General features: G+C 39.2%; 1 protein-coding gene and 1 non-coding gene across 11 annotated transcripts; both read left to right on the forward strand.

The window, feature by feature from the left end:
• Window positions 1–40,309: 40,309 nt before the first annotated feature.
• On the forward strand, window positions 40,310–114,252 carry MBD2 (methyl-CpG binding domain protein 2). 10 transcript variants are annotated; one of them, XR_012427224.1, is made up of 8 exons: window positions 40,310–40,959; window positions 60,113–60,272; window positions 76,038–76,175; window positions 77,214–77,337; window positions 99,555–99,645; window positions 101,019–101,196; window positions 105,824–105,962; window positions 110,433–114,252. XR_012427224.1 is itself a non-coding variant. In XM_045378136.2 (7 exons), exons 1-6 carry the CDS (start codon window positions 40,415–40,417, stop codon window positions 105,948–105,950), a joined length of 1,239 nt encoding a protein of 412 aa, XP_045234071.1. In that variant the 5' UTR covers window positions 40,310–40,414; the 3' UTR covers window positions 105,951–105,962; window positions 110,433–114,252. The 10 variants fall into 10 exon arrangements, 5 of the variants coding, with proteins under 5 accessions (XP_045234071.1, XP_005586721.2, XP_073878789.1 ...); XR_012427225.1 differs by having other exon boundaries at window positions 111,002–114,252; XM_045378136.2 differs by lacking the exon at window positions 77,214–77,337.
• Window positions 42,575–42,703, forward strand: LOC123570112 (small nucleolar RNA SNORA30/SNORA37 family). Its single transcript, XR_006694119.1, has one exon. It is a non-coding gene; the product is annotated as a small nucleolar RNA SNORA30/SNORA37 family (small nucleolar RNA).
• Window positions 114,253–125,018: the final 10,766 nt, after the last annotated feature.

Below are 125,018 nucleotides of genomic sequence, written 5' to 3' on the forward strand. Positions count from 1 at the left end.
TGGAGTCAAAGGAGCAATTTGAATTGGCAAAGGCACAAAGGACTTGATTTTGTGAGGTCTTTGGCCTAATGCAGTCATTCTCAAGCAAGATGATTTTGTTCTCTAGTGGATATTTGGCAGTGTCTGGAGATATTTTTGGTGGTCACATCTCTGGTGTTGGAGCTCTGTGCTACCGGCATCTAATGGGTAGAGGACAGGGATATTGCTGAACATCCTACAGTGCAAAGACAACCCTTTATGACAAAGAATTATTCATCCCAAAGTGTCAGTTCGTCCGTGGTTGGGATACCAGTAGTGTCTACCCCATCTTGCTCCCAACTAGCCTCTTCAGATTAGGGTCTCCAGTTGTAATGAAGAACTGGTCTTCAGTTATGTGCTTTTAATTATAAATAGGACCAGGTTTGGCGACTCATGCCTGTAATCCCAACACTTTGTGAGGCCAAGGCAGGAGGATGGCTTGAGCCCAGGAGTTTGAGATGAGCATAGTGAAACTTCGTCTCTAAAAAAAAGTAATAAAAAAAAAAGTAACCAGGCCTGGTGGGACATGGCTGTAATCCCAGCTACTAGGGAGGCTGAGGTGGGAGGAATGCTTGACCCTGGGAGGTTGAGGCTTCAATGAGCTGTGATTGTACCACTGCACTCAAGCCTGGGCAATAGAGTGAGACTCTGTCTCAAAAAAAAAAAAAAAAGAAAAGAAAAAAACACACACACACACACACACACACACACACACAAAAGAAAAGGAAAGAAAAGAGTGTATAAAAGAAGAAAATAAGTATTATTTAGTTGCTTTTCACTGTGGGAATTTACATTCTGATACTAAAAAACAAATGGAACGCATTTGCTAGAAAAGAAATTTAAGAAAAATATCCACGGCTTGGCGTGGTGGCTCACACTTATAATCCCAGCACTTTGGGAGGCCAACGTGGTATGATGAGGAGTTCAAGACCAACCTGGCCAACACAATGAAACCCTGTCTCTACTACAAATCCAAAAATTAGCTGAGCATGGCCCTTAATCCCAGCTACTCAGGAGGCTGAGGCAGGAGAATCACTTGAACCTGGGAGATGGAAGTTGGCAATGAGCAGAGATCCTGCCACTATACTCCAGCCTGAGTGACAGAGGCTCTGTCTAAAAAAAAAAAGAAAAGAAAGAGAAAAAACTATCCACACTTTTATGGAGCTTATGAATTGCCCTTAGGGTAAAAGGCTAATGAGTCAGAAATAATTTGAAAGGTGAAGAGACTGAAACCAGAAAACACAGGCTTCAAAAGGTTAAAAGCAAAGTATAATTATGCTATGCTGGCTGTAGTACAATGTACATGTCCTGCGGTATTTACTTACCTTTCATCTACGGGTCTCAAACCTTTAGCATAAACATTTCAATTGTCATAAAGAAACCTTTTTTTTTTTTCCACCATCACATTGCACACCATAACTGCAGTTTGCAGTTTCAGGTTTACTCTGTGTGACCTAAGAGTATCTGCTGCACACCATGTGATTGGGGCTAAAAGAAGGTTTAAGATGCTGGTTTTTCTAACAGTCAGCTTCTTGCTCTGACTTTTCTTTGTGGTGCTATAGAAGTCTGGTGAAAAGCCTGCATAGTCATTTCAGTAATGATATTTTAAATGTTGTTTGCCAGGGTGTGCTCAATGGACCTAGCCTTGTCATTTTGGATGGAGAGAGGTGCAGACCAATGTGATCACAATACAAGTCATTTGGTCCTAGTTTGTAAATAAAGTCTGCAAGGTTCAGCCATTGAAAGAAAGAAACTACGTGGTGTCATGTAGAAAGTGCAAGCAGATCAGTAGAGATCAGGTATACTGTTTTAAATTTATAGATATTTAACTTTATTTTGTAAAGTACCTCTTTATCTGATTGCAAAAGTAATTCATTATTATTATATAGAATTTGCAAAACATAGGCCTTAAGAAAACAATGGAAATAGTCTGTAATAATCCATAATCTTGATGCTCAGAAAACCATGCTTTAATCATTTTTTCACAAAGCATGACAAAAAGAAAGTTGCGGGTTTTTTTATTCTTTTTTTCCGAGACAGAGTCTCACTCTGTCGCCCAGGCTGGAGTGCAGTGGCACGATCTCGGCTCACTGCAACCTTCACCTCTTGGGTTCAAGCAATTCTCCTGCCTCAGCCTCCCAAGTAGCTGGGATTACAGGTGTGCACCACCATGCCCCACTAATTTTTTGTATTTTCCACAAATAAATTTGTGTATTTATTTACCAAACCACAAAAACCACTATAAGAGGCATTGCCTAAATAAATGACACAGAAAACCTTCAATCCATTTATTTATTTTTAATGTTAATTTGAAGAACATGAATAAAGACAGTCTCAACTTCATCTTGGAAATGCTAATAAATTCAACCTAATAATCTCCATTTTTCTGGTTTGAGATTAATATAAACTATAAAGAAAAGTAGTGCTTTTATTTATAGGATTTTTTCTTACTGTTGCTTCAAATACTTTATTGAAGTACTTATTAATCCTAAAATTACTGCTTCTGTGTCTACTTAAATTTTTTTTTTCTTTTTATCCATTGTTTAAGAAATCCTACTAAAACAAAAAGGTATAAGGCATAAAGTTAAAATCCTTCCTAATCCCTACTCCACCTTGAGGTGACCATTGCTAACAAAATTTGATGCATTTCATACTTTTATTTACAATATACTTAATATAGGGAAGATACAATGAAAAATATTCTAATTCACATGAGTGTGATCACACTATATATACTATTTGCATTAGACTTTTTTGCCTAGTATACCTTGAACATCATTTCCTTTCAGTGCATAAAAGTTTACTGCATTCTTTTTAATGGCTACATTGTTTTACCAATTCCATAATCATGGACACTTATTTGTGATTTTTTGCTGTTACTGGTAATGCTGCAGTGAACATTCTTGTTCATGTATCTTTGTGTCCTTCTTTATGAGTTTGATCCCACCCTTCCCTAAGACAGATGGAATCTCCTAAAATTCTATAATGTTATATTTTCTAAATTCTCCATCATAATCATATATTAGTTTTTCAATAAAAAAAAAAAAAAAAAAGAGGTACTGGCTGGATGCAGTGGCTCACACCTGTAATCCCAGCATTTTGGGAGGGCAAGAAAGGAGGATTGCTTGAGTGCGGGAGTTCAAGGCCAGCCTAGGCAACATAGCAAGATCCCATCTCTACAAAACTTTAAAAATTAGCCAAGCATGATGGTGTGTGCCTGTAGTCCCAGCTCCTCAGAGTCTGAGGTGGGAGGATTGCTTGAGCCTAGGAGGTCCAGACTACAGTGAGCTATGATCATGCCACTGCACTCCAAACTAGGCAACAGAGGGAGATTCTGTTTTTCAAAAACAAACAAAAAATGGGGTACTTAAAAAATTACATTAAAGTTAGATGTCTATAAATTAAACACAGTGTGCCTGATCTATGTTAATCTGCTTGCACTTTCTATATGACATCAAGTAGTTCCCTTTCTCTCAATGACTGAAACTTGCAGACTTTATTTATAAGCGCATTATGACACATGAGGCCTGTCGGGTCTACCTCCAAATGTTCTCTCAAATCCCTCTACTTCTCTTTGTCTGTACTGACACTACCCCCACACCTGCCCCCAATCTATATACATACAGTTATCTCTGGCTTGGCCTACTGTGCTGGGCTCCTAATATCTGCTTCTTACAATCTGTGAGCCTTAGGACAGCCAGAATAATCTTTTAAAAATGTAATATCTAATTGCCTTTTCCTGCAAAAGAATCCTTCAAAGGCTTCCTACAATACCTAGGGTAAAAATCAAACCCTTTGCTCGCCATGGTCCTCAGGCTCCATCTCTTCTCTACTTCTCATAGCAAGTGACCATCTTTTCCCACACTTGGGCTGCTCTAGCCCCTTTTCTTTCTTTCTTTCTTTCTTTCTTTCTTTCTTTCTTTCTTTCTTTCTTTCTTTCTTTCTTTCTTTCTTTCTTTCTTTCTTTCTTTTTTTTTAGACGGAGTCTTGCTCTGTAGCCTAGCTAGAGTGCAGTGGCACCATCTCGGTTCACTGCAACCTCTGCCACCTGAGTTCATGTGATTCTCCTACCTCAGCCTCCCGAGTAGCTGGAATTACAGGCATGCACCACTATGCTTGGCTAATTTTTGTATTTTTAGTACAGACAGGGTTTTGCCATGTTGGCCAGGCTGGTCTCGAACTCCTGACCTCGGGTGATCCGCCTGCCTCAGCCTCCCAAAGTGCTAGGATTGCAGGCATGAGTCACCACGCCCGGCCTCTAGACCGTTTTCTATTCTGGGTGCATATATTAGTTATGGGTTGGATACCCAGAGGCCAGGAGAGCCAGTGGTATAGTTTTAGTCTGAACCAGAAGGCCTGAGAACCAGGAAAGCCGATGATGTAAGTTCCAGCCCAAGCCTAAAACGTCAGGCGAAGACTGATGTCCCAGCTCAGACAGTCAGATACAAGGTGCAAACTCTCCCTTACTCAACCTTTTTGTTCTGTTCAGGTTTTCAGTGGATTGGATGACGCCCACCCACAGTGGGGAGGGAAAACTGTTTTACTCCGTCTGCTGATTCAAATATTAATCTCATCTACAAACACCTCGAAGATACTCCCAGAATAATGTTTAACCAAATATCTGGGTCCACCATGACCCAGTCAAGTTGACACATGAATTAACCATCACAGGACAATTTTCTGCCTCCAAATCATCCTGAAGTTTGGAACGTTTTTCACAGAACTGGTTTGTTCTCTTTTTTGAGTTCTCTGTTCAAATGTCAACACCTCATACTGACCTTTCCAAACTGCACTGACTCAGAAGGCCTCCCCCAGAGTTACCACATTCTCTCATATCTTGCTGAGTTTCATTTATAACAGTTATCCCAATATGTAATTATCTTGTTTATTTACAGCTTACTTGTTTTTAATGCCTCTCTCTTCTATTACAACATATTAGGGTGGAAAATTTGTATGCCTTGTACTTTATTAGAATCCACCAAAAATATACTTGCAGTAAATAAATATTATTTCTTTCTTGTTTTTTTTTTTTTTTTTTTTTTTTTTTGAGATGGAGTCTCGCTCTGTCGCCCAGGCCAGAGTGCAGTGGCACGATCTCTGCTCACTGCAACCTCCGCCTCCTGGGTACAAGCAATTCTCCCACCTCAGCCTCCCGAGTAGCTCGGATTACAGGCACATACTACCATGCCCAGCTAATTTTTTGTATTTTTTTAGTAGAGACCCAGTTTCACCACGCTGGCCTGGCTGGTCTCGAACTCCTGACCTTGTGATCTGCCCACCTCGGCATCCCAAAGTGCTGGGATTGCAGGTGTGAGCCATCCCACCTGGCCAACAAATATTATTTCAACGTTGGTGGAAAAATTGGACACCTGGAAGATGTCAGATTTTAAAGTCTGTTATAAACAAATTTTCCTTACCAAAAAATTCCAAACACCGTATGTAGATAAGCCCTCCTGTGGGAAGGCTAATCTCCCCCTTTCCTAATCTCCCCTTTTTTGCTGGTGGGCTAGACATAGTGACTGGCTGCTGAAGAATAGAGTATAGAAGGAGAAGAATATGCCGGGTGCAGTGGCTCACGCCTGTAATCCCAACACTTTGGGAGGCCAAGGTGGGTGGATCACCTGAGGTCAGGAGTTCAAGACCAGCCTGACCAACATGGAGAAACCCCGTCTGTACTAAAAATACAAAATTAGCCAGGGTAGTGGTACACGCCTGTAATCCCAGCTACTCGGGAGGCTGAGGCAGGAGAATCGCTTGAACTCAGGAGGCGGAGGTTGCAGTGAGCCAAGATTGCGCCATTGCACTCCAGCCTGGGCAACAAGGGCAAAACTCCATCTCAAAACAAAAAAATAAAAAGGAGAGGAATAGGACCAGCCGCAGTGGCTCACGCCTGTGATCCCACCACTTTGGGAGGCCAAGGCAGGTAGATCACTTGAGGCCAGGGGTTTGAAACCTGCCTGGTCAACATGGCAAAAACCCATCTGTACTAAAAACACAATAAATTAGCTGGGCACAGTGGTGCGCACGTGTAGTCCCAACTGCTTGGGAGGCTGAGGCAGAAGAATTACTTGAACCCGGGAGGTGGAGGTTGCAGGGAGCAGAGATTATACCACTGTACTCCAACCTGAGTGACAGAGCAAGACTCTGTCTCAAAAAAAAAAAAAAAAAAAAAAAGGAGAGGAATAGTAAATTTATAGTGGAGAAATCTGCAGTCACTAACTTAACAAAATAACCACATGGATGTATCCCTTATAAAAGGTAATCAGAAGGGCACAGTGTTGCTTCTGTGGAATTCTCGCCCAAAATGCATAACCTCAATCAAATCATAAGAAAACATCCAAATTGAGAGGTGTTCTACAAAACCAATGTTCATCAAAAGTGTCAAAGTCGTGAAAGACAAGATGTGGCTGAGGAACTGTCCCATATTGAAAGACATTAGGGAAACATGACAACTAAAAGCAATGTGACATTTGGATTAAATTCTGAAACAGGAAGAGGACATTAATGGAAAAAACTGATGAAAATACAAATAAAATCTGATGTTTATAGAAATACATTAATTTTGGTTTCTACTTAAATTTTGTTTTTTAAAATAATTTTTGTAAAGATGTGGCCTTGTTAGTTGGCCAGGCTGATCTCAAACTCCTGACCTCAAGTCCTGGAATTATAGGCATGAACCACTGCATCCAGCAATGTTAGTTTCTTAGTTTTGACCAAAGCGACAGCATGGTGATGTAAAATGTTAACAACAGGTGAAACTGGTGAGGGGTTTATGAAAACTCACTTTATTATATTTGCAACTATTCTCTAAACATAAATTTATTCCAAAATAAAAAGTTTATTTAAAAAAATCACAAACCAGAATCTAAATAAACCACAATAGTTTTTTCAAGTCTTCACAAATAAGAGAAGAAAAAACTAAAATAGGAAGTCCCTCTAGAGGCCAGATGCTGTGGCCCTGGCTCATGCTTGTATTCTCAAGCATGAGCAAGTAGGCAGGTAGGATGGGGAGTGGGCAGTCGAGGCGATGGTGTCCTGAGGTGGGAGGTTCAGCTGAGCTAGGGAAGGTCAAGACTACAGTGAGCCAAGATTGCACCATTACACTCCAGCCTCGGCAATAGAGTGAGACCTTGTCAAAAAAAAAAAAAAAAAAAAAAAAAAAATTTATCTAGAGAAATACTTATATGTTGCTACGGGTACTCAAAAGTGTAATATAAACCCTGCCTTTTAATGTTACTAATATAGACATATTTGATAACTACTATCCTTTGAATTACTTAAAACTTTTTTAAATCTCTTAGGTCTCAGTTATTCTTTTTCATTTCTGTCACCATGCTGTAAAATCTTTAAACAATGCTATCATTAGAGTTGATGTCTATGTAGTGTTTATAATTGAAGAATATTTTTGAACAGATTGGTAGCAAACAGACAATTACTGCTGTTGAAATAATCACTTCTTTAAAAACTTTCTACATAAGATGATTGTTACTTGTCTATAAGCTTTGGCTTTTTTTTTTTTAATAAATGCCAGAAAAATTATTAAGAAATCAATGGTAGGCCGGGCACGGTGGCTCACATCTGTAATCCTAGCACTATGGGAGACCAAGGTGGGCAGATCACTTGAGGCTAGGAGTACGAGACTAGCCTGGCCAACATGGTGAAACCCCATCTCTACTAAAAACACAAAAATTAGCCGGGCATGGTGGCACACACTTATAATCCTAGCTACTCAGGAGGCTGAGGCATGAGAATCGCTTGAACCCAGGAGACGGAGTTGCAGTGAGTCAAACTTGCGCCACTGCATTCCAGCCTGGGTGACAGAGTGAGACTCTGTGTCAAAAAAAAAGAAAGAAAGAAATGGTAATGAGTACCTGATGTCAGAATTCACAAATTATGTGAAGGCCAAGGAATCTCCTATCCATCTGAGGATAAGACAAATGGAATGTTAGCCATGGAGTCTTCTGCCAGTGTCTGAAATGGTTCCTATTATAAGGTAGCAACTATGCAAGAATAGGAGAAGTTTGTTCTTTTTGGTCACTTGGGCAGTTAAATTCAATTCGGTAATGCCATTTGCTACATTCACTTGTGTAATGACAAATTAATTAATAATCTACCATAGAAAATATCCTGGTTTTGGATTTATAAAGAATTGCCTGAAAAATTGATACTTAAGACACTAAAGAAAAAACTATTGACTTGATTTACATTTCTTTACCTTCATGGAACCACAGATCAAAGTCATGAAAGACAAAGAGTAAGAAATTGTCCCAGTTTGGAGGAGACTAAGTAAATATAATAAATAAATCAAAAGTGAGATCCTGGATCAGATTCCAGGACAGAAAAAGGACATTAGGGGAAAAACTGGCAAAATGTTAATAAGGTCCATTATTTAGGTTAATAGTTTTGTTCCAATGTTTATCTCCTAGTTTTGATAATTATACTATGGTTATATAAGTTGTTAGCCTTAGGGGAAACTGGGTAGAGAGTAGATAACAACTTTCTGAACTATTTGGACAACTATTTTGCAACTTCTGTAGTCTAAAATTATTTCAAAATAAAAATGTTTTTAAATTACATTGGAAAATTCCTCAGGAAGTTGTTACTTCAGAGAGAGGCATAGTATTTCTCAATGTTCTAATTGAGTTTTTCTTCCAACTTTGAGGCAGAACGTTGTTTCTTCACTTGAGCAGCAGATAAAGTGCAGTTGGCTTGTGCTTTAGTAGTATGTTGCACGGAAGTGTCTATTTTTAAATACTAGAATTATGCTCTGTACACTGAGATGTTGATACTTTGAGAGGCCATTGAAAAAAAGGTTCACGTTTCTCATATTTATGTCAGAGTATTTGCTCATTGAGAGGAATATTAGGCTGATTTTCCCAGATAAATTAAAACTGAGGGATTTTTTTCCTTCTATTTTTTTTCTAATCAAATGCATATAGTTGAATTTAAATATGTTAAACGTAGGTATCATGTGACTTTACTGTGATCCAATGGGGGAAGTAAATATTTAGGAATTTTGCTAAACTGATTATGGGAGATTCATTCTTTGAGATTACCCTGTAAATTACAATCATTAAAAGTAGGCCCTTTTGGCAGCTCAGCAATTATACACTATTTTATAATAATGACCATTTATTAATCATCTACCACATGCCATTAAACTGTCTCTAGTCTAATACAGAATCCAGCAATGAAATGTCCCATTTCCTTAGAGATGAGGAAATGGAGGCTCAAAGAAGTTAAATAACTGGCCTGATCTAGGCTTCAAACTCAGACTGGACTGTCTCTATATGTCTATTTACTGGTTGACCTACACTGCAACAAATTCTACCCTTAGTGAATTGTGGCATAATAAGATTCCAATATAGAAGTCTTCTGACTTACTTGAAATACCTTGTTAATTTTAAGAAAAAATATGATATTTCATTTGAACATAGTCATAGGTAATTATATTTTCTTCAAAATATAGAAGGTCAAGAAAACTCAAAGTCTTCTAGTAATTAATTGAATTATTAGGTTCTGTTAACAACAGAATATATTAAGCTAAAAATTATATATTTTGTAAGTACACTGACTTAATTGTATCAAGATCCTAGAACGCATTTGAAAAATGTATAACTGTAGTACTCTAAATGTATTTTGTTTAAGCAAGAAAAAATATCAATGATCTGAAAGAAGTAACCTTAATGTTTACTTTCAAAAGTCTACTTTGGCCTGGGCGGTAGCTCACGCCTGTAATCCCAGCACTTTAGGAGGCCAAGGCTGGTGGATCATGAGATCAGGAGTTCGAGACCAGCCTGACCAACTTAGTGAAACCCCATCTCTACTAAAAATACAAAAATTAGCCAGGTGTGGTGGTGCGCACCTGTAGTCCCAGCTACTCAGGAGGCTGAGGCAGGAGAATTGCTTTAACCCGGGAGGCGGAGGTTGCAGTGAGCCGAGATCACACCACTGCACTCCAGCCTGGGTGACAAAACAAGACTCCATTTCAAAAAAAAAGAAAAGAAAAAAAAAGTCTACTTCCCTTGGCCCTATATTTACCAATCAGAGCTGTAGTGAAAAATTTATGGGTAATCTCCTTGGCTGAAAAGTATCCTTTCAAAGCAGAAATAAATAATTACCCTCACTCTGATCTCATTGAAAGTTTCTAATGAAATATTTAATTATGGACTTCAGATATGGGAAATATTTTCTAGTTGATCTTTTATTCTAATACGTATGCTCTGTAATTGGATTGAGTGACAAAGATCATTTACCTGATAAAGAGGGCAATTAAACTTTGTGGCTATTGTTGCTTTCACCTTACAATTAAAAGTGACATAATTAGATCCTATACTTTAGCACCCTGTTATAAGATACAGGTTTAAACCTATCCCTTACATCAGAAGTTTCACACCATCTGACCCTGCAGCCCTTCTCAGTGGAGCTGATGTGCATTAAAGTGGTTCTGATATCCTCTTTGCCTGAGCAGACAATGTTCCTTCAAAGCTCTCTGATAAACACAGAACACCAATGTTCCCTACTGGAGTTTTCAAAACTAAAGTGTGACCTAGGTGATCAGTTTCCCAAACATTCCTGGTCCCAAGAATCACCAGTTATCATTAAAAGTAAGTTATCTTAGGGACCTCATTGAGAAATTATGATGAAATAGATTGTGCAGGGCCTTGAAGATCTGAATTTTAGACAAATGTCACTGGTGATCAGACATATTTGAGGCATTGGTCTCAAATTTCAAAACAGTAACATACAATAAAGCATCAGTCACTCCTGTGAGGTGTTATTAGGGTACTGGAAAGAATATGAACTTTGTTATTAGATAACCCTCATGTGTCCCCATTATGAATCCTTTAACCTCTCTTTTAATGTCTGTTTTAAAAGATGATAATATCTATCTCTCAAATTTATTGTTAAGTATTAAATATAAAGGATCTGGATTTGTGATAAAGTGTGGCCTGGGAACCAGCAGGTAGCAGTTGCTAAAACCTTGTAAAAAAAAAAAAAAAAATCTGCAGAATCTCAGGTCTTTTCCCAGACCTGCTGGATCAGAATATGCTTGTTAAAACAATCCCCAGATGATTGACGTGCACATCAAAGTCGGAGGGAGGCACTGACCTAGTCACTAAGTGTTCAGAAAATGCTAGATTATTTCCTTCTCATTATGTTTCTTGTACCAAAATTTCAATTCAGCTGGGGCTCAGTGTCTGTCATCGCCGCTACTTACTGTTGACTTAAGTCCATCGGGTACACTTTGAGCTCTTGCATGAGGGAAAGGCATTCATAAATAAACAAATGCATGGACTGGAAATCAGGCTACTGCAAAAGGTAACTGAAGATTTCTCTCTCAGACCTTTGCCCTCACACGCTGCTGCAGGCGTGAAGCTGACAACACTCATTTTTCAGTCTTTTCTAAGCCTGGTTTCACAGCTTCTTATATGGGCTTCACTGATAGTTTCCTACACAGTAACCATAGAATTGTTGGTAGCAGGGGAGACCTACGGCTAATAACTAAACCTGTTACTGCTTGAATACAAATTGGGGGAAGGCTTCATGAAAAGATTTTGAGTTTTTTTCATTTTCAGAGTTTATCATTGAACCCTGTGGAGTCAGAGAATTAGGCAGAACCTGTCTTACTGCATCAAAGACATATTCAGTAATTGCCTATAAGATGTATGGCACATGTTAGTGTATGACAAATGAAAATGAAGATTATATTTTGAATTTTGGGGGTTCACTGAGGGAACAATGGGAAAGGCTTGCTGTTGCAATTAATGTTTTTGCTGGAATTATTTTATGAAAATGGCACATGAATTTAATATTGCTTTTAAAATAAATAGACTCACTCTCAGATTTACAAATATTTTAGCCATAGAAAGTCTTCTCCAATGCCTTGAGCTTCTTTTTCTTTTTCTTTTTCTTTTTGTTTTGTTTTGTTTTTTGTTTTTTGTTTTGAGACAGGATCTTGCTGTGTCACATAGGCTGGAATGCAGTGGTGTGATTTTGGCTTACTGCAACCTCCGCCTCCCAGGCTCAAATGATTCTCCTGCCCTGCCTCAGCCTCCTGAGCAGCTGGAATTACAGGTGTATGCCACCAAGCCTGGCTAATTTTTGTATTTTTAGTAGAGACAGGGGTTTCACCGTGTTGGCCAGGCTGGTCTCAAACCCCTGGCCTCAGTGATCTGCCTGCCTCAGCCTTCCAAAGTGTTGGGATTACAGGTGTGAGCCATTGCACCCAGCCCTTGTGTTTCTTAAAGAATTTGTTGTCCAACAGAATTTATTGAGATCTGGTATTTGTAAGTGTTCTATCACTGATATATTCTTTATAAGAATATTCTTCACCTGAGGTCAGGAGTTCGAGACCAGCCTGACCAACATAGAGAAACCCTGTTTCCACTAAAAATACAAAATTAGCCGGGTCTGGTGGTGCATGCCTATAATCCCAGCTACTCAGGAGGTGGAGGCAGGAGAGTCACTTGAAACTGGGAGGCAGAGGTTGCTATGAGCAGAGATCACGCCATTGCACTCCAGCCTGGGCAACAAGAGTGAAACTCCAACTCAGAAAGAAAAAAAAAAAAGAATATTATTTTTTATTTTCCCTTTAACACCAGTGAACACCTATCCTCAGAGGCTTCTGGTTACACTATAGTCTGCAGCTAAGCCCACAGCTTGACTTCAACCATAACACACCTCTCGCATTTTCCACAGGTCTTATAAAGTTTTAAGGTGTATTTTCACTTACGATTCGTTAGTTCTTGGAGAAAAGATCTGTATATTGAAAAACTGACACACCAAGCTGGGTATGTTAGAATTCCACGTGGTAGGTCTTTGAATTCACTGTCACCGTAGTATTGCAAATGGTGAGGTAAGCATATATACTCCTCTTTCAATAACATAGATTCAGCAGGATTAATGAGGCATGCCTTGAAATTGAAGAAATAAAGAAGTTTCTTTTGCTAAAATCAATGGATTATCATGGCCAAGTGTGGTGGCTCACACCTGTAATTCCAGCACTTTGGGAGGCCGAGGCGGGAGGATCCCTTAAGCCCAGGAGTTCAAGACCAGCCTGGGCAACATGGCAAAAATCTGTCTCTACAAAAGAATACAAAAATTAGCTGAGTGTGATGGCACACGCAAGTGGTCCCAGCTACTGGAGAAGCTGAGATGGGAGGATCACTTGGGCCTAGGGGTCAAGCCATGATCATGCCACTGCACACCAGCCTGGGAGACAGAGTGAGACATTGTCTCAAAAAGAAAAAAGGACAATTTTCTTTTTGGTCTAAATATTTGGCACAGAAATCACTGAGTGTCCTAAAATTGATAATTTATAATGGTTATTGGTTTTAATGGCTATTACTTCTACAAAAGAGATTGGCAACCATTTTCTATAAGGGCCAGATAATAAATATCTACGCCTTTTGGGCATAAGGTCTCTGATGTTTATCACAACTATTCTACTCTTCTGTAGTAAGTGAAAGCAGCCATAGAGACAAAACGTAAACAAATGGGTGTGTTTCAATCAAACATATGGACACTAAAATTTGAATTTCATAGAATTTTCACAAATCACGAGGTATTCTTTTCTTTCTCACCATTTAAACAATTTAAAAACCACTATTAGCTCAGAGTTTCTACAGGAGACAATGGCTAGGGGATTTGGCCCTTGGGTCTAATATACCACAGTTCCCCCCCCAGACAACTGAAGCCTGTGAATTCATGCTTGAAATCAGCCTTAAAGGTCATCTAGTTCACTGGCTTTGGGATTAAAAAAAAAAAAAAAAAAAAGTTTTGAACCAATGAGAGCGTCAAAAAAAAAAATAATAATTTAAAAAAAAAAAAAGGAATGCTTCTCTGGTTAAACGGGGACAGGGATAGAAGGCACGCCTGGCATACTTCCTGCTTTGCTGTTTTGGGCCCAAAATACTTTTCCAGAATCCACAGAAGAGTTTTTAAATCACTGATCTAGTCCAAAACCAATTTTTCCAAGAATAGTCAAAGACTGCATAGCTACTTAGAGGACAAATGTGAACCAGAATTCAAGTCCACTGATCTGTGTATGAAATACTACATGAAATTCTTCTCAACTCTATTAAAAGTCTTGTGACATTGCTGAATGGCTTAATGGCTGTGCTCCTATCACTGCTTTTATCTTTTACATTTGATTTTGAAATGATTCAGACCTACAGAAAAATGTTAAGAATAATGGGAAGAACTATCATGTATCCTTTACCCAGATTTATCACTCTTTAACATTTTGAGACACACACACAGAAGCACACACAAACACAATTACTTATTTTTTCTTAACTATTTCATTTTGCACATCATGTCCTTTATTCCTTAGTATTTCAGTGTGTGCTTCTTGTGTCCTATCACTTTTTAAAGCTGTAAATCTGTCGGCACAAACTTTGTTTTTACTGCAATCTAACTATCAAGTTTATAACCTTTCCTAGTCTTACTTTTATCCAACATGGTATATGATATGTTTCTCATATACTATTGCTTTTCAAGTGTTTTTATGCCATTAGTTTTCTCATTAACTTTCACCTAGCTATGTAATAAGGGTTTCCCAATTTTTCCTCTTTCCTCATAGCTTTGCTTCTCCAAACACATCTGTACATTTTCTGTACATTTCTGGTAAGAGGGGAGCCATAACTGAATCATAACTGTGCTCCACACTGTAGCCTCAAACCTACCCCTCAGAGCTCAGCTGTTATTTTCCAAACCATTGTAATTACCCTCCCATTCATATTACAATAAAGCACTGGTTATTTTATTACTTTTATTTCTATTATTAGCTTTGAGTTTAAGTGTAGTGTAGTTTCAGTAGTTAAAGGAAGTATCACTTCCTTTAGAAGTAATTCATGCATATAACTAATGATTCCAAGCAGTTATACTTCCTGTTGTGTGTGTTTTTGTGGCCTATATAGAAATTTGCTGGAATGAGAGGATCTGAGTTTATGTTCCAGTTCTGCTCTTTACCAGATAGGTAATTTTGTTTTTGTTGGTTTTTTGTTGTTTTGTTTTTTGTGTTTTTTTTGCTTTTTTTTTTTTTTTGAGGTGGAGTCTTGCTCTATCACCCAGGATGGAGCGCAGTGGTGCGATCTCTGCTCACTGCAACCTCCGGCTCCCGGGTTCAAGCGATTGTCCTGCCTCAGCCTCCCCAGTAGCTAGGACTACAGGCAACCGCCCCCATACCCGGCTAATTTTGTATTTTTAGTAGAGATGGGGTTTCACCATGTTAGCCACGATGGTCTCAATCTCCTGACCTCGTGATCTGCCCATCTCGGCCTCCCAAAGTGCTGGGATTACAGGCGTGAGCCACCGAACTTGGCCCCAGATAGGTAATTTTTACCAATCACCTTGTATTAGTCCATTTTCACACTGCTGATAAAGACATACCCAAGACCCGTCAATTTACAAAAGAAAGGGAGATTTAAGGGACTTATAGTTCCATGTGGCGGGGGGGCCTCACAATCATGGCAGAAGGTGAAAAGTATGTCTCACACTGCGGCAGACAAGAGAAGAGAGCTAGTGCAGGGAAACTCCCCATTTTAAAACCATCAGATCTCACGAGACTTATTCACTATCACAAGAACAGCACGTGAAAGACCTGCCCCATGATTCAATTACTTCCCCCCAGGTCCCTCCTGCAACACCCGGGAATTCAAGATGAGATTTGGGTGGGGACACAACCAAACCATATCACACCTAATCTCTCATAACCTTAGTTACCACATCTAAAATGATACCCGACCCATCTGTTCTCTAAACTTCTGCCTTGTCTATTTCAGGAATTCTTGTGAGGAAAAAATAATAAAGTAAACATGAAAGAGCTTTATAAGAAATACCAAAATATTTAGAAACAGTAGATATCCAAGTATTCAGAATGTGGAAGGAATCATAGAGATTATCCAATCCAATTGGGTTATTACGTTACAGATGGAAACTAAAAACCAGAAAGAATTTGCTCACAATTCTAACTCTTGGGCAAAAATCAGGTTTTCTAGTTCCTAGACCAGTACCTCTGACTTCAGCAAACTGTCTTCCTAGGCAGAGTCCACTTCTTGGTGGCTCAAGTTTATCCTCTCTGTATCATGGTTTGATGTTGTAAAGAACACAAACAGAAGAGCCAAGTATTTTTTTAAGCACCCACTGTAGAGAGTTCAAATTAATATAAAATTTAGAAAAAGCTAGATTATTTAAAGAAAATACACAAGAATTGTAGGTGGCTTAGAATTATATTTAACATTATTTGAAATATGCCAGGATATTATTCTTGTCCACTGAAGTGCAGGTTTTGTAAAAGTGTCAACAACCAGGATCTATATTGAGCTTGTATAGATTAGCCTTTAGTTCAAGCTCGATAAATGACCAATAAAAGCTGCCAATAATATTATCTTTTTTCAGTTAACTTCATTATAAGGTATTAAAATAGTATAACAGGTTAATTGCAGATTAGTCATGCCTGAAACCCAGCTGAGTATTGATCTGAAAATTTAGATTTGCAATTATTGAAGAGGATGCTGTCATAAGTTGTAGATGAAATAGGCAACAAATTAATTTGTCTATAGCGTTAGGTGTTGGAAGAATACTCACTTTGACGTTGGGTTGAATCTACTCTTTAGTCCATTCAAACAGATCTCACTGGTTGAATATAAGTAGGTTAAAAGATTGGCAAGGCTTGAAGTCCACAAATCTGAGGTTTTTGAACTGTTCTGATAGCAAAAGTCTTTACTGTATGCCCTATTTAATTCAAACCTTTTATTCATGTGAATTATATGAGGAGATATTAGTAGATTTGAATAAGAGAAAAGACTGCAGTTTACAAAGTTCAGGGCATTTGTCTTAAGATGATAGAATTGAAGAGGCCTCCAAAATGTCTGTCAGATATAGAACCTTCATAATCTGATATACCAGAGTAACCCTACTGTCAGTGAAGGTTTGAATGGCCAGATCCAGGATTTTATAGATATTTTTATAGGTAATAAATTTAGGATAGCACTAAAAATTATTGAATTCTCAGAGGCCTCATGTGAGTTTGTACCTCTAGCTGGCTAACTAATCATGGAAGTTTTTTTCCCAAGATGGAATCTAACTCTGCCACCCAGGCTAGAGTGCAGTGATGTGATTTCAGCTCACTGCAATCTCCACCTCCTGGATTCAAGCCATTATCCTGCCTCAGCCTCCAAGTAACTGTGACTACAGGGGGATGCCACCATGCCTGGCAAATGTATGTTTTAGTAGAGACGGGGTTTTGCCGTGTTGGCCAGGCTAGGCCCCAACTCCTGACCTCAGGTGATGCACCCACCTCGACCTCCCAAAGTGCTGGGATTACAGCTGTGAGCCACTGCACCCAGCCGGTTATGAAATTTTAAACTTTAGAAGGATAAAGTCAGTTTTGAGGTTTTTACTGATCTGTTTTTAAATATCTGGAGAAAATTTCAGAAATGAATCAATATAATTTATAATGTTGATATAATTTATAATTTTATGTCAAAGAGGGTATTCTTCCAACATCCATGGGCATTTTGGCTGTGCCTCCAGCTTATGATTTTCAATCAGAACATTTAAATTATTTTATTTTTACATTTAATGATTCCCTGACCTCCCCACATCTAAAAGCAACATGGTAATCCTTCATCAATTATAGAGGTTATGTTCCTGAATGGGACTGTGGTTGGCAAAACTATTATTGCTAAGATCATGATCACAAAGAATATACAGTTTTAGGGGGAAAATGTATGCCATAAAAATATTATATGCGTTTTTAACTCAGTAAATAAAAGTAGAAGTCATCTGCTTTTGAAACAAACCATATTTGTTGGCATTCGTACCCGCTCTGGTATTTTCCCTGAGTCACCTTTCAATTCTTCAGGGAAAAATTCCTGAGCTTCTCAGGTTATCATCACATTATCAGGCTATAGCTCTATTTCATGCTTTTGAATCAACCCTTTCTGCCTTGAAATTTACTGTATCTTTGACTTATGCTTTCCTCCATTTCTTATAAGTTTCAGCAAATGCCTGTGTAACACCCAGCCTTTTTACAAGGTATCTAAATACTTAAGTATTGGAGGAGACAGGAGGGAGTCTGATCTTGAAAGCGTCTGCAAAGAAGGTGGGACAACAACCAGAGTTCTCCATGAACTGCGTTTCCGCTGAGCTGAGCAAGTCGGCCTCAAAGGGAACAGAACAGCCACGTGTTTACATAAGTCAATCACAGAGTTTTATTTATTTATTTTTTTTTAAATCTCAAAGCCCATAGTTAAAATCCCCTCCAGATTCTACTAACTCAGAAATAGATCCAAGAAGGTAGAAAATGTTTTGATTCTCAACTTTATTAGCAGTAAAAGTAGTTATGGAGGGAAAAAAGAAGTGTTCTCCTGAAGTCTCCTTCCTACACCTCTCACGGCTCTACCCACGGTGAATTGGAAATGAAGAGCCCCATGTGAACAGCAAACCTGATTCTTCCACTTAGTGGCAGGGTAAGAAGCCGGTTCTGAGAGAACAAAGGCCTGTCAGAGCCTGCAGGAGGCCGAACACACCTGCCAGCTTACTGGTGAGAACTTGAAGCATAGTGAGCCCACAATGCCTTGGGGGGAGGAAACCCAGAAAGGATTCTAAAGGCTGGGCCACAGCACCATTAACCCCACATATAGCCTTATGATTGTCAGACTCTTCTCCTCTCACTAATTAAAGAAACATCTGTTCTTGCCTTGGGGAAGAACAAAGATCGGGGGTGGTGCTGTGGAGAGACAGAGAGAGAGAGAGAGAGAGAGAGAGAAAGAGAGAGAGAGAGTGTGTGTGTGTGTGTGTGTGTGTGTGTAAATACAGCATCTCTGAAAGAGGAGAGCAGAACTCTTCGTTATTCAAATGGCAAAGAGAAAAAGGGTTTAAAAACTCTCCCCTCTCTAGGTTGATTTTTTGTAGTGACAGGGTTTTGCCCTGTGGGCCAGGCTGGTCTCGAACTCCTGGGCTCAAGTGATCTGCCCTCCTTGGGGCCTCCCAAGGTGCTGGAATTCTACACCTGGCCCTGAAAAGACGCTTAACATTACTAGTCATCAGGGAAATGTAACTTAAAATCATAATGAGATGCCAATACACGCCCATTGAAAGGCTCACCGGTTTTTTTTTTTTTTTTTTTTTTTTTTGAGACAGAGTTTCCCTCTGTCACCCAGGCTGGAGTGCAGTGGTGTGATCTCAGCTCACTGCAACCTCTGCCTCCTGGGTTCAAGTGATTTTCCTGCCTCAGGAAAGTCTCAACTTAAAAAAAAAAAAAAAAAAGCTGACTCTACCACATGAAGATGAGGATATGGAACAACCAGAACACTTAGACACTCTTGGTAGGAATGCAAAATGGTGCAATGACTGTGGAAAGAATGTGCAATGACTGTGGAAAGTGGTTGGTAGTTTCTTAAAAAGTTCAATACACATCTATTATGTGTCATTCCTCTTCTAGGTATTTACCCAAAAGAAATGAAATCATATGCTTGTGTAAAGACTGCAAATATTCATTGCAGGCTTCTTACCAATAGTCATAAACAATCCAAATGTCCATCAATATGTGAATAGATATATTGTAGTACAACCATGTAGTGGAATACTACTCAACAATAAAAAGGAACAGAGTATTGATGTTCGCTATTTACCACAACATAGATAAATCTTAAAATAAATTGCTGAATGAAGGCTGGCATTGTGGTTTATGCCTGTAATCCCAGCACTCTGGGAGGCTGAAGTGAGAGGACTGCTTGAGTCCAGGATTTAGACTTGGAGACCAGCCTTGGCAACATAGTGAGACCCTATCTATACAAAAAAAAATAGCCAGGCATGGTGGTACTGATCTGTAGTCCCAGCTACTCAGGCAGCTGAGGTGGGAGGATCGCTTGATCCTGGGAGGTCAAGGCTCCAGTGAGTTGTGATCATACCACTGCACTCCAGCCTGGGTGAAAGAGCAAGACCCTATCTCAAAGAAAAAAAAAAAGGAAGAAAGAAAAAGAAAAAAAGTAGCTGAATGAAAAAAGTCAGGCCAAAAAAAAAAAAAAAAAGTACATACTATATAATGCCATTTATGTAGAAGTCTGGAACATGCTAATTAATTGATGGTTACAGAAGGCTCAGTGGCTCTCTGGAGAAGGGGTTGGAGGCAGGGAAGGTTTGCCAAGGGGTAAAGTAAACTTGAGGCTGGTGAAAACGTTTGTTACCGTGTCTATGGTATGTATATATGTTAAGACTGATAAAATTGTACTCTTTAAATGTGTGTGGTTTGGTGTACTTCAATTATACCTCGATAAAATTGAAAACAACAATAACAAAATACATTGAAAAAGCTAGCACTTCAGAATCTTTCAATTTAGGTCCTTTCCTGGCCCCATTACAGAGGAGGAACCTTTGTCACTTAGAAGGCATATACCAAGGAATCTACTCTGGAAAATTTTATCATGAACCTCTTGCAGCCTACAGTTGACTAAAACTAAAACTATAGCTGACAGTCAAGACTAGACCTTGTCTGATAAAATGCATATAGTCAGCTCTTGGTGGTAGGAGAGTTATTATTCAGATGTATGGCTTAATCAGCCACCCAAGATGGGTTATCATGTGTCACTGTAGGAGAACATGAATGTGATCCTAAGTGGGTTCAATAAACCCGTAGGTTAAAGAGGTGACATCAGTAGTCCTATTATCAGACTATGTGGATATGGTCAAATTATAAAATAGTGCTGTAAGTTCCATCAAAGGAGGAATTGAATGTAATTATTACTTGATGAGGCTCCTGAATTTCTTAGATTCATTTACCAGCTGCAGGTCCAGGCATCCCAATACACTACTATCATTGCTCAAATTGTTTTGTGGCTTTCAAATGTGTTTCAAGCAACAGACCTTTTAGTCAAGAAAATCTCCAAAATCTCATTCAATACACCCACCTCAATCACCACCCCTGCTGTGCATAACAGAAGAATTTTATGACTATGTATTTATTTTGTTTACTTTTTAATCCTCATATAATCAATAAAAGTAATATAACTAGAGAATAATGGCCACACCATTTCCCAAAGAGAATTTGTGGATGATGGTTGACGATGTATCGACATCAGCATTCATTTCTATATCTTGTCTGTGTGAAATTCCAGATTCACACAGACAAGAAGTTCCAAATGGTGGTGGGTTTTTTTGTTGTTGTTTTTGTGTGTGTGTGTGTGTGTGTGTGTTTTTTAACCAGTGCCAGTTGAAAACTGAGTATACTCTCCTCTTAAACTGATTCAGAAGCTTCAGAGGATGACAACAAATATTTGCCTCTAAATTGAATCACTAAGGATATCTAACAATTGATTTCATTCCTTGTAAAAACAAAACAAAATAAAATTCAGGGCCAGGCGCGGTGGCTCACGCCTGTAATACCAGCACTTTGGAAGGCTGAGGCGGTCGGATCACCTGAGGTCGGGAGTTCGAGACCAGCCTGACCAACATGGAGAAATCCCCTCTCTACTAAAAATACAAATAAAATTTGCCGAGCATGCTGGCACATACTTGTGATCCCAGCTACGCGGGAGGCTGAGGCAGGAGAAACACTTGAATCTGGGAGGCAGAGGTTGCAGTGAACCAAGATCGTGCCATCGCACTCCAGCCTGGATGACAGCGAGACTCTGTCACAGAAAAAAAAAAAAAAAAAAATTCAGGCAAGAAATACAAAAATTTAAAATAAATATCTGAATGATCTAATGTGAAAACATCACAATTCAATATACTGTACATTTACTTGTTACTGATAATTCACGATGGTACCCACATGTTCTAAGAGTGTTTTTAGTTGTACAATTTTATGTGTTCAGACTTGCAAAAACCTAAATTAAAATTGAGGAGAAAAAAACAAAAAGCTAAGTCAGAACAATCAATAAACATTAAAGCAATACAAAAACTTTAAATATACTAATCCAGATGGCAGAAAAGTTGTGGTGGTCAGAATCTTAGGTGCGACCCTGAAGAGCTATAGATTTTGTATACTCCCCTGCCCTTTGAGTGTGAGCAGAACCTTTCAATAAATTTCCACCAATGCAATATGGCAAAAGTGATGGGTTGTCACTCCTGTGATTACGTTATGTCAGCCGGCAAAGGTAAAGAAATTTTGCAGATGAAATTAAGGACCCCAGTTAGTTGGCTTTATGTTAATCAAAGGGAAATTATCCTTAGTGGGCCTGATTTAACCAGATGACCCCTTTCCACAAAGGATATCGAGATGGAAGTCAGAGGCTCTCCTGCTGGTCTTGAAGAAACAAACCATCAAGAATTCTACAGCTAGCTGGCCAGATGCAGTGGTTCACATCTGTAATCCCAGAACATTTGGAGGCTGAGGCAGGAGGAACACTTTAGTGCAGGAATTTGAGACCAGCCTGGGCAACATAGTAAGACTCTAAGACTCTGTCTCTACAAAAAATACAGAAATTAGCCAGATGTGGTGGCTATGCCTGTAGTCCCAGCTCCTCGGGAGGCTGAGGCGAAAGGATCTCCCGTGCCGGGGAGGTTGTGGCTGTACTACCCTGTGATCATGCTACTGTACTCCAGCCCCAGTAATAGAGTGAGATCCTGGCTCGAAAAAGGGGGTTCAGTAGCTGCAAGGAATGAACTGTGCTAAGCACCACATGTCCTTGGAAGAGGGGTCTGAGCCTCAGATGAGAATGTAGCCCTTGTCAACACCTTCAACACACCACACCCAAGAGCATAATATTCAGAGATGAGACTGATGGCAATGGCAGGCCGTCCGGAGCGGCTGCTACCGTCATGCTGGCTGCAGCAGGGAGGCACGAGCAGTGGCAGCAGGGGTGGCTGTGGGAGCAGCAGTGGTGGCCGTGGGTGCTCTGTGCCCTGCATTTCCGATGGAGCCAAATGTGCCACCCCTACCTCGCACAGCTAAGCAGGACCTGCTGCCAGGTCTGGAGCCTCCACCGTGGCCTCAACCTCACTGCCCGCTGCATCCCAGGAGCCCACGAGCACCCAGCTGAGGGCGCAGCCGGGCTCACAGGCCCGGCCCTGGAAGCACTGGGTTCATTTGTGTGGGGATGGCCAGGGCCAACGCACTGTGGGCAAAACGTGGAAAGGAGGCGCCCCCAGGGCTGCGCGGGGTTCCACTGAGCCTGCTGGAGCCAGGGACAAGTGGAAGCCCCGCCCCTTCTGAGTTGGTGGGGCAGGAGCTCCTCAGGTGCAACTGCAGCCGCTCAAGCCTTCTGTGACCTGAGCGCCCCTGTTCTGTTGGAGCCAAGAGTTCCTCAGGCCCAAATGCAGCTACCCAAGCCATGGTTGCCACCCAGGTACCCCTGTGCTCTTAGGAACCAGGAGCAGGCAGGAGCTCTACCCTCCCAGGCACAGCTGCAGCCACCCAAACTGTGACTGCGGACCCAGAGATCTCTGCACTCTTGGGGACCGCTTCCCCTGCAGGCTTGGAAGTGCCTGCTCCCACTGTCTGGTTTCTCCCCACTGTTGGCTCCTACTCCGATTGCCCAATCCAATCTTAAAGCAAAGTTGGGGCCGAACACGAGTGCTGTTGCAGCCCGGTAGAGTGTGCACAGGCTTGCGGCAGTGCTGACACACCAGCCCCCTGCCCTCTCAGACCCCTCTCCAGACTTTAGGTGTGGACAAAGAGGAGAGAGAGGCCAGGAGGGTGTTGAGGGCACCCCAGCACTGGCCTGCAGGTGGCCCTTGGCATGAACAGCCTGGGCATCATGAACAATGGCAGGAGGCATTGGGCCCATTGGGCCTGAAGCCTGGGGGCCAGTCTGCCCATCCCAGGGGCCAGAGTGGGAATTTGTGGTGCATTCCCCTGGGCCCGCCCATGGCCACCCATAGACCAAATCAGCACACACTTCCTCCCCTCTGAGGCCCATACTCCCACCTCACTCAGCCAGACTTGAGGTGAGGATGGAGAGACAGGACAACCAGCTTCTGAGAGGGGCTACCCTCTCTGCTGAGAGCTGAGCACTCACAGGGAAGATCTGCCTAGCAGAGAGGAGCTACTCTGTCTGCTGAAAGCTGAACACTCATCAGGACACCCTGGCTGTGGAGAGGAGCTACTCACTGTGGGTCTCCTCTGAGCTGTTCCATTACTCAATAAAGCTCCTCTATGTCTTGCTCATCCTCCACTTGTCTTCTTACCTCATTCTTCCTGGATGCAAGACAAGAACTCAGGACCTGCTGAATGGCAGGGCTAAAAGAGCTGTAACACAAACAGGGCTGAAACATGCCCCTTGTTCGCCACATTGAGGGTGACTAGAAGAGAGAAGCAGAGAAGAGCTGCAACCCTTCAGGGAACCCAGACCTAGAAGCTCCCCAAGCCAGGGCTGTGACACCCTCTTTAGGGATCTACGGTTCCTGGTGTCTCCAAGCTTTTGGGCACCACTGCATTCCCCGGTGTCAGCTGTGGAAGCTGCTTATGGTACACCTGGTCTAGCTGCAGCATCGCAGGGAGCCAGTGCCTGTGCTGGGCCTGGAGCTGTGTGCCCCACTGCAGCCAGCATGCTTGGCTATACACAGTAGCCAGACCCCACGCTTGCTCACAAACCCCTCACTGCTCCGTGCCTGGCTCACCCTTGGCAGACATGGGATCCAGGCGGGTAGTGGAAGCTTAGTGCAGCCTGCCAGGCGAGTGGGCGGAACAAGCCCAGCAGGCCAGAGCAAAACTCAGGCAAAGGCACCACTGACCACAGAGGTTTCCAGCTGGCAAAGCAACGCCCCAAGGATCCCATGACAAGACCATTAGAGGACCCAGTTAAGCCATTTCCACACTCCTGACCCATGTAAATTGTGTAATAACAAATGTGTATTGCTTTAAGCGACTAAATTTGTGGTAATTTGTTATCTAGCAAAAGAAAACTAACACAGATGCTTTATTCCCAGGCAAATAAATACTGAGAACAGCTCAGGGCTGTCATTCAGTATTAACATTTCTTTAAGCTCAGAATTATAGCTGAGCATGATCTCTAAAATGCAGCTCAGTTAGAGAAAAATACAATATGAAGAGTCCTTCAATATTACACTAAGAACCTGAGGAAAACAAAAAACTGCTTGCTAAGCTCTATGCAAAAATGAGTTAAGCCAGCAGCATAAAATGACCTCCAATAAATTAAAAGTTGATGTATGGCTGGACGTAGTGGTTCACGCCTATAATCCCAGCACTTTGGGAGGCAGAGGCAGGTGGATCACGAGGTCAGAAGATTTAGACCATCCTGGCTAACACAGTGAAACCCCGTCTCCACTAAAAATACAAAAACATTAGCGAGGCGTAGTGACACTTCACTGTAGTCCCAGCTACTCAGAAGGCTGAAGCAGGAGAATCGCTTGAACCTGGGAGGCGGAGATTGCAGTGAGCCAAGATCATGCCACTGCACTTCAGCCTGGGTGACAGAGCAAGACTCCGTCTCAAAAGAACAAAAACAAAAACAAAAAATATCATTGAGACAATTGTCAGAACTTGAATGTCATCTGAGGATCATAGTAATATATCAATTTTAATTTCTTTATTTTGATGGTTACATTGGCATTATTAAGGAAAAGAATGCCTTTATTTGTAAGAATTACAAATTAAAATATTTGGGGTTATAGAAGGTCATGTTAACAATTTTATTTTAAAATAGTGAGGAAACAGATGTTCTTGCAACCTTTCCGGAAGTTTGAGATTGCTTTAAAATGGAAAGTATACAAAAAGCTAAAACTTGGACTTTAAAAAAATTATGCATTTGGGAAACCCCTCAAGTAATTCCCATGAAGCACTGTTTTAAAAGTCTCTGTTTTGCTCTTTCTCCAGAAAAATAACACAATGTTTAATGAAACTATTTCTTATCTATATGGCAACCATATACTTTTTTATTCATTTTTAAAACTGTAAAATTTATCATTTTTTAATGTGTGGTTTCACTAATTACTTGTTTCCTTTGTGATAGATCATGATTTGGTTTTGAAAAGTTTGCAGAAGATATATGCTAAAATAAGAACAGATTTCTCTTTTTATATTTTCATGCATCTATTAATTCTCCATTTCTCTCTAAAATTAGTTTGATGCCAGGCGTAGTGGATCATGTCTGTAATCCCAGTACTTTGGGAGTCTGGGGCAACAGGATCACTTAAGCCAGAAGTTTGCTATGGCAACACAGCAAAACTCCTGTCTCTACAAAAAATTTAAAATATAGAAATTAGCTGGGCATGGTGGTACATGCCTCTGGTCCCAGCTACTCAGGAGGCTGAGGCTGGGGGATTGCTTGAGCTCAAGAGTTTGAGGTTATAATGAGCTGTGATTGTGCCACTGCACAATCACAAGCCTGGGCAAGAAAGGGAGACCCTATCTCAAAAATAAATAAACAAAATAAAAAATAAAATTAGTTTGGAAGTTTTTCCTTATGCATCCTCATGTGCTATTTATTATCGAGGGCCAGTTAATTACAGTATTCTACAAATTGCGGTGGCTAACAATAAATCTAGTATAGATGTTAAAATGTTATTTTAGTGTACACTGCAAAGCAAGATACAATTGGAAAACCATTTCTTTCTGATCCTAAGTTTAGATGCTAAAAAAAATCAATTTCTAATCCTAACTTTTAAAAAATTGCTACTAGATTCCAAGAAGTATCATCTTCCTATGTATTTACTCCAGACAAATGGCATGTTTAGAAACATTTGTAAACATTTCTGTTTATATGTCTTTTAAAGAAAAAATATTTCTCATTAAATGTTTTGATATTGCTTTAATCTTTTTATTTACTTTTATCTTCACGAAACTCCTATATTAGAATTCCCTGATTAATAGATGAAGGAGATGAGTAAGGGGAAGGAATGAGGGCATAATTCTCACTCAAAGAGCAAGCTTTCCTCTCTGTCTCTCCTAAGACTGCTGCTCTAACATTCAGCTCTGTAGTCATTGAGCCTACAGGGACTCTGATTTTCTAGACACAACTCTCCTTCTTTAACAGGTATTTTTTTCTCCCTTCACCAAGCCATCAGACTTGCCAGTGAACACCAGGAACAGTTCAGAGCTATCATTCAGTGCTAAAAATGTATTTTAGCTCAGAATTACAGCCGAGAACAATCTCTGAACCTCAGGTGACCTAAAGGAAAAACAGGAAGAGTCCTCCAATACTATATACTAGGAGCCTGAAGAAGATAGTAAGCTACATGCTGAAAATGTCGACTTAAGGAATAACGCCATCACAAACAACAGTGACTCAAATGTACATTAAGTGCACACAGGGAATAATTAGTTAACATACAAAAATTAAAATTGCATATAAACAAAGGTATAGTTGTACTTACCCACAATGTGTAATTGAAAGAGCCTAGGTTTTAAAGCCAGATGGACTTAGGTTCAACTTCAAATTTATTATTTGTCATTTGGGTAAACAGCGATGGGTAATTTAATCTCTCAATGCCTTAGTTTTTTCATCTGTACACTGAAGATAATAATATCTACTTTGCATGATGTTGTGATGATTAAACATAATGCATGCATAGTGTCTAACACAGGGGCTGGCTACTCAGGAAAAAGAGATAATTAACCTTATTATCATGAGGTTGTAAGTAAAGGTACTAAAAGAAAATCACATTACAATTTTTAAAAATGGTCAAATTGTATTCAAAATAATACAAGCACATGGTTCAAAAAGTTAAAGAACAGACGTATATAAAGGAAATATCCAGTATCTTGTTCCATCTGTTTATTTCTCAGTCCCACTCCCCAGAGGCAACACATCTCTGCACTTTTAGCCGCTTCCTTAGTGTAGGTTCACCTTTCTAATTTCTGATTCAATCACTTAACCACTATTACATACTACAAAATATCACAATATTATGACCATGATTATATTTCTTTTCTTTTTTCCCTTCACCAAGGAAGTTCGTCAAAGAATTTCATCAAAGTTCAATGATAACCTCTTTTTAAAATTTTCTTAGTATCCTATGTAACGATCACTGATTCTTTTTCCCCACACACTCCAAGAGCTTTTTAATATAATTTTCTACATAGCCATCAGCACAGATAACCAATCCTCTTTTTTTCCCCACTAGAGATGTGCCTTCTATAACCTCTTCCCTCTTCCTTTAAACTGGAATATTGCTCTCCAGGCCTGTTGTGCAGCTAAGAGCTTCATTCCTCATCATCCTGGGGTTCTTTTCCCACTCTCTTGTACTGGAATTTCTCTTGCCTGGATCTCCCATCTTCATAAATCTAGTTTACTCCTTTGTTTTGGTAGAACACATCCTCCAGCAGCTTTCTAGGAAGGGTGCTTAAGAAACTTATTTTCTGAGACCTACCTTGTAGTTCTGGGGATGATTGTTGACTAGGTATAGAATCCTAGTTTGAAAATAATTTAAAAGCAAATTTTTAAATGCATTGTTTCTTTGCCTTGCAGCTTTCAGTATTGTTGAGAAATTCAACAATATTCTTACTGTCAATCCTTTACATGTGAATTTTCTTATCCCTGAAGCTCTTATGGCCTTTATTTGTGGTGTTCTGAAGTCTCATGATACTGTATGCAGGTGTGGGATTGCATTTTCTTCATTATGCTGGGTTCTCAGTGGGCCTTTCAATCTGGACGACTCATGTCATGAAAAATTCCTTAATTAGAAAAAAAATCATTTCTCTATGTTAAGTCTGTTATTTGTTTCTGAAATTTGTTTCTGGAATGTCTGTTATTTGTTTCTGGACCTCCTAATTTGATTTCTCTGTGTTTTTTTTTTTTTTTTTTAACATCCTTTTCTGGGAGATTTTCCTAACAATTTTCTAATATTTCTATTGATTTTTTAAAAAATTATGCTACTATAGTTACATTTCTAAGAGGTTTTCCTTATCCTCTGATTCTTCTTTTTTAATATTGTCTGGTTCATCCTAAGGGATCTTCCGAGTATGTTAATCTCTGAGTAATATTATATTCCTAGATTTTTTAAAAGTTTCTTCAATTCCCTTTGTTGCCTCTGTTTCTTCCAAAGTTATTTTTTCCGTTGTTTTTTTTGTTTGTTTGTTGTTGTTGTTATTTTCTTGCTCTGGTTTTCCATGTTAAAGGCTTTCTTCAAATGCCTGGAGATCCTGGCTGCCCATATTAATGAGTAAAACACAGGAAAGCTGTTTGGAAGCTCTGTGTATACAGGCAGGAAAGACCTTTAAAATGTCTTGAAGGAATAAGGAAATGGTACAATATACAGAAAGCAGGGCTTCTATGTACCTAGGAAAAAACATGGGGATATGTGCTGAAAAGTTAAATAGTGTCCTCCTAGAAAAATCTATCTGATATAAAAAAGTGGAAGAAACAAGATAGGAAGAAACCAATGCGTTCAGGTCAACCTGGTGACGCGTTTGAAATGTGATCAGCTGAAGGACTTGTCTGTTTAAGACAGAGTGAGAAGGCACTGTAAGAACCTAAGAATGGGATGGTCTGATCAAGATGATAGTGAGAGAAAACATTTGGAAATGAGTTAAGAACAGGCTGTTGTGCTGAGGAATCCGGTGATGATATCATAATGTTAGTTCAAGGAAGTGAAGTTAGTAGCCTGCACGTTCTGCTATTTCTACGGGGCTAAAAATCATCTGCCCTCTGCTTATGGAAATAAGAGCAACACCAAAGTATTTATGAGTAAAAGGAATGTTCAAGTTTGACATCTTGACTATTTCTTTTGTTTCTACAATCCAATTATCTGAGTGAGGGACATACAAAATGTGCCATCTGCACAACCCAATTCCCCACCAGTTCAGCTGTATCTTGGAAGAGTAAATAACATATACTGTAAAGTCATATTTCTTTGGCAAATAAAAAATATATTCTCACAATGGTCACAAAAGACTCATTTAAAATCAGTATGTTCAGAGATTATCTCCTTATCTTAATTGTTTCATGATAAAACAAGTTTAGGCAAAAACTAGACCTGAATCAAATTATATTTCTTTTAAATCACATTACTGACTTTCTTTGTGCTACCTCTACCTTTACAATATATATCCCAGTGAAATCTGTAAACTTGCTTCACTTTACTGAAATACTATAGCAATATCTTGTCCTTCTATCTTTTCGGACCACTTAGATTTTATAATCTGGTATTCTAAATTTAGTATTAATTCATCTGAATATTTTCCAAACTTCTCAGAAAAATACCAACCCTTTAACATATGTATTTTTAAATTTTCTTTTAAAACTGTTGTGGGTATGTAGTAGATATATATTTATGGGGTAACATGATTTTGAAACAATACTTAAGGAAACAGTTTTTAGCACTCACAAATGATATTACTATTAAAGGGGAATGTCACCTTTCTACTCTTGTTTTTAAACAGTGTTTGTTTGCTTGTTTGTTTGTTTTCCTTATTCTTCTCTTCACACTCCTGGTCTCTTTTCCCAATGCCCTGAAGAGGTAGAGTGAATGGTGAATTTGGAAAGAACAGGATCTTTGTAGCTCAGCTCCTTCCTCTCTTTTCTTCCTTTTTTTTGGCGTTTTCCTGCCTGCTTAGCACATTTGTTCTTGGTTATTCTTGGTCATGTTACAAAATGTAAGAGTAAAGGCCAGACCTCAAGAGGTGGATGGAGACACTGCCGACAGTCCAGTTATAGCAAGGTAGGTTAGGCCATTAAATTTTGGAATTCAGTGACAAGCCCATTCAGCTTTCACACATCCTCTAAGCGATACTTTCTCATGATGGAGTTATTCTGGATGTCATTTTTCTCATTCCTTTTCTTGTTTCTTTCTTTCTTTCTTTTTTTTTTTTTTTTTTTTTTTTTTTTGAGACGGAGTCTCGCTCTGTCGCCCAGGCTGGAGTGCAGTGGCGTGATCTCGGCTCACTGCAAGCTCCGCCTCCCGGGTTCACGCCATTCTCCTGCCTCAGCCTCCCGAGTAGCTGGGACTACAGGCGCCCGCCACTACACCCTGCTAAATTTTTTGTATTTTTAGTAGAGACGGGGTTTCACCGTGTTAGCCAGGATGGTCTCGATCTCCTGACCTCGTGATCTGCCCGTCTGGGCCTCCCAAAGTACTGGGATTACAGGCGTGAGCCATTGCGCCCGGCCTTCTTGTTTCTTAATTAGTTTCACTACTCAGGAGGGACAGAGGGGTACCAGTTTTGGGGCCTCCTCAAGACTTCAAAAGTAGCCAATAGTGTGATCTGTCATCTGGAAAACTGCTATAGGGTTATCTATAGTATATATAGGATGATCTCGCCGATGCCGCATTGGCCATGTTGTCACTGGAAGGCAAGGGTGAGTTCCTGTAGCTAAAGCTGGTGAGTAGGCGACATTGACAAGGCAGAGCAGGTAGAACGAGCAGACAAGGCACCTAAAGATGGAACCTGGGAAAACAGATCATTTGAGGAACTATCCAAGAAAAAAGGTACACCAAAGAGAACTTGAAAGTCATAGAAGGAGAATCAGAAGGGTATATCTCATAAGCCAAGGAGAGAAAGAATTTCAAGATGGGTCACGAGAGACACTTATACTTATTAATTTCTCAGAAATCTTATCGCATAGGAAGAAAGAATTTGATGGTGAGACTGAAAATTAGAGAACTGTTTCTCAAAATTGAAAAAAGGATATATATTTCTTTTTCAAGGAAAAAATTACTGAGGACTCTATTCCACAGTGTTGAGTTAAATAATAATAAGAATTATTATTATTTTGAGCCAGGGTCTCACTCTGTTGCCCAGGTTGGAGTTCAGTGGCACCATCTTAGGTCACTGCAGCCTCGACCTCCTGGGCTCAAGCAAGTCTCCTGCCTCAGCCTCCTGAGTAGCTGGGACAACAGGCAGGCACCACCATGCCTAGCTAATTTTTTTGTTTTGTTTATAGTAGTGACTAGGTCGCACTATGTTGCCCATGCTGGTCTTGAGTCTTGAATTCCCGAACTGAAGCAATCTTCCTGCCTCGGCCTACCAAAGTGCTGTAATTACAGGCATGAACCACCACACCCAACCTGTATTGTATTATTGTTCTGATGTCACATAAATATGTGAAAGCATAAAACTCACTTTAGCCTCATTTAACTCATTTTAACCATGTGGCTCTTCCATAATTATAAAAATTGAATAAATTTATAAGTTAAATACAAGTAAAATTATTAAACAGTAGTCAAGTCAAATCGCTATTATAGATTATTATTTTCCCAGAAACCAAATTATTGATCCCAAAGTGATGACACAGATTGAAACTAGTCAGATAGTTTGGGTTTTGGCCTACAGGTGCCACTTTGCTCTTCAGGTGACTAAGTTTTCCCACCACTTTTCTCTGATGGAATGATTACGAAACTTTCATTCAATGTGCCCTGAAGTTACTTGGTCTTCATACGCACAGACTCATTATTTGCATATTATGTTGGCGTCTGTTCCTTTATCATTAGTTAATGTCATTCAAAGTAGCACTGCTTATTACCAACTAGATCAAGCTGGGGCAGTGAAATAAGGAAACATGACTCAGATACCAGATGGTTATGCAGACAGTCCGTTGTATGCTTATGTTGGGGCTTAAAAGAAAATAAAAATGTTATTATTGAAATGAAAATTTTATGCTAAAATTTTGTGGTAGGGAATTGGCAAACTGAGTCCATTTGTGGATGTCAGTTGGAGAAATGCTGATCAAGGTTCTCCTTCCCCATACCTGTTACTGTATTCAGAAAAGAGGACAGTTGCTATGAAATGATCAAGTTCAAAGATAATTTACTGGGCCATACTTTCTGGAGCTGGAGCTTGCATTGTGCCTAGCAAGGGAATTAGAGCCCAAGCAGAGGTGGCCCTTTGGAATACCTTTCTTTCCACCGGGGTGTGAACGGGAGACCTCTCCTGGACTGCTGCTACTAGGGGAAAGCCTACTAACAACTTTCCCCTGCTCTCTCTCTTTATATTTCTCTCTGACTTCTTCCTTTACTCTTCGCAATCTGTTACACCGAGGTCTCAAGCTTAGGAGCTGCCTGAATTTTAGCAAGATTTAAACAATCCATTAAAAGAATAAATTTTATTTCAGCAAAAAATGCTTTCTGCTGCAGGTATCCAAAAACTAAACAGTGGTTTAATCAAACATGGTCTTACTCATATAACAGAAAGTCTGGAGATAAACAGTTGCAAGACAGTTCAGCTGCTCAATAATGTCATTCAGCTCTCCATTTTCTGGCTCTGCTATTCTTAGGATGCTGGCCTTTTATCTTAACGTTCTTTGCTTCATAGTTGCAAGACAGCTGTCAGAGTTTCAAAAATCATGCCCATGTTCCAGCAGGAACAAAGGCAAAAGGCGAGTGCCGATCATATCTTTTTTATCTCATTTATTTATTTATTTATTTATTTACTTATTTATTTATTTTTGCAATGGACTTTCACTCCTGTTGCCTAGGCTGGAGTACAATGGCACAATCTCAGCTCACTACAACCTCCACCTCCCGAGTTCAAGCAATTCTCCTGCCTCAGCCTGTTGAGCTGCTGGGACTACAGGCGCCCATCATCGTGCTTGGCTAATTTTTTGTATTTTTAGTAGATATGGGGTTTCACCATGTGGGCCAGGCTGGTCTTGAACTCCTGATCTCAGGTGATCCACCCACTTCGGCCTCCCAAAGTGCTGAGATTACAGGCCTGAGCCAGTGTGCCCAGTGTCTCTCTTTTTTTTTTTTAAGATAAAGAAGTAAACAGTTTCCCACAGTCACTCTTGCTTCTCTCCTATTCTTGCCTAAGCGAGATTGGGAGAGTATTTATACTTTCTAGTTTCTATAGTGAAGGTGGGCAAGGGAAACTCAAATCGCTAATGGGTGTTTGATTTTGCCAACCAGTGTGTCTGCCACAGATGGTGACAGAGAAAGTTGCTGGGTCACTGTTGTTCCAATCCCCCACCCCACAGGACAGACTTCCAAGCTATGTAAAAGGATATGTGGCAATAATAACAGCTGCCTGGAGAGAAGCAATTGTGTACAATGGCGTATAATTGTGATTAACTTGTTGGGGAGTCTTGAGGTATGCAACGACTTGGAATACAAAGTCTGAAAGTGTTTCAGAACAAGATCACTGGGTCAAATCACGAGCCCTCTATTAGGTTTTTAAACTATTCTCAAAAGTACTACAGATTAGGGGCCCATTAGAAATGAGCAAAGCCATAAAGATAATACCCTGACAACTTTGTAGATGGTTCCAAAATAAAAAGACATGAGGCACATGTGAGTACATATAACTTAGACTATTAGGAGGAGTCAAATTATTTGAAGTCAAATGAGCAGAAACATGAATGCAGATAAATATTTCAATTCAGAAATAGGTTTTTAGAAGTAGTCATTTTGTGATTATCTTTTATGATATATATTCTCCAATATTTTTGAGGAACTAATAAACAGTTCAAGTTAAAGTTGATGTAGAAGAGACTAAAGAAAACATTATAACTTTTATAATCAAACATATTTGTAAAATGAATTTAAGCCTCATTTTTAATTACGATAAAGTTAAATTCTGGTTATCTACCCAAAGTTAAAGAAACTATTAGAAATCATTATATCCAAAATATATCCATACTCATATGTTTATTGCATCACTATTCACAATAGCAAAGATATGGAATCAACGTAAGTGTCCATCAACAGATGTTTGGATGAAGAAAATGTGGCATATATACACAATGGAATACTATTCAGCCACAAATAAGAATGAAATCATGTCTTTTGCAGCAGCATGGATGGAACTGGATGTCATTATCTTAAGCAAAACAAGCCAGACACAGAAAGTCAAATATCACTGTTCTCACTTATAAGTGGGAGCTAACTATTGCATACATATGGACATAGAGTGTGAAATAATAAACAATGGGGATTTGGAAGAGTGATGGGTGGGAGAGGGTGGTTGCTGACAAATTACTTAATGGGTACAATGTGTATCATATGGTTGATGGATACCTTAAAGGCCCTGACTATCACTACACAATCAATGCATGTAACAAAATTGCACGTGTACCCCACATTTATACAAAAAAGGTCAAATTTATTGTTAAATATCTCTTAGGCATGGAAACCTTTTCAAATTTTCAAAGATTGGAGGAGCTGTGAATTTCTTTTTTATATAATCCATGTGATTATACTTTCATTGAGAAGTAAATATGCTGCTCATTATTTTAAGACTATACAATTTTTACAAAAGGGTAACCTGAGGTCAGGAGTTTGAGACCAGTCTGGACAACATAGTGAATCCCTGTCTCTACTAAAAATACAAAAATTAGCCAAGCATAATGGCAGGTGCCTGTAATCCCAGCTCCTCAGGAGCCTGAGGCGGGAAAATCTCTTGAACCCAGGAGGTGGAGGTTGCTGTGAGTTGAGATTGTACCACTGCACTCCAGCCTGGGTGACAAGAGCGAAACTCCGTCTCAAAAAAAAAAAAGTATTAATTCAACGTATTCATCAGCTATCTAATGAACCCTTCCCATGTGCCCGGCAAGTCCACTAATAGGCATGGAGAATGCAATGGTGAATATGAAAAGTGCCTTGTGGGCTGGTGGGGGACAAAAGACAATTAAAAAACTAATTCAATAAAGTACAATAAATGGATGAGGATACTAGTATGGCGCAGAGTATACAACCTGGGGGGCACCAAATCAGCAGTGGAATTTCTGGGGAGGTTAGAAAAGGCAACTTGGATGAAGTAATGTCTAAGGTGAAACCTAAGAGATAAGTAGAAATTAGCCAAATGGAAGGTTGGGGTGAGAGTGTGGGTGGAAACAGACAATCTCTTTCCAATTTGAAGTAGCAGCAAGCATGAGAGTGAAGAGGCCATTGAAGGTGGGACAGGCAGTGAAAGCAGACAAAGCTCTAAACTTGGAGTCAGGAGACTGGAGTTCTAGTCTTTGCCTTGCCTCTTGTGAGGTATGCATGAGGACTTGGGAAAGCCATTTTAGGTACAAAGTCTCTTTTGGTGAGATGTATTTTCTGATTTACTCAGTGACTACTCCTTCCTCACTTGTAAACTGCATAGTCAGCCCTCATTTCTGATGTATCATATGTCCTAGCATTCTGGTGTTTTGCAGCCAGAATTAAAGTTAAAAACCACTGTTCAGCATATTAAGTGGTATCTGAGGGCTCTAAAACCTAAAGATCATTTTCTTTCTACTGGTTGCACTGTTTTGTTTTCCTTTTTTTTTTTTTTTTAATTTTGGGAGAGTTAAATAAAATAAGCATGTCTCCATCCTTTATTCCTAAACATTTACTTATGACAAATGTAATAACTGACAGCAATTTAAAAAATATCAGACACTTCTTAAATGTTTTCCCTTGGTTCAAAATTTACCCCTTCTTGTTTTCTCTTTCTTTTCAGATAATTAACTCTTCTCGTTTTAGTTTGAACTATGCAGTGCAAGATTCCTCTGTAGTCTTTCCAAGTGGAAGGTTATAAAACACAAACAAACAAACAAACAAAAACTTTATTTATACTATGCCAGGTGCGGTGTCAGAGCCCTGGCATTGGAAAGTGGTTGGCTCACAAGTCATAGGGTTGTGAGAAGAATTTACAGAAGACAGCACAGGTTCGAAAAAGCAAGTTTTATTAGAAAGAAAGAACAGTGCAGAAGAGTACAGCAGGGCGCCTCAGCAAAAGAGGAATGAGTGGATTTTCCTTAGGGATATTTATGGACCTTAAAGCAGGAGCTTAAAGGGAATTTGGGCCATATTAACCACGTAGGTCATGATAAATGATTACATTTTTAGACATTTTGGTGTCTTAATGTCAGCAAGGGTTGCATAATAAGTTTTGACATGCATGCATGGGAGACGTGTAGAAATTTTAGTTACTTACAAGTTTTTGGGAAAGAAGCCTGGACACAGACGCCAGCTTTAGATAATAGGGGAGCCTAATTACTTCTAAATTCCTCACATAAGGAGTTTTGCCTCTGGACGGCCAGCTTGATGGCTACTAGATGATCTTTGCCCTCTTCATACTACAAGCTCTTGCACTTGAAAGTGTCATTTGGCCTCGTGACATGCTGTGCCTGGGAATTAGGTGAGAACAGTAGTTGGGCCAACCTAGTGAATCATAAAACCTGTTAATTAGTGCTGGAAAATGTTTTATCCCCCCCACTGTGCCCTTACTCCTATGTAATGTCTTGATAAATTCTGACCTGTTTGGAGTCTAAGAGAAAAAAACCCTAAAGTCCCTGTTACTCCTCATGCAAAAATGTTCATTGAAAAAAGTAAGGTTTTCCAGTATTTGAAACGTTTTTCTAGCTGGGTGCGGTGGCCCACTCCCATAATCCTAGGGCTTTGGGAAGTGGGGCGGGAGGATTGCTTGAGCCCAGGAGTTTGAGATCGGCCTGGGCAATAGGGGGAGACTCCCATCTCTACCAAAAAAAAAAAAAAAAAGTCTTAATTAGCTGGGTGTGGTGGCATGTACCTGTGGTACCAGTTATACACAGGAGGCCAAAACAACAACAACAACAACAACAACAACAACAAAACCCAATAAACCAATCAACCAACCAAACAAAAACCCAAAAAACAAAGACCAAACAAAACAAAACAAAAAAAAACCAAAAAAACCCTGCTTTTATTGGGTATTTTATCACACTCAAAGGTTTAAATGCAGGTTATATATTTGACAGAATATATAGTTCTCAAAATCAGTCTCACCTCCTAATATTCTTCGAAGTTTCATTACCTGAATGTGTTCTAATTTCCAAAATAAAAATCCAGATTAACACCTTTCTTTAAAACAACTTTTTCTTTAATGGCTTAACTTTACTCAGTTTTACCTGCTAAACAATAAAGGGAAAAATCAAAGAATGAATAGTCTTCTAGGGGTGACAGTTGGTGTTTTAGCACCTGCCTCTATACCTGGGAGGCAGAGATCACAGGTGGTTACATCTCTGTTTGTTCATTTAGTGGACCAGATCCTGTCTTGCTTTTGTCTTTCACTTTTTCCAAGAGGTAAGTGAGCAAGCCTTCTCCATTGTAAGAGAGACCAAATTGAAAATTTGGTCATAACTTTACTACCTGAGAAAAACAACGTTGTTATGCTTCCTGGAGGAGTGATAGAAAATGCATTTTCCTAGAATTATAAAAGGTTTATTATTTGTCCAGTATTTTAAGAGAAACAAAGGGGTCTCTCTCTCAGGTATTTAGCGTCTATTCTTAACAGTTTTCGATCTCAATCTAGTCCCCTTTGGAATTTATTGTTGCCCTAATTGGAGTATTTTTTTTTCTTTTAGTGGGAGAATAAATAAGAGCATTTATTTTTATCTGTTTTTTTGTTTTTGTTTTTTACTTTGCTCTATGGTATCACAGTAGAAAAGTTCAGGTGTAACCAAAAAGCTTTTGATATGTCTAAATGAGATTTTTCTTAACAGAGGAAACATTAGGCTACATCTTCTGGGATTTAGCAAATGGAATCTGGTAGTAGAAGTCAAAATAATGACCCGAAAATCCTGTGATTTATTTCTTTAAGAATGCTTTTGTATCCAATATATCATTTGATCTACAGCCTTATTAGCACAGCATGAAAAGGTAGAATTTTCCAAAAGTATACCTGTTTCCATCTGTTGTCTCAACCACCTGTCTCAATTACCGTTTCTACTGAGATTTTTTGTTCATGTTTACCCTTTATTTTCAATTATGTGTGAAAATCAGAGTACTCTCTTACGTCATACAAACTTTAATATCTTTTTTTTCCTTTATTCCTTCAGTGGAACCTTAAGTATTGGCATTCTTCAAGATTCAGTTATTGATCCTCTTTCCTTTTATTATTAACCATGCAAGCCCTTCCTTGGAGATCTTACTTACTTGCAGGGTCTCCTTCAATTGACATTTTCACAAATGACTTTTTTTTCTTGAGACGCAGTCTTGCTCGGTTGCCAGGCTGGAGTGCAGTGGTGCGATCTCGGCTCACTGCAACCTCTGCCTCCCGTGTTCAAGCGATTCTCTTGCCTCAGCCTCCCAAGTAGCCGGGATTACAGGCGCACGCCACCACGCCCAACTAATTTTTGTATTTTAATAAAGACGGGGTTTCACCATGTTGGCCAAGATGGTCTCTATCTCCAGACCTCGCGATCCGCCGGCCTCGGCCTCCCAAAGTGCTGGGATTACAGAAGTAAGCTACCGCGCCTGGCCACAAACGACTTCTATGTGAATGTCTCCAGTACTGATCTCTCTCCTCAGAACTTACTTGATGAATTTTTAGATTCACATTTCTAAATTTTTTGTAGGAAGCCATAAATTAGTGTCTTTCAACTAAAGGACATTAAAAGAAGACTAGGGTCAGGTTTAGAGACAGACAAGTTCGTGTGTATGAGTTAATGTTTGCATATACTGCAAAGATAAACCAAATTAATTTTAGATTTTCGTTACTTTATATTAATCAACTTTTTCTATACGTTAAACTTGGTCCTCGTTTTTAGGTCATATGAGTACGGAAACCCAAGATAGCTTATCATCAGGCTGATAACATGTGCTTTACATTTTTCAATCTTCCAAACATTTCATAATACATTGTCTTGAATTTCAATAGCACACTTGTATAAATGTTCAACAACTTATAGAAAATATGCATTTCTAAAATTCAAATCAGTTTCCTTAATCGATTTGTCATTATGCTTTAAAATCATTCTTGGATGATGAGTTGGCTGACCGAAAAGAATCCCACACAGTTTCCTAAAGGCTTGTGACAGTAGGTTAGGCTGGACATTCAACATAAGGGAATATTTACCAAATAAAAGGCCATTGATTTTTGTATTAGACAAAGACATCTGGAAATTTCTAGATGGATTTAGGGATTCTGGTCACTCTAAGAAGAATATAGAGGTAAGCCACATCTGACTCATGGGCATATTCCAAGTTATCATTTCCCTTCCTACATCCTTACAAGGTTCCAGGAGAATCTGTCAATGGCTCTGAAGCCAGGCTCAGGAGGTGCATTGGTATTCCGCAAATGGGACACTTTGCTTCATTCCTTCAGTATAAGCTCCCCTGCAAGCTTTGTGCAGAGAGGCGGGAAAAGGGGCTATGATCCCCTTAAATGAATAGCCGAGTTAGTGAGTATATAAGATCTATTTTGCTTGTTATTCATTAATTGGGAAGCAAACATAGGTAAAATCACATAATGGTGGAGATTACCCCGTATGAAACAAACTGACCACAGTCACTATGACACCTCCAGCTGGTGACTAGCCTGACCAACCTTCCCGGCTCCGCGCGCCCAGTGGGGGCACGGGCCGGAAAAGCGCGGCAGAGGGCGTGGCCCCGAGGAGGCGGAGACAAGATGGCCGCCCAGAGCGCTTGGAGGACCTAAGAGGCGGTGGCCGGGGCCACGCCCCGGGCAGGAGGGCCGCTCTGTGCGCGCCCGCTCTATGATGCTTGCGCGCGTCCCCCGCGCGCCGCGCTGCGGGCGGGGCGGGTCTCCGGGATTCCAAGGGCTCGGTTACGGAAGAAGCGCAGCGCCGGCTGGGGAGGGGGCTGGATGCGCGCGCACCCGGGGGGAGGCCGCTGCTGCCCGGAGCAGGAGGAGGGGGAGAGCGCGGCGGGCGGCAGCGGCGCTGGCGGCGACTCCGCCATAGAGCAGGGGGGCCAGGGCAGCGCGCTCGCCCCGTCCCCGGTGAGCGGCGTGCGCAGGGAAGGCGCTCGGGGCGGCGGCCGTGGCCGGGGGCGGTGGAAGCAGGCGGGCCGGGGCGGCGGCGTCTGTGGCCGTGGCCGGGGCCGGGGCCGTGGCCGGGGACGGGGACGGGGCCGGGGCCGGGGCCGCGGCCGTCCCCCGAGTGGCGGCAGCGGCCTTGGCGGCGACGGCGGCGGCTGCGGCGGCGGCGGCGGCAGCGGTGGCGGCGGCGCCCCCCGGCGGGAGCCGGTCCCTTTCCCGTCGGGGAGCGCGGGGCCGGGGCCCAGGGGATCCCGGGCCACGGAGAGCGGGAAGAGGATGGACTGCCCTGCCCTCCCCCCCGGATGGAAGAAGGAGGAAGTGATCCGAAAATCTGGGCTAAGTGCTGGCAAGAGCGATGTCTACTACTTCAGGTACCTCCCTGGGGGGGAGGGGGTGGCGGGGTCAGGGGTCAAGAGCGGGCCTGGACAGGGTATGCCAGGATGAGAGCTGGGGCCCTGGGGGCATGTGGCAAGGACAAGCTGGTTTGGTGGCGGAACTCTTGGGTGAGAGTTGACCCCAGTGCAGTGGGAGGCATTGTCAAAAGGTGAGGGCCCGCAGGAGTGAATCTTACGTGGAAGACGTCAGGAAATATGGTTGGCGAATAAAGGGTTACCCTGGCAGGATGGTTAGTCCACTGAAGGGTTAAAAGGAGGTGTAATTCATCGAAACTATAAAACCCAGTCACTGTTGGCTCCTGTCCCAGCCTGTCCCAGATTCATCATCACAAGTGTTTAATCATGCACATGTGGAAGAATTAGCTATCTCCAGTAACACGGTTTCATTTACTTCATCCAAGAAAGTTTTGTATAAAGCAGCTATTTGGAATGCCTGAAGTTGTTTTGGAACTTCCTTGGTTTTGCAGAATATACTCTTTTGAAACTGACACACTGTACTAAGTTTTTAGATTCCTAGACCAAAATTTCCTCCCCAGGGAACATTTGTCACTATCTGGAGACATTTTCGGTTCTCACACCTGGGGAGGGTGTGATACTGGCATCTAGTGGGTAGAGGCCAGAGATGCTGCTACATATTCGATAATACGAAGAAGCTCCCACAACAAAAAATGATCTGGCCCAAAATGTCACCTGTACTGAGGTTGAGACATCCTGTTTTAAATGATTCAAGGTTTTTCACCTTAATGTGATCTTGCACTGCCGTGGTCATGCCACTCATGTCTTTAGTTCGTGTGACCCAGTAAGCTCAAGAAAGTGCCTATGGCAGTTGACATCCGTGGACTTAATACACATTTACTAAATTTTTTAATAAGCCATCCTATTGATAGAAGATAATATAAAACTTGTTTTCAGTAGTTTGGAGATTCGTGTTTGTGGAGTGATTGAAGCATTTTTCAGGGTATGTATATGTATATGGCTATTGGAGACAATTGTCATTTAGCTATTGTAATAATGTTGTGAAGGATTTCCTGTCCTCTACAAGAAGTTCTGGGAAAATGTGTCTGTACACATACCATGCTTATGAACTGAAAATACTTTTAACTAGATTGAAAAGGTTAAAGAAATGTACATACACATGTATACACACATATGCACACACAAGAATGTGATCACTGCTTGTGCAGCATGTAAATACGAACACATTCCTGATGGTTGCTATATATGGATGAGTAGTTGTAGTGAGTTCACTTCACCTCAACTAAAAAACAAAATAAGAGTGATGTTTCATTACTTGATCTGGTTTTCCACTTGATCTGGACCCTCATCTTGAAACCTCATATGATAAAATGGAGGACTTATTTTAAATATATGAAGGTGATATTCGCCTGTGGTCCCAGTTACTCACTGGACTGGGGCTAGAGAATCTCTTGAGTCCCCGAGTTCGAGGCTGCAGTAACCTATGATTGTGCCTGGGCGATAGAGTGAAACCCCATCTCTTTAAAGAAAAAAAAAGAAAAAAGAAAAAGTGTGATAGTCTTGGTTTGTATTTCCTCGTCATTAAATATTTGATTTAATGGTAAGAAAGTTATTGTGAGCACTTTCACAGGTCCTCCCTCAGGGTGTGGGGCCAGGATTTGGTAGCTGGTGCTAAGAGAAAACCTTTGATGGCATCCTTGCCCTGGGACTGTGCCAGTGGCAGCTGTCATTCAATGGGACAATTTCTTCTGATTAAAAAAAAAGTTACTGTGGTTAAAAAAAGATTAGTCCTCTCAAGTTCATTAGTTTCATTTAGTGCTGTTCATAATTGTCCATTTTCTAGTATTCTTTCATTAACAGAGCATTCTGTTTTCTTTGTAAGCAGGCAGTCTTCATAACCTTCTGTGAACTATGTGCTGATGTCTTGTAGGCAATTATATTTGACAAAATTATTCTGTGTCTGTGATTGAACTCCTTGAGGAATAGATGACTAGTTTGTTCGCAGTAGAACATCTTAAACTTTGAATTTTACTCTTTATGGTAGTTCTCCTGGGATATGGTTTGTTTGGTTTTGGGATGATGTATTTGTTCAGACTAACTTTGGGTATTGCAAAGCTTTTTGTTTGTTGGTTTTTCTTGTAGTTGGAAAAGTTATTTCAAGAAGTCAAGATTGTTGTAGTACTCATTTGGATTTGTGGCCACTTAACATTTTCTTGAATGTGTTGTAAATTTTCTGATGTTAAATTTATTTTATTTTTTTTGAGATGGAGTCTCGCTCTATCGCCCAGGCTGGAGTGCAGTGGCGCGATCTTGGTTCATTGCAACCTGCACCTCTCAGGTTCAAGTGATTCTTCTGTGTCAGCCTCCCAAGTAGCTGGAACTACAGGTGCCTGCCACCATGCCCGGCTAATTTTTGTATTTTTAGTAGAGACGGGGTTTCTCAGTATTGGTCAGGCTGGTGTTGAACTCCTGACTTTGTGATCCACCCACCTCAGCCTCCCAAAGTGCTGGGATTACAGGCGTGAGCCACCAGGCCTGGCCATTAAATTTTTAAATACAAACTTAATAAGTTTTTTTTTTTATTATTTGAGACGTAGTCTTGCTCTGTCATCCAGGCTGGAGTGCAGTAGTGTGATCTCAGCTCACTACAAGCTCTGCTTCCCAGGTTTGCCATTCTCCTGCCTCAGCCTTCTGAGTAGGTGGGCGCCCGCCACCACACCCGGCTAATTTTTTGTATTTTTTAGTAGAAACGGGGTTTCACCGTGTTAGCCAGGATGGTCTCGATCTCCTGACCTCGTGATCTGCCCACCCGGGCCTCCCAAAGTGCTGGGATTACAGGCATGAGCCATCGAGCCCCCCCTCCCCCGATATGATCAATTTAAAACAAACTTTCTAAACAAATTCATCTTAAGGCAAGTCGCAAGCCAGTGTAGTGGTAGTTACTCTCTATGATTTGCCTTTTACTTGTTTATGTAAAATGGAAAGGACACATTGAACAGATTTATGCCAAACCTGTTTCGTTCAGGGCCTAAAGGAGCATTGTCTGCTGTTTATTTACTGTCTACAGAGGTTCAGTTACTTTGCAGGATTGTTAACAACCAGTCTTGTTTTTCTTCTGAAAGGTTACATTCTGAACCAGTAAGGTATATGTATGTAGCATAATATGATGATTGTGATACAGTAGTTAATTTGACTTGTGACTGTAGCTTTCTGTGATGAATGATGGCGGTCACTTATTGTAAAGAAAGACAAATTATTTTTCAGCTTACAGTGTCACTGCTTTACATATTAGTGTCCCCATGTATACTCCACCCTTTAGAAATTCCATTAGTTCACCGAACACCCACTATCTGCTAAAAGTGGTTTAAGAGTTTAATTCTCCTGTTGGTAATGTGAACACCTGCACCCAGTTGTTCACACAGATTCTAATAATACTAACCCCTGAATTAGCCTGCCCCTGGGGAGATTAATTTAAACAAATCTGTGCCTGTTAATGTAGGGTGTGGCAGGCACTTATTAATTGGACTGAAATTAAGCTCATCGAGAAAGCCTCAAATTTTGGTAGTATGTTTTTTGGCTGCTTTTTTGAAACTGCCAAGTTCTAATAGGAAGGAGTGCCCCTAGTTGCCAGTTAAGCAATGTAATTATACCTTCTGTCAGGATTACTGATAGTGTTGTGGCGGTTCATATATTATCATACAGTGTGTTTGTTTAAAAGAATGTCGTTTGACTGGATCCATTGGTGTATTTTCTGAAAAAGTTTGTTGCCATCATTTGAAACCATTATTTGAACAGTAATTTTCTAACTTGTCTTCTTGACTCCTGTCATTTCTAGTTACTTGCATAACACTTGCTAATTGATATTTTTGAAATATTTTCTTCCTCACATAGTCTTTGTTTAGTAGCCCTCTCCTGCCCTTTTTAAAAAATCAAGTCTAGGCTGGGCGCCGTGGCTCATGCCTGTAATCCCAGCACTTTGGGAGGCTGAGGCGGGTGGATCACGAGGTCAGGAGATCGAGACCATTCTGGCTAACACGGTGAAACCCTGTCTCTACTAAAAATACAAAAAAAAAAATAGCCAGGCGTGGTGGTGGACGCCTGTAGTCTCAGCTGCTTGGGAGGCTGAGGCAGGAGATAGGCGTGTTGTCCCAGCTACCTGGGAGGTGGAGCTTGCAGGGAGCCCAGATCACGCCACTGCATTGCAGCTTGGGCAACAGAGCGAAACACAGTCTCAGAAATGTGTGTGTGTGTGTGTGTATGTGTGTGTGTGTGTGTGTGCGCGTGCACCATTTGTTGCTAAAGACTAGTATGATGCTTCAAGAGCATGAATTCTCAATCACTGAGGTTCAACCATGGTCCTCCCCTCATCTTGGTTTGCCTTTAAAAACAAACAAACAAAAAACAAATGGACCCTCCATGTAGGCTCTGTAGAAAACTGACTGAGTGGACCCAGGTAAGGAATATGACCATTGTCACAGTTCTTACATATTTGAATTAGTCTTCTTGGCTTTCAATAAAAAGCCTTTTCTGATATTGTCCTCTTTCTCATTATTCCTATGTAGTTAAACTTGGTGTCCCTTGTATAACTTTCATATTCATTTACTTAGAACTTGTGGCTTTCTCACATAGCTGTTTTTCCCCTCGACACAATGCTGAACACACAGGTGCTAAATAAGGATTTATCAGTTGATATTCCACCTAGCATTTTGTAAAACAAGCCTTAAAATGACTTCGTAGTTTTTGCTTTATTTCTGTTCCTGTGGTGGTGTGTTGGGATAAAATTGGTTGAGATATTTTATTAATAAGGCTACATATTTTGTAGTTTCTGGTTTTCATCATCAATGTGAGGGTACTGCAGAAAGCCTTTCTCTGGGATTTTGAATATTAGAGATACAGTGAAAATGGAAAATAGGATGCTCATAGTGCACAGACACAAGTGAGAAATTGGCATTTGAATTTCATTGACTGTGTAACATAGGGTAAAGTAGTGTAGGGTCTTCTGTGCCTTAATTCTATGTGTATTTGTGTTACAGCTCTCAGAATTTTGGCAGCTGTTATTATTTTGCTAAATGCTTTACATGAATTGTCATATTGGTTTTTTTTTTTTTTTTTTTTTTTTTGAGACGAAGTCTCACTTTGTTGCCTAGGCTGGAGTGCAATGGCTCAATGTCAGCTCACTGCAACCTCTGCCTCCTGGGTTCAAGGGATTCTCCTACCTCAGCCTCCTGAGTAGCTGGGATTACAGGTGCACACCACCACGCCCGGCTGATTTTGGTATTTTTAGTAGAGACGAGGTTTCACCATGTTGGTCAGGCTGGTCTTGAACCCCTGACCTTGTGATCCGCCCGCCTCGGCCTCCCAAAGTGCTAGGATTACAGGCGTGAGCCACCGCGCCCGGCCTATCATATTGGATTCTTATAACCCTATGAAACATAGGTACAATTATCTCCATTTTACAGATGGGGAGTTAGCAAAGGGAAGTAGCATGCTTGGGGTTGTATAGCTGGTAAGTTCAAAGTTACAATCCTGAAGCGGGTGGTTTAACCTCAGAACTCCTAACCACCATGCTCTGTTGCACGGCATAGAGATCCCTATTTGTATTCTCAAATATTAGAACACCCCATGTCTAATCTACTTTATTGGGCTTAGTGTGCCATTAAAATAATGTGATTATTTACTATTATGCTTGTATCCTGAAGATGTCAAAGGGTAAATTTTAAATCCTATTTGATAGTGAAGCTATTGTACCAAAGGATAACCCTCCAGCTTTATATAATCCTGGAGGGGAAAAAAAAGTAATAAATCCGCATAATTAAAGCAGTATTGTTCTGGGTAATAAAAGTGATCAATTTGTTCAAAAATATTCTCTCTTTGATAAATGTTCAACCTAGGATTACCCTGTTATTTCTCAGATATTGAGGTTTGAGATACAGTTGAAATACACCCTACAGATCAATTTTTAAAAAATCTCTAGTTGGAGGAAGGAAAGAAATGCATTATTTATTAAGAGCTTAATTGCATAATAGAAAGTTTGTCTTGCTTTTAGTCTTTTCTCTTGATGTTGTGTGATTGAAGCCTGCATCCAGACATGAAAGACATAGGTGTGGTGGAGATTATGCTCTGATACATTTTCCTTAGCTGTACTATCACATCTTTTTGTGAGATGCCAAAGGAATTTTTGTTAGGGTGCAGCGTTGCTGTCTGTCCTGCATCTGATTTTTAGAATCTGGCATGCAAAGTCTCACCTGCCCCAACACCCACAATACCTGTATTAGAGGAAATACATAGCTCAAAGGAACTGATGCATATACATTCTAAAAATACTGTCCAACAGAAATTGGTAGATTTTTTTTCACATTGCTTTTAAAAATGTTATTAATGAGATACACAGTCATTTTTTCATAATTTAGTTTTAATGGAATTTTAAAGGAAGTGATGCTTTTTTTGATTTTGTTTTTTAGATTCTATAGTGGGGCTCATAGACGTTCATAACTCTTTCACTCATGTTTAAAATCTTCTCAAGACTTGCATGATGAATTAGAAATAAACGATAAACTCTTCCTGGATTTAGTGTTTGGCTGGGAATCTTAATGCCTCTTACAGCTTTTGCGTATTGATCTTTCATTGTTCTTTGCCATTTCCAGTGAGAAATGATGGGGAAAATTTTGTAATATGATGTTTTACTTAATTTTATCAGAACTTCTAAAAACTAAAACTTCCCAAGGAAGGAGAATAAAATTATGGAATAGAATGAAGTTTGAATAATATCTGCAGATTTCATGGTTTTGTCCTGTCTTTTTTCTCAGTATAATACAAATTCAAACTCATTTTGAGAACTTGGTGTACATAAACTCTATGTGAATATAAATACTAAAACTTAAAATTAGATTTTAAAATTGAACACTTAGGACTTCTAGGAATAATTGAGTGTTTTACAGATGTGAGGAAGAACATCATCCCCCTATTTTATTTTATTTTATTTTATTTTGAGATGGAGTTTTGCTCTTGTTGCCCAGACTGGAGTGCAGTGGTATGATCTCCACTCATTGCACCCTCTGCCTCCTGGATTCAAGTGATTCTTCTGCCTCAGCCTCCCAAATAGCTGGGGTTACAGGCACATGCCATCATGCCTGGCTAATTTTATATTTTTTAGTAGATGGGATTTCACCATGTTGGCCAGGCTGGTCTTGAAGTCCTGAACTCAGGTGATCCGCCTGCCTTGGCCTCCCAAAATGCTAAGATTACAGGCGTGTGAATGCTGAGATTACAGGCATGAGACACCGTGCCTGGCCCATCATCCCCTTTTGAAGATTTTTTGTTAAATGCTGTATCTTGGTATTCTTTTCTTTGTGATTTTTACAGTGGAAGAATGCATAGATAAGCAAGGATGAATGTCACTAAAATTCTTTTTAATAGGCATTCATCTCTTTTAAAAAGCCTTTCCTAGAGTCCCCTAGCAGAAATGGGAAGCTCCTATGGCATTTGAGTATAATTCTGTTAACTCTTACCACATTTGCTTTAAGAAATAGCTGGCAAGTCTTTGTTGCCCATGAGATTCTGAACCTCCTCAAGGTCAGGAGCTGCGTCTGATTCATTTTTGAATCTTCAGTATCCAGCACAGTCCCAGGTATAATATGGAACATTTTTGATAAATCCTTGTTAAATGAAGCAAATAGTAAATACATTTCTCTATTAATCAAAAAACTTACGGTTAATCTGGCTGTGTACATAGGCCTGCCTACCCTTATAGGGGCTGTTTTATGTCCCCTGCAATTACCAGCATCCTGCCTTGCACTAAGTCAGATATGCAAATATTGAGTAGCTGAAGTAAATGTAATTTTTTTCCTCAAACTTGTATATGTGTAGTGTTGATGTATATATATTACCTATAGGCTTTTAGATCTAAAATGATTTATAGGATTTTTGATTTCATTTTTAATATTAAAATTCTTTTATATTTTGCTTGAAAAAAATCTACAAGGGCTGGGCATGGTGGCTCATGCCTGTAATTCCAGCACTTTGGGAGGCTGAGGTGGGTGGATCACCTGAGGTCAGGAGTTCGAGACCAGCCTGACCAACATGGTGAAACTCCATCTCTACTAAGAAATACAAGAAAAATTAGCCGGGCGTGGTAGCTGGTGTCTGTAATCCCAGCTATTCAGGAGGCTGAGGCAGGAGAGTCGCTTGAACCTGGGAGGTGGAGTTTGCAGTGAGCTGGGATCTCGCCATTGCACTCCAAACTGGGCAACAAGAGCAAAACTCCGTCTCAAGAAAATAAAAAATAAAAATAAATAAAAAAGAAAAGTAAATTAAAAAAAAGAAAAAGGCGGGGCGCGGTGGCTCACGCCTGTAATCCCAGCACTTTGGGAGGCCGAGGCAGGCAGATCACACGAGGTCAGGAGATCGAGACCAGCCTGACCAACATGGTGAAACCGCTTCTCTACTAAAAATACAAAAATTAGCTGGGCGTGATGGCATGCACGTGTAATCCCAGCTGCTTGGGAGGCTGAGGCAGGAGAATCGCTTGAACCAGGGAGTTGGAGATGGCAGCTAGCTGAGATCGTGCCACTGTACTCCAGCCTGGCAGCAGAGGGAGACTCCATCTCAAAAAAAAAAAAGAAAAAAACATATCTTCAGAAATTGCTTTTGTATCATCTTGGAAGGCTATGTTTCTATCTAATTTTAACTAATTTATTTTTTCTTTTGCTATAAACTTGAAGCATTTGTTACAGTATCTTGAAAGTAGAGTGGTCTGTATTAAAAAAGAAGAGAAAAATGAAGTAAAAGTGGATATACAAAAAACATGTTGCAACTTTTTAGTACCAGATTCCTGAGTCACATAAACTTACCCTGTCAAGTTACCATAACATTTTCCAAATGCTTTCCTTACACTTGCGGACTTAAGTATTCGAGGACCAGTATGTGTGCGCACAGACCACACTTCGGTTGTCCTGGTTTAGAATAAACAATGGGAACTTTTGAGTCAAAAGATTTGGGCTTGTATCTTGCTTTACTGTGTTAATCTTGGATGGATAAGTTTTTGTAAGCCTTTGTTTCCTCAACTATAAATCTAGTGTAAGAATTCTACCTCGTGGAGGCCAGGCACGGTGGCTCATGCCTGTAATCTCAGCACTTTGGGAGGCCAAGGCGGGCGGATCACGAGGTCAGGAGATCGAGACCATCCTGGCTAACACAGTGAAACCCCATCTCTACTAAAAATTACAAAAAATTAGCTGGGCATGGTGGCGGGCGCCTGTAGTCCCAGCTACTCGGGAGGCTGAGGCAGGAGAATGGTGTGAACCTGGGAGGAGGAGCTTGCAGTGAGCCGAGATTGTGCCACTGCACTCCAGCCTGGGTGACAGAGCTAGACTCTGTCTCAAAAAAAAATAAAATAAAATAAAATAAATGAATAAAAGAATTCTACCTCGTGGAATTTTTTTGTGATTAAATGTGCTTGCCATGTATAGGTGGTTAGTGCATCAGTAAAGTGTTAGCTCCTTTCTCTTCTTTTAATTAGCCAACAGAAATAGAAGCGCATGCTTTGTATTTATGTGAAGGTTTACTGTCTTTTGTTGTATTTTGAATGTGATTAGGGCAGACCTTAGGTTATAAAGGTTCCCCAAAGTTTAAAAAAAATATTATCTATGGGTCAGGTATGGTGGCACATACCTGTAATCCCAGCAGGAGGATCGCTTGAGGACAGGAGTTTCAGACCAGCCTGGCTAACATAGTGAGACTCTTGTCCCTACAAATTTTTTTTTAAAATTAGCTGGGCATGTTGGCCTGAGCCTATACTCCCAGCTACTCTGGAGACTGAGGTGGGAGGATTCCTTCAGTGGAAGAGTTCAAGGCTGTAGTGAACCACAGTTGCTCTACTGCACTCCAGCCTGGGCGACAGAATGAGACCCTGTCTCAAAAAAAAAAAAAGATATATATATATACACGCACACACACACACACACACACACACACACACATACACATATATATATTATGTATGGGTTATAAAAGTAACCCATGCTCAGTGGGAAGGTTGGGAAATATAGAAAAGGATAGCGAAGTAATGACAGTCATTATTATAGTCCCAAAGAGAACTACTGTTTTATCAGGCAATGTTTGTTGTTGAAAGAAAGAAAGAGAGAAAGAGAGAGAAGAAGAGAAGAGAAAAGAGAACCACTGTTAATTTTGACATAGTAGCTTCCAATCTGGTTTTTGGGCATATTTGTTTAAGTAAATACTAATATGTGTGTGTATGTATATATGTAAGATATATGTATAAGGGTATATATGTGTATACACACACACACATATACCTACATACACACACTTTTAATTATGGAAAAGTTCAGACATAGGCAAAAATAGATGGAAAAGTATAATGAATCCCTATATAGTCATCCAGTTTTAACAGTTACCAACTCCTGGCCAGTCTTGTTTTATCTGTATTCACCCCATTCTCCCCAGTTATATTTTGAAATAATTCCCAAACATACTTAATTTCTGAAAGTGTTGTAGCAGTGTCCAGTCCCCAATTCAACCAAAATAACCAGTGTTTTTCTTTTTTTCCTTTCTCAGAAAGCAAATGCCTTAAGGATGAGACTAGGTAGAATTCTACATATGGTTCATTTTTCACATTTTAGTGGCACACCCTGGTTTTTAATTTTTTAACAAACTGATACCAAACAGTGGTCCCCACCTTTTTTGGCACCAGGGACCAGTTTTATGGAAGATGGTTTTTCCATGGATCCCGAATGGTTTTGGGATGAAACTGATCCACCTCAGATAATCAGGCATTAGTTAGATTCTCATAAGGAGCATGCAACCTAGATCCCTCACATGCACAGTTCACCATAGGTTCATGCTCCTATGAGAATCTAAAGCTGCCACTGATCTGACAGGAGGCAGAGCTCACGCTATAATGCTCGTCTCCTGCTGTGCCTCCTGGTTCTTAACGGACCGTGGTCAGTGTCCAGGGCTAGGGCTTAGGGATCCCTGAAATAGAGATAATACTATTAGCTATAGTAATTTACTGTAGTAAATTTTTTCCTTATTCATACTTTAAAAATAATTCTCCCCACCCCCACCCCCTGCCGCCGCCCCCCGTAATCCTTCCCACTCAACCCCACTGCCAAGGAATTTTTTTAAATTTTTGTTTTGAGACAGGGTCTTGCTCTGTTGCCCAGGCTGGAGTGCAGTGTTGTGATCATTGCTCACTGCAGTGTCGACCTCCCAGGGTCAAGCAATCCTTTCACCTTAGCCTCCTGAGTAGCTGGGACTACAGGCACGTGCCACCATGCTCGGCTAATTTTAGTGTTTTTTGTAGAGGCTGAGTTTCGCCTTTTTTGCCCAGGCTTGTCTTGAACTCCTGGCTTAAGTGATCTGCCCACCTCGGCCTCCCAAAGTACTGGGATTATAGGTGTGAGCCACTTTGCCTGACCAGCAAATTCTTTAATGCTCAAATTTACTTGCCCAGAGTCTTGATTTTTTAAAAGCTTTCCTATTTTGGGGGCAAATCTTCAGCTAGCATACTTAATGTTTAAACAAAATAGAGAAATTTTCTTACATACATACAAAAGTAGTGGGAACTACCCAGCTTAAACAGTTTGTCAACACATGGTCAATCTTATTTCATCCCTATCCCAATTTACTACTCCTGACCCAACCTTCATTATTTGAAGCAAATCAGACATCGAATAAGTTCATTCATAAGTAAGTATTCAATATGCTATTTGAGAAGATTTAACTTGTGAAAATTTTCTAGCAATGCAGAACTCTGTGTTTCAAAGCTAGAATGAGGCCAACAGGCAGTTCATGACTATTTGCCTAACGTAGGCAATAATTACTATATGGGTTCGGAGGAAAGAAAATTCCTATTACTGGGTTCTATGAAGGCTTTATGGAAGAGGTAGTATATAAAGTGGATTGGTATTTCTGGGCTCTTGGAGACTGGGCATAGCATCATGCATTATGGACCAAGTAAAAGACATGGTTCTTGCAAAAAAACTGTGGAAGCCATTTAGACTATTCAGAATAGAGTGATTAAACCAATATGGCTAGAGCAAAGGTCACTAGGTAAGAGTGGAAAGTAGGGTTGAAAGGTTACGAGGAGGCCATAGGACCAACATAGAGAAATCCCGTCTCTACTAAAAATACAAAAAATTAGCTGGGCTTGGTGGCGGGCTCCTGTAATCCCAGCTACTTGGGAGGCTGAGGCAGGAGAATCGCTTGAAGCCAGGAGGCGGAGGTTGCAGTGAGCTGAGATCCCACCTCTGCACTCCAGCTTGGGCGACAGTGCGAGACTCCATCTCAAAAAAAAATTTAAAAAAAAGCGATGAGGCCATAGGAAAAAGGATCTAAAACGCAGGCCTAAGATGTTTGGCTCTCTTTTTTGCTAATGGGGTAAAAGTCCACTGAAAGCTGTTAAGCCAGAGCTGTGTCAAAGTGGTGTAAATTTTAGGAAGGGCCATGTGGATAGTGTAGAATGCAAAGAGACTAGCAAAATTAGCTTATCATGGTGATTTAGACCTGAGGTGATGCAGACGATTTGGGCAGTGGCAATGGAAAGGAAGGCTGGGTTTAAAGGTGATCACTTAGAAAGTGATCAGACATGGGAGATATGAATAAAATAAGAGTAGATAAAATCTATCAGGGACAAGCTGTAGAAGAGTGCTGAGGATGGTGCATTGTAGGAAAGCCCTACATTTAAAGATTAAGGGGAAAGGAGTTAAGGAGGTTTGGGGAGCTGACTTAGGTAGGCTTTTCTCTTGGCGGGGTGGCGGGGTGTGTGTGTGTGTGTAGCAGTGGACATTCTTTCACTTTAGCGAGTTTCTGATTGTTTTGTATCTAAGTACAAAACACTAACTCTAATTTCATGTTTTTAGTCTCAGATGAAATTTGATTTCTGAAGAAAATTGTTATTTAAAGTTAGGGAAATGTTTCTTTGAATACTTACTCTTGTAAGTAAGAAGTAAGCGTTAACATTTAAAGAGATTTAAAAAAAAAAGAAAGTTGATGTTTCTTTTAGTCTCAACATTTCCAGTGCTGTAGCTTATAGAATTTTTAGTATGGAGATTTTTTTTATTCCCCATAAAGTATTTTCTGATACTGATGGGAAGTGATGTGCCTCTGAACATGCTGTTTAGCTGTCTAGCTAGCCATCTGCCATCTGTGACACCCCTTGTCACTCACAGTCCATTTCATCTTATTCCAATCTGGTGGCTGCTACCCCCATCATGTTAGAAATTGATTTGAAAATAGACTTGTGTTTATTTAAACCTCTGGTCTCCTCATAATGGTTTGACTGAACATTATGATTATCCATGTTATCAAAGAAACAAGAAAAAGTATCTTCTATATTAGAGTAGTAGTTTCAGAGTAGAGTTTCACATGCAAGCAGCAGGTCTTCTGGAGATACAATTTTATGTCATAGACTGAGAGGGCATATTATAGTTGTCTAACTCAGGTAATGGTAATTACAAGTAAGTTCATAGTGCAACAAATTGTGAATAGCACTAAATTAAAGTGAGCGTAATCGGAGTATTTCTGGTTTCAATTACTTTTTTTTTTTTTTTTTTTTTTAAGATTTGAAAATCAGTTGCCACATAAAATTCCTTTCTTCTTGATAATAGAAACATTAAAACTGCTAAGATGGAGTTAGGCTTAAAAATTGCTTTAAACAGTTTAATTGAAATGAAAAGAGGTCAAGACATAGTTTAAGTGATGACGTTTATTTTTGTTATTTTTATTTTTAAGTGATGAAATGTTCTTATGTGAACGGGAAAGATACAATTCATGTTTTGATTTTCAATTAGTATGTTTCTTCAGGGCTTTTTTCAGAGTTTATTTAAATAGTAGGTAGAAGAAGTTAAAGGTGTGATCACAGTTGGTTCAGGAATGGTATATCTAGGGGGCAGTTGATAGGGAATTTTTTTTTGTGGTTGAAAGTGAAATAGTATTTCATTACTGGGATTAGAAGTAATCATAATGGGCAGAGAAAACTGAAAATGACTAATATCCTTTACTCAGTCTTCTAGAGTTAAACAGGTTTTGAACTTCCCTAAGTTACGAATTGATGCTTTTAAAATAAAAGCTTAGTCACTTTCAGTCTTGGTGTTTCTGAGATCAGGACCTACAGCAGCCATTATTGAAGGTAGATAGGTGATTAAATTTAATCACTTTGGGTAAGAGTAGAACTTAGGTGACAGTCTTTTTGTTCATCTAGCATTTATTTCCTTAGTTTGCCTCTCCCAAGGTCAGTTTGCCCCTGTATAGATGGTGTGTATCTCATCTCATGGGCAGAATTCCTACTTAACCATTCCCTTGGACCTTGCCATCCTCCATGTTTGCTTTCAACTCCTGAAGAGTAAGGTCTCTGGCCTAAAATCCCCTGGGGCAGCCAGGTTGACTTCCCTTAAAGCACCACACACAGACTGTAGCAGTTACGGAGAAGAAAATGGCTTGTAGTACTGTTTTCTGAAGGCAGCAGTATGTATGACAGATACTTGTAGCTATCCAATACAGATGTTTCATAGAATTCCATCTGTAGGCCGGGCGCGGTGGCTCAAGCCTGTAGTCCCAGCACTTTGGGAGGCCGAGACGGGCGGATCACGAGGTCAGGAGATCGAGACCATCCTGGCTAACACGGTGAAACCCCATCTCTACTAAAAAATACAAAAAACTAGCCGGGCGAAGTGGCGGGTGCCTGTACTCCCAGCTACTCGGGAGGCTGAGGCAGGAGAATGGCGTGAACCCGAGAGGAGGAGCTTGCAGTGAGCTGAGATCCGGCCACTGCACTCCAGCCTGGGTGACAGAGCAAGACTCCGTCTCAAAAAAAAAAAAAAAAAAAAAAAAAAAAAGAATTCCATCTGTAAGACAGGAAATGGTGATTCATTATGAATAAGAATTTGTTGGTTACTGGCGAATATTCCAGCTTTCTTTTGAATATGCTAATAGTTAAAACTTCTACCTTTTTTCCTTCATTGCTAATTTAGTTTATTAGTAGAGGATGTCTAGCCTTTTTGTTTATAATAAATACCTTCCATTTCTTTTTTTTTTTTTGAGATGGAGTCTCACTCTGTTGCCCAGGCTGGAGTGCAGTGGCACAGTCTCAGCTCACTGCAACCTCCGCCTCCCAGGTTCAAGCGATTCTACTGCCTCAGCCTCCCAAGTAGCTGGGATTACAGGTGCACGCTGCCACACTGGGCTAATTTTTTGTATTTTAGTAGAGACGGAGTTTCACCGTGTTGGCCCAGGCTGGTATCAAACTCCTGAGCTCAGGCAGTCTGCCCTCCTTAGCCTCCCAAAGTGCTGGGATTATAGGTGTGAGCCACTGTGCCTGGCCCCCCATTTCATTTTTAAAATCAATAAACATAGAAATAATATGAAGCCGTGTTAAACTGCTAATAAACTGCTAATCTAGATGATAAACATAAGCGATCACATTTCATGAGTATAGCCTTTTAATTGAGTTCAAATTATCTTGATTTGGGAGAAAGGTATCTAAAATGAACTGATCGCTAATGAGTTTTGTTCTGTAGAGGAACATTGTACTGAGGCTCTATTATGTTTTCAGCTGCAGTGGATAACTGACATTTCAACTGTTAAATGAGGAACTACTTATTGCAGGTTTAATTTGTGAAGGTTGTTAATTGATTCCCTCATAAGTAGCTTGCTATTTGTTCGCTAAGCCATATGCTAAGAGCAGTGTGCTTATCTTTTTGGTAAGAGTTACTGCCTGAACATTTCATCTTGTGGAAAATGAATCTGTTGAAATATGGGGTCTACTCTTGAACTGTTTTTTATTGCACTATCTGAGGGATAACTGAGAATTGTCATTTTATTTTATTTTATTGAGACAGAGTTTTGCTCGTTGCCTAGGCTGGAGTGCAGTGGCACGATCTCGGCTCACCGCAACCTCTGCCTCCTGGGTTCAAGCGATTCTCCTGCCTCAGCCTCCTGAGTAGCTGGGGTTACAGGCATGCGCCACCACACCTAGCTAATTTTGTATTTTTAGTAGAGATGGGTTTTCTCCATGTTGATCAGGCTGGTCTCAAACTCCCGAACTCAGGTGATCCGCCCACCTCGGCCTCCCAAAGTGCTGGGATTACAAGCATGAGCCACCGTGCCTGGCCACGGAATTGTCATTTTATTTTGTGGAGAGATTTTGTTTATTCATTTTTTGTGGTATGTTAACTAGTTTATCAGAATCTTGTTTACCAATAACTTGAGTATCTGATAATAAGGACCATATGGCTATTGCAGCTTTTTTTTTTTTTTTGAGATGGAGTCTCGCTCTGTTGCCCAGGCTGGAGTGCAGTGGCGCGATCTTGGCTCACTACAAGCCCTGCCTTGCGGGTTTACGCTATTTTCCTGCTTCAGCCTCCTGAGTAGCTGGGACCACAGGCGCCCGCCACCACGCCCTGCTAATTTTTTTGTATTTTTAGTAGAGACAGGGTTTCACCGTGTTAGCCAGGATGATCTTGATCTCCTGACCTCGTGATCCGCCTGCCTTGGCCTCCCAGAGTGCTGGGATTACAGGCGTGAGCCACCATGCCCGGCTATTGCAGCTTTTTATAAGTGACATAATAGCAGAGTAATCTTTACTAGTTTTTCATATTAATTTAGGTCATTAGTATAATGACAAAGTATAATACTTTATTTCTTATGTGGTAAAACACATTAATGAAAATGTTTTCTAGCTTAGTTTTAAAAATTGTATGCCATATAACTTAAATAAGCGATAGTATTTATCTCATTGTGTCTGCAAAAACCACATCATTTAGTATTGAACTGATAAGGTTTTTTGCTCTCAGAAAGTTACCTTGTTCAGTGCTAGCCTTTAATGGTGTTTGAAGTTTAAAAGTGGCATTGTTGTTTGACTCAGCAAGGAAATATATAGGAATTATTGTAATGAAAATAGAATTTCGGGTGGTAGTAGATTATTTCTGACTTGAATTGGAGAATCTCAGAAGACTTCCTAGTGGAAGTGGAGCACATTTTAGCCGGACTTGGAGGATTTAATAGCCTTTTGATAGGCAGGAGGTTTCTGTGCTCATCCTTCCATCTGCAAAGACATGACTGGAAGATTCAAAGGTATATGGCATATTTTGGTGATTTAGAGTTTGGAATGTAGGCCACCAAGGCTGGTGGGAAAAGAGTCTGGAAAGAAAATATAACAGACGTAAAGCTTTTGATGGCTTATTAAGGAGGTAAAGCTTTTTTTGTCAACATTGAGGAACCTGAACGTTTAGAACTTGGTACTGGATGTGTGACTGAGACATGGGGGTGCTGAAGGATTGTAATGTGGCCTTCTAGCTTGGAGAATGAAGTGCTAAGTGGACAGCAGTGCTGCTGACACAGGTGTGGAGTATAGAAGATCAGGTTTTGGGGGTGGAACTGTGTTGTGTGGTGGGCAGAGATGATTCAAGTTTTGGACAATATTGCGAGTGACTTGCTGTTTTATTTTGTGATACTGAGTATTCTGGAAATCCAGGTTAGAGTTGGAGTTGAGCTTTGCTTGTGTGGGATCCCGTACTCTCTCCTCTGGTGCTTTCTTGTATTGTTCTTGTTGTTACTGGTTGTTATCTTCATCTGCCTGCTGAACTCTATACCTTGAATTGTGTTTCAGGAGTACCTAAGTCATGTGGTTGTGGAAAAAGAATGTCGATAGGATCTTCAGTTGTCTTGAAGTGTGTTGGGACAGACTATCAAAGAGTTTGTGACAAGTCAGGGGTGTATTGCTGTGGATTTGACCCAGAGAGAAGTTTTCTTGTTCCAAGAGAATATTTATTGCTTGATCTCTCAGCCTTTTTCCTTTTATCTTCTTATGAGTTATTTTTCTTTTATTGTGGTCACTTGGTGCAAGGTTAAGTTCTAAATGTGACACATTGACTTCTTTGAGAAGTATTCTAGAATTCTCACAATTTTCTTGTGACATACCACACTGACTTTGTTCTAGCACATTTATTTCGTTCAGAAAATTTATTAGGTGAGACTTTGGGTCATTATTCCTATAAAAAAATTTCTTACAGATTAATGCCACACAGGAAAAAATGTTTTTGGGAAAGACTAGTCCTCCATATAATTCTGGCATTTTTGTAACTTTCCAGCTTTGGCGGTATTACTTACCAGAAGTAAATTATTCTTCATGTGCTTCCCTAAGGGAGGAGTTTGGCTAACAAAACTCATGTCAGCATGGTACAAGCACGTTCACAAATATTTGCTCTAGTTTTCTCATTTCAGTAGTATTAGCATTTAAATATTGTCAAGATTTAAGAATTTTTTTATTGTGAGTGTTATGAGCCCAAATATGATATAGATTCCACATATTTGTGTGTGTGTGTGTTTGTGTGTGTGTGTTTTAAACAAGGGTTGCTGACTTCAGATTAATTTGTTATCAAGTTTTTTTCTGATTATTGCTGGCATAGTTGTATATGTAATACTTGCAGGGAAAAAAAGCATTTCAAAATCAATTTGGAAAGGAAGTTTGTGAGATTGAAGACATTTTTAGTATGCCTGTTATGCTGTGCATGAAGTTTGGATTTAGGTTCTCGCAGTAGTTGCTGAGTGACCTGTGGGATAGGCTGTGGCAACATGTTATGTGTTCTAGTGGACTACCTAGGGGAGCGTTATATTAGGTGACACGTGATCTCTTCTTACAGGGAAGTTACGGAGTTCCCTGTAAAACTTTAACTTTTTTTTTTTTTTTTTTTTTTTTGAGACAGAGTTTTGCTCTGGTTGTCCAGGCTAGAGTACAGTGGCACGATCTTGGCTCACTGCAACCTCTGCCTCCTGGGTTCAAACGATTCTCCTGCATCAGCTTCCCGAATAGCTGGGATTACAGGCGCCCACCACCACGCCCGGCTAATTTTTTGTATTTTTTTTTTTTTTTTTAGCAGAGACGGCGTTTCACCATGTTGGCCAGACTGGTCTTGAACTCCTGACCTCAGGTGATCCACCCGCCTCTGCCTCCCAAAGTGCTGGGATTACAGGCATGAACCACCATGCCTAGCAGAACTTTAACATTTCTTTAAAAATATGTACAATAGAATGGGGTATCAATTGAGGGTAGAGGAAGACATGAAGAAAAGGCTTATGTAGAGACCTAGAGTAAATATTGTTGCCTTTTATTCAATTAACCTTATCTTTCTTTTAGTCCAAGTGGTAAGAAGTTCAGAAGCAAGCCTCAGTTGGCAAGGTACCTGGGAAATACTGTTGATCTCAGCAGTTTTGACTTCAGAACTGGAAAGATGATGCCTAGTAAATTACAGAAGAACAAACAGAGACTGCGAAACGATCCTCTCAATCAAAATAAGGTTGGTTAATTTACTTATCGCATGTATATGCTACTTCGAAAGCTGTCCAAAAAGTATCTCACATCATAGTCACTGGAATTTTGGTTGTCCAAATGTCCCATGCATGTCCCTGTACCCTGCCCACCCTGTCCCAGCAAGAGAGAGCATAAGTAAATTGTGCACAGTAGAAAATAGCATTTCAGTATCTCTCTAGGTCAGTGAACGTCACACTTTCTGACCCACTGGGGCTGTTTACAAAAGGTTTCTTTAGTGTTAATTGTCTGCTTTTTTTCCTTTTTCCCTCAAAATCGTTCCTGTTGTCCAAAAAGTGGCAACATTTTAATGTGGCAGGTATCTTTATCTCATAGTTTATAATTACGTATTGATTTTCAGGTTCAGGTTTTGAGAAAGGGCAGTGTTTTGTTTTTGGTTTTTTTTTGACCTTTGATGATGTTGAAGATAATGAGTTTTTGGAATAATATTCTAATACTATGTTTGGATATTTTTCCGTTAGCTCTTAGCTTTATCGAGCTGTTTGGTTGATAGTTTATTGTATAGCAATTGAAGCAAATCTCATTTGAATTACGATACAGTTTGAACATTCCAAATCTGAAAATATCTGAAATCTGAAACTCTTCTGGTCACAGGCATTTCAGATGAGGTATACTTAAGCCTGTACTAATTTAATTGTGTTAAAGAATCCAATATCTTTACAAAGAAAGCTGCTTTTTCCCTGAGGACAACTAAACCTATGTGACTATTTTTTCTTAGTTTTTCTTCCTCTAAACTTCAGGGATCTGTGTGTATGTGTATTGCTACCACCATTGTCTTCACAGTGACAGTGAAAATAGTGGAGGGAGAAGCAGGGGCTCTCTTTCTTAAGATGTGACTGATGTGTGGGACTAATGGGACTCATGTAATCCCGCAAGTCCCAGTGGGCTCATTTTAGGAACCGTAGGCATTTTAGGCAGCGTAGTGGAGTAAGAAGGGCTTTGGACCCAGGAAGGCATGACTTGGTGAACTGGCTCTGCTACTTACTAGCTGATGCAGTCATGAGAAACTTTCTTAGACTCCAAGGGCCTTCAGTTTCTCATTTGTAAAATTAAAGAAAGAAAATTTTCCCTTCACATTGTTGTGAGGAGTAAATGGGAATTTTTTAGAACATCTAGCAAAGTAAATTTGACCCACATTAATTCCTTTGCTTTCCACACTGCTCTTTCCGTAAGCCACCCCCTTTCCTGAGCACCAAGCCACCTCAGTGAACAGTGTTGCCTCGTGGCCAGCGTTGGAAACTTTCTGACCCAAGCTCTCTTCCCTCTTGTCATTTTACATTTTCTGAGGGGCATGGGGTCTCTGCTTCATACCTGTCTTCATTCGAAATTCAGCTTAAATTTGTGCAGTTTACAGTAATATAATTTCTAATAATTGATACAGAGGTCAAAATGCATTGTTTCTTCATAGCATAATACCTTGCATTGGTTTTCATAGGGACATTGGCAGGTCCTTTGTTTAGAGAGGCAGAGTGGAAGAGAAGGCTAAATTGCCTCTATATTCCTTAACTATGGGGTGGATTTGAGTTGGTCATTATGAAGATGTTAAGAAAGGTAAGAATAGCAGTAGACGGGGAGCCCAAGTTAGCAAAAGTTAGGATCTTGTGTGTGTATAAATCACTGTGATTTCAGCTTCAGGAAACCTTTATTCTGGGGTTACTTTGCTTCTTAAATGTACAGAGGAAAATTCAGGTTTATGTTTCTAAAATTGCCATCTTAAAACACAGTGCTGGGTACCTATGAAAGGGGCTTCAATATTTATGAAATGAAGAGTACTTTCAGATTACTGTTCTGTACCAGAACCACAGTTTAGTTACGTTAAGTGTAATGTGCAGATTTATTTTTCTGACACTTAACGTTTCATCAAAAACCAAACACTAATTCATCTCTTCAGTTTGTGTGCACCTTTCTGCTCTAGCTGCGCTGGAACGCTCATCGTCCTGCACCATGGCATGTGCTTTCAAGACTCTGCTTGCTCATGCGCTGTTTGCTCTGCTTGGAATGTGCTTACCCCTTTCCCCTTCATCTGGTGAACTCCTACTCGTCCAAGACCCAGCTCCGTTGTCTCCATCTCTGGGAAGCCTTCCCTGCATACTCCAGGCAGAACCAATCCTTTCCTCCATAATGCTTCCCTGGTGCTTTGCCATTGTGTTTGTGACTTGTTTGTCTGCTTTAGCTAGACTGTGAGCTCCATGAGGGCAAGGACCATGCCTGTTTTTGTTTTTGTCTTATGTAGCCAAAGCCTAGCACACTGTAGGTACTTAATAAATATTGCTTTATGTTTATTTGATTTACCATCCACCTCATTTCAGAAGTGTATAGTGGTAATTAATGTTTATTAAATAAATAAATATACTATACATTATTTTGGAAATGCCTTTCATTTTCATTGTTTTCTGAAGCTTTCTGCATGAATTTTTGGAGGCATGGTCTTTTTGCATGTGATTTTATTTAGATGGTCAGAAAGTGGAGCTTTGCATTTTAAAAAATAAGTTCTCTTTGAAAGTAACACCAACAACATATTAGGTAGCTCTATAAAGCAGAAAATGTATTTGTGGCTAGTTAAGTAATAACTGTATTATATCTTTTTTATGATAGTACAGTGTAAAGAAAGCTAAGAGCTTTAAAGTAATTAATAGAAATCTGAGGTAAGAGTGGTTGTAAATCTGGCTTCAGTACATTGTTGTGTTTGTTTTGTTTTGTTTTGAGACAGAGTCTCGCTCTGTTGCCCAGGCTGGAGTGCAATGGGATGATTTTGGCTCACTGCAACCTCTGCCTCCCAAGTTCAAGCGATTCTCTCTTCCTCAGCCTCCCGAGTAGCCGGGATTACAGGCACCAACCACCACGCCCGGCTAATTTTTGTATTTTTAGTAGAGATGGGGTTTTGTAATGTTGGCCAGGCTGGTCTCGAACTCCTGACCTCAGGTGATCTACCCATCTCGGCCTCCCAAAGTGCTGGGATTACAGGCGTGAGACACCATGCCCAGCACGTTCTGTTTTTTAAACTCTTATCTTGAAAGAATTAGAGCTTTAATTGACAAAATAAACTTTGAAACAGGCTAAATTATAATTTAAGTAATTATAAGCTATGATTTTAACATATTTTCCACATCAGAGGTGAATTACTGGTGATGAATAATATCTTTAGGTATGATTGGAAAGATGTCTTTTTTTTTTTTTTTTTTTTGAGACGGAGTCTCGCTCTGTCGCCCAGGCTGGAGTGCAGTGGCACCCTCTCGTTCACTGCAAGCTCTGCCTCCCACGTTCATGCCATTCTCCTGCCTCAGCCTTCTGAGTAGCTGGGAATACAGGTGCCCGCCACCACGCCTGGCTAATTTTTTGTATTTTTAGTAGAGACAGGGTTTCACCGTGTTAGCCAGGATGGTCTCCATTCCTGACCTCGTGATCTGCCTGCCTTGACCTGCCAAAGTGCTGGGATTACAGGTGTGAGCCACTGCGCCCGGCCAGAAAGATATCTTTTTAAGAACTCTGCAGAGTGGTTTTAAATTCTTTTAGGATGGGAGAGTAGGGTGAAGGGGGCATTGTTTTTAGTCTCTACTACAATTTTTGCAGTACCTATTTCAGATATCTCAAACTCAATCTTAACCTTACCCTGAAAATCGATTCCATTCTTGATTACATTATATCTTATTGATTTTCTTGACTGCCATAATTATTTCCAACCACCACCTCCATCTCTTCAACTGACATTGTTGAAATATCAAGAAGGTTACTGAAGATACTCCATTAGGTTAATGGAAAAAGACTAGAGAAAGATTTGGAAGTCATCGGCACAGTTTGTATTTGAAGTCATGAGCAGGTTTCTCAGACCTTAAAGGGAAAAGTTACAGAGCAGCATATCCAGGGGAACATTCTGTGATGACGGGACTCTTTTCAGCCACAGGTGACTGTTGAGTGCTTGACATGTGGCTAGTCTGACTGAATAACTCAATTTTTAGTTTTACTTTAAAATTAAATAGCCAGATGTACCTAGTCAGTGTCAAACAGCACGGCTCCAGAGCTTTGCCTCTCAATATGCAAACAAAAACCAAACCTTTGCTTCAAAAGCTAAATATTGTTTAGGCATTTATGTTTGGTTTTTCAAAGAGGAGATGTTGCGGGGTTTCATAGATGTGACTGTTAACATTTTTAGCAGGGAACTGGGAGGAGAGGCGAGATGATATTAAAATTTAATTGGAGACACTCTAGGATAAAGAAGAATACAGTGATTCTAAGTGCAAGAATACAGTGATTCTAAGTGCAAGATATGTTTAGAGAACTTCAAGTAGCTTGGTTTGTCACTGGAAGTTTATTTTAGTGTTTTAGATGTATAAACATACTGAATTTGTGTTTCTAGGTCTTAACATCAAATGTTTTATAAATTAAATCTACAAAACTAATAAAATTCAATTCCCTAACATTAATTTAATGTGACATATGACATATTTTATAAATTGCTTACAATATGAATATGGTATGGAACAAATTATTTTTTAGTTTTGCTTGACAATACTACAGGTATCTTGGAAAGGCTCAGTTCTTTCATCACATTTCTCTATTCACCCAAATTGGATACATTTGAAAATAAAGAACATCATATTCTCTTGAGTGGAATCAGTTGTGTGTTAAGTCTGCCATTATTTATTTCTCATGAATGATCTTGGTTTAAGGTGGTAGTATGTTATTGTGAGTATAAACACATATTTGGATAGGTATATGGCTGTATGCTAGGTTTTCAGTCACATGATCTAGAAAGTACTTGTTTTAATTATCCTCAACAATAATAAAACATTTTGTGGAGAGCTCATCTATCTTGGTGGCAATTTCTGTGTAGTTTGAGAAACTTAGTGGTGATGATAAGAATCAGATTTGGGTATATAGAATGGGGCACAGTATGGAGACTGGATTTGGGAAGGGATGAAACTAGAAGTAGGGAGAATAGTTGGGCTGTTGAAGTCTAGAAAAATAAAGATGGCCTGAATTAATCCTGTGGCAGAAAGTATGGAAAGGTGAGACTTGAGAAATTAGATAGAAGTACCTGATGGTTACAGAAAGAATTGATGCATGCAACAATTCTGGCTTTGGTCACTTGGGGCAGGGAGTCAGGGGATAGGGGAATAAGGGCAAGTTTTGGGGGTGGAGTGGGGAAGATCGAGTTAAAATAGTTTTGTTTCTTGGACTTCCAAAATGATCTTGGAGACCCCCAGGAATTCTCAGATCACACTTTGAAAACTCCTTTGACAGTGTTTTTGTCATTGATAATGCCCAAAATAAGGACAAACGAAGTGTATCTTGTCACTCTGTAGGCCCATGGATTAAATGAATAAATGAATTTTGTAGAGAGTAAGAGGACCTTCCAGAAAAGAAATAGGAGAATCAAGAGAATGTAGTGTTACAACAGCCTGGAAAACAAGACTTTTGTTAGAGATCAGGGAGGATAAAGACTTGTCTAGCCATTGGATTTCTAAATTATGAAGCAACTGGTGACTTTACATTACCAGTTTCAATGGATAGAAAGAATAAGTCCTATTTAGAATTCCAGAAAGTTTCTGGGAAATGGGAGACTAGAAAAACAATGTGCCTGTTCTTTCAGATGTTTTAAAATTTTATTATTTGGTTAAGTGATTTGGGCACATAGTGAAAAGGATACTCAGTGAAAAATGTCTCTCTCTCTCCTGTCTTTCAGTCCCAGTCCTCTTCTTTAGAGGAAACTTGTTAATGAGGCTTTTTGTATGTCTGGCTAGAGCTTATATGCATTTATGAACATGTACACATACATGCATTTTTACCCCTTTCCACAAAAATGGTTGGACTACTGTCAAACTTGAATGAGAAGTGGAAGAGAGAAGACAATATTCAGAAGAGAATGCATGATCAGAGAATGTTATGGTTATTTTTCCTTTAAAGGTTTAAAGAGGTCAGCTTGGAAGGAACCAGTAGGCAGAGAGGTTGCTAATCTGGGTGACCATGCCTCAGAAAGACCTCCAGGAACCTTTGAATCGTGTGCAATTTTTGTGTGTGTACATTTTATTGTTGAGACAGGGTCTCACTTTCTTGCCCAGGGGGAAGTGCAGTGGTGCGATCACAGCTCACTCAGCGTTGACCTCCTGGGCTCAGATGATCCTCCTATCTCAGCCTCCTGAGTAGCTGGGACTACAGGCGCAGGCCACCACTCCTGGCTAACGTTTTGTGTTTTTTGTGGTGACAGGATTTCACCATGTTGCATAGGCTGGTCTCAAACTCCTGAGCTCAAGTGATCCACCTGCCTTGGCTTCCAAAGTGCTGGGATTACAGGCGTGAGCCACAGCATCCAGCCTTGTGTACATTTCTCCAAGAGAGAGCTTATTTTCCTCAAATTCTCAATGGAATCTGTAACTGAAAACCACTTTTTTAAAAGCAGGAGAAGGAGCTCGGCAGAAGATGTGAGGGAGTAGGTGAAGAGCCAGGTCACTTGCTGCAGCTCAGAATAGGCATTTGTTTGACTATGGATTTTGCAGTTATTGAAGTAATGCCGTACTGGACTGACTTATTTCTGCCTGAGGTACTTCATGGCCAGTTAATTACAATCAGAGCCCTGTGATAGGACCCTTCTGATGACCAGCTCCTGGTAGGGCCTATAGTGTGGTAAGAACTGCCTCTTGGCTTCTACCTTCCTAGGATTCCTCCATCCTAACCGAAAACAAAGACTTCATTTATTCCACCAACATTCCTGACCTATGGAGAAAGTAAAATTGTTGCCAAAGATACTGATATCCTGTTTGTCAGTTATTAAAGTCTTGCTCAACGGAGTGTTTTCTGGTCTCTGCAGATAAAGTTGGGGACAGGGAAGGGGAATGAATAGGTCGTAGGTGATAAGTCTAGCATTTCTAGGCCCTAAAGTCCCTCCAAGGGATAAGTGCGGGCCACTGTTGAATACAGGTTTCTACTAATTGGATGCTGAAATCAAAAGTGGAATTGAGGAGCAAGTAGCTGTTGTAGGATGATGCTGCTGCTGATGATGATGATAATGATGATGCTCTAGACACGTGCCCGTGGAGATAGAAGTGGACAGATTCTAAATCTCTTTTGAAAATAGAATTGACTGGTTTTGCTGATGAATTGTGTATAGAGCATAACAGAAAAAGAGTACTTAAGGGTGAGTTCTTGGTTTTTAGATTAAGTGAGTAGACAGAGGTGCCATTTACTGAGGTCACTTTAGGGAAATAATTTATGTGAGTAAATAAAATCAATTTTAAATATTCAACATTTGAGGTGCTATACAAAAACCAGAAGGAGAAGCTTTCCCCGTGGAGGGAGTAGCCAGTATAAATTCTCTAAGGAAGGATGCACTCATCATGTGAAGACAAAAAGGCCAGGTTTGCTGGAGCTTAGTGAGTGGAGGAGTATTACTAGGTGAGGTTAAAGTAGGCAAGCCTGGTAATAGGGCTGTGCCAGCCAGCATAAGGAATAGTATAGAATGCTGTCTGAGGGTTTTATGTAGGGAGAAGTATGACTGCTTTGACTGTGTATGGAAAACAGAGTTACAGAAGTGAAAGTCGGAGACCGGTTAGGAAGCTGTTGTATTTGTCCAGGTGGGGATGATGGTGACTTGGACAGTACTGGTTTAATGAATGAATAAAGGAAGAAAGGGTAAGATGTAGCAAAAGACCGTAGAACTAATTCATGTTCTCTTGTTCAAAGAGCTAATTTTTCTCAAATACAGAAATATTTTTAGTAAGTGAATACATAAAGGATATTTAGCTGATATTCTTTACCTAATGAAGATAATCAGGTTATTAGCTATTAATAATAGTACTGTTCCATCCTTTTGGCTAATTTGAGTCATGTAGATATTGATTGGATAGAGATTGCTAGGAAGCAAAGAGTGAACAAAAGAATGTTATTAGCCATGTTAGCAAATGGGCTTGCTGATGAGAATGATTTTTTCAGTATGATACCAGCTTTATTATATTATAAACTAGTGCTTCAAATGTGTCTGAGTGTGATAGAACTTTTTGAGAGGGCCTGGACTTGGCTATAGTGATAATCATGAAGGTAGATTCGGAAACAGAGTTGTCCATGATATGGCTTTAACAAGCTTTGTTTAGTATGCCCAGGTGTTAACAAAACTTTTGTAGGTCCTGAAGAGTTAAGCTAACTTGTAGGCTCCAGGTTGGCAATAGAATTAAGCCCTACAGAAAACCATTTGTGTCACTATTTCCATAGTTCTCCCAGTATGTGTACATAGCTAATGCCAACTGAGAAGTAAAGGAGATGATTAATTCCATATAATAACTGTCTGAGTTTGAGTAGGACTGTTCTAGGATATCTGGTTGAAACTCTCTGGCATTTTTGGTGATGTCTGTTAATGATCTTACATTAACTAAAGCTCCAGTAAGTTATTTTTCAAGCAGAACTCTTCAAAACTTGTTTCCTTGATGAATTGTAATCATCCTTCTGTGAACAGGTGTAGTCCTTTTTAATGAGCTCAAAGTATACTCCATCCATCCTATTAATATTTTAATATGCCATTGATCTCCTTTAAAAAAATCTTGTTCCCCACATAGGATATTAGACTAAGTAGATTTTCTGCATAAACATCATGGGTACCAGATAATTTTTTCTTTACTTTTTGTAAAAACCTATGAAATTGCATAAATTAGTGAATATACTAGAAACCACTAAATTGTACATTTTAAAATGATGAGTTTTATGGTATGTGAATTATATTAAAAACTTATGAAGAATTGTAAGGCACTTTCCATTGTTGGCATTTGATTTTGTGGAAAGACATTCACTATGGACTACTGTATATATTCTCGAGCAAATCTCCAATTACTTTTTGAGAATAGCCTTGATTTGACCTAAAGGTATCACTCAGGCACACCTTTGTTTGAACCAGGGGATACCTTTATTTCTGGGAAAACTTTAACAGGTTAAATTTCTAAATTTTAATAGCATGTTCAATAACCTGTTTAGGTTAAAGAAATAACTGCTATTTATTTAGAATTTGTACCAACATGACTATATTATAAACTATAAACTTGTTTTATTAAAGGCTGAATTTTTTTCTTTTTTTAAATGACTATATATAGATGGTCCAGTCAGTGCCTGGCACATAGTAGGCACTCAATATTTGTTCAATGATCAACTGAATGAAAGCTGCATTTGTAGCAGCAGCAGCATAACATGCATTATCTCGTTTGATTTTTATAAGAATCTTATGCAGTAGCTATTATTACTCTCATTTACAGATGAGGAAACCGACCTTAGAGATACAGTCTTTGCTTCTCAAATTGGAGTATCTTTTGGGGGAGTGTGTGCGTGTATGCAAAAACCACAGAATTAAAATGACACTTGAATAATACTTGGAAGTGTCAGTTTTATTTGAACATTTTGGGTAGGTAGAGCAACATTTTTACCTTAAACATGGCTAATGTTTAAGGTAAAGTGCAAAATTTGTGTGAATTTTAAAGATAAAATGAGCTAGACTTGGACCCTAGAATATGTACAATTTGAACTGTCATAAAGCTTTATTTCAAAGTCATACTGAAAAAAAGTGGTATTTACAATATTGTATAGTATAAGTCCCTGGTGTTCAAACTATGCTGTGTGGAGGCTTTACATGATATTCATAGACGTCGATGGCTTTAAAGGAATCCATTTTGATATCTTTAAATTCCATGTACACTGTTTCCTTCAATTGATCTGAGAATGTAACCTGTGATAGAAGTACACATTATTTTTTCTGTAATTCTCCTTTATAGTCAACCTCCCATTTTACAGAACAGCATACTTCTCACTTGTATGCAATATTACCATGGTACAAAATGTTTGATATCATAAAGGGACAGTATGAGATACTGGATTGAGAACACGAATGACTCAGGAACAGTCAGTTCTTTCCACAAGTACAATTATTTGCTTTTAACAAAATTTAGAGGACTTTATGTAGATGTTGACTGATTTTTTAATTTTTTGATGGTTCACTGTTACATTCTATCATGTAACTCAAAAGGAGTTCAGAGAATTTGAATGACTTGGAATAAAATTCATTCTGTCTACTCATTTATGTGAACAACATTTCTCAGTGCTACATTTATGAAAAAGGGACACTAGGAATAGAATTGATGCTATAGCTTGTCCCATTCTAGCAATTAGTAATACACACTTGAGAATATAAAATTGTTTAAAAAATTATTTTCATTAAGCTACATATATATATATATACACACACAATAAATTTCTATATATATAATTATGTACTAAAAATTGTAATACTTTATTTTGGTCACATATATACTAATAATTGTAATAAACCAAAAGAAATTTGTTGTTTTATCACTAAGAGCTTTATGGTCACAGAAAGTGAAATAATTTCATGATATATAAATGATCAGTGAAAGATTATCAAGTTTAAAATAGGAAATAACTTTGGAAATGGAATTATTCAAAGAGCAAAGGGAATGAAAATTTATAACCATTGAAGAGTTTGTTCATATATCAATAGGTAATGGTGGGTACATTTAGATTCTGTTAGATGTAACAGTGCATTATTAAAGTATTAGCATTTAAATTACTTCTGGTAAGTGCATCCTTTGCAACTGATTACATTAAAATACGAAATATTCTTGCTGACTTTAAAATGCAGGTGGAGTATATATATTTTCAAATTTCTCATAAGGGGCAGAAATACAAAATTTTTTGACAACCACTGGCTTATGATACATGTTCTTCATATGCCTCTTTATTCTCTTGTATCCTTAATCACGTGAGATCACTGGAAGATTATACAATAATTAGGCCCTAGGTGCCAATAATTAGGCACCTTTACTGAGTTGTCCTTTAAGTCTTATGTTCTTGGTTTTTATGGAAAGTCACTAAAAAAGAAAAAAACATTTGAAATCTGCTTAATATTTGTTGTGAAGTTTAGTACCTTTATCCATTTTCTTCTAGAGTTAATACCTGGACATTTTTTGTTTTCCTCATTACTTGGTATGCGTCCTCCTTTCTGACCATGATATCTGTGTAATTGAATGTTTCTCTCTCTGCCCAGGCCCCTTGAAAATTCAGATCCACATTTGATGCTCAGCTCTAGTATCACTACTGATCTTTTCAAACAGATACCTGTTTTTTCCTTGTCCTTGATTTTCTGTTTTTAAAAATTAATTTTTGTGTATTTTGTCCTTTGGGAATGTACAAATGATATATCTCAGATACTTACTGGAAAGAGGAAGTAAAATTTTTAAAAATAAAGATTTATTTTATGTTCCTCCCTGCAACTAGGGGGATAAAATAGATCCTCAAGAACAATACTTTCAGCCTAATATACACATTATAAAATTTATTACATTTTGATTTGAGGACTAGTCTGTACATAGATTTTTCAAAAGTTGGAAACTTAGTTCTGATATTAGAATGTGTTTGCCAGTTTAATTTTGTAACAAAGAATTTCCGCTTCACTTTTTCTTATATTGAAGTTATAAGAAGATTGCGTATACATAAAAGCTTTAATCTTGTCCCATAAAAAAGTGTCTGGCTTTTAACTCCAAAGTTGATGGTAGATTGGTCCTTTAGATTCTAAACTAAACTGTAGAAAAAGACACACAACTGGGCATAAATTAATAGTGACTCAGGGCAGTCCTCAGGATAGAGGTAATAGAATTGACGGTTTCTGGGAAAACTAGTTAGTCCAGCTTTACAGATTACTCAGCTTCATGTGATACTGTTTTAGAAAACCAAATTAAAGACATTCTTTCTGTTGTCAGAGCTTCTAGGCCAGTTAAAAGGAGAAAAAATCCTAAAAACCAAAATAAGATTGAGTGAAGAATAATGCAGCATATTTTGAATAATGTCTCATTCTGTACCAGTGGGGAATGAACTGTCTCATTAGACAATGGAAGTTAGTTGTATATCTTAAGTATTTTAGCCAGGCTTTTCTTTTAATTTTTTTTATTGCACAGAAACATAAGTGAATGGAAAAACGCCCATCTTACCAGTGTAGCATCAATAGCATCAATAGTTTGACATATTCCATGCTTCCTTCCAGTCTTCATGGATTCAGGATTCATAGTTTAAAACAGTTTAGAGTAGTTCCTGCTGCCTCCAGTCATCCTTGGTAACAATGAGAATCTCACAGGTTTGAATATGTTTACTCATGCAGACAGTTGCAAATACTTCTGTGTGTCTACTGAGTAGACACGTGATGCCACCTTTGTTCTAATACCAGCAGAGTATATCATTCTTTATTAAGAACAAAGTCCAGGCACAGTGGCTCACATCTGTAATCCCAGCACTTTGGGAGGCTCAGGCAAGCAGATCACGAGGTCAAGAGATCAAGACCATGCTGGCCAACATGGTGAAACCCTGTCTCTACTAAAAATACAAAAATTAGCTGGGTGTGGTGGTGCATACCTGTAGTCCCAGCTACTCAGGAGGCTGAGGCAGGAGAATCGCTTGAACCCAGGAGGTGGAGGTTGCAGTGAGCCAAGATCGCGCCACCGCACTCCAGCCTGGTGACAGAGCGAGACTCCATCTCAAAAACAAAAACATTAAAAGCCAAACAAGGTATCATTTAGTGATACATATTGATTATACCTAATTAGTGACAAGAAGCTCCCTCTAAACATTTATGTGTGAAGCTGCTTAAGGACTGAATATTGCCTGTTGTCATTAATAGGTTGGATGACTTCATTTAGGGCCTCCAAATGGTCTAGATGTCATATATCAGAGGTGTTCAAACTTTCTTTGCATCACAGAATGACCAGGAGAGTATTTAAAATGCATACTCCTGAGCCTCACACTTTGTAGAGTTGGCAACCTAAGTGGTTACTTTGCAGCTTGTCAGCCAAATTTGCACATTTTATATATTTTTTGACAATCCATAAAGATAAAGCTAAATACCTTAGAAATAATACTGTTAGAGTCATGTAAGATGAGTATATCTTTTAAAGGTAAGCAGAGACACTGGGGGAAAAATGAGATAAAGGAATGACAGGATTGCCCAATATAAACAGAGAGGAGGGCTGTGTTGTGTGGGGAGGTGTAGAGGTGAGGACACATTTAATAGTGGATCTAAAGAATACTGTAATTGTAATAGTTGTCAGATTATTGTGAGGCTTATCTTTCTAGGCATGCTGATGTTCTTCAAGTAGAGGTCACAAACTCAGTGCCTATAGGGCCCAGACAGGTAATGCAAATATGAGTTGTTGAGGAATGTTGCAACAGGAGACCCCGAGGCCACTACTGGAGAGCCATTTCTAACCAGTCACAGCCTATTGTTGCCAAACCAAGTCCAGTATTTCTAGATCTTTCAGTTTTTAAGAGAAGCTAGAATTCTGGATTTTATATGAAAACTCTAGATTTTTAGGTGCTGACTTAATTTATTAAAGGCACTAAAAAATGAACACTCATCTCTGGGTTGGACTTGATCCACCTGTGATCAAGTTGCAATCTTTGTTGTAGAGCTGTGCTTCTCCAGGTGTGGTCCCGCGCATAGCAGCATCAATAACACCTGAGACCTTAATAGAAATGCAAAGTCCTAGGCCTTATCTCGGACCTGCCGAAAGCCCAGTGCCAGGGGTGAGACTCAGTCATCTGTGTTTTAACAAGCCCTCTGGGTGATTCTGATGCATGCTCAGGTTTGAGAACCCCTGTTTTGGAGCATGGAAGTTGACACTACAGTTTCTATGTGGGGTAGTAGTAAAGTTCATCAAATATCCTGTAACTATCAAAAATATATCAGCTGTATTTTGTTTTCGGTATATGTAACTTCATCTTTTTTCCCAGAATCTCAGAAAACACAATAATTGTGTTTTCTCCCTTTTCTTTCTTGTTAAGAATATTGCAAATTAACTTAATAGCAATTCTGGTCACATTTTGACCTCATTGGAACACATCTTAGATTTTATTGATTGATTGATTAAAACTAGGTAAATAAGTTATGTGGCTTTATGAAGCTTCAGTGTTAAGTCTCCTTTAAAAGTATTAAATATAATATTCAGTAAGTCCTCACTTAATGTTGTTGATAGGTTCTCGGAAACTGATTTTTAGCCATATGATTTGTAATGAAACATATTTACTCTAGGCTAATTGATATAAACAAAAATTAAGTTCCTGTGGCATATTTCTGGTCACAAAACATCCCAAACTTCTAAATAAAGACCAAAACACTTCTAATGATAAACACTGAAATTAATGTGAGCTCTCCACACATTTAAGAAAGATTAATATAAACAAGATTATTATTCACCCACTGATTCCAGTTCAGGGTCGTGGGTGGCCAGAGCCTCTCCCAGCAACTCAGGGTACCAGGCGGGGACCCCACCCTGGACAGGACCCCTTCCCATCACAGGTTGCACTTACGCTTGCTCAGGCTGGGACCATATGGATGCACCACTGAACCTAAAGTGCACTCATCTTTGGGATGTGGGAGGAAACAGGAGTACACAGAGAAAACCCAAACAGACCTGGGGAGAACATGCCAACGTCACACAGATGGGCTTAGGCTGGGAAAGGATTATTTTTTTCTCATCATTGTTATAACAAAATGACATTGAACAAAACGACGTTATTCAAAGACCTACTGTATATTAAAAATAAGGAACACATCACATTTTTCTAAATTGAGTTCTGTTTGCTGGAATTAGAACTACCATTTCTACTTACCTATTTTTATATAAAAGAGGTTAATTTATGTGGTTTTATGTAAGTCTGGCCTCCTAATTGCTGATCAGGTTGTTTATATTTTAATGCCCAAGTATGCCAATATTTCCCTCCATTCTCAGAATGTAGAAATGGTTGCTATCCTGATTGTTATCCTTAAAGTTCTTGGCCAGGTGTGGTGGCTCACACCTGTAATCCCAGCACTTTGGGAGTCTGAGGACTGCAGATTGTTTGAGTCCAGGAGTTTGAGATCAGCCTGGCAATGTAGGGAGACCCCATCTCTACAAAAAAAAATACAAAAACAGCCTGGTGTGCGGTGGCACGTGCCTATAGTCCCATCTACTCGGGAGGCTGAGGTGGGAGGATTGCTTGAGCCCAAGAAGTCGAGGCTGCCGTGAGCCATGATCATGCCACTGGGCGCCAGTCTGGGCAACAGAGTGAGACGCTGTCCCTAAACAAACAAACAAAACCCCAAGTTCTTTTTTTTTGTATAAACCAACCTTAAACATATTTGTTCATTTAAAGTCACTAGTACCTTGCTAATCAGATACGAAATTTATGGAGAGAATTTTCTTACACTTAAAAGTATACAAAAAGCTATCCAGGCGCGGTGGCTCATGCCTGTAATCCCAGTGCTTTGGGAGGCCGAGGCGGGCAGATCACGAGGTCAGGAGATCAAGACCATCTGGCTGACACGGTGAAACCCCGTCTCTACTAAAAATACAAAAAATTAGCTGGGCGTGGTGGCGGGCGCCTGTACTTCCAACTACTCGGGAGGCTGAGGCAGGAGAATGGTGTAAGTAAACCCGGGAGGTGGAGCTTGCAGTGAGCCGCACTCCAGCATGAGCGACAGAGCGAGATTCCGTCTCAAAAGAAAAAAAAAAAGTATACAAAAAGTTTTTCATTTATTTTGAGGAAACTTTGTGCATGTGTGACGTATTAGGTGCTTCAAATGTACTTTAGAGTATTTAAAATGCTGCGATAGACTGAGAAGTTTGGAATAATTTGATTTAAAGTAATAGATATTGAATTTGTAAGAAGTCATCTGCTTGTGTTTATATAATTTTAAATAAAAATAAATTTATGTTCACAGGGTAAACCGGACTTGAATACAACATTGCCAATTAGACAAACAGCATCAATTTTCAAACAACCGGTAACCAAAGTCACAAATCATCCTAGTAATAAAGTGAAATCAGACCCTCAACGAATGAATGAACAGCCACGTCAGGTAAGGATCTAATTCTTTCTCCAATCTTATTTTTCAGAAAAATGCTGGTATTTTTACCAGACATAATTCAAATAAATTCTGGCTAAAATGGAGTGTATTTGGAAAGAAAATTGTTTTATGTCCTAGGCTATTACATGAATGCTGGAGTATGCAAAATTTAGGTAAAATATTTTTAAGAAAATATTTAATAAGTCAATTAAGAATGAATCTAATTCATAATATGGACTAAATTTTTATGCTTTTCGTGTGGTAATATACATCAGACTTGGTTCTGCTAATCTTAGTTTTTTAAAGATTATCTTTCCAAGGATAATATTTCATAGAAGAATGAAGCATGTAGTTCGTGTTGCTTAGTTTAAAAATATTTTCTATTATTTGGAAGCTAAGACTACTTTTTATTCTGATTTCTTATTTTGTGAAATCTGTCCCACCCCTTTTGAAAAACAGAATTAGATAAACTTTGTCAATCTGGTATATTGTCCTGTGACTTCCATTTTTGTACAAATTCAATTTATTTTTCTCTTTCTTTATTGCTTCAAGCTGTATTCCACTAGAATCTTTTCTTAGAAAAAAAGCATTACCTGAAAGGCCTCCCTGCAGCCTATTAATGCCATATAGCCCGGGGAGGGAGACTGGACAAAATGCTTAAACCTTCCACGTAACCTTGCTTATTCACTCCCTAAATGTGGTCAAAAAGCCTAGGTAGTTCATGAATTTTTAGTAGCAATTGGGGTGAGGGAGTGGAGGGAGAAACATCTGTGCGTTTTTTTCTCTCCTTTCTCTGCCTCCTCCCACCTGAGTCCAGCTAAGGATTAGAAACACTGATTTACCTACGACGGTTATCTTTTGCTCTCGTATTCCCCTTTTAGATGTCTCACTCCACCTTTTCATTTGAATTTTGTTTTTCACTAGTCCTTCAAGTGTCTCATCTCCAGACTTCATAAAGGATTGGGCCAAAACTTTCAGACAGTTGCTCTAGAAGAAACTACATAAAGAAATTCAGTTCCCACATCCTCTGTAGTGTTTTTTCCTCTTCAGGTGAGCCAGGAAAACAGAAGATATTTGGAGCCACATTGGATCAGCATCTTGCTATAGATGTCTCAAGATTTGAAGTTCTAAACTTGCTTTACTGTTGGTCCCCAAGAGATTCAACAGGGGCCATGTAAGTGTATCACATCCAACATAAAAGATGCGTACCTGCATGTGCCTTTAGCCTCTTGTCACCACTTAGGTTTTCTTTGGGCCATTCAGCTTTCTGTGTGAGGCTTTTCCCTTCTGTTTTACTACCACACCCAGTGATAGTCACAAAACCACAGGAAGTTGCAGTATATTCATTACAACAGGGAAGGAATTCTGGCATTCTGAACTTTGTCCACCTTGATAAAGCCGTTCCCTGGTTGTATTCTTTCTCAGATACTATCTAAAGTCTTGAACATCTTGTCCTTTGACTTTTTGGTGATTTAAAAATCATTTCCCCACAAAGATATTTGTTTATGGAAAATTTTGAAAGTATGTAATTGGGTAAAACAGATTTGCTTCAAAAATTCTGAAAGATTAAGAAGGTGGAATGTAATCTTTAATTAATAATATCATTCCACATTGGAAATTTGAGTTCTTTATGAGATCAGATAGTATTTAATAGATTTGATCCTCATCTTTTCTTTGCCAAATCATTCTCAATATAGTCTATAAACCCAAATATTTTATTTAAAGATCAACTGATTAGCAAATTCTGTCCATTTTAACAGTAATTTAATTATTTTCTGCACCTAAATTCAGTCACAGTTTTAAAAAACTCTGGTAATTTTTTACTGGGTGTTTATCTGGCTATAGAGATACTGGTAACTTACAGTTTTAAAGTTGAAATAACCAGACTAGTTGCTCCTTGTTCTTTGGTATGTTGAATAGTTTTAAGTTTTCCTTCTTTTATTATGGTGTATGAGATTATTCTCAAATGAAAGGTATGTGTCCAAAAACCTAAGTTCCATCTCCTCCATCTCTCCCCAAAAAACTTATGTCATTTCAACCCAGATCTTTTGAGGGTTTAATCTTCCTTTTAGCTTGCATAGACAGGAAGTGTTTAAAATTATTTAGCAGGCCACTTCTCCAAAAGCTTTGGCTGTTTTTTACTTTATCCTTATGGTACCTGACAATTTTTGCTGGATGCTTTTGATTGTGCTAAGACATTAGTTGATTTTCCTCTTTCTTTATCTTCAGTGTAAGAAGTGAGGTAATATTTGACCACTGTCTCACCAATAGGACTGTGCACTGGGCAGAATATGGGAAAATAGTAAAAAGACAATTTTCATGTTAATGTTTTAAAAATCATGATCTGTTATCCCAAGTTTTCCAGTTTAGATTCAGTTTGTTAGTAAAGGAAAGATGTTAGTTTTAATTCTATTTTGATATACATATGGCAGATGACTGCTAATCAGCTATTGTAATTGAGGAGATCGTTGGCACAATATACATAGGCAAAAATGATTCTTCCAATTTTGCTACCCATTACTTAGATTCATTGAATTCGGTTGGTAATATAAATTGCCAAATATTCCAATTGGAGGAGTTATTTTTATCATAGAGTAAACGAATTAGACAATGAGGTTTCTATTTTTGAGGTTTCCATAGATATAAATGTTTTTATTCTTTATATCACATTCTTTTAATAAGATGTTCAAGATAATGATATTGTAATTCCTTTTAAAGTGTTGAATTTTGAAGCCTATAACTAGGATTAGGCTTCTGAATATTAACTAGGCTTTACTGTGAAAAGATCTGAAATGTTTAATTTAGACGAGAAGCAATCATTAAAAATAATAATTCTGTCTTTTATAACCAACATCCTATGCCCAGGTCATTTATATGGCAGCCTAATTTGAATTCTATAAAATGTATAAATTATGAAATTTTAATGTATTGATTCCTTGAAAATGCCTTAACTTTAAAAGTGCAAATTAGGGTATGTAAAGAAAAGCATTAAACAGAATTCAGTGATTTCTATAATTAAAATTATAAGGTAGTGATGGAATTTGTAAAACCTGGTTATAATAGGGTAGTAGCCAGCCATCTTTGTATATAGCATCAGTGTATTTGATGATTGCTTGTCTTTTCTTTAGATTAAAAAGACCCCTGTAGTGGGGAGGAGGGAACTCTGCCAATTACCAGACTATTATCCCAAACAGTAATCACTGAAATATCATTATTCAGCTAGATGCATGAAACACATCTCAAAATCTTTTTAGTGTAATTGAGTTGTAATTTTTTGCTGGTAACAATGCCTTTCCTAGTTTACCCCCTTTATAATATGAAGAACTACCATTTCTGTTTCTTATTTCTTTACTGCTGTCATCTTTGATACTATCTGGTCTCTTGATTCCTTCTTTTTCTCTTTTAGCGTCAAACCAAAGAAGCTTCATCTTTGAACTATTACTTCTTCCTTTTAATTATTAGATTATAGAGGGATAAAAGGCTTTTGTGTTTTTGACAGTCTTTGAATATTAATTACATTTCTTACAGAATATTCACTTTTTTGTAGGAGTAATTGTTTAACAGTAAAGAAGCAGATTTGAATCTTCCACTTGATCTTAGATATTTTTTTCCTTTTATTTCATTTTGCCAATTCTCCTTGCAAGGATATGAAACTTTCCTTTACCTACTTCTCTAGAAGCCAGCCTTTTCTTTTAGAAGGAATGTTTTAAAATGTATTAGAAGAAACTTTCCTGGTTGAAGATAAATTTTTTAAATGTGCCGTTTAAAGTCACTGTGTATGAAAAGTGTATGAAATAGTTCAACTTTCAGCTGCTAAAACCCAGAGGGTTACTATTTCAGGCATTCTAGCAACATTTTCTTGTTTCTAATCTCTAACAGTTATTTCTAGTATAGTCTCATTATAATGTTCTTAATGATTGACAAATAGATAAGCTAAAGCACAGAGTCTCATGGTGGATATATTCCTTTGCTCTGGACAGAAAAATTGACTGCCTCGGCAGAGAAAATAGAGGATGTGTCCTATAACACTTAAAAATATTACTCTGGGTACTGTTGGGAAGATGCCATATACAAAGTGCCAAAGGAATAGTAGAGTAGTACAGGCAAGTGCTATAGGTGTTTAAGAAAAGTGGGGTTACTGTTGCTAGGAGGCTTGAGAAAATCTTTAGAAAAGGCATGAAACATATGCTGGACATATTTTTAAAATGTAAAAAATATTGTGTAACAATATTTTATAATGTTTCCTTGGGCTAGATTCCCAGAAATGTAATTAGTGTGAATATTTACATTTTTGATACATACCAGCAAATTGATTCCAAAGGGTTGTACCAAATTAAAAGACTATCAAGAAGTTATATACTTTCCAGTTTCAGCCTACCTTCTGTAGCAGCAGTCCCCAACCTTTTTGGCACCAGGGACTGGTTTTGTGGAAGACAATTTTTCCATGGACCAGGTGAAGGGGTGGGGGGTGGTTTGGGGATGAAACCATTCCACTTCAGATCATTGGGCGTTAGATTTTTATAAGGAGCATGCAACCTAGATCCTTCACATGCACAGATCACAATAGGGTTCGTGCCCCATGAGAATTTAATGCTGCCTCTGATTGGGCAGGAGGTGGAGCCCAGGCGGTAATGCTTACCTCCTGCTGTGCTGCCCAGCTCCTAACAGGCCACGGACTGCTACCTGTCTGTGGCCTGGGGGTTGGGGACTCTTTTCCTATAGATTTGACTATTATTAGTTCTTTTTTTTTTTTTTTTGTGGGGCGGGGTGGGGGGAGTAATTCAGTAATTTAAAAGGGCATTTTATTTTAAATTTAGAGGCATTTGTGTTAAATTTTAAACATAAGAAACGTTTAGAGCTTTTTAAACTAGGGAGTAGCTTTTATATTACCCATCTGAACTGAACTTAAAGGTATCTCCTGGTGGCCTAAAGCTAATTCCAACACGTGTACTCTGCAGATACACTTCCTCCTTCCTTCTCAGAGACCCCATCCAATGGAATATGTCACTTACCTTTTATCTTCAACCTGTCTCTAAACTGGCTTCTTCCCAAAGCATTTAAATGTATTCAAATCCACCCCATCTTAAAAAAAATTATCCACCTCACTGCTCCCCTTTTAGCGTTTGTTCTCGTTCCTTTCTTGTTAAAGTCAAACTTCTTGGCATTGTATGTGTGTTTACTATCTGCTTTACCTCTTACTCATATGTTTATATCTCTGAAATAATAGCTTTTGTTCTCACTGAAACTGTTCTTATCAGGATTGCTGATGTTCCTTGTTAAACTGAATGGATAAGTTGCAGTCTTTAAATTTCTTGCCCTGCTTTAACATTAAACAATATGACTACCCCTCTTTCTGAAACATTCGCTTTCATTCTTTGACTCTGCACTTTCTTGGTTTTCCTCCATATTTTTTTTTCTCAATCCCCTTCTTAGGTTCTTCTTTCTCTATCTGTCTTTTAAAATGTTGAGGTTCCCCAGGGAATACTATGCATTCCTTTTTGTATGTAAACCCTCCAGGGGTGATTTCACTCATTCCCATGGCTTCAGTTATCATCCATATGTTAATGATTCCCAAATTTATATCTTCATCCTGAGCTTCAGTCGTTTGTGTCAATTCTCCTACTTACATTGTTCACTTGGAAGTCTCACCAGCACCTGTAATCTATCGCTTTATCTCTGTGAACTCCTTTGTCATCTGATCAAATCTGCCTTTTATTGGATGTGCTTTATCTCAGTGAAAGGACCACTATCCACTTGGCTGCCTAAGCTGGAAACCTGAGCATCACCCTTGACTCTTCCTATCTTTCACTCCAAGAGTCTATGTAGCCAGCAAGTCCTATTGATCCTACCTCCTGAATGTTCTCTTACTCCATTCTGAGACTAGGTAACTATCATTCATTTCATCTCATCTCTCATCTCTCTGCTTTTTGTCTTTTGTTTGTTTGTTTGTTTTTGTTTTTGGAGACAGGGTCTTGCTTAGCTACCCAGGCTGGAGTGCAGTGGTGCAATCATAGCTCATTGCAGCTTCAATCTCCTGGGCTCAAGTGATGCTCCCACCTCAGCCTCCTGAGTAGCCGGGACCACAGGTGCACACCCCATGCCCGGCTAATTTTGTGTTTTTCATAGAGATGGGATTTCACTATGTTGCCCAGGGTGGTCTTGAACTCCTGGGTACAAGTACTTCTTGTCTTGTTCCCTTACTTCTCTCTTCATATTGCAGCCAGGTGTTCCTCCGGGTTATGGTCTGATAGTGTTCATAGTGTTATACTGCTGAAAACCCTTCAGTGCTTTCTGGTAGCTTTTAGGGTAAATTCAGAACTCTTTAACATGACTGCCAAGCCCTTTTGCTTACCTCTCTGGCCTCACCTTCTCTTGTTCTACACTCAAATCATATGGAACATTTTTCAGGTTTTTGCATATGCTATTCATTCACTACCCCTGACCCTTGCATACCTTGATCAGATTTCATGCTGTTTCCTTTCCATCCTTCAGCTGGCTGTTTCTTACTCATCTCTCAAGTGACATCAAGAACTTAGAAGTCACTTCTTCTGTTCAGAAAACCCCTGATTTACCAAGTTTGGATTTAGAGACCTTCCTTAGTGTTTCTTCTTTCTTCTTTTCTGATCACAACTGTATTAGGTTATTCATTGCTTCATCCACAATTTCTCTATTATGTAAGTGCCTAATATATAAATTTGTTGAATTAGTGAATTAAATTATTCATTCATTCAAAAATTATTTATTGAGCCTTCAACTTGTACTTTTCTAAGCAGTGGGATACTGCAGTGAACAAGACAAAGTCCCCGCTGTCTGGAATTTTCCATCTAGTGTGAGGATAGGAAGTGAGTCAGACAAATACATGTATAGATAATGTATCATGTTGTGTTAAGTGCAATGAAAAAAACACCAGAAGAGTGAGAGAGCATGTGGTCTTCAAAAGCAGAGAAGTATGGAGGGAACATTCTAGACAGAAGTCTGTCAATTGTATGTAGTATGAGGACTGACAGGGTTAGGAGATCATTGAAGAAACTCTTACAGGAAGTTAGGGCATAAGTGATAAGGGTGTGTTTTATGCTGGTCATAAAATAATTGATGGCTGAGCATGGTGGCTCGCGCCTGTAATCCCAGCACTTTGGGAGGCCGAGGCGGGTGGATCACACGGTCAGGAGTTCAAGACCAGCCTGGCCAAGATGGTGAAACCCTGTCTCTACTAAAAATACAAAAAAAAAAAAAAAAAAAAAGAAAAAGAAAGAAATTAGCTGGGCATGGTGGCAGGTGCCTGTAATCTCAGCTACTTGGAAGGCTGAGGCAGAGAATTGTTTGAACCTGGGAGGCAGAGGTTGCAGTGAGCCGAGATCGCACCGCTGCACTCCAGCCTGGTGACAGAGCGAGACCCTGTCTCAAAAAAATAAAAATTAAAAAATGACAAAATTTAATGACTTATCAGCTCTGCCTATATGAAGAATCTTAGAATAAAATGTGAGAATGATGTCATTGACAGAAATATGGACATAATAAAGGGTAGCTCAATATTTTTTTAAAAATAATAAAATATGAATTTGAGTAGTAGAAAATTTATACTCTTTTTTTTTTTCTGAGTCGGAGTCTCACTCTGTCGCCCAGGTTGGAGTGCAACAGCGCGATCTCTGACTCAATACAACCTCTGCCTCCTGGGTTCAAGCAATTCTCCTGCCCCAGCCTCCTGAGTAGCTGGGATTACAGGCGCCCACCTCCACACCACGCCCGGCTATTTTTGTGTTTTTAGTAGAGACAGGGTTTCACCATATTGGCCAGGTTGTCTCAAACTCCTGACCTCATGATCTGCCCGCCTCGGCCTCCAAAAGTGCTGGGATTACAGGCTTGAGCCACCGCACCCAGCCTGAAAATTTATAGTCTTAAAGTAATTGTTACATGTTGAGCTAGTAAAAGATGATAGGCTGGAGTCCAAGAGAGTCTGGAGATATGGTCAGTCTTTATGGAGGGAAGAATTGCAATGGAAACATTATATGTGAATTTTTAAAAATTAAGGAATGAGGCTAGATGCAGTGGCTCAACATCTGTAATCCCAGCACTTTGGGAGGCTGAGGCAGGCAGATTTCTTGAGGTCAGGAGTTTGAAACCAACCTGGCAACATGGTGAAAACTCATCTCTACTAAAAATGCCAAAATTAGCCGGGCATAGTGGCACACGCCTGTAGTCCCAGCTTGGGAAGCTGAGGCATGAGAATTGCTTGAACCCAGGAGGAGGCAGTGGTTGCAGTGAGCTGAGATCAGGCCACTGCACTCCAGAGTGAGACCCTGTCTCAAAAAAAAAAAAAAAAAAAGAAAAAAGAAAAAAAAAATTATGGAATGCATAATAGGTTGTTGGTTCATAGTTACCAATAATTATCATGTATTTTTCTAGTTCATTTTAAAAACATGAAAACTGTCATGTGGAAGGATCTGTGCAATTTTTTTATTTCTCTAAGTAACATAGGAATACAGATGAAAAAAATCGAATAGTGTTTTTAAAAACTACTTCTCAAAACAGTAGTTTACTACTCCAGTTAAGTCTTCTAGTCTGTGCCAGAAACGTTTATTCTTAATTCTTATCATATCTCTTTATAATTCTCTTCATATTTCTAATTAATATACTTATGAGGCTACGTCTTTGTTAATTTTAACCGTTATTTCTTTGCTTTCCCCAAGGATAGGTGACTATATAGTTCTCTCTCTCTGCCGTCATGCTCCCAACCTAGATGTATCACAATTTTAGGTAAATAGGTTAAATAGAGTTTGCATTATTATGAATGAAAATTCTTCTGGGTAGGGTAAGTAATGCCCTGCCACTCCTTTCTGTCATAAGTCTTTGTTGTTTTTAATCTTAATAACTCTATGTTAGGTTTTCTAATATAATTACAGTTAACCTTTTCTGATTTTAAAATTTCTGCCACATGCCCATCAATAGTATTTTCTTTATGCTGCTAGGATGTAAATCTGTGGATCAACTGGGGACAATTAATATTTTTATAATATTAAGTGTTACAGTTCACAAATCTTATGTATTCCTCCATTAAGGTTTTATAGTTTTCAGTCTAGTGATCTTATATATCTTTAATTGATTCTTAGATATTTGATGTTACTGTAAGTGGTGTCATTTATAAAATTTTTATTTTCTAATTATCTTTGGCTAATATTAGAAATAAACTGATTTTGTGTATTCACTCTGAATTCAGTTATCTTTCTAAATTATTAAGTCATCTATTATTCTTTTCGACTTTACATGTGAATAAACATGTCATCTGTCAAGGAGAGTTTTCTTTCTTTCTTTCTTTCTTTCTTTCTTTCTTTCTTTCTTTCTTTCTCTCTCTCTCTCTCTCTCTTTCTTTCTTTCTTAACAATCTTTAAACTTTTGATTTTTTGTCCTTGTTTTATTTTACTAGTAGAACTTCCAATACAATCTTGAATAGTATTGATAACAGATATTCCAGTCTCATTAGTGATACAAGGGATCATTTTTAATGTTTCTTCATTAAATGTGATATTTGCTTTTTTGTAAATATTATTTGTCAGATTAAGGAAATTTGCTTCTATTTCTATTTTACTAAGAATATTTCTTATGAATGGATATTAAATTCTATCAAATTATTTTCCTTTACCTAGTTAAGTGATCAAGTAATTTTAATTATTTATTCTGTTAATAAAGTATATCATATTGATTGGTTTATGTGATTAATTTCACTGTTTGATATTTTTGAATGTTAAACAGATCTAGAATTCCTGGAGTAAGCCCCATGTGGTTGTAATGTTTTATCATTTTTATCAGTGTTTATAGAGTTGCTGTTATTAGGCTTAGGATGTTTTGCATTTATATTCATGATTGAAATTGACTTGCACTTTTCTTGTAATTTTCTTCTCAAGTTTCAGTATCAAGGTTTTTCTGGCTTTGTAAAATGAGCTGGGAAGTGATCCCTCTTCTTATATTCTCTGGAAGAGTTTGCATAAAATTGGCATTTTTTAAAAACAAAAAACATTTCTTTTTGGAATAATTAATTGGGAGGTCATCTCAGCCTAATTTTTTTACGGAAAAGTTTTAAATTATATATACAATTTTTTTCTTTGTTTTTGAGACAGAGTCTGACTCTGTCGCTTAGGCTGTAGTGTAATGGTGTGATCACAGCTCACTGCAGCCTTGCCCTCCAGGGCTCAAGTGAGCTTCACACCTCAGCCTCTGGAGTAGCTGGGACTACAGGTACACACCACCACACCTGGCTAGTTTTTAAAAATTTTGTTGCTTTTTGTAGGGATGGGGTCTCACTATGTTGCTCAGGCTTCAATTTTTAAAATAGATACATGGCAGAATATTCATTTTTTCTTTCTAGTTTTTATCATGTGATTTTCTAGGAATTTGTGCATTTTATAATTTTCAAATTTAGTGGCATAAGGTTGTTTATATATTTCTAGTAATATTTTTAATGTTTGCAGTATCTATTTTGATATTCTTCTCTCTGATCTTGGTAGTATCCAAATGAAAAGTGGAATGAGGTATTGGGGAGACCTTTCCTAACAGGTTTTGAACTCAGTCTATACACGAGCTTTTCCTCATTGAAATTCAAATCCATTTCGATCAAATTTCTTTTTATAAGAAAACATTTATTTTATAGAAGTTATTTCTTTATAATGGATTATGCCTCGTCTTATTTGTCACTGTTGCCTAGAAGTAATCTTATAGTACTATTGGGATCTTTGTTTTTTTATGCCTGTATTTGTTTGCTATTTCTTTGCACTTTCTTTTTATTTCCAGCTTTCTGAGTCTTTATTTTTACATCTGTCTCTTGCATAAAACATATAGTTGAGTTTTTTAATTTGTTTAAAAATATGATCTGAAGGTCTTTTTCTTAATTGGTAAGTTTACCATTACATTTATTGCTATTACAGATATGTTTGGTCTTAATTCTGTCACTGTGTTTATATAATGTTTTTAATATTTTGTCATTATTTTTTGGTATTTCTATTTTTGTTCTGTAGTCTGGGTTTTTCATTTAAATATATACTTCTGGTAATTTTGAGGATTTATAACCTGATTTTAATTCTAGTGGTTGACTAATGTCAAATTCTAAATAGTGCATATGGTGCTTCTATTTCTCGATGTATTGGTATTAAAAAGGAAGAACGACTGGGCATGCTGGCTTATGCCTGTAATCCAAGCACTTTGGGAGGCTGAGATGGGAGGATTGCTTGAGGCCATGAGTTTGAGAGCAGCCTGACAAGAAAGTGAGACTCCATCTCTACAGGAAATTTTTAAAGAAACTAGCTGGCGCAGTGGTGTGGGTCTGTAGTCCCAGTTACTCGGGTGGCTGAGGCAGGAGGATTCCTTGAGCCCAGGAGTTTCAGGTTGCAGCGAGCTATGATCATGCCCACTGCATCCCTGACTCTCCTGCTTGGGCAACAGAGTGATACCCTGTCTCAAAAAAAAAAAAAAAAGAAGAAGAAAAGAAAAATTGTGCCTGTTAGTGTCCTACAGAAAGAATAGGAATTAATTGGCCGGGCGCGGTGGCTCATGCCTGTAATCCCAGCACTTTGGGAGGCCGAGGCGGGCGGATCACGAGGTCAGGAGATCGAGACTATCCTGGCTAACACGGTGAAACTCCGTCTCTACTAAAAATACAAAAAAATTAGCTGGGCGTGGTGCCGGGCGCCTGTAGTTCCAGTTATTCGGGAGGCTAGGGCAGGAGACTGGCGTGAATCCGGGAGGCGGAGCTTGCAGTGAGCTGAGATCACGCCACTGCACTCCAGCCTGGGCGACAGAGCAAGACTCCGTCTGGAAAAAGAAACAAACAAACAAAAAAGGAATTAATTTACACTACTGAAATTAGTTTCAAGAAAGCTTTTCTTAAGGGAATGTCTTCTCATAAACAACTAATGATAGATTCTTATCTATTAGAGATCAAAGTTCCTGCCATTGAGTGGGTTTTGAAATCAGCAATTTATTCATTCCACAGCATATATTGCTGATTAACAGATGCTATATTAACAAAAAAGTCGAACATGTTCCCATCCTCATAAAACTTTGAATTTGATAAGGAAAACTAACACTGAACAAATAATTGCAGGCATACTGATGTATGACAAATATGTGAAAAGTAGTGAAGGAGCACATCTAAGTTCCTGTATGAACTTATGTATCAATAAGAAAATGATTATGGCTTTTTCTGTGGGAGGAGCACATGAAAAATCTAGGCACCTCGAATGATGCTCTTATTCCATGGTTGGTCATCTTAGGATAATGGTACCTTTTCAGGCACTTGACAAGTATTGTATACCCACAGTGTGTAAGTTAGAGAGTATTCATGGCAAAATTTAGACAAACAACTACAGCAAATGCTTACTGCACCTCTATCTTCATCAACCATAAAATCTGCCCTTTGCTTTATTAATCTATCCTGTTTAGCCCAAATTATCTTTTGCCTTAACAAGAGATCACGTTGTAGTTTGCACAGCACATGAAAGAAGCTTTTCCTTGATTTATGCAATAATTTTCTTGTCATTATCTAGCTCTTTCTTCTTGGGCCACTCTGACAAAATAAGAGCGTAGTTCATACTTGATCTTTGATGTTTGCAGACCATGGTATTTAAGTTAAGTTGTTATTGCTGACCATTAACTAGACAATTCAGATACTATATGGGGTTGATCTGAAATAAAGCAGTTTATAAACTGGACGGTGAATTTCTTCTTGGCAGGAAACACCATTCATCCACATAGCCCTAACTCAGTGTCTTGTATATTTAGCTTTTTGAGAGTGACAAGAAAGTACACACTTTCTGGATTTTGCTTTAATCGACAATTATGTGACAAGAGTCTCTATTATTTGATTAGCTTTAGTAACTGCCTTATGAAAGTGAGTAAGATATTCTTTGAATTGATGGAATCCTAACATTAGAAAAAAATTCTGAGCAATTTGATAAAAGTTTTTTTCTCAAAAAACTTTCTCATATTTTATTAGTGTTTTGATAACCTGAGATAGATCTGACAGTTATTAGGATTTCTAGTTTACTAGTGAAAATATATGCAACGAGATTAAGTGCTTTGCCCAAGCACATCTATTTAGTGTTTGCACCAGGATTAAAGCATTTAGCTGCCAAACCAGCACTTTCTATCACCCTGTCCTCCCTCTACTTAGCCAAAAATTCATCTCGCAAACATCTGAGTGCTAATTTTGTGTCTAGCATCATGCTCTTGACAGCTGTAGATTGCAGATAAAACTTTAAAAATGGGGAGATTTTTAAGGTAACTTTTGGTTCTTCTGTTTTATAAAGCATTAACACTGTTGTCCTCATATACTTTAAAAAGTATATCACATATCTTACGTCTTACGCATTTAAATTTTTTTCATTAGAAAAAAGAAAAATGCTTATAGTCTAAATCTTTGACAATTAATGTTAGACATTTTAATTTGTTGCTTAATAGTAGTAAAGAATACAGAAACATACAAAGAACTGTCATGAAAGGTCCTCAGTCCCCTGGCAGCAGGCGAATATATCAGTGAAGTAGGACAGGGGAGGCTTGAGCTAGGAATTGGATTTGGTAATTAGGTTACTGTAACCTTGGGCAAGGTCAGTGTTCATATAAATAAGAGGGGCAGAGCCTGGGTTAGAAGGAAAAGAATGAATAGAATGTGGGGAAATAAGACACAAGGTCTCTCTGCTAGTGGGAGGGGAAGATCAAGATGGCTTGAGGGGGAAGCAGTGTGAATAAGGACATGTTTTAAGTTGTCAGTGTTCAAGTGCATTTGTCACTTAAAAGAAGATGTCCCAGGAGAGGAAGGGAAAAATGGAAAATGTGAGAAGTTGGGCAAATTGATGGGGCAAGAAGAGGAGGAGGTAGAAGACGTGATCAGGAGCGCAGGTGGCGGGATAATCTTAGAAGGGCAGCAGATTCTTATTTCTCTAAAATAGGAGGAGATCTGAGGTGGAAAGGACGATGTTCATAGAGGCTCTAGACCTTCAGGCTTCATGCCTGACTTTTCTAGTTGTTCTGAAGTTGCTCTACAGGCTTCTTGGCTTGGAGGTTAATATTCAGCTTATGGTGTCTAAAATAAACAATAAAAAACAGGAATTTGGATATGTAGGAGTTTTAGATGAACTTCCCTTAGTTTCATTATTGAAATTCAGCAGATTTCTCTGGTCAGTTTATTTTTTGTTCTAACGGAGATTATAATTTCAAAAGGGAAGATGCTTTTTAAGATAATGCATGAGGGCTAAAATAAGTTTTAGGTTTTCGTGTGGCTCAGTTTGGTGAATTTTCTCCAGTTTTCATGTAAGAATTAGCCAGGCCTACTGACAGCTACATGCTAATTTATGGAAATTAACATGTTCCAAATAAACCTGTCTGTTCTATTTTGCTACTGTACCTACATTTGAACACTTAAAGTCATTCTAAATGGAGCTGTGCCTTTCTCAGTAGTCAGTGACAGATTCGCACAGGTGTGGGAACCCCGATCCTGTGGTAAATAAGAGAGCCCCTTCTAAAATCTGACATCTCTCTATACAGATAATTTCTAGTTTACAAGTTGTGATATAAAATTTCATGTTTCATTTATTTGGAACTCTACATCTTCCAACAGAAATGATATTATAAATGACTCTAGTGTTCCAGACCCACCCATAAAAGACCATTTAATCTAAAGTATATCTGAATTATTAAAAATAATTACAACCACATTTCTAGCAGCAAATACGTTGACTATCAATTTTCTGAGGTATGAAATGTTTCTCCCACTTGTGCTTTATCTGACTCTCCAGAATGACTGGGTTCTCCACCACTCCTAGTTGTCTGGCAGTAGAAAAAAGAGGCACCCACCTCCAAGCCATTTAGATAGGTTCTTCTAAGGCTCATGAATGAGGGGAGCTGGGAGACACACTACTGAGAACTGAGAGAGGAGCTTGCAGTGATGGTGCATGCTGGCGGGGGCCCTTCTTTCTGTTTCTCCTGTGAGATCTGGGTGCCTGCCTTTATAAACCTTATTTCCCTATCCTTTTTCTCTTTCTCTGGACGAGTGGTTTTCAACTACACATGATTTTGCTTCCCCCATTTCCTCTTACTGCCCCACTGCCCACCTACCTGGGTACATTTGGTAATGTCCAGAGATATTTTTTGGTTGTCACAACTGGGGTCGTTCTTCTGACATCTTGTGGGTATATAAACCAAGCAAGCTGATAGTCATTTACCCCCAAATGTCAAGAATGCCAAGGCTGAGAAATTCTGCTCCAGACAGTTAATGCTACTGGTTAGGGTTGTTTTTGCCTTTTTTGATTCATTGCAGCTTAGAAATATAGTCTGTGTTCCCTGATTCTCTCCCACCTTCTATTCTTGAAACAAGCTCACAGCTCTTTTGAGGTTTTTCTAAGGGCTTTAGTATCATCACATCATGGAACTAGATGGACCAAAAATAACAAGAAGATTACAGTTTTAGGAAATCTTAATTAAAAGCTATCCATCCTCTCCACTGGACTTTAAATAGAGCAAAATTCTGATCCTTCTCTAGGCTTCAGTCCTTTCCTTCCTGTGATGATGGTTTCATTCCCTGGTCTTCCAACCTTCCTAATTAATACTGCTCCACCATGGAGAGCTTTAGCAGTGATCCTGTTCCTCCCAATGAGAAACTACAGGGATGAAAAATCCTTGTGTTATTTTAATGAGGAGTTAAGGAAAGGTTCCTTTGTATTGCATAGATCTGGCCAGAACTGTTTTCTGTTGTTCTCCTTCTTTTAAGAAAGTTTCAGGAAGAGATTACATCCCAGCCTTTCCTTAAGTACCGCTGCACAGCGCAGGGACCTCCTTTCTCTTCTCTCCTTCTGTCTACTGCTGCTCCATACTTGCCACCAATGCCAGCTTCATGGACATGTGACCTGTGCAGTTACACAGGGCCTTGTGCTTAAAAGAGCCCCTCACTTAGAAGGAAGGGCCTATGCCTGGTTTAATGCTCTGCCGCTATATACCCTTGAAATTCTTAATATTTTTTTAAACAAGAGGCTGTACATTTTTAATTTGTTCTGGGCCCAGTAAATTATATAGCCAGTACTGCTTACCAAAGTACTCCCAACCAACCTTAGGTCCAGGTGAGAGGCAGTCTGGCTTGGAGGAGAGGAGGAAGAGGAGAATTTAAAAATATTTGTAGTAGCAAGAAATCCCCAACTGAAAGCGAAGGAAGGGAAGGGAAGATTCATATTCATGTGCTCAGTCTCTTCATTTGCTAATACTTACCTTTCAGAATTGATTATTTTTGCTTTGTTTATACTTACTAATTTTAATAAAATGACCAACTACTTATTAAGTGCTATTGTATGATCAGCAATGTGCTACAAGCCACAGGTGAAACGAAATAGTAAAATGGTAGTTGCTGTGTACTGGGCATAGTCAAGTGTTTATAACACTTCCTCATTTTGTTCCCATAACCCGTTGAGATTGCTTATATTGTCCCATTCCGTAGAGTATGAAACTGATATTTAGAGAGGTCAGTTGTCCAATTTATAAAGCTCGTGAAAAAGCAAGTTTGAACATTGGTTGTTCAGATTCTAAAACCCAATCCCATTCACTCTGCTAATAAGTTAGATATTCCTGTCCTCAGGGTTGACTCTTGAGGTTGTGAGTATACATGGAAAATCAGTTTCATTTTGTCTAGTGAATTATTTTTTTTAACACAACAGAGACACATCAGTACTTTTCAAATTGGATATAATGATTTATGAAAACAGTGCTAGGATATATGATGTAGTTGCTTTTCAGTGTGGTCAGGAGAAGTAGCTATTATAATTAATCTGAAACAGTGTTCTTACAGAAAAAATTCAAAAGCCTTCAGTTATATATGCAAATCGCTCCATCTCTTTTTCCATTTTTTGAAATACTTGCTCCCATATCATTGTTAGTGTTGCTTAGCTGAAAGTGTCTTCTTGGAGTAGGGTCTCTTTAATTTCTTTTTTTTTTTTTTCAGACGGAGTCTTGCTCTGTCGCCCAGGCTGGAGTGCAGTGGCATGATCTCGGCTCACTGCAAGCTCCGCCTCCCGGGTTCACGCCATTCTCCTGCCTCAGCCTCCCGAGTAGCTGGGACTACAGGCACCCACCATCACGCCCGGCTAATTTTTTGTATTTTTAGCAGAGACGGGGTTTCACCACGTTAGCCAGGATAGTCTCGATCTCCTGACCTCGTGATCCGCCCGCCTCGGCCTCCCAAAGGGATTACAGGCGTGAGCCACTGTGCCCGGCCAGGGTCTCTTTAATTTCTATTCACCAAATAAAAATTTCATGTTCTATGTGATTGATATTTGCAACTGTGGTCTAAGAAAGCTAATTTGCAGAGAATATATGTTACGCCAATTCTTTATTTTTTACCATGTGAGCTACTTCTCATGACAATTTGGTATCCCCATAAAATTCTATGCTGGTCTTAGCCTCAATATGTTATCAGCCTGTCTTCTTAATTCTGCATAAGGAAGAGGCAGGCATCAGGCGTAGATTACCTACAATTGACGAGTATCTATTACTTAGGAGTTAAATGGATTAAGAGTAATTTGATACTTCTCTTAAAATTTACTGATCTATTATTATCAGCCTTTGATGGCAGTAGAAGTGTCTGAGGCTTGTACTATATAACCTAACAGGAGCCAAACATATAAATGCTCTTTCAGAGCTTTTGTTAAGAGAAGGACTGTTTAATCACACTGACCTGAGTTTTAATTCCAGCTGCACCACTGATTAATTGTGTAAGTTATTTAAGTTCCCCACGCTTCCGTTTCTTTATCTGTAAATGAGAGTAATATCTTCTCCAAAATGCTGCAGGAAAGTTTAACTGAATTTCTGTACATAAAGCACTTAGCACAGTGCCAGGCCTATGGAAAGGTGTTAATGGCTAAGTGATAGTTTTCCTCCTCTTCCTCCCCCTATTTCATCAAGACAGTATGACTGGGCATAGTTTCACTGGGTAAAACAGAACATTGGGTAAGCCCTTTCTTGATTTATACCTAAACAATTAGCTCTACTTTTAAATAAACTTCAACGTATCTCCTCCTGCAATGAAATAATTAGAAGGCAAATGTCTTCCTCTTGTTGTCTGCAAGGAAGAGGATAGAATAATATTTTAAAAAATCTTTCAGCATATTTAAGAATAAAAGTTGGAGATCTTGGTGGTCACTACACCCCCACTACATGCACACTACCTTTTTTTTTTTTTTTTTTTTTTTGAGACGGAGTTTTGCTCTGTCACCCAGGCTGGAGTGCGATGGTGTGATTTCGGGTCACTGCAACCTCCACCTCCCGGGTTCAGGCAATTCTCCTGCCTCAGCCTCGTGAGTAGCTGGGATTACAAGCATGTGCCACCATGTCCAGCTAATTTTGTATTTTCAGTAGAAACAGGGTTTCACCATGTTGGACAGGCTGGTCTGGAACTCCTCACCTCAGATGATCCGCCCACCTTGGCCTCCCCAAGTGCTGGGATTAGAGGTGTGAGCCACTGCACCCAGCTACTAACATTCTTTCAACACAAACCAAGCCAGTCTTTCTCATACCTCGAACCTGCATCAGAATCACCTAAGGTATTTGTAAAAAAATAAATAAAACTAGCTCTCTAATCCCAGACCTACTGAATAGAATCTCTGGGGATGAGGCCTTGGAATATATTTTTAAAATAAGCCACCTTGGTTATTTTTCTTCATAAGATCTTTAGAAACACTGACCTGCACTCTCTTACCTCCTTGCCCATATGATTCTTGGGTTGAAATAGTCTTTTCTCTTCTACATGCCTATAGAATTCTTACACAATTTTCAAGGGCTACCTCTTCCTAGAAGCCTTTCCAGATCTTCCCAAATTGAAGTTAGAGACGTATCTTCATTATTGCAGTCGGCCTTGTAGAGTTTTGCCTGTTTTCTACCAAACAGCTCCTGGAGGGCAGTGGTTGTCGATTATCCTACCAAGCATCCCCAGTGCCAGAAAAACACGTTACATATCATGGGCATTCAAAGAGTATTTGTTGAATATTGTTGATCCTCAAATTCCTTTTTCCTAGTAAGCCATCTCTTTTGTTCTTCAGTAAAGAGTAGAAATCTCTTCAGAGTAATATTAATAAACTCGGGGTGATGAAGGTAAATAATAATCAGCATTATCAGCCTCAGTTTCCAGAGCATCAGAATAGGGATCACTGTCTGTGAATGGTGGCGAGGGGTTGTTTGTGATCCCTGTTTCTTTCTCATCCTCTTTGTATATTCTTCATAAGGCAAATTGAACAAATCCCTCAAAGTCCAAGTTGAATACATAACAATTACGAAAAGGAAATGCTATTGTGGGTTCATTTTACTTTCAGTAAACAGATTTGATCATTGACCTCACTAAAGAAGCAGTTTTTGTAATACACCTTCATGTTTGTCCTTTGGGACACTAAGTGGAGTAAAGTCCATGCAGCTGTGCTTCCGTTGATGTCCTTCCTAGGAGAACTGTGCGGAGAAAATGTGTAGAGATGAACTGCAGTGACCACTAAGATGGTTTCTCCAAAGATGCTCTGCACTGTCACTTAAATTTTAGGCACTTTTGTGGTTTTAAGTGACTTTTAATTCCATCCCATGTTTCTCTCTCCATCAGCTGGTTTCCTGGATAGGGCATTGCCCAGACGGTGTTATAAGGTGATAGGCATGTGGAGCTAGCCAATGTTCTAATATACTGGAAAGTGACAAAGAGAACAAGGTATTAGATGCACTCAGAGTATCTGGTTATTGAGGATTTGAGGGAGATGTAATAACTGAGGGTGATAGCACATTTTGGGAGTTTCTCCAAATGTTAAATCACTGTTCCTTATACATATTCTATATATTGATCATTTGGCTTCACACCAGGCAGCAAGATTAAGCTGAGAAAACCACTGAATTTGGCAGGGGAAATCAGATTTTCAGTGAGTAGGTTAGGATTTATGACAGCAGTAGTGCTTATGGAGTGTAGTGCAACAGACTAGGTAGCCATCACAGAGGGAGAGTCCTTACATATGTTTTGAATATTTTGAGTATTACTCATCTTTTGAATCTTAAAGTCTTTGGACTGCTAATGTTTGAGAAAGCGGGGAGACTTCCAAGTGAACAGAATCTCCAAGGAAAAACCTACTCGAGTAGATCAGGAAATTTTAAACTTAGGCAAAGGAAGACCTTTTCCTCCCCTGCTCCCTCTGAAGCACTGAGGGCTATAGTGGCCAAAGATAATGAGAAAAGATCTTGGAATTTGGTGAGAGGAGCTGACTGTTAGAGTAGGTTTAGTGCAAGTTGGCTAGAAAGGGGGTGGGCTAATAAAGTTGCAGTAGGCTTGGGAAAGGGCAATAGTGCACATTGGGCCATTCCTTGAGGAACAGGCTTACAAAGAAAAGAAAATGGTCATTATATAAGCTGGACAAAGTCTCCACGTATTAACAACCAGAAAGTACAGTCCTAGCACCCCAAAGAAGTTGCTTGTGCTGAGCCTTTGCTGTCAGACTCCCCTCCATCCTAATCTCTGGCAACCTTCCCTATAGGTTTTCCTTTTCAGGGTATCATAGGAGTGAAATCACACAGAGTGGGAAAGACTGGCTTCTTTCACTTAGCATAATGCCTACTGTATGTACATTTAAAGTGCATTTTAAAATGCAAAGAATCCTTGCCCGCATCCCCTGCCGAAACAAATAAAACAGGGATCTGAGAAGATGGATGTACAGAAAAGTGAGTTAGGAACATACTGAGATGTAAACAGACATTTACCTCCTGAGGACTGTTTCAGTTTTCAGTGAAATTAGGCGAGCTTGTTAGCTTTGAGTGAGTGTTGGAAAGGTTGGAGAGGAAGTGACCTTGACCATTTAAGTGTTTCCTTAAACTAGCCTCCTCTCCTTCTCTGACCTTTTTCACTCCCCCTTTCTTCCCTGAGTTGGGGGTGGGGGAAGATACACACACACACACACACACACACACACACAGACACACACACACACACATACGCATACATAAAAAAATATATATATATATATCTCCATTTTCATGGCATAACAATTTTGTTATTTTTGCTCCTGAACTCTGGAAATGGTGCTTTTACTATCAAAAGAGCATATGCAAAATCTTAGTTTCTTATGTCCTCTCTTATAAAGAGAGCATCCACACATAGCAGATTCTAATTTCAGCCGTAGTTGAGGGCTATCAGATGACACGTGGTGGTTACCAGGATGTGATACAAGCTAGAGCCATATACTTGTATTTCAGTCCGGGATTTAGTTTTACTAAATTTTTCTTTTTAAATTTTTGTATTGTTTTCCTTGTTACTGATAGAAGTTTAAAAGTTAAGAATTAAAAAAGATAGAATAAAACAAATTATTTTTTAGTATCTGGAATTGGAACTTTTAGATGTAAAATATAAACAATGTATCTGTTCATAATTCCCATGCTTTTATTTGGTAGTGTTGATTTATTTTTACAAATCAGTGATTATGAGATTAGTAAGTGCTTTTATTAAATTGTATATATATATACACACACACACAGATACAAATGTTTAATTATATTTAATTCTGAAAGCACTTACTAATCTTATCCTCACTAATTCTCCTGGATACTTTTTCAATAGAAATGTAACTGGGTTTTGTTTTCCTTTTTTTTTTCTATAGCTGTGATATTCAAAGCACAGATGATATTATTCCACCAAAGAGCAAGTAGAAAGCAGGCAGGTTTTCTTGGGACATTTATTGCATTCATCAATTATTACCTTCACCTTACTACTTTTCATTCATGATGAGTAATACATTTATATCCTCGAATTGTTGACTTGTTTATATTGACAACATATTCTACTGATAATGTGATTAGCAGAGAGATGTAAGATGTTACTATATACCAAAGGCCTTCCTTGGTGCTAGTGTTGTGCTTATTACAAATTCAGCATATTGCTCTTCTAACATAAATAGAATTACAATACTGTGTCTTCTCATTTATCTGGAGAACAATTATCTGATACTTCACATATATCTAGAAGTCAGAATGTAAGCCCCAAAAGCCCTCAGAGTGGCCACAGTTTGCTAAAAGCAAATGTGATAAATCTTGTGCCCAGTTTATAATGGATACTTTATACATATTGCCTTATTTAACTCCCACAGTAATCTTTTGTGATAGCTATTGTTGCCACATTTATAGAAGAGGAAATAAATTGAAGATTCTGAAGAGGTTATAAACCTTGTCCAAGGTCTTCTATCTAGAGAGTATCGCAGCTGAGATTTCAGCATGGGTTTAGACCTTGTCCAAGGTCGTCTATCTAGAGACAGTGTTGCCGCTGAGATTTCAGTATGGGTTTGTGTGTCCCCCAGATCCTCACTCTGAGTCCAGTTGCTCCCATTTTCAGTCATTCTCATAAATATTTTTTCAGTACCAACTATGTGACAGGCCCTGGTATCCGGGATTAAAGGCAATTATACAGAGTCCTATAGAAATCCTTTATCTGTTTTTTTTGGCTTCAGTAAATATGAAACAGACTAGAAAAGAAAGGAGGCATGAGGACAGTGATATTGTCTCTGCTACTGACTGTCACATCTGCAGGGTGAGCACAGTACCTAGTAGGAACTCAATAAATATATGTTGAATGGGTGAGTGATATTAGTGAAAAGTAATAACTAGGAGAGAGAATCAAACATGAAAAGGATATAAAATAAAAACCGTGATTGTCTTGGACCAGTTAGTGTTTGAATAAGCAAAAAGCTCCATAGCCCCTAGGGCATGAAGAGCCTCTCAGTGTACTCACTGATGCCCATAATGATGACCTGAGGCCACTGAGGACCATGGTGATCCAGGCCCTGTGCAGCAGGGAGTCACTCATGAATGTGACATCCAGTTTAAAAATAAAGGAGGCACCTAAAACAATTTAGAAAATGTTTCATTAAAAATGGTCTTTTCTCCCTTAAAGTGTGCTAAAGAGCTAAACTTCATTGTCTTGGAGAAATCCTATATTGGAGTAGCTCTTTCTCTAATAATATTGGATAAAGAGGGATAACACATCATATAATTTGTTTTCTTTTCCCTAATAAGTCGTAGCATTAAAATTTCATGCCAGATGAATCTTTAAAAAATTCAAATTCTTTTCTTTGGAAGATACCCTATAAGAAACTATACATAGTATACAGCATATAACCATCTATAGTACTGTAACAAGTGAATAGGTCACATAAAACAACCTTTTTTGAGCAATGTCATCTGAGAGGATTATGATGTGTTGAAATAATTCACGTTTGGAATATCATTTAGCTTTTTATAAGGAAAAATGAGGAAATTATAGGAAACTATTGAAATGATTTAAATTTCATTATTCAACAGCATCGATGCGCTACTTTCTTGTTTCAAGAATGTATCTATTAACAGTGATATTTTGCCTTACAGCTTTTCTGGGAGAAGAGGCTACAAGGACTTAGTGCATCAGATGTAACAGAACAAATTATAAAAACCATGGAACTACCCAAAGGTCTTCAAGGTATTATCTAAGTTCAGTTGAGCAGACATTTATTAAGTACCTACTGCATGCCAGGCACTCTGTTAGATGCTGTGGATTCAGCAATGACTGACAGGAGGTCTTTGCCTTGGGAGGTCATATGCCTTGCTGGATGACGTACCTCTTGTGTTTTAGTAAAGCCAGGCAGAAGCTACATGAAAAACTTGTATGTTACAGGGATGCTGCCATGTAGTATATTATCTTAGATTTTTTTCTGTGTAAAAATTTTGGTTTTAGGTTAGGTTCATCACAGAAGCTAACCCATGTGCTGCTTTTAGCACTGGATGCGGATGAGTAACAGAATTTCTCAAGCTTCCTGCTTATAGCAGCATCTGGCCCTACCACCTGCTCTTTCTCTCATCCTCTTACCACAAGAACAACTAACAGCTCTCCTTCTGCCCCTCCCTCCACAAACTGGTGCTCTAAGTAGCAGTGAGAACAGATGCACTTTGGTCCAGCAACAGCAGCCAGTGGGATCTGGGGTGGAAAATTCAGTCACTGGTCTACCTTTCGTGTTATATGAGAACTGCGAGTTCTAGAGAAGAGTTTATTTTTCAAGTATTAAAAATTTGGCTTCTAAAGCTTGATATATTGAGAATTGCTCAAAAATCCTCATAATTCTTGGTTAGATTGTTGCCTTATCTCTTTATGTTCTTGGAATGTTGGCCTTAACTAGTTAAACAGGTTTAGGACTTTAACCATTGCATTTACATGTGACACGGTGCCAGTATCTTACAAGTAATCAAAGTGTGCAGTTATTAATTCTCTGATTTTGGCTGTTTTGTTAGGTTTATGAGAAAAGCTGTTAAAGCCACAGGTACAGCTTGCTTGCATTGGCTTTTTCTTTGAATCCCGAGACAAAGAAGATAATTGCTGAGATATTTCTGGAAATTAATGTTAAAAGCTACAAGGAGAAACTATACCAGTACTCTAGGAATACATTAAAAGGGATACTTGAGTATAGTCGCTTCACCAGGTCTCACCTCATTAAAATAATTAACATTGCTTGGGGAAATATAGCCAACTTTTTAAAAGTTTAGTACCTTGGAAAATGTGTTTTACAGTTCTGGTAAAGTATTATTAAAATGCTCAGCTATAAGCTTACAGCAAGCATGAGGATTTGTTTTTTAAAGTAAGAAAAAATGCTCAGCTATTTTGTTACTATTTCTTTAGTGTGAATTATTTAGTGTATCATACCTATTGAGTAGATATATTATCTTTTGCTGCTTTGTTTTATATCGGTTTTACATATATGATCTCAAATATATATAAAAATATCAGTTGTTTTAGGTCACATAAAGTTTGCTCAGCACATTGAGACATTTCCTTTAACTAGTACTTATTTCTCATTGCAGGAGTTGGTCCAGGTAGCAATGATGAGACCCTTTTATCTGCTGTTGCCAGTGCTTTGCACACAAGCTCTGCGCCAATCACAGGGCAAGTCTCCGCTGCTGTGGAAAAGAACCCCGCTGTTTGGCTTAACACATCTCAACCCCTCTGCAAAGCTTTTATCGTCACAGATGAAGACATCAGGTAATGCAGTTTAACATGACTTCATAAACTTGGGTTTTTACATTTGGGTAAATTTTATGCTGTTCATTAGGTTCAGTGGCATAGCTAGTAAGTGATATATCACCTAGAAAGTTATACTTTTTTTTTTTTTTTTTTTTACAGAGTTTTACAGAAACTGATGGAAGGTGAAAAAAGACCATTGTAACAAATACATGCTTGAAAGGGGTGTAAATGCTGCATGCCAGGGATATCATCATGGTCATGTCCAAAGGACAGGCACCAGATCAGTTATATTCCCTAAGCATCATTTTTACTGTGTCTTTTGCAGTTTGGGATTCTGACTTTCTATTCTAAAGAACCTCTTTCTGACAGACACAGTGGCTCATGCCTATAATCCCAGCACTTTGGGAGGCTGAGGTGGGAGGATTGCTTGAGCCCAGGAGTTTGAGACCAGCCTGGGCAACATAGTGAGACCCCATCCCCACAAAAAATTTTAAAAAATTAGCCAAGTGTGGTAGTATGTAACTGTAGTCCCAGCTACTTGGGAGACTGAGGTGGGAGGACTGCTTGAGCATGGGAGGTCGAGGCTCCAGTGAGCTGTGGTCGCATCCCTGCACTCCAGCTGTGGCGACAGAGCTAGATCTTGTCTTAGAAAAATAAAAATAAATATAAGGAACCCCTTTCACTCAGTCATGCCTTTTCTGATTGCTTCCTTCATTGGTTTGTCTGGAAACCAATCTCTCTTTAAATCAGATGATAGTGATGCTGCTCTTAAACTTACTTGTGACACAGTAGAGCAAGAAGAGAAGCAAGTAAGAAAGAAGAAACCACAGGTAAAGCAACAAAACAGAGTCAGGAATGAGGCAAGACGCAAACTATTTACTGACACCTTTCACTCTTTCTAAGGCTGACTCACAAGTTAGGGTTTCAGCAGCAAATGGTAAAAGGAAAACATCCAACTCAGATTGGTAGAACCCAGAAAATAGAAGCAAACCATTGCACAGGAAAAGCAAAACTACTCCACTTAGTAAGACCACAGAGCAATTCTTATATGGGTTTTATGACCTCAATATCATTACTTTATAGTGATACTTTATAGTGATACTATATAGTATATTGCGTTTTCTTTAAAAATATGACCTTGTGTATACTTCACTATTTCTGTCCCCTGAATGTAAATCAGTTTAATTAGAGTATTATTCCTAGACAAAACTAGCAGATGGCACTTTCGAATCATGTAATTTTAAAATGTTTTATATTTGTTATTTTGTTTGTTTTTTGAGATGGAGTTTTGCTCTGTTGCCCAGGCTGGAGTGTAGTGGCACAATCTCGGCTCACTGCAGCCTCCGCCTCCTGTGTTCAAGCAATTCTCCTGCCTAAGCCGCCTGAGTAGCTGGGATTACAGGCGAGCACCACCATGCCCAGCTAATTTTTTTATTTTTAGTAGAGACAGGGTTTCACCATATTGGCCAGGCTGCTCTTGAACTCCTGACATCATGATCCGCCTGCCTCGGCCTCCCAAAGTGCTAGGATTACAGGTATTACAGGTGTGAGCCACCACGCCCAGCCTATATTTGTATTTTTTTTAAAAATCCATACAAAGTTGACATGAAAATGTTTTTAAATGGGTAAGTCTATCTAGGTTTATAATGCGAAAGCCCTTCTTGGGTCTTAAAGTAATTATTTTGCAAAGATAAAAAGTGGTACAAAGTTGTATTCATATGCCTTGATTGCATATGAATATGAATAAAGTTTCTTAAAAACTTTATTTTTTAAGAAAACAAAATGTAAAAAATCAGTGAAAGGAATGAACTTGCTCATTGGATTGTTCTTACCCTTGAGGAAGAAAATTACTCCAGAGACAAGTTCTTTTCCATCTTGAATGAATACCGAATCAGCAGGGATTCCGCCAGGTCCTTATGTGTGTTGATGGAGGTTCTCTGAGTTATATCACAGGAATGTTGATGGCTTCAACACCAGATCTTTTGATAGTTGAGGAAACTATCTCAAAGCCAATTCTGGATGATTTCCTTTTTGGGTAAATTTGTCTAACAAATTGCTCATTTGATTTAATTGTCATGACAGAAATTAGGAAGCAAATACTCCTTGTTGAATTAGTACATGTTCAAAATAAATTACTGCAAATGGAACTGTTACTCTTTATCTAATTGTGTATGCAATAGTCTGTCTACATTAAACCTCCAGCTGAAGACCCCAACAAGATATATCTCAAGTATTTTTAGCATATTTGATACTATTTGCATTGATGGGTAGTTTTGTTTTTTCATACTTTGTAACAAATTCTCACAAACTTTGCAGCTTAAAACAACACCCATTTATTAGCTCGAAGTTCTTTGAGGTCAGAAGTCTGGGCCTCATGTGACTGGGTTCTGTGTTTGGGTCTTACACGTGTCACTGGACTGTGTTCCCTTCTGAAGCTTGGGGTTCTCTTTCAAGCTCATATGATGGTTGCAGAATTCATTCCTTGTGTTTTAGGGCTGAGGCCCCTGTTCTCTTGTTGGCTATGGGATGGTGGCTGTCTTAGCTCCTGGAAGCTGCCTGTAGTTCCTTGTCTTGTGGCTCCTCCATGTGCCCCTTTATGCTCCCGTCAGGAAGATCCCAGCTCCACTAAGGGGTCCTATTAGGTCAGGCCCACTACAGTAATCTCTCTTGATTGACTCAAAATCAGTTGATTGGTAACCTAATCATGGAGAGATATACCATCATATTCACTAGTTCTGCTCACCCGTAAGGGGAGAGAATTATATAAAGAGTGCACATAGAGGTGGTTTTGGGGAAGGGGGACTGTTGGGGACATCTTACAATTCCGCCTACAGCAATGGGCAACTGATTAAATTTCAGCTTTCACAAATGTGGAAAGTAATGCTCAAGATAGAAGAAAATCAATGGGAAATGTTAGAGTTTAAGATAAAATTCTCCATCCAAACCACTGCAGATGGTGCCATTTGCTCCATTTTCCCCATGTTCCTAATGAGGTTACTCTAGGACAGCTGTGGAGATTCTTGTACTCTTATCAGTGAGAGCCTGCCAGTGAAACTAATAGGTCATTTGTCATAAACTTTGAGTCACTGACCCAGAGGTGAGACTAACTGTATAAGAAATAAACAAATATGTTCTGCTTGACCCTGTCCCATGGCATGAAAATCTGTCGGACTCCAGTTTCTTTTAATATGACAGAGGCTATAGAGCTAAGACTGACCCAGTGACAGCTTCCCTCTTTGAAAATTCATTTAATAAGTGGAAGTCTATACTTTTTAACTCTTTGTGGTGTTTTGGAGTTTCATAAAGATATCCAAAGTTTTTGTGGGAAGTAGTACATATGTGTCACCTTCACTATCTTGGACATAGTCTCATTTGGTCAAAGGGGTGTGATCTTGAGTAGACTGAATATGACTTGGCAGCTGGTTGAGTCCCTATGGAGTGAATACTCAGGGACCCTTAGTGCAGTCTTCTATAGCATTGCTCCTCTACCCCTCTGCTGTCCCAGGTTTGGGAATTGCTGCAATCTGTCTTCCTCAATTATTGGTAGAGAAAATTACTTTTTTTTTCAGTAGAACCCTTAGTATATTCCTTGTTGCATCTTCATTTCCCTTTCTGCATTTTTCCTTATCTCCTTTCTTCTGGTCTCAGGAGGTTTGCCCCCTTTTCTGTTCTGCTGACCCTCCTCTGCCATTGCCTTCTGTTCTTGTTCCCGCTGGAACCTTTTCCTACCAGTCTTCTCTCCTCTCTTCTCTTGTCTTTCTTCAACCTTTGCCTCTCTATTTGGTTCTGGATGTCACTTTATATTTACCGAGCTTTGCTTGCTAGACCCGTATTAGGAATTTGTCTCTTACCCTCTGGGGGCTCTACTTTCATTTTTTTTTTTTTTAACTTTTTGAAGATAAAGTGTATACTGGTAGCCTTTCTTCCTGTGCTTTGTTCTTCATCTAGTGGTTCAGAGCCTTTTTAATGACTTGGAGTTATTAACCCTCACTTTTGAGGTTCCTTTGTAATCACTGAGACACAGAGAAACTCATGGCATGTTCTTAAGCAACTCACTTTCTCAGTAGAAGAGAAGCTTTCCAGTGTCTGTCCTCAGTGTGCAGAATCATGTGGTCTTGGCTCCTTCGTGCTGACCTGTTGCCTGCAGACCTGGGAACTCAGGAGAGAGCTCTCTCCTAACTAACCTAGCCACGGAATGTCAATCAAATCCCAGCTTATCATGTCTCTGCTTTCTCCATCTTTCTCAGTGCTTCCATGAACAAGTCACTTTTCCTTTGTTATTTATGTTCCCTCCATCTTTTATTCCTGCTTCTAAGTTATTTCTAATTGTCCTTATAGGAATAAACCCAAATTTTGACACAGTCGACATTTTCAAAGTTGAAGAAAAGGTCACTGACATCAATCTGCTCTTTCTAGAATTTCATGTGTGATGAGGGATAACTGCCTGTGTGAATATTCCTCTTTTTGGCAAGGCTCATTGGTGAGATTTGATTTATGTTTAGAAGCAACTTCTGCAAAATCTGAAAAGGAACTCTATTCTTCTTAGAAATTTAATGATTTTGAAGTAAGGATGAACTTCTGTAGCAGCTTCATATTGTCATTACTTGCCAAATTATCAGTGCCTTTTTATTCTGTTTTTAAAAAGGAAACAGGAAGAGCGAGTACAGCAAGTACGCAAGAAATTGGAAGAAGCACTGATGGCAGACATCTTGTCGCGAGCTGCTGATACAGAAGAGATGGATATTGAAATGGACAGTGGAGATGAAGCCTAAGAATATGATCAGGTAAACTGACACCAGAGAGAGTGACTTGGAGCTTAAGATGTTGTGTTTTCTTGGCCGGGCACAATGGCTTCTGCCTGTAATCCCAGCACTTTGGGTGGCTGAGGCGGGCGATCATTTGAGCTCAGTAGTTCAAGACCAGCTTGAGCAACATGGCAAAACCCCATCTCTACTAAAAATACAAAAAATTAATTGGGTGTGGTGTTGTATGCGTGTGGTCCCAGCTACTCAGAAGGCTGAGGTGGGAGGATCACTTGAGCCTGGGAGGCAGAAGTTGCAGTGAGCCAAAATTGTGCCACTGTTCTCCAACCTGGGTGACAGAGTGAAACTCCATCTCAGGAAAAAAAAAAATGGTGTTGTTATATTTTCTTGTTATTTTCCCTTTAGCTTCCTCCGCAGTGAATGAAAAAGCTACTCCTCTGCTTGGGTTAGGCATGTGCTGTTGTTTGGTTCTTCTCTCTGGATTGAAGGACCATATAAGTTATTGCATCCTTTTGTTCCCATTCTGGGAGGACATTCACACCCCTGCAGTCACTTGCAAGGGATCTAGTCTCCTTTATTAAAACCAGGTGGAAAACCTCTAAGGTGTCATTAGAGAAGAGCAGCAGCAGAAGAAAAGGACTTTGTCAGGTAGGGAGGAACGGCCCCAGGAGAGGAAGGTGACTGTCATCTCCATCACAGTAGCCTGTGGGGCATATTGCTTCTCTTTAAAGTTATGGTGGCAAAGTAGCAAAATCTCTTTATTTTTCTTAGGTTCTCCCTAGCACAGATTTGATGTGGGGAGAACAAGAAGGACACTGAAAAGCATAATAAATACTTTACCTTAAAAAATACACAATTTTAGGCTGGTTTTGGTGACTCATGCCTGTAATTTCAGCACTTTGGGATGCCAAAGCAGGCAGATCACTTGAGGTCAGGAGTTTGGGACTAGCCTGGCCAACATGGTGAAACCTTGTCTCTACTAAAAATATAAAAATTAGCTGGGCGTGGTAGGATAGCTGGAATTTTGTAATTGTAGCTACTGGAGAGGCTGAGACACGAGAATTGCTTGAACCCGGGAGGCAGAGGTTGCAGTGAGCCGAGATTGTGCCACTACATTCCAGCCTGGGTGATGGAGTAAGACTCTGACTCAAAAAACAACAACAAAAATGCACATTTTGATCTTATCTCAAACTCACATTCCAGGCTCATTGCTCTGTGCCGTGGGCATACTTGTCTTCAGAGGAGCACATGCAGATCTCCAAGGCTTTCTGTTGCGTCTTGCTTCCTGGCTTCCATCCTGCTTTATTTTGGCAGGCCATGTCTTCCTTTTTGCCAACCCCAAACCAATTATTTATTGTTTCCTTTGAAGCCAAAACAGAGGGAGAGATGGGGGTGCTAATGTGATGTCAAGGGTCAAAAAAGCCTCTCTGCGAAAGTGACATTTATGTTGAGCCTGAAAGATACATAGGAATGAGCCAGGGGAGGTTTGGGTAAAAGTGTTCTCATTAGAAGGAACAGCAAGGAGAAACTTGATTTCTTTAAGGAATGAAGAAATTATCCATGTGGTTGGAATGTAGTACGTCTGGGGAGGGGCAGGGGGAATGTGTGGGCGGTGAACCTAGTCACCTAGGACCTGTGGGTTGTTAGAGAGATTGATGACTGCTTGAGATTGATTATGAAAATTAGTAGGAATCACTGAAGAGTCAGTAGCATGATCAGATTTGCTTCTTTGCAAGAGCCTTATGGCTGCTACATGAATACAAGAATTGGAGTAGGGAAAGCTTGGAAGCAAGGAGACCAATTGGGTGTTGCTGCAGTAGTCTCACAAGAGATGATGGTGGCTTTAGGAGGATGTTGACATGCCAATGGGTTGGGAGAAGAGACGGGTACATCTGAGATGTAGCTGGAGAAAGAATCACGTGACCAGGTGACTGCCTGGAAGTGAGGGTGAGAGAGTGGTGAGGATGCCTCAGGGTTTTCACTTGAGCCATCACTTGAGCTGGGTGAGAGGGAACTCTGTTTGGTAGGGGAACAGGCTAAGGGTAGGGATTGCACGGAGGGTGAGTTTAATTGTTAACACAATTTTCCCCTTCCATGAGTGCCTTTATCTTAATCGAGGAGTGGTTCATGCCACAGCAAGACCAAAATCCAATAGTACATATAATGTCTTACATTTACATGTCCATCCATGGCAGCACTTCTGGATCACAGTTTCCTGACCATACAGAATCATTTCAGGCTGGGTGTGGTGGCTCACGCCTATAATCCCAGCACTTTGGAAGGCTGAAGCGGGTGGATGTCCTGAGGTCAGGAGTTTGAGACCAGCCTGGCCAACATGATGAAACCCTGTCTCTACTAAAAATACAAAAATTATCCAGGCATGGTGATGGGCACCTGTAATCCCAACTACTTGGGAGGCTGAGGCAGGAGAATCTCTTGAACCTGGGAGGTGGAGGTTGCTTAAGCCAAGATCGCGCCACTGCACTCCAGCCTGGGCGACAGAGCGCGACTCCATCTCAAAAAAAAAAAAAACATTTCAATCCAGTTCAGTGCTATTTTAGCTCTTTTTCTCTTTTCTTATTGAAGACATGAAGATGCTGTGTTGATACTTGGATTTTGTTTTCCAAACTGGCAAGGATGTATTTATGGGCTTTGATGAGTGTACTTAAAATGCTGGAAGTCTTTCAGAGGGAGGTCTGAAGTGTGTTTCTGCTGTCCACGGCTTCAGCTATGCTGTCTCTGGAGCACAGAGGGATCTGGATCTCACCTAATCCAGCTTCTGCACTGTTGCTTCAGAATGGACTCTTAGAAAGCCCTTCTGTTCTGTCAGGGCTTTTTGGTTTTTTTCCAGACTTTTCTCATGAAATTATTTCAGATAATCAAGGGTCACCTAATTGAGGTTTTACTAGACTTCTGCTTCCTTTTTTAAAAATTCTTATTATTTTCGAGATGGAATTTTGCTCTTGTCATCCAGGCTGGAGTGCAGGGGTGCAATCTCAGCTTACTGCAACCTCTGCCTCCCGGGTTCAAGCAATTCTCCTGCCTCAGCCTCCCGAGTAGCTAGAATTACAGGTGCCTGACACCACACCAGGCTAATTTTTTGCATTTTTACTAGAGACGGTTTTTGCCATGTTGTGCAGGCTGGTCTTGAACTCCTGACCTCAGGTGATCTGCCCGTCTCAGCCTCCCAAAGTGCTGGGATTACAGCGTGAACCACCAGCCAACTTTTGCTTCCTTTATGGATTACTTTGCAGGTTGGCATCAAGGCTATTCCTGAGCAAGCCTGTGTTGTAGGCACTGGCACTATACTTATATAGAAGTTGGCAACTGCTCATTGCCTTGCACAAATGTGGATAATAGTAATAACAAACTAATATTGAATGATTAGAATTTTAATCAGGTCTTTAAAAGTAGCCATTATTTTGGCATGTTAGGTAGGGAGAGATTCAAATTATGTATGCAATCTTCTAAACTTGAGGATGGCATTATTAGACTAAGCCATTAGACTTGTAGATTGGAAAGGATTTAGATGTACTTCTTAATTATGAAAATTACATTTACCTTACTCAAATAACACCATATATACCTAAAAGTTTTAAGAAACTAAAGGACAACCACATGACTTAATCAGCTGTCCATGGTAACCTGTGGTAAGGTAGGACTTAGTTGAGTAAAGGGTGGGACATGGCCATCTTCACGGGCTCATAAGTGATAACCAAGGTCCCTTCAGGTCGGCCGGCCTCATCATGCCTCACCTCTTTCTAATCCTCCTTGTTAGTAAGGTGGATGTTTATTCACTTATTTATTTGGTTAGTTAAATAGCAGGTTGCAATTTACTGTGTTACTTAAATTTTACAATCATAGAGAAATGCCAGGATATTAGACAAACATTTTAGAAGTGATTGTAAGAAGATGACTATAAAAACAAAGGTGTGAATATATTTAGCTATACATGAGATAGGATATCAAATACATAAATAGTTCAATTTGCAGTTGCACAGTGCCATTTCATCCAGGTTAAACAATAGGAAGACTCGGCACATGCCTGTCATCTGTAAATGCTCTCATGTGAAAGAAATTGTGAAGTAAAATAAAGTATCTTGAGTAGAAATTTTTCTACATTTTCTCAAAATATATTTGGATTGTTCTGTATCTATTCTGCTCTTTCATTCGTATGCCCTTTGAATTCTCTTTTTATTCTGATGTAGATAATTGTAGTTAGAAAATATTTGCATAAACATATAGAAGAATACATATGATTTCTTTGGAAAATTAACAGGATAATAAAGGTTATCATCAAAATAAAATGAAACAATGAGGGGATATGTTGAGCACTTTTTATTTATGAAGTGCTGTAACTAAATGTTCATCAAGGCTGTAAAAACATGGTTCTAAGTGGAATTCAGTCTCTAATTCTTTTTTGAGTATTGCTGACCTCTCACCTGATAAATCACGGGATTACTTAAGTTTGTTCTTTTTTTTTTTTTACAGGTAACTTTCGACCGACTTTCCCCAAGAGAAAATTCCTAGAAATTGAACAAAAATGTTTCCACTGGCTTTTGCCTGTAAGAAAAAAATGTACCCGAGCACATAGAGCTTTTTAATAGCACTAACCAATGCCTTTTTAGATGTATTTTTGATGTATATATCTATTATTCAAAAAATCATGTTTATTTTGAGTCCTAGGACTTAAAATTAGTCTTTTGTAATATCAAGCAGGACCCTAAGATGAAGCTGAGCTTTTGATGCCAGGTGCAATCTACTGGAAATGTAGCACTTACATAAGATATTTGTTTCCCCCACAGTTTTAATAAGAACAGATCAGGAATTCTAAATAAATTTCCCAGTTAAAGATTATTGTGACTTCACTGTATATAAACATATTTTTATACTTTATTGAAAGGGGACACCTGTACATTCTTCCATCATCACTGTAAAGACAAATAAATGATTATATTCACAGACTGATTGGAATTCTTTCTGTTGAAGAGCACACACAATAAAGAACCCCTCGTTAGCCTTCCTCTGATTTACATTCATCTCTGATCCCTGGGCCTTAGGTTTGACATGGAGTTGGAGGAAGATAGCGCATACATTTGCAGTATGAACTGTTGCCTCTGGACATTGTGAGAATCGTGCTTTCACCAGAATTTCTAAGAATTTCTGCTAAATATCATCTAGCATGTGTAATTTTTTTTTCCTTGCCTGTGACTTGGACTTTTGATAGTTCTGTAAGAATAAGGCCTTTTCTTCCCTTGGACATGAGTCAGATACACAAGTACCCTTCAGGTGTTACTAGAAGGCGTCCATGTTTATTGTTTTTTAAAAACAGCATAGTTTATCCTTGTTGAAGCGACATCCATGCAATCTTTTATCTATATTTAACTTCCAAATAAAGACATTAAAAAAAAAAAAGAATGTTTGGCACTCTCTAACGTCCAGTAGCTTACTGAGTTAACAGGTGCAGGTCAGACTCTTGGCTACAGTGAGAGGCAGCTTCTAGGCAGAGTTGCTTAATGAAAGGGTTTGCAATACTTTACAAACCATTACCTGTACCTGGCCTGGCCTCCAAAATATTAACATTCTTTTTTCTGTTGAAACTCGTGAGTGTAACTTTCATACCACTTGAATTTATTGATATTTAATTGTGAAAACTAGCATTACATTATTAAACGAGTTCTAAAATCAAAACATACTTAATCTGATACCGAGGAAGGGAGGGAGTAGTTATAAGCAAATTAAAACAAATTTTGAGAGATAGAGCAAAAGTAAAATCATTCTATAGGAAGGATGTGTTTATTTCTTAACTCTTGAGTTCTTTTAAAATTAGACCCTAAATTATGCAGTCAAGGGTGTGACCAATTCCACATGAGTGTCACCTGTACATTTTATTATCACTACCTCCAGTTCCCAAGGCAGGGAAGAAGAGGGGAATAGTCAAAGCAATATGACTGGCTAGGTTTGGGCTGCTGTTTTTCCTGGACCTTTATGCCAAACTACATAAACACTTCTTGGAGTTCCTGATTTACACTCAACTTTGATCCCTGGACCCTAGGGCCATTAGTTTCCTTAAAGCAGTCCTGCTGGTGGATGAGCAGGGAAACTTGTACACCCTGGAGGCCAACTGGTAGAGGGTGCCTGCCCTGGCCCCATCAGACTGTCCCAACTGGGGTGGGGGTGAGGATCATAGTGATTTCTTTTTAAAAGCTAGTGTGACTAGTGAGAATGGATGTCCAAGGGCTTTTCTCTTCCTCCCCTGAGTCCATGATTCTTCATTTGTGATCAGGGTTGGGGTAACTTCAGCTTGGTGATCATATATTCTTCTTACAAACCAATCCAGCCAAGATATATGTGCTTTTCTAAACAGCTTGTAAAAGCAAAAACACAATGTATACACATATAAAACTTTGTGTGTTTTTTTGGTTTTTTTGCTTATATACTTCACTCAGGTGGAGAACAAGGTATGAAAGCCATTATATGGTGTCCCTTGGGGACCATGCTGTAAGTCCAGGGTGTTCCCAGTATACCCACAAGACAACATGTTCAAAACTTCATCACCTGGTCCCCACAAACCTACACCCTCTTCCATTCCCTCACTCTGGTAAAAGCAAGCCATCTCCTCCAGCTGCCCAAGGCAGAAGCCCAGGAGTGAGCACAATGCTGCCCTTTCCCTTGCTTCTGACTTCTCATCAATCCTATTAGAACTACGGACTGCACCCCACATCTCCTCCATCCCCACGACCACTGCCTTCATATGAACTGCCTTTCCTGTCCCCTTGACTTTCAGTGGCTTCCTTTTTTGCTCATCTGTCCACTTTCTTCCCCTTCCCTCTCTCCATCCCCCTTTTTTTCACTCCATATAGTCATCAGAAAGATCATCAGAACAGGCAAATGTGACCGTATTATTTCCCTCACTTATCTTTGTATGCCGTTTAGAGTGATTTTTAAGAGCATGCACTTTGAAATTAGGAGAACCTGTGTCTGAATCCTGATTTTTGCCATTTGTATGACTTGTCAGGTTATTTAATCTCTTTGAGCCTGTCCCTCCTCAGTGAAATAGGAATAATAATACCTACCTCATAGAGTTGTTGTGAGGATTCAGTGAGATGGACTGTTTCTAAAGTGTGTAGCACAGTGCCTGGCACATAGTGGGTGCTCACATTGGAGCACACTATTGTTCCTATCCCTGCAGGTGTGAGTTTTACATCCTTTCCAAGAAGCATTTGCTAATAACCCTAACTACCGCCTATCCCTGTGACACTGTATTCTGCCTCAGCACCTTGTTTATTTCCCTTGTAGATATTTTCTAAATCTGTATTTTATTTATTTGTTGGCTTTTTGTCTATTTCTCTACTAGAATGTAAGCTCCCTGAGAGCAAGGATGTGTTTGTCTGATTTCCCGTTACAGCCCCAGCGCTTAGCTGAGTGACTGGCACCTAGTAAACACTCAGTAACTGCTGAATAAATGGAATAATGGTCAAAAGGCTCTTCATGATCTGATCCCTACTTCTCTGTCTGGCCTCATCCTGCCACTATCCTCATTGCACCTTCAGCTCAAGAAAAACCTCTTTACGTGCTTCTTTGAAGTGCCCCTTGGGCCTCCGTGTCTTTGTACCTGTTGTTCCCTTTGCCTGAAACACGCTTTGCCTGCCCATCTACATGGTGAATTCCTAATCATTGGTGAAGTCTCAGCTCAATGGCTACCTCCTCTGTGAAGTTGTCCCTGATTTCTCCAGGCAGATGTTCTTTCCCTCCTTCCCAGTTCCCACTGCACTTTGTAAATACCTCCATGGAAGCACTTTATTGTATTGTATTGTAATTTTTTTTTTTGCATGTCTGTTTCTACTATTAGACTGTAAGCACCGTAAAAGCAGAGATTGTGCTTTTTCATCCTAATGTTCCCAGAGCCTAGCCCAGTGCCTGGCACATAATAGCTTGTCATTAAATATTTGTTGAATGAATCTGTGAATGAACAAGAGTCATGCAATTGAAAAAGTGTTAGAAGCTGTATGTATTATAAAGGAAAGAAATGCCCTTGGTGGCTTCCAGGGTTTTTTTTTGTTTTTGTTTTTGTTTTTGTTTTTTTTGTCTAAAAAGGAGATCTAGAGAGTGTTATACAATCTCTTTGAATATAGGATCAATTGTTTGGATTTTTAAAATAATATAGAGCTTCATAAATAATTGCAAAGATATAAACAAGCTTTGTGATTTCTCAAATGCTATGAAGTCCAAAATAAGTATTTGCACTATTAGTATTTCCATAGTAAATGCTATGAGAATATGTACAGCAATAAATTTTGAAGCTTTAAAACTGTTTGTGTAAGTCATCTTCAATGACTTAATCCATGAAGGACATCTCTGGATTATGTTTCTCGGGCACAGGGGACATCAAGCTGAGGGGTGGGGTCCCAAAGTTCACAGGTCGGGCAGGGAACACCAGTCAGTTAAAACCCAGTTAGCTAGCAGTAGCTGTGGGATTTGGACTTGGAGCAGCAGGCCGTCAAAATGCATGCCTCGAAGGATCTGGAGTAGGCTTTGAAATTTTAATTTGCATGCTGGTTTTCTCTATAAGGGCACATACAAATATTATGTGAAAACAGTTACTTTTTTCAATTATTTGACTTTTAATGATGGGAAAACAAAAAGTTTTTTATTTCCTCACATTTATATAGCATTTTATAATTTATGGAACACTTTCACCTCCATTAATGTTACCTTTGAATTTTAATCTACATGTAAGCCATGTAATATGTACATATTCTTCTTTTCTTTATTTATAAGTTAAGGAATCTAAGACCCAGATAAGTTAAATGACTTATCCTAGCCAATAAGATTCAGAGAGGGAAATTTGAATGTAGAGGTTTTCTGTTTCTAGAACACCATGCAACCTTCCAATGCTATTCTCCACTCAGGTCTTAAGCTGACAAAAAGCAACACAGTTTGGTTTAACAAGTACAGTATGACTGTGGACTGAAAGCTGAGTGATTCTTCCAAGGAAATCTGGTCCTTTTATGGGTGACTAGTCAAAGCTTTTCCAGTAACCCCCCGCCCGCTGAGAAATCTTTACTAGGATTATTTATCTTATAAAAGAGGTGAGAATAGGTAAAGCTTCTTAATCACAGAATGTTAAAAATTATTTTTATCTGACGGTTAGGGTTTTATTTGTAGTACTTTCAGCTTTTTGCCTCATGAACTTGATGTTCTGAGAAGTCTGGCAGCAAGATGCAACGGGACCATAGGCCCTGGGGCAAGAGTCCCCAACCTTTTTGGCACCAGGGACTGGTTTCATGGAAGACAATTTTTCCAGAGACCAGGGTGGGATGGGTTGATGGTTCTGAGATGAAACTATTCCACCTCAGATCATCAGGCATTAGAGTCACATAAGGAGTGTGCAACCTAGATCCCTCGCATGTGCGGATCACAATAGAGTTCGTGCGCCAATGAGAATCTAACGCCACAGTTGATCTGAGGAGGCGGAGCTCAGGCGGGAATGCCCGCTCACCTGCTCACCTGCTGTGTGGCCGGGTTCCCAGCAGGCTGAAGATCAGTATGAGTCTGCTGCCGCCCGGGGCTTGGGGTCCCTGATGTAGGGCATGTGTAAAACCATTCACTGGGAGTGGGAAAATAGCTGACCTTCTAATATTTGTTTTTATCTAATGTTTTCGTGATTCTAATTTTTGAGTTTTTGTATATACACATTAGAACAGTACATGTATATAATTTGTAAGTAAATACCCATAAATTTGGGAATACGTTTTTGTTTCAGAAAGGATTTATTAGCAAAGGAGTTTTGAGACCATTGCTCCAGTGCAGGACTCCTCATCGGGGGTCCATATTCCGCTGGAGTCAAGGAGCCTGCCAGACTCTTGCCATTACACACACAATTTTATGACGATAAGCCTTTCTCCTGGGGTAGTATCAGTAGCTTCTGTAGAATTCTCAATGGGGAATGTATATCCAAGAATGAGCCACGAGGGCTGATCTAGTGATTTCATTCCACTCTTGAAGCAGAATGGCTGGCACATACAAATTCAGATCATTTGCAGCTTGGTTTGTTGTTGTTGTTGCTGCATTTGTTGGTAGCCTCCAACTGACTTTCCCTTTTGATTTAATGAATTAATGCTAACAAAATACCTAATACAGTGACCTACATATGGTAATGTATTTCATAAATGGGAGCAACCTCTTCCCTCAAAAACAAACAAACAATATTGGTAAATTGTTAGGTATTGCAATATGCTTTTGGGGGAGTAACCTTGGTTTTTGCTGACTGGATAAATATTCCCTGGGCTGAGAGAGAACCAAAGCAGGGAGTTAATTGTGTGTGTGTTGGGAGAGGTTGATAGCAAGCAAGAATATGCTTGTTGAACACAGCATGGTTCATATAAAGGCCTTACACCCAACAATAGATAGTTGTGTGAAAACAGAAACATTTGGAAACTTGAGGGGACTGATACAAATAGCAACATGGCAGAATGTGCTATTGGGAATGAATGCCTTCTTTTAAGCCTTTCTCTTCCCCTCCTCTGTCTCCTACAAGAACCGAGTCACTTAGTGTAATTTTACGAATGAGAAAACTATAACCTTACAACTATGACTTTTCTTTTAAGAAACTCATGTGGTAGTTTGGAACAAACAAGAATTTGGTTTTACAGAAGCTGCTGTGAGAAGAGGATGAATTAGTCACCTAACTCTGAAAACATTTAACACTGGGGGTGGAGGGCTGGGGGAAGGGTGAGTGCATTATTACTCAGTGAGTCAGAAGCACACTCAACTTTACTGGAACTTTGTATTCATTCAAGGAATGGTCACAATCTTTGTTGTTCTTCTTCTTCCTCTTCTTCTTTTTTAAAATGACATTCCATAGGCTCTATTGCCATGTTATTAAAGATCAGTAGAAAGGCAAGAGGAAATATGGGTTAGGGTTAAAGAATGGAGATAATTCAAACTACTCAGGAAATTTCTTCCTCAGAGGGTGCGACTGTGGTCCCTGGTTTTTTGCTGACTGTTAGTCAGGGTTTGTTCTCGATGTCTAGGGGCTGCCCATATTGCTTGGCTCATGGCTCCCTTCATCGTGTTTTGTTTTGTTTTGTTTTGCTTTGTTTTGAGAGCCTGGCTCTGTCACCCAGGCTGGAGGCTGGAGTTCTGTGACTTGATCTTGGCTCACTGCAGCCTCCGCCTCCCGGGTTCCAGTGATTCTCCTGCCTCAGCCTCCTGGGTAGCTGGGATTACAGACATGCGCACCACCATGCCCGGCTAATTTTTATACATTTAGTAGAGATGGGGTTTCACCATGTTGGCCAGGCTGGTCTTGAACTCCTGACCTCAGGTGACCCGCCTGCCTCGGCCTCCCAAAATGCTGGGATTACAGGCATGAGCCACGGCACCCAGCTGGCTACCTTCATCTTTAAAGCCAGGAATCAGGTCAATTTGTCTTATTGCTCCAACTTGCCTTTCTGCCTCATGTCTTTCACTCCAGCCAGAGAAAGTTCTCTTCCTTCAAGAATTCATCTAATTAGATTAAACTCACCCGGATAATCCAAGATAATCTTTCCATTTTGAGATCTGCAACCTTTATTGTAGCTGCAGAATCACTTTAGCCATGTAACCTAACATGATTACAATTTATAGACATTAGGGCTTGGATAATTTTTTGGGAAAGGGCATTCTGCCTGCCATATACTGTTAGCTACAAGTAACAGATTATCAGTCTCAGATGGTTAAACAATAAGGAAATGTATATTAAATGTAACTAAAAGACAATTCTAGGGTACTTCAGATTCTTAATGCAAACCACAGGGGTCTAGCTTTGCTTCTGTGTAGCCTTCTAACCATGGCGTCCCCTCCATGAATTGACTTCAGCCTCAGCTCAGTAGTAAGATGGTTCCAGGTGACACATCCACACATAATAATAGCCAGAAGGAGAAGATAGACGTCTTCCTATGCCTGCTTTTTATTATTTATTTATTTACTCTTTTAAATATATGATAGAGATAGGATCTCGCTATGTTGACTGGGTTGGTCTTGAACTCCTGATCTCAAGCAATTCTGTCTCAGTTTCCCAAAGTGCTGGGATTACAGGTATGAGCCACCACACCCAGCCATATGCCTGCTTTTTAGAAGGCCCCAAATACTTTCCTTTGTGCCGCATTGGCTAGAATTGGTTAACACACCCTTTCCTAAACTAGTCACTGAGAAAGGGGATTGGAATTACCCCACATGACTTAGATTAATCATAATATGGGACTGTTGGGGCTGCTGGGGAGTCAACCACAACACCTGCTTCAATCTTCTGTCTCAAACTGCCTACTATTCTTTTGTGCTTTCCCCTACCTTTCTGCTTTCATTTTTACTGGTTTCTCTGTAGAATTAGTTTCTTTTATTCTCACAATCAGTCCAGACCCTATATTTTCTTTTCTTTTCTTCCCCCAGATCCTTTTATTAACTTAAGCCAAAACAAACAAACAAACAAACAAAAAAACCCCACCACATTTCTTTCCTAAAGCCTTGTCAAATGCATTCCTCCCTCCAATCTGTCCCTTCTCAGTAGCGCGACTATGCCTGACACCTTGTATATGAGTACATATTGCCTGTTCCTCAAATGCTTCTCATCTTACCTAGGTTATAAGTTCCTCTAAGACATGAACAATGACTTTTTAAAAGAATGAATTTGGGCATAAGTTCATCAACTCATTCCCAAATGAGTTAAGAATCGAAGTTGGAGGACACAGTCCTCCACAAGACCACCTTCACTTCTGAAACCACTGCAAGTTTAGGCGATTCCCACAACCACCCTCAAGTTTGGTAATTTGCTCGAAGGACTCACAGGACTTGCTAAAAATTATTATGTTCATGGTTACGATTTGTTGTAGGGAAAGAATACATGTTAACATTAGCCAGAGAGATATATAGTCTGCAAGGATTCTAAACTTAAAGCCCACATTGTCCTCCTCCCATTGAGTGACAAGACATTACCCTCCTAGCATTGACGTGTGGTATATATGGGGTATTGCCAACCAGGAAAGCTCACCTAAGCTTTGGTGTTCAGAGTTTTTAACCAGGACTGTGCTTAAGACATGATTGATTGCTTGCCCACATGGTTTTACTCAGTCTCCAGGTCAACTGAATGCATAACACAAAATCCCCACCCTAAGTCACATGGTTGATCTTTCTGGAGTGGTCAGAGCCTACCCTGACACAAGTGGCCCTACCCTAGAATCCAGTCTGACCGGGTCACACCCTACAAAGAAGACACTTATCAGATATGACCTAGATATCCCCCAGACGCTGAGGGGAAAGGCTAGTTCTCTCTCTGGGCAAGGCCAAATTCTTTATTTCATACTTTGTGATAAGTATTTTGGTAGTAAACACTAATTTGGTTATTACTATGGCCCTGAGAAAAGTTCCCTTGATAATTAAATTAATATTTAGGTATTCTAGAATGATCATATTTTAAGAGCAATTAACATTTAATGCCATTCCACTAAAGCTTTGTTTTTCAACTTTATTCTTTCTATGCAGGAATACTTTCTTGTAATCATCACATAAAATAAGCAAGATAATTTATCTGTTGTGCTTTCTTCACAAGTTATATAAGATAATTAAGACATAATTGCTTCCTTTTCCCTTAATCTGGAGCAAACAAATGGTTCAAGAATAAACAACAAGGACATAGACTGAATAATCTTGCAAACACTTTACAAACTCCTGGAAAGAAAAGGCAATGATCTCCATTAAACTTCAGCAATAATTCTTACTTATTGTATCAATTACAAAGCCATAGGTCTTTCTTATCTTTAATATATTTTAAACCTTTTTAAATTCATTCTTTTGCCTATATCATATTAGAACTATTTTGGTTCTAATCTTATAACTCTAATAAAAGAGATAAACCAACTCAGTGAGGCTATAGGACAAGAGACAAAATCTTGACATATATTATTTCTATGATAAAGTCATCATTATCTGGGGAGTCCTGAGGTTCCAAAGTTGATATACAAGGTGAAAAATCTCTCTCTCTATCCACTCAGTCGAAATTACCCTAGAAAACTCTCTAAACCCCTATATAGTACACCATATATAGTTTGGCATATATGATTTTATAAAGTAATTCTTTTTTTTTTTTCTTTTGAGGCATGGTCTTGCTCCGTCAATCAGGCTGGAGTGTAGTGGCAAGATCTTGGCTTACTGCAGCCTCGGCTTCCCAGGCTCAAGTGATCCTCCCATCTCAGTCTCCCAAGTAGCTGGGACTACCAGCACATGCTACCATGCCCAATTAATTTCCTTTTTCTAAATTAGAAATGAGGTCTCATTATGTTGCCCAACCTCAAACCACCCTCCTGCCTTGGCCTCCCAATTGTTGGGATTATAGGCATAAGCCTCTGGGCCTGGCCAAAGTAGTTCATAAAATTAGTCTAAAGCAGTGATTCTCAGTCTAAGACAGCTTTGCCTTAGACTGCCTAGGAAATACATAACAACATTAAACAATTTTTGGTTGTCACAGTGAGGGGAGAATGGTGCAGTTGCTACTGACATCAAGTGCATAAAGGCCAGGCATGCTGCCCAAAGTCCTGCAAGGCACAGGACACATCCCCAAAGTATCAATAGTGCCAAAAGGCTGGTTTAAGGAAATATATATTTTTAAGGCTCTCTGGATATGTCTGATCATTACATTTTGCCTTTCAGGTAACTGTCAATCTCCAGAAGTGAATGGAGGTTGGAGGGGAGGGCAGAGAATTCTAAAGTGTTCCCACATGCCTGAAAAGCTACATACCATTTTATTCTTGTTTCTGTGTTTCTGGTTGGGGTTCATTTATTCAACACATATAAAAAGCACTTAATTTCTACAGTTGCCTTTTTAAAAACTAGGCATAATTCAGATGACATTCCTGGGCCTCAGTTCTCTTTTGGGAGTTAGACACTCACGGTAGACATTATAAGCAGGTCATGTCCACAGAATGTTAACTGTGATGCCCTATCAGGGACCCCTCTAGGTATGGATGCATTTCCCCAAATTCTGACCTCAGGACCAAGTATAACATTTAAATAGATTCAGAAACAAATATTTTACGTAACGTACCATTCTTTTATGATAATAAGTCTCAGCATATTTGGTGTAGAACAAATGTACCTCAAGTCAATACTGAACATGCATGACAAATGCACAGGTAACATCACACTAAACAAAAACAAGTAACGCTTTTTCTCTAAGAACTATAACAAGACAGGGATGGCCACTTTCATCACTTTTGTTCAACATAGTACTGGATATCCAAATCTGAGCCTTTAGAGAACAAAATCAAAGTCATCCAGATTGTAAAGGAAACAGTTAAATAATCCTTCTTTGCAGATGATGTAATTTTATATATATATATAATAAAAATCCTAAACACTACCAAAAAACTTAGAACTAACAAATTCTGCAAACTTTCAGGATACAAAATGAAAACACAAAAGTCAGTAGCATTTCTATACAGTAAGAATGTATTCTCTGAAAAAGAAATCAAGAAAACAATCATAACTACAATAGCTATAAAAATATATTTAGAAATAAATTTAACCAAGAAAGTGAAAGATCTCTACATTAAAAGCCAAAGAACTTTGAGGTAAGAAATTAAGTAAAGATTGGGCATGGTGGCTTACTCCTGTAATTTCAGCATTTTGGGGAGAACAAATGCAGGAGAATCATTTGAGCCCGGAAGTTCAAGACTCGCCTAGGCAACATAGAGAGATCTCATATCTACAAAATTTTTGAAGTTAGCCAGGCGTGGTGTCATACACCTGTGGTCCCAGCTATTCAGAAGGCTGAGGTGGGAGGATTACTTGAGCCCAAGTGGTTTAGGCTGCATGAGCCATGGTTGTGTTGCTGCATGCCAGCCTGGGTGACAGAGCAAGAGTCTGTCTGGAAAAAAAAAATTAAATAAAAGGCAAATAGAAAGAAAGATGTTCTTTATTCATAAATTGGTAGAATTAATATTGTTAAAATGTTTATATTACATAAAATGATCTACAGGTTTAATACAATCACTGTCAAAATGCCAATGATATTCTTCACATACAAAAGGAATCACCCAATTTATATGGTACCACAAAAAACACTGAATAGTCCAAATAATTGAGCAAAATAAAGTAAAGCTGAAGGCATCCAGTACTTGACTTTGAAATATACTACAAAGCTATAATAAGCAAAACTGCATGGTACTGGCATAAAAACAGACACATAGTACAATAGAGCAGAGTAGAGAGCCCAGAAATAAATCCATGCATTTACAGCTACCTGATTTTAGACAAAGGTGACAAAAACACACAGTGGTTAAAGTACAGTCTCTTCAGTAAACAGTGTTAGGAAAAAGTGGATATCCACATGCAGAACAAAGAAATGAGACCCTCATCGAATCTCATACCACATATAAAAAACAACTCAAGATGGATCAAACACTTAAATATAACATCTGAAACTACTGGAAGACAACATAAGGGAAAAGAAAATATGATATTGGTTTGGGCAATTACTTTTTGAATTTAGCCCCAAAATGCAAGGAAACAGAAGTGAACATAGACAAATGAGATTATTTCAAACCAAAAAACTTCTGCACAGCACCAGATACAATCAATGGAATGATAACCTAGGAATGGGAAAAGTATTTCCAAATTATGAATGTGACAAGGAATTAATATCTAACATGTTTAAGAATCTCAAATAACTATATAACAAAAACAAATACATATTAAAAATAAGGAAAAACTTAGGCATTCTCAAAAGAAGACACACATATGACAAATAGATATATTAAAAGTGTGAAACATTAATAACTATTCAGGAAAGGCAAATAAAAACCACTATGAGATATCAACTCACTCCTTTTAGAATGACTATTCTAAAAAGGCAAAAAATAACAAATACTGACAAAGATTTGAAGAAAGAGAATGCTTGCACACTGTTGGTGTGGATGTAAATCAGTACAGCCATTATACACTTTGCCGGTTGTATTAGTCTATTTTCACATTGCTATAAAAGAACTGCCCAAGACTGGGAAATTTATAAAGAAAAGAAGTTTAATTGACTCAGAATTCTGCATGGCTGAGGAGGCATCAGGAAACCTACAGTCATGTCAGAAGGAGAAGCAGGCACGTCTTACATGGCAGAAGGTGAGAGAGCGTGTGAAGGAGGAACTGTCAAACACTCATACAACCAACAGATCTCGTGAGAACTCACTATCACAAGAACAGCATGGGGGAAACCATCCCCATGATTCACTCACCTCCCACCAGGTCCCTCCCTTGACACCAGGGGACTGCAATTCAGATTATAATTCAAGACGAGATTTGGGTGAGGACACAGTGCCACACCATATCATGAGTCTTTCCTTAAGTGTAAATTACAATGACCACCACAATTTCCATACCTTCTCAGTACTGGTGTTTTTTGTTTGTTTGTTTGTTTGCTTGCTTGCTTGTTTGTTTTTAAGCGAATCTTTTGTGCATTGCTCTGGCTAAAGATCTTGGGTCAAATGAGAAGACATAGCTGAATGTTTGACTACTGTCTCATGTCTCATCACATTCCAGGGCTCTTTTCTTTGCTCTAGGCAGGTGATCAAACCTAGCTTAGAGACAGTGAGGCCAATGTAGAACAAGTTTCCATAGTTCTCTAACATCACATCCCTATATAAATTTTGCTGAGCAGGGTCCAGGAGTTTCTACTTCTCCAGAGAGAATTCTATAGCCACATAATGTTAACAGCTTCGTTTTCTGGCTTCCAGGAATCCTGGTGTTTGACTTAGGGATCTCCCAATACCTTCAGGTCACAGGGCCATATATGAGCAGAGAACACAGAGCAGTGAAGACAGGAACTGGAGCTCTGTCTGGAGTGAGAGACAAAAGCCCAACTCCATTCTGGTTTAAAACAAAACTTGTGTTTATTTAAAAAATTATATACATTAAAATTTAGCCTTTTTGATGTGCAGTTCTGAGTGTTGACAAATGAATAGAGTCATTTATCCACCGCCATAATTACACAGAGCTATTTTATCACCTCCCCAAATTCCTTAGTGATACTCCTTTGTAGTCAACACCTTCCTTACCCTGATCTGTTATCAGCCACTGATCTGTTCTCCGTATCTATAGTTTTGTCTTTTCAAGAACGTTGTATAAATGGAATTATGCAGTATGTAGCCTTATGGGCCTGGCTTCTTTCAGTTAGCATAATACATTGAGAATAATTCATGTATCAAGAGTTTATTATTTTATTGCCATGGATTTTTAAAATCCATTGTTATCCTTTCACCTGTTGAAGGATAATACTTCATTCTGTTCTAATAGAAAAGATTGATAACTTTAACACATTTTGAAATTTTTTTTGTTGTTGGGAGAATCAAATACAAGAGTAGCCTTATATCCTGTACATAATGAAGTTCCAAATTCAATGTATGTCAAAAGTACAAATGATGCAATTGCTCTGTTTTTAACCATTGTGTTTTTTGCTTCCGAGAACTGCATTCATTCACCTTAATATATGTTCAGGATTGTGCTGGATGCAATCATGAAAATGTAAAATATTCTACCAATGCAACACATATCCCAGCATAATATTCAAAGCCTGGCAGGAAATTGATGCCACTCTCAAAGGGATTAATTAAATGTTACTCAAGGAAGGAACTCAACGAAGGGATTGTTTTAATAGGTGTTAGCAGTGTTTGAATCAATTGCTTGTTAAACATTCAGAGACCAGCCACACCAAGAACCCAACAGGAAGCCAGAGGGCATGTGTGTACAGCACAGCTTTCTGGAACACAGGGCAAGGCAGAGAAAGATGGGTTGGGACAAGGGGGCACATTGAGTAACGTGACCAACCTGTTAGGCTCATCTTCTGTCCTTGTCTTTCCACTAATGTTGGTTTTGCTCTTGTTCTTGTACCCAGTTCTTTCCCCTTTAGTTCTACAGAAATATAATCAATTCTGTAAGGCCCTTTCTTTATAAATCACTTCACCCTTACTCCAGTCAACTTTGATCTTTTCTCACCTCCACTGTTCATAACATCAGTTTTCTGTATCCCATGTTCTGGCAGTTGGTTACAGTCAT

Source organism: Macaca fascicularis, chromosome 18 (assembly GCF_037993035.2).
Source record: "Macaca fascicularis isolate 582-1 chromosome 18, T2T-MFA8v1.1".
NCBI lineage: Eukaryota > Metazoa > Chordata > Mammalia > Primates > Cercopithecidae > Macaca > Macaca fascicularis.

Excerpts from the sequence above, each read along its gene's own strand:
- MBD2 (XM_045378136.2), top strand. The coding sequence starts at position 40,415 with ATGCGCGCGCACCCGGGGGGAGGCCGCTGCTGCCCGGAGCAGGAGGAG. Across the intron at positions 60,273-76,037 it reads ATCCTCTCAATCAAAATAAG|GGTAAACCGGACTTGAATAC; the intron begins GTTGGTTAATTT and ends TTATGTTCACAG. Across the intron at positions 101,197-105,823 it reads GTCACAGATGAAGACATCAG|GAAACAGGAAGAGCGAGTAC; the intron begins GTAATGCAGTTT and ends GTTTTTAAAAAG.